The 107,871-nt window shown below is 43.4% G+C and overlaps 9 protein-coding genes across 15 annotated transcripts; 3 read left to right on the top strand and 6 right to left on the bottom strand.

Annotated features, from left to right (window-relative positions):
- Nucleotides 1–5,076: 5,076 nt before the first annotated feature.
- Nucleotides 5,077–5,931, bottom strand: LOC119546093 (CD209 antigen-like protein B). Its single transcript, XM_037852173.1, has one exon. It carries the CDS (start codon nucleotides 5,929–5,931, stop codon nucleotides 5,077–5,079), a length of 855 nt encoding a protein of 284 aa, XP_037708101.1.
- A 6,017-nt stretch (nucleotides 5,932–11,948) lies between these two features.
- On the bottom strand, nucleotides 11,949–15,650 carry LOC119547036 (V-type proton ATPase catalytic subunit A). Its single transcript, XM_037853710.1, has 5 exons — nucleotides 15,526–15,650; nucleotides 15,057–15,188; nucleotides 14,157–14,854; nucleotides 12,808–13,785; nucleotides 11,949–12,710 (listed from the first exon to the last, which is right to left on the bottom strand). The coding sequence occupies exons 2-5, from the start codon at nucleotides 15,130–15,132 to the stop codon at nucleotides 12,618–12,620; spliced, it is 1,845 nt and encodes a 614-aa protein (XP_037709638.1). The 5' UTR covers nucleotides 15,133–15,188; nucleotides 15,526–15,650; the 3' UTR covers nucleotides 11,949–12,617.
- Nucleotides 15,651–16,100: 450 nt separating this feature from the next.
- On the top strand, nucleotides 16,101–24,825 carry LOC119546059 (serine/threonine-protein kinase Tor). Its single transcript, XM_037852127.1, has 7 exons — nucleotides 16,101–16,620; nucleotides 16,675–16,895; nucleotides 17,048–17,614; nucleotides 17,892–18,625; nucleotides 18,684–20,625; nucleotides 20,709–23,264; nucleotides 23,413–24,825. The coding sequence occupies exons 1-7, from the start codon at nucleotides 16,395–16,397 to the stop codon at nucleotides 24,577–24,579; spliced, it is 7,413 nt and encodes a 2,470-aa protein (XP_037708055.1). The 5' UTR covers nucleotides 16,101–16,394; the 3' UTR covers nucleotides 24,580–24,825.
- Nucleotides 24,826–25,145: 320 nt separating this feature from the next.
- Nucleotides 25,146–26,052, top strand: LOC119547456. Its single transcript, XM_037854319.1, has 2 exons — nucleotides 25,146–25,759; nucleotides 25,823–26,052. The coding sequence occupies exon 1, from the start codon at nucleotides 25,276–25,278 to the stop codon at nucleotides 25,750–25,752; it is 477 nt and encodes a 158-aa protein (XP_037710247.1). The 5' UTR covers nucleotides 25,146–25,275; the 3' UTR covers nucleotides 25,753–25,759; nucleotides 25,823–26,052.
- A 543-nt stretch (nucleotides 26,053–26,595) lies between these two features.
- On the top strand, nucleotides 26,596–28,375 carry LOC119548035 (V-type proton ATPase catalytic subunit A-like). The gene is made up of 2 exons (XM_037855111.1): nucleotides 26,596–27,516; nucleotides 27,614–28,375. Exons 1-2 carry the CDS (start codon nucleotides 26,605–26,607, stop codon nucleotides 27,704–27,706), a joined length of 1,005 nt encoding a protein of 334 aa, XP_037711039.1. The 5' UTR covers nucleotides 26,596–26,604; the 3' UTR covers nucleotides 27,707–28,375.
- Nucleotides 28,376–32,244: 3,869 nt separating this feature from the next.
- LOC119546951 (UDP-glycosyltransferase UGT5) lies at nucleotides 32,245–33,955 on the bottom strand. The gene is made up of 2 exons (XM_037853590.1): nucleotides 33,259–33,955; nucleotides 32,245–33,200 (listed from the first exon to the last, which is right to left on the bottom strand). The coding sequence occupies exons 1-2, from the start codon at nucleotides 33,939–33,941 to the stop codon at nucleotides 32,276–32,278; spliced, it is 1,608 nt and encodes a 535-aa protein (XP_037709518.1). The 5' UTR covers nucleotides 33,942–33,955; the 3' UTR covers nucleotides 32,245–32,275.
- Nucleotides 33,956–35,053: 1,098 nt separating this feature from the next.
- LOC119546874 (ubiquitin conjugation factor E4 B) lies at nucleotides 35,054–41,612 on the bottom strand. Its single transcript, XM_037853480.1, has 9 exons — nucleotides 41,192–41,612; nucleotides 40,280–40,598; nucleotides 38,770–40,200; nucleotides 37,947–38,518; nucleotides 36,763–37,159; nucleotides 36,588–36,700; nucleotides 35,916–36,240; nucleotides 35,513–35,855; nucleotides 35,054–35,452 (listed from the first exon to the last, which is right to left on the bottom strand). The coding sequence occupies exons 2-9, from the start codon at nucleotides 40,493–40,495 to the stop codon at nucleotides 35,184–35,186; spliced, it is 3,666 nt and encodes a 1,221-aa protein (XP_037709408.1). The 5' UTR covers nucleotides 40,496–40,598; nucleotides 41,192–41,612; the 3' UTR covers nucleotides 35,054–35,183.
- A 279-nt stretch (nucleotides 41,613–41,891) lies between these two features.
- On the bottom strand, nucleotides 41,892–43,682 carry LOC119548538. The gene is made up of 3 exons (XM_037855832.1): nucleotides 42,344–43,682; nucleotides 42,118–42,246; nucleotides 41,892–42,049 (listed from the first exon to the last, which is right to left on the bottom strand). The coding sequence occupies exons 1-3, from the start codon at nucleotides 43,292–43,294 to the stop codon at nucleotides 41,996–41,998; spliced, it is 1,134 nt and encodes a 377-aa protein (XP_037711760.1). The 5' UTR covers nucleotides 43,295–43,682; the 3' UTR covers nucleotides 41,892–41,995.
- A 5,349-nt stretch (nucleotides 43,683–49,031) lies between these two features.
- Nucleotides 49,032–89,015, bottom strand: LOC119548508. Of its 7 annotated transcripts, none has more exons than XM_037855788.1 (7): nucleotides 88,139–89,013; nucleotides 78,272–78,316; nucleotides 56,850–58,529; nucleotides 55,728–56,505; nucleotides 54,218–54,960; nucleotides 52,871–54,098; nucleotides 49,032–51,774 (listed from the first exon to the last, which is right to left on the bottom strand). In XM_037855788.1, the coding sequence occupies exons 3-7, from the start codon at nucleotides 58,466–58,468 to the stop codon at nucleotides 49,666–49,668; spliced, it is 6,477 nt and encodes a 2,158-aa protein (XP_037711716.1). In that variant the 5' UTR covers nucleotides 58,469–58,529; nucleotides 78,272–78,316; nucleotides 88,139–89,013; the 3' UTR covers nucleotides 49,032–49,665. The 7 variants fall into 7 exon arrangements, with proteins under 7 accessions (XP_037711716.1, XP_037711719.1, XP_037711718.1 ...); XM_037855791.1 differs by having other exon boundaries at nucleotides 53,420–54,098; XM_037855790.1 differs by having other exon boundaries at nucleotides 54,218–54,948.
- Between the last annotated feature and the right edge of the window lie 18,856 nt (nucleotides 89,016–107,871).

Here is a 107,871-nt window from a genome sequence, read left to right as displayed (position 1 = left end):
GATATATAAAATACCGCAAAGACTAAAGTTACAAATTATCTAAATATAAAAAAATAAAAATACAATAAACAAAATAACAATTTTTGTTGACCATTTGATGATGCAAAGGTAAATAGATTCTTCTATAATCTTTTGCCCGCAGCAACAGAAAGTTGGAATTTTAAACAAAGATTAAATCTGAAACGACCTCTGATTTTTAACGGTTTTAATTTTATTTGGTTGCTTAGCCTAATACTTAATGGTATATTGTAACGGGTTGGTTCTGTCAGTGTTAGAAAAAAAATATTTGTTTTATCAATCTCTGATTGACCATAAAAAAGTTTGCCACGACAACACTAACGACTACAAACGACCAGAACGCTAAAATGTGTGTTTTTTAAAGATTTTGTAAAAGTGTAAATTACATTTTATTTTTATACCCGTTACTCGTAGAGTAAAAGGCTATACTAGATTCGTCGGAAAGTATGTAACAGGCAGAAGGAAGCGTTTCCGACCCCGTTCTTGATCAGGATCACTAGCCGAGTCGATCTAGCCATGTCCGTCTGTCCGTCTGTCTGTCCGGCTGAACGCTGAGATCTCGGAAACTATGAGAGAGAGATTTGGCGTGCAGATTCCTGAGCTTCCTACGCAGCGGAAGTTTATTTCAGCAGAGTGTCACGCTCACTCTAAAGCCCACAAACCGCCCAAAACTGTGGCTCCTACAGTTTTGATGCTAGAATAAAAAATTTAACTGAAATGTATTGTTCTCATCAATATCTATCGATTGACCTAAAATAAAATTTGCCACGCCCACTTCAACGCCCACAAACTTCAAAAAATCGTACATATGAACGTGGATATCTCGGAAACTATCAAAGATTGAGAGAGAATCGGGATCTCAGATTTAGATTCCGTAGCCTTGTGCGCAGCGCAAGTTTGTTATGCGAATATGCCACGCCCACTCTAACGCCCACAAACCGCCCAAGCCTGTGGCGCCCACAATTTTCATGCTAGATAGAAAATTTTAACTGAACTGTATTGGTCTCGTCAATACCTATCGATTGACCCATTTGCCACGCCCACCCTAACGCCCATAACGCTTAAATCTGTCTACCGCCGGTAGGTGGCGCATTTCAATCTTGCTTTGCTGCTTGCTTATCTCCATTTCCCTTTGGTCCCTTTAGGTGAGTAACGGGTATCTTATAGTCGAGGCACTCGACTATAGCGGTCTTCCTTGTTTTTATTAATACCTTTCCGCCTATCTATGTAGTTGTACGAATAGGAGCAGTCGTTAAGAAGTCAAGAACTGTGCAATCTTGCGAACAGTCCCTTTGTGGCTTGCATATCTCTCATTTTTATACCCTTGCAGAGGGTATATTGATTTCAGTCAGAAGTTTGCAACGCAGTGAAGGAGACGTTTCCGACCCCATAAAGTATATATATTCTTGATCAGCATGACTAGACGAGTCGATCTAGCCATGTCCGTCTGTCCGTCTGTCCGTCTGTCCGTCTGTCCGTCTGTCCGTCTGTCCGTCTGTCCGTCTGTCCGTCCGTTTCTACGCAAACTAGTCTCTCAGTTTTAAAGCTATCGGGCTGAAACTTTCCCAAAAGTCTTATATCTTTTGCAGGTAGTATATAAGTCGGAACCAGCCGGATCGGACAACTATATCTTATAGCTCCCATAGGAATAATCGGACAAATAAATGAAAAAAATTATATCTTTGGTGTTTTTTAGCATATAACCTCCTAAGCTTGGAAATAACAATTTTTAAATAATTTTGAATTTTGAATTAAATTTTATCGAAATCGGACGACTATATCATATAGCTGCCATAGGAACGATCGTAAAATTTGTGGAAAAATAATATGAAAAAAATTATAGCTTCGGTGTTTTTCAACATATAACCTCTAACGCTTGGACATAACATTTTTTATTTAGTTCTGAATTTCGAATTAAATTTTATCAAAATCGGACGACTATGTCATATAGCTGCCATAGGAACGATCGGAAAATTGGTAGGAAAATAATATGAAACAAATTATAGCTTCGGTGTTTTTTGACATATTATCTTATACTATTGGGAATATCATTTTTTGTGTTTTGAAATTTAATAATTATAGCTGCAAGGGTATATAAGCTTCGGCTTGCCGAAGCTAACTTCCTTTCTTGTTTTTGCTAAAACTGCTAGATTTGTGGCAAATAGCATTAAGAAATGTATTTAAAAGTTGCCAAAAATTCCATCTAAATTTCTTAAGTGGCAGATTGTCCAATCCGGCTTGTTTAAACTTACATATGTACAATGTACATATATAAAACCTGCAATAGAAAAAAACTTTTGGGAAGCTTTCATCCCGATAGCAACTAAGAGACTAGTTTGCGTAGCAACGGACGGACATGGGTAAATAGACTAGTCTAGTGATGGTCATCCAGAACATATTCACCTTCACAGTGGTATAATTTTTTTTTGAGTAAAAAGAGCTGGATAAACAAAAAATCAACTCTCAAATTAAGGTTAAGCTAAACAAAGTAGAACGCTATAGCCGAGTGCCAGATACCACTTACTCCGCTAAAAGGAGTAAAAGCGAGACCAGCGATCTCAATATATGTATGGTTATGTGGGCGTTTTTGGCGTTAGAGTGGACGTGGCAAACTTTTTTTTAGGTAAATCGATAGGAATTGACGAGACTAATACATTGAGTGGGCGTGGCATGTTCATACAACATACTTGCGCTGCGTACGAAAATAAGGAATCTAAATCTGAAATCTCAGCCCTATCAAAAAATCTTTACAACGACACATAACACAAATCTGTAGCAGGAGTGCCAGCCTTTCGAAATTAAGCTGTTTTATAGCTGTTTTGCCGCGAAACTAGCAGGGATGTCCTAAGGGCGATAACTTATGTTTCTGCCTAACACCATTTAAATGTGCTCAGGACCCTTAAACACGTTTTCGGACAAACAGACAAACGAAATAAAAATTTCATTTTTAAAAATTCACCAAAAATCTTTTTTTGCCAATAACTATAAAATGGAGTTTCGGATTTTAACAAAATCGTATTTTCAACTAGAATACATTTATCTTCAACGGCCCCATCAGATCAAATTTTCTTAAATTTTACTTTTATATCTCTTTCATCAAAACCATTTTAATTTTTTTTAAGTCTTGGGATACATTTTTTTTTAGTTTTTGCGTTACTATCAAAGCAGATTTCATTTCTTTAAGAAAGCTAACACCCATAATCCCAGGTAAAAACAAGGAAGAACGCTATAGTCGAGTACCTCGACTATCAGATACCCGTTACTCAGCTAAAGGGACCAAAGGTAAATGGAGATATGCAAGCAGCAAAGCGAGATTTAAATGCGCCACCTACCGGCGGAAGACAGATTTAAGCATTGTGGGCGTTAGGGTAGGCGTTGGATCAATCGATAGGTATTGACGAGACCAATACATTTCAGTTAAAATTTTTTATCTAGCATACAAATTGTGAGCGCCACAGGCTTGGGCGGTTTGTGGGCGGTAGAGTGGGCGTGGCATATTCGCATAACAAACCTGCGCTGCGTACAAAGCTACGGAATCTAAATCTGAAATCCCAATACTCTATCTTTGATAGTTTCCGAGATATCCGCGTTCATATTTACGATTTTTTGAAGTTTGTGGGCGGTTTGTGGGCGTTAAAGTGGGCGTGGCAAACTTTTTTTTGGGTCAATCGATAGGTATTGATAAGAACAATTAATTTCAGTTTAAAATTTTACTCTAGCATCAAAACTGTAGAAGCCACAGTTTTGGGCGGTTTGTGGGCGTTAGAGTGGGCGTGGCACTCTACTGAAAAAAACTTGCGCTGCGTAAGAAGCTCAGGAATCTGCTCGCCAAATCTCAATAGCCTAGCTCTCATAGTTTCCAAGATCTCAGCGTTCATCCGGACAGACAGACGGACAGACGGACATGGCTAGATCGACTCGGCTAGTGATCCTGATCAAGAATATATATACTTTATGGGGTCGGAAACGCTTCCTTCTGCCTCTTACATACTTTCCGACGAATCTAGTATACCCTTTTACTCTACGAGTAACGGGTATAACAAGGAAGAACGCTATAGTCGAGTACCTCGACTATTAGATACCCGTTACTCAGCTAAAGGGACCAAAGGGAAATGGAGATATGCAAGCAGCAAAGCGAGATTGAAATGCGCCACCTATCGGCGGTAGACAGATTTAAGCGTTATGGGCGTTAGAGTGGGCGTGGCAAATTTTTTTTTTGGGTCAATCGATAGGTATTGACGAGACCAATACAGTTCAGTTAAAATTTTGTATCTAGCATGAAAATTGTGGGCGCCACAGGCTTGGGCGGTTTGTGGGCGTTAGAGTGGGCGTGGCATATTTGCGTTACAAACTTGCGCTGCGCACAAGGCTACGGAATCTAAATCTGAGATCCCAATTCTCTACCCTTGATAGTTTCCGAGATATCCACGTTCATATTTACGATTCCTTGAAGTTTGTGGGCGGTTTGTGGGCGTAAAGGTGGGCGTGGCAAATTTTTTTTTGAATCAATCGATAGGTATTGATGAGAACAATACATTTCAGTTAAAATTTTTATTCTAGCATCAAAACTGTAGGAGCCACAGTTTTGGGCGGTTTGTGGGCGTTAGAGTGGGCGTGGCACTCTACTGAAATAAACTTGCGCTGCGTAAGAAGCTCAAGAATCTGCACGCCAAATCTCATAGCTGCCTAGCTCTCATAGTTTCCGAGATCTCAGCGTTCATCCGGACAGACAGACGGACAGACGGACAGACGGACATGGCTAGATCGACTCGGCTAGTGATCCTGATCAAGAATATATATACTTTATGGGGTCGGAAACGCTTCCTTCTGCCTGTTACATACTTTCCGACGAATCTAGTATACCCTTTTACTCTACAAGTAACGGGTATAATCATCGCCATCGCACACTCTCCTGGAACGCTTCGTCACTACGTGGACTGCCGTCTACAGACATCATTTTCTTGAACTTATACAGAATTTGTTTTGACGGCCGCGACATTAGAAAAAATTCAATTTTTTGATAGTCCGAACATTGTTTATTTCCCCATATATTTGTTTTTAAACACATTTATCTGCCTTACAAATGAAGAAATGGGTATTGCTGCACCTGGCATCCCACATTTCACCAAAATAAAAGGAAACGCAGCGTCGATCACTCAATCCGCTGTTGGGTTGTCCTGGCTTCCATTTTAAAAAGGGAGCTTGTTTTCCGGAAGCTACAGAGATGAACGTGACTTCCTTGGCCCGAGCACTGATGCCCAGCCAGTAGGATCTGTTATAGATAAGAGAAGCATATAGGTCCTTAGACTCCTGCATATTTTCAATATCCGCTAGTTGTGCCCCCATTTCGCGACAGGCACTTTCTGCACTTTCCCAATTTAACGTGTAACCGTTCTCAATATAAAAGAACTTTGAGCCAATCTTCTTGAAACCTTGCATTGGTTTGTTTAGTGTATCTTGTAAAATCTCTGGCTGTCCTTCCAACTTAACCTGATGTTCGCTCTCTGTGCCTGTTTGATTTTCAATCCGACGCGGATTTTTCTCGAATTCCTTTGATATGATCTGTCGTTCTATACTCCTCAACCTGGCATCGAAGTCCTGTGGGATGAGTTTCTTTAAATTTTGCATCAGGTTTTCAAACTGGTTTTCAATTTTTGTTTCAAAAGCAGCCTCCAAGGAAGTCTTAACACTCAATAAGGATTCCTGCATGGCGTCGAGTTGGATCTTTATTTGCTTCTCTTCCTCCTGGACGCCTTTTGCTATGATTTTCTTACAGGTGTCCCACTGATCCTGGTTGGACTGAACTAAATCCATAACTGGCCTTAGCCTCGTGAAAAAGTGTCCATTACAGCGGGTCTCTAGATCTTCCGATGGCTTTCCAGCTGCTGTAGATCCATAAGGACATCCAACCATTAACACGAATAACCAAATGGCTGCCACTTTTTCCATTTCAAAGTGGTTCAGAATTAGTATCTGTAGCTTTAATCAAGGGTCTCGTTGGGCAACTGAAATGTTGGGGCTCAGATGCCTGCTTTTATAGTAAATCAATCTGTCAATCCTTATCTTGACTCAAAGCCGTAATAATGAAAAATATGTACATTTTTACATATATAAGAAATAAGTTTGAAAACCAGAAATCAGTAAGAGCAAACAAGTATGAGTTTACAGATAAGATTTCATACTGGTAAAACAAAAACAGTGACATTTTTATGTGCTCTCAGAATAAACGATTATGATTTAATTTTATTAATAGTCAGAAGAAAAATCCAGAATTGTTTATAACCAAAATAATATACATTTTTTATAAGCTTATTCACTTCAAATTTAATCAGCTTTAATGTTTTCTAGGAATAGTCAAATTATCTCGGCTGAGGAGCTTGTGAGATGGTTCCAAAGTCGCTTAGCTGGTTCAACCAAGCGGGTCGCAGGTTGCGGATAGCGGACGACCTCTCTCGAGGCCAACTGTGAATAAGCTGGTGGTAGAGGTCAAACACGGAATCGTGGACAGAAACCCCAGTAAAAAAAGTCCTGGACAGCCAGCGGATGTATTGCAACGAAGCAATACCGACGATGCGAATTGTTCAGCCGCATCTAAATAGTTGCTTTACACAAACCCACTCCCAACACAACACCTACCCATCTCCCCTCCCAAACAACATCTCACTCCGGGCCGAACTACGGTGTAATACGGACCGTGCCAAGAGTCAGCCTGGCTGGGGGCCCGGATCAAAAACTAGCCCAGTCTCAAACGGTGTGCTCAGGGACATGGCGACCCCCTGTTCTACCTATCGCCTTACCCGGGCATCGCGGATCTCTGCCCGGGCGGACTTTTCCCCTTCTCCGCAACTCGTGGGACCAATTATGGAATCAACAAATATAACAAAACACAGAGACGGGAACTCTCAAAAAACCCTCGGATAAGCTGAACACTTGTTCCAACATCCGCACTAGCATGGTCCCGAAAGGGCCGCATCCCAAACTGGGAATAACGGGTGGCAGAAAGCCAGCCGCGAACGCCTCCGCCACGGGCTCATCTGCGCCTAAAGCAGCGGTAGGCACTGCCAAGGCGCTCGGGCCACCCGCTGGAGCAAACAAATATACTTACGCAGAAAGACGGACTGCGCCTGAATGGCTAAGGAAGGTAGAGTGGCAAAGAAGGTGCTTCCTAACTACGGGCAGGATAAGCCCACTCAAGAAGGGACTCAGGCGAGAAGGCAGCGATCCCTCGAACTACCCGGACCATCGGAGAAGAGATCTAAGATCCAGCCATCGGTCTCGTTGGCCGAAATCACGAAGGACCGTGTCATACTAGGCCTCATTGACAAGGGCAATTCGGAGGGCAGGATTCCCAGGAACAAGTGGTAGGCAGTGGAGTGCCACCTTTCCCTCATTTGCCTGCGCATGGTATGGGAGAAGCCAGGCACCTCGCCCTGCTGCATGGATGCGGGCTGGTACCAGGGCAGCGTCAAGGTGGTGGCCTGCTACAGTCAGCGGTCGGCCGATCTGTACAAAAAGGCGACGAGCAAGCTCGGTGATGTCTATGAAGGGGCGAACATCGTCGCACTAGACTGGTGTGATGTCCCCAGTAGGCCCCGAGCCAGGACTTGGCTCCCAGCAGCGATCAAGGCGCCGGAGGACATCCTCTTCATGTTGCAAGAATGCAGCCCGCACCTCCCCACGAAGGACTAGAAAGTCGTCAAGGTGGAGGAGCATGAAGGAAAACCCCCCAGATGCGCTGGTCAGAGGACTAGCAGAGGAATGCGAAAAGCTCAGGAAAGGTTTGGTAATAGGCTGTGACGCCAACGCCCATCACACCCAGTGGGGTTTGCCCAAACAACAACGACAGAGGTGAGTCTCATTTTGATTTTATTCTAAGTTCAAACCTATTCTTATGCAATAGGGGCAATGTCCCTACTTTCATAACTAAAACTTGCCAAACGATCATAGATCAAACTTTGGTATCAGACTCACTCGTAGGCGCAGTCAAAAACTGGGCAGTCTGTGACGAGCACTCCTTTTCGGGCCATAGATTCATAGAAACCGTATTGTCCCTTGATTCGCCCTTGCCGGTCAGCTTCGCTAACCCCAGACGAGCCGACTGGCACAGGCACAAAGAAGTTCTGGCGAATATCCTCCCCATGGAACCGTCAGAAAGCATCACAAACCCACAGGAGCTGGACGGAACAGTATATAAATTCACAGAGGCATGCAACACTGACTTCAAAGTGGCATGCCCCACAGGGAAACCAAGGGGAAGGAAAAACCCCTCTGGTGGACCCAACAACTATCAATCCTCAGAACCAACTGCAGATGCCTGTTTAACAGAGCAAAGGCGGGAAATGAGGACACTAAATGGCAGAACTACAAGTATGAACTAGCCTCTTACAAAAAGGCCATTAGAAGAGCAAAACATACTGCATGGCAGACCTTCTGCTCTGACATAGAAAAAAGGACTGATGCCGCAAGGCTCAGGAAAATACTATCTAAGACAGCCGCGCCTCTGGACTATCTTCAGAAAGCAATCGGATCATGGTCAGACTCCAGTGAAGAGTCCTTGGACCTGCTTCTAGACGCTCACTTCCCGGGGAGCCAACAAACAGGTCATCCTCCTGAAAGAGGAGCAGGAGAGGGAATCGAATTAGATCCACTCCTATCAGACCGCAACATGAAATGGTCCATTCATAGTTTAAAACCATACAAATCGCCGGGACCGGACGGGATAACACCGGCTCACATCCAGCAAGCAGGACAAATAGCCATAAACTGGTTGAAGAAAATCTTCCAATCTATCCTGGCGGTAGGAGAACTACCAACAGCATGGCAAGAAACAAAGGTGGTTTTCATTCCCAAGGCAGGGAAGGCCACTCACACCACAGCAAAGGATTTTAGGCCAATAAGCCTAAAATCATTCCTGCTTAAGAGCTTTGAAAGAATGATAAGCCTACACAAAAGGGCCTCCATAGACCCGACACAAATATCAGAGGCACAACACGCTTATACCAAAGGTAAGTCAACCAAATCGGCGCTACACTTGGTGGTAAGCAGCATCGAGAAATCACTCAGCATCAAGGAATACACACTGATCTCCTTCCTGGACATAGAGGGAGCCTTCAATAAAGTGCTTCCCACTGCAATAACAGAATCTCTCACAGAACTAGGGGTTGAGCCGCCAATGGTGAGGCTAATCCATAAATTGCTGATAGGCAGAATGGTCACAGCCACACTAGGGACCTCAACCCAGACTAGACTAGTGAACGGAGGCACCCCGCAAGGAGGTGTACTATCACCCCTCCTGTGAAATATCGCAGTAAATAAACTACTGCGGATTCTGGAAGGAGGAGGTTGTAAGGTTGTGGCATACGCAGACGACGTCGCCATCATCTTTAATGGAAAATATCCACAAACACGTTGCGATCTTATGACCGCTAAATGGAATGGACGATAGAGAACGGACTTGGGGTAAATCCCTCGAAAACGGAACTTGTTCTATTTACAAATAGATACAAAATTCCACAACTCAACCCACCCATTCTAAACAATTGTAATCTCTTTTTTAGCGATCACGCCAGATACTTGGGGTTAGTATTAGATAAGCGCCTCAAATGGGGCTTAAATAACCAAGAGAGAACCAAGAAAGCGACCATTGCACTTTACTCCTGTAAAAAAGCAATTGGGCTAGGATGGGGCATGTCCCCTAGAATAGTCAACTGGATATACACAGCGGTAGTCAAGCCAATCCTACTATACGGAGTGGCTCTGTGGTGGACCGCTCTGCACAAACAATGCATACTGACTCCTCTAAACAAAGTACAGCGAATGGCGGCTTTGTGTATTAGTGGAGCCCCTTGAACCACCCCGAATGAAGCGCTGAATGCGATATTGAACCTTCCTAGCCTGGACTTAGCAGGCATGAAAAGGGCCAAATCGGCAGCTATTCGACTGAGGGATACAGGGCAGTGGAAAGCCCAATTTTATGGCCATGCTAAAATTCTCCAGCATGATAAATCGATTCCGAAGATAACGGACCTATGCAAATCCATCGAATATAGTCACACACCTTTAAGGCCCTGATTCCAGATAGAGAGGAATGGCAGCAGGGCCGACCGGGCACGACGGACGCAATCTGCTTCTACACAGATGGCTCCAAATTAGAAGGACAAGTTGACGGAGGTGTATACTCCGAACAATTAGATATCAGGAAGTCATTCAGGCTCCCGGACAACTGTAGCGTCTTCCAGGCGGAGGTCCACGCTATAAAAGAAGCACTAACCTGTTTAGGGAACTTAAGCCTCCAAAGAGGACACCTAAACATATATAGTGATAGCCAAGCGGCTATGAAATCGATCTACTCGACAAACACTCCCGTACAATAGCAGACTGTCGCAGATCTCTCCACTAGATGGCTAATCAGTTTACTATCTGCCTAATATGGGTTCCGGGTCACCGGGAGATCGTAGGCAACTGCATAGCGGACGAGTTAGCCAGGCAGGGCACCACCGAGCATCTCCTCCAAGGAGAGGAGAATGTTGGTATGCCCATGGCAACTTGCAAGCTAAATATAAAAAATTACTTTAACACACTAGCCAACACCCATTGGCAAAACGCACCACAGTGCCGTATCTCTCACCAGACATGGCATGTGATAAGCAACAAAAAATCCTCGGAATTACTCAAATTTAGCCGCACAGAGTGTGGCATGCTGATTCGAACTCTTACAGGCCACTGGCTTGTTGGCACTCATGCCGGCAGGCTTAAACACCCACAAAATGATTTCTGCAGAAGCTGCAGGGATGAGGAAGAAGAGGAAACGGTAGAACACCTTATCTGCTTCTGCCCAGCCCTATGCGGACTCAGACTGAAACACTTAAGAAGTCCCTTAATCGACGGTCTTCACGAAATATCGGAGATTAATCTCAAAAACATAAGTGCCTTTATAAAATCTTTCGGGTGGAAGACATGCTGATCAGCTTAACACAGGTTGAAACTACTATATACGGGACCCTAGAGAAGGAAAAACGAGATCATGCGGTATCACAATGGACCCATAGAGGTCTAAGTGTGTCGGACCATAGTCCGACAGCCGCCCTAACCTAACCTAACCTAGTCAAATTATTAAGCGTTCTGGGAACAAACACAAGGGTTTTTGTACCATAAAAATAACCATACATAGAGTGAGCAGGAGAGATGGAGATAGGCAAACGGCAAAGCCACTTTTCCGATATTACAAGGTGCCACCGCCACCTAGCGGCGATTACAACATTTGGTCATGTGGGCGTCAGACTGGTTGTTACGTTATGGTCGTTAGGGTGGACGTGAAAAACTTTTTTGTCAATCGATAGCTATTGACAAAACCTTTTCGATAAAATTTGTAATCTAGCATAAAAACTGTGGGCGTCACAGTTTTGGGCGGTTAGAGTGTGCGTCGCAACCTAATGAAATGTTCTAGAGCTGCAAAAAATCTCTAGAATCTATTTGGCTAATTCAACTTTCTAGTTTTTATAGTTTCCGAGATCTCAGCGTTCATACGAACGGACAAACAGACGGACGTGACTAGATCGACTCTGATGGTGATCCTGATCAAGATTATATATAACATATATTCCTTCCTGTTATTTACTTTCCGACAAATCTAGTATACCCTTTTACTCTACGAGTAATGGGTATAATTAGGTGCAAAATAAAATTGTACCTACGGTCCGCGGCACCTTTACTTTACGTTATGACCTCGTCTCAAAAATACGAAAAACTTAAAAGCCTCATAGAAAAACATTGTAAGACATTACTATGTCTAAGCAAAATAACATCATGAACTTTGTCTGCGATTATGTATACATTTTTTAAAAATTACACATTTCAATTGTATACATCTTGGGTTCTGCCATTTTGTACTAAATTCAAGCCACAAGGATCCGAATGAAAAGCACCCTCACTTTTTGTAACATTCATAATACATTTTATTCCATAGCTCCATTTGCAACACACACAAGTTACTGAAATAGCTATTCTTCTTTGGTAGTAAAGGTACATGCTTTTGGGGCTACGTTGTTATTGCGTTCTTTAAAGGTCTATAATATGTAGGAATATAATATTATGTAATTTTGTAAAGTTTCAAACTCCCTTTAGATTCGTTTAGTTGGTTTAGTTTCACACAATAGGGTAACGAACACAATCGATAACTATATGAAAATTTACTAACAATACATAGCTGTGAATTATAAATATATATCAACATAGATAGTTATACATATGTGTTGTATATGTATGGTAATTATGTTTATGGCTGGTTCAACTGCGTTTCCTTTGCGCTACCGACTAATTATTGTTCGTCTTTCCTAACTCGCCGTCGTCGTGTGTTTTTTGTTTTGTGTATCTTCTGTTGATTCGATTCTGACCTGACTAGACCTGAAGCGGGCCAAACTGTTTGTTTAACTTATAAATAAACTTGGATTCAAATATCTTATTATGCATTATGTAAATATGACTAGATTGAATGGGGAATTCGAATAATAACCTAGCTTTGGTTTCTTATTTCGTTTGGTTTGTTTCTTTTTCCATTCCTCTTGCTAGGGAATTCCGCAGTTGTTGTTGGCTGGATCCGCTTAATCCTCCAAATTTCGGAAGGCTTGCTGCAGGTCCTCGTATAGCTGGTCGTAGTCCGCCTTGATCTTTTGCTCGCCGTCTTTCACTGGGTCCTGAAATTAGAACAACATTAATGATATACACTTTTGTTAGTAGTTTTTTGTTATATAATTGTATTACATAATCAACACTGGGTTATTTCAAACTCACCTTGAACTTCATCGACGACAGCTGATACATAATGCCGCCCATCGACTCCCTAATGGTGTTCCATGTGATCTTGTTATCCGATTGGGCTGTGGACTCAACGGCATGTCGGGCGGTCTCATAAAAAGACATGATGTTTCTCAGCATGCCCACTGTCTTGTAAAAGGGACACACGCGATCGTAAGGCGAGTAGGAGTTCTGTTGCAGGAAATCGTCCTTGAGCAGCTTGGCCACTTCCAATGTCACTTTGTCGGTCTCGGCCAGCGAGGCCTTGCCTACCAGTTGTACGATTTCAGAGAGATCTTCCTCCTCCTGCAGGATCTCCTTGACCTTGGTACGTAGCGGCACGAATTCGGGGAAGTTCTTGTCATAGTATTCATCCAAAGCACGCATGTACTTCGAGTAGGAGATGAGCCAGTTGATAGAGGGGAAGTGCTTCCTCTGAGCCAGCTTCTTGTCAAGACCCCAGAACACCTGAACAATACCCAAAGTGGCGGAGGTCACGGGATCAGAAAAGTCACCACCAGGAGGCGACACAGCTCCCACAATGGACACGGACCCCTCGCGCTCCGGGTTACCCAGGCACTTCACGCGCCCAGCACGCTCGTAGAAGGTGGCCAGACGGGCGCCTAGATAAGCCGGGTAGCCGGAATCAGCGGGCATCTCAGCCAAACGACCCGAAATCTCACGCAAAGCCTCGGCCCAACGGGAGGTGGAGTCTGCCATCATGGCCACGTTGTAGCCCATGTCGCGGAAATATTCGGACAGAGTAATACCGGTGTAGATAGAGGCCTCTCGAGCAGCCACGGGCATGTTGGAGGTGTTGGCCACTAGGGCAGTACGCTTCATGATGGATTCGGTAACACCATCGATTTCGCAAGTCAGTTCGGGGAAGTCTCGCAGTACCTCAGACATCTCGTTACCACGCTCGCCGCAACCGACGTAGATGATCACATCGGAGTTGGAGTACTTGGACAGAGCCTGTGGAGAGAAAAGGGTAAATATTGAGGACTTGGAAGTATTAAATTATAACTAGTATTCTATAAAATTACTCTCAACAGTAAAAAATCCGTTAGGCCCGTATTAACGGCTTTAGCTTTGAAAGAAGTTGATGCTTAAAGCAGTCGGATTAAAAGGTATTATAACTTAATTATTTTACCAGTTAATTCCAACTATCATAAGTCTGCAAACATTTTTTAGGACTTAATGACTGCGTAAATCTACAACTTTTTTTTGAAGGCAAACCTGTTTGAAATAAAAGATGGACCCTAGAGGTATACTATAATATTAAGACAGTTACTAATTGTAACTTACTATAATAATATTACATATATAAGCATAGAGGAACTCACCTGCGAGATGACGGTCTTGCCGCAGCCGAAGGCTCCGGGGATGGCAGTGGTGCCGCCCTGGACGCAGGGGAAGAGCGAGTCGAGGACGCGTTGGCCCGTGAAGAGCGGATGGTTGGCAGGCAGCTTTTCGGTAACGGGACGTGGCTGCCTCACTGGCCACACCTGCAACATGGTGTGCTTGGTGATCTCGCCGTCGAACTCCGTCTCCAGGACAATATCCTCCAAGTTGTAGTTGCCCGCCGGGGCAATGTACCGCACGGTTCCCTTGGCCCTGGGAGCCACAATCATGCGCTGCTTCACCAGCGTGTTCTCGTGGACCACTCCGTAAAGATCTCCCCCAGTGATGTGCGAGCCCACGCGCACATTTAGCGGATTGAATTCCCACATCACCGAGCGAGATAAGGCGGTTGTGTTGACACCTTTGGGTATATAGATGGAATTGGTCATTTCACCAATGTCCCTCAAAGGACGTTGGATGCCGTCGAAGATGCTGCCCATAATGCCGGGTCCCAGCTCCACGGACAGGGGCTTGCCGGTGCGCAGCACGGGATCGCCCACGGTGACGCCGGAGGTCTCCTCGTACACCTGGATGGTGGCCATGTCGCCCTCCAGGCGGATGATTTCGCCCACCAGCTCGTAATAGCCCACGCGGACCAGCTCGTACATGGCAGATCCCGACATGGCCTCCGCGGTGACCACTAAGGGGAGATAAAGGAAAAGGAGGAGCAGGGTTGAGGAGAGTAATAACCAGAAGCATTAACCAGGAGGAGTAGCAGGATCAGCAGGAGAACGAGGATCAGGAAGGGGAGGAGGCATAAGAGGGCCATGGGAAAAAGAGCACATGGAGATTAGCCAAATCTTGGGGGTCGGCGATTGAAGGACAATGGTGACGTCGCATACCTGGTCCCGACACCGCGTAGACACGGCCATATTCCGACTCGCGCTCCTCGTCTTTGAATTTCCTCAAGTTGGACATGGTCGCGGTTGCTTCTCTTCTTCTTCTGCTTCGGTAACGGTCAAAACGCTCGTTGGCTGTTATAAAAGTAACGGTTTTATTATTAAACAAAAACACACATTTTCCATGCCCCCGAGAGAGTTTTCCGTGTGCGCTATGTGAGGAAAATCATAGGTGGCGCTGTTGTGCAGCAGCAGCCCCCAGTGAAAAGCTTCACACCCCCGCAACCCTGCATCGATTTTCCAATACAATTTTCACGCATGCCACGAACGGCCAGCTGAATTTTACACATTTCCCGCAGCACAATAACGCCTTTCACATTTTCTTTCTATTACGCGCATTGAGTTTCGCTTATTGCTTGTTTTATGCGGTAATTACTGTTTTTTTCGCTGTCCTAAAATTAAATATGCTCACATTTGTTTCACCAGCTCTTATGAAAATTCTCTTGCTTTTTTGATTTTACTCTAGTATTGATCTATCGGCTATCGACCAGGGTCCCGGATTTTGATAGAGCTGGACTGTGTTGAACTCACGTCGAGGCACGCACGATAAATGTACAGCTTAATACCTGAATTCCATTGGCTTATGTTATTACGTTCTGCTAAATGTATATTCTTGGTAATCCCTAAGGTGCTGATTTGTCGATTTCAATAACAAATTTCAGCAATTGAGGAAACGACCTTATGAATTTTCAAACAGCTGTGACCAATGGTCAAAAGGAACTTTATTCAGGGGCCACTGAAATCACTTCATCGTTCTGAGTATGTAGTGCTGAGTATTAATGCTACTAAAATGCTACAGAGTTACCAATGCCCTCTTAAAGCAACTTAATTTTTCGGTTGCAAAAAAAACACTCCCGACCGCTGTTCATATCGATAAAAAGCTCGCGCTAGTGCAGATAGGTTATAACTTAGGATTCGATCTGGTGAAATATCGATGCAAAGCATAACATCGATAGCAACAAAGAAATCGGAAAATACCGAGAAGTATCGCGAAGAAAACATCACTAATCGGCAGCGGCTGCAATAAATATCCGTGAAAACCCAATTAATCCGCAATTAAATCAAACGAAAGACTTGCAACCGCGTGAGATCCTTCGGCGCCGGTGCTAGCGTATCAGAAATCTTCGAGTGACCAGTGGAACAGTGCACTCAGCCCCTAGGGCAACCGAAAAGTTAACCTCTAAAGTCCGGACCCATCAGGCAGATGCACCTGCCGCACTCCTTCCCTTCCCAAATGCTAGTGAAAAACGCCTCTAACTAGTGGATATATCCTGCCTAGCCATGTCGACGACGTCGGTGGTGCAGCAGTTCGTGAACGGGCTCAAGTCCCGCAACCGGAATGTCCAGAACAAGGCCACCCAGGACCTGCTCTTCTACGTGAAGACTGAGCTGCGCGAAATGTCCCAGGAGGAACTGGCACAGTTCTTCGACGAGTTCGACCACCACATCTTCACCATGGTGAATGCGACGGACATAAACGAGAAGAAGGGTGGTGCCCTGGCCATGAGTGAGTCCTGGGAACGCTGGTGATCTATAGAGGATTTATTGTTTGCCTTTTCAGAGTGCCTGATTAACTGCGAGGGCAGCCTGACGGCCAGGAAGGGCATTTCGCCCTATTTGAACCGCCTGCGGGACCTTCTCCTGATCAACGATGTGTCCGTCATGGAGATTGCCGCCCGCTCTCTGGTCAAACTGGCTAACATGCCCACTTCCAAGGGTGCCGATTCCTTCGACTTCGATATTAAGAAGGCCTTCGAGGTGCTCAGAGGAGAGAGACAAGAGGTGAGTAACATCGTGGGATTAAACATTTTGAGCTGCACTTAAGTCGTTTTTGAAGTAACTTACTATTTATCTGAACTTATCTATTATTTATTATAACTTATTTAAGACTGAATGGTAAAATTAAGAACATGTGTAAATGTTTTTCTTTTCAGTACCGCCGCCACGCAGCCGTCTTTATTCTTCGTGAGCTGGCCATCGCCTTGCCGACTTACTTTTACCAGCACATCCTCACGTTCTTCGAGGTCATCTTTAACGCCATCTTCGATCCGAAACCTGCCATTCGTGAGTCCGCAGGGGAGGCTTTAAGGGCTGCTTTAATTGTCACTGCCCAGCGAGAGAGCACAAAACAATCCAGTGAGCCACAGTGGTACCGGATCTGCTATGACGAGGCCAATAGCAGTTTCAGTGCGGATCTCACCGCTGGCAAGGAGCAGAAGGGCGTGTACAGAGACGATCGCATTCACGGCGGCCTTATCGTCTTCAACGAGCTGTTTCGCTGTGCCAATGCCACCTGGGAGCGGCGCTACACGTCGCTTAAGACGCTTTTCCCCAAGGCACAGCACAACAAGTTCCTGGAGGCCAGCAGCACGTCGGGAATGGGCTCCCAGCTGAATACCCTAGTGCCGCGTCTTAAGGTGCCCTTCATCGACAAGCTGGGCAGCACCCATACGCATTTGGGCGAGGGAGAACATCACAACGGCGTGGCAAAGTTCGCGAGCGTGAGTCTAACGATCTAATATCCCCACACTCGAATGTATTTGTTAATCTCATTTATTTGTTTACGTAGTAAGTAGTAAGAAATCAGCTGACCCAATTATGTTTGATAGGCAAACGTAATAAGATCTAGCTGTGTACTGTGATTTTTTATATGATTTTAACGTTATTTATTAACCTATTTTCGTTTAAAACTAACGAATCTGATTGGTATCGAAAATAATTAACTTATATTTGAAAATTTTAAATCACATTTATCTAACAAGCCTTATTTTCCCAAAGCATAATGTATTGGAGTCTGCCTACGCTCACGAGATACTTCAGGAGCACTACACTACCATTTGCGACAATGTCTTGGAGCAGCGTTCCTTAAAGTCACCTTATGTCCAGCAGGCTCTGCTGCAAATCCTTCCTCGACTGGCTGCTTTTAACCGCGAAGTGTTCGTGGAAAAGTACCTACAAACTTGCGTGTCGCACTTAATGCTAATCCTGCGGGGCAAGGAGAAGGATCGTACAGTCGCCTACATTACCATCGGTTACATAGCTGTGGCCGTACAAAGTGCAATCGAGGTTCATCTATCCGCGATCATGGGCAGCGTGAAGGTCGCGCTGCCAGCGAAGGACTTGACCAGTAAACGAAAGGTGCCAGTGGACCCTGCAGTCTTTGCCTGCATAACGCTTCTTGCACATGCAGTTAAGTCGGAGATAGCCGAAGATGTTAAGGATATACTTGAGCAGATGTTCTACACGGGGCTCTCACCAGCCCTAACCGTTTGCCTGAGAGAACTTTCCGAGAATGTGCCGCAGTTAAAGTCCGCCATCACAGAAGGCTTGATTGGAATTCTATCACAGGTCCTAATGAACAAGGCAGCTGCCGTTCCATATACTGCCCTGCCTCCGATCGCGATCGATGCATCTCTGATGCAAAACGCAGACGGAGCCACCACAGTACTGGCTCTTAAAACACTGGGGACATTTAACTTTGAGGAGCAGAACATGCTGGACTTCGTGCAACGGTAAGCAATAAGATTATTATCTTTTAATTATAGTAAAAGTTTGAATTTCGTATTCTAGTTGTGCCGACTACTTCATCGTTCATGAACAGCAGGAGATACGTCTGGAGGCGGTGCAAACCTGCACGCGACTCCTGAAACTGGCAGTGCAATCCTCTGAAAGTATGGAAAACTCCAAAACCCTTAGCGATACCGTATCCCACGTGATTGAGCGCCTGCTGATGGTGGCCATAACGGACATGGACTGCAATGTGCGGATACGTATCCTCCGCTCGCTGGACGAGACCTTTGATGCAAAACTCGCACAGCCCGAGTCTCTAAATTCACTTTTTATTACCCTACATGACGAGATCTTTGAGATACGGGAGCTGGCAATGGTCACCATTGGAAGATTGTCCTCCATGAACCCGGCTTATGTGATGCCCAAGCTAAGAACCACCATGATCGAGTTGATCACGGATCTGAAGTACTCGGGAATGAGTAGGAACAAGGAGCAGAGCGCTAAGATGCTAGACCATCTGGTGATAAGCACGCCCAGGCTGATATCCTCATACATGAATCCGATCCTAAAGGCGCTAGTGCCCAAACTTCATGAGCCGGAATCGAATCCGGGAGTAATTCTAAATGTGCTTCGCACCATTGGTGACCTGGCAGAGGTGAATGGAGGTTCCGATGAAATGGAACTGTGGGCAGATGACCTTCTCTCCATTTTACTCGAGATGCTCGGGGATGCTGGTAGCCCGGATAAGCGAGGAGTGGCTCTGTGGACCTTGGGACAACTAATTAGTGCAACCGGCAGGGTTGTTAGCCCGTACCACAAGTACCCCGTGCTTATCGACATTTTGATCAACTTTCTCAAAACGGAACAGCGTCGCTCTATTCGACGGGAAACGATCCGTGTGCTCGGCTTATTGGGAGCCATGGATCCTTACAAGCACAAGATGAACAAGGGCTTGATTGACAGCCAAAAGGATAATGTTCTGATAGCATACTCTGATGGCAAAGTAGACGAAAGTCAGGACATCTCCACCGCAGAACTACTGGTCAATATGGGTAATGCTTTAGACGAGTATTACCCAGCAGTGGCAATAGCTGCCTTGATGCGGATCCTCCGGGATCCCACGCTGAGTACTCGGCATACAAGTGTGGTGCAGGCTGTGACCTTCATCTTCCAGAGCCTCGGCATTAAATGCGTGCCGTACTTGGCCCAAGTGCTTCCGAATTTGCTGGATAACGTACGTACCGCGGATAACAACCTTAGGGAGTTTCTGTTTCAGCAGCTTGCCATTCTAGTGGCCTTTGTCAAGCTGCACATTATCAGCTACATGGGCGAAATTTTCAAGTTGATCAAAGAGTTTTGGACCATTAACACACCCTTGCAAAACACTTTAATTAATTTGATCGAACAAATTGCCGTGGCTTTGGGCTGCGAGTTCAGGGATTATTTAGCGGAGCTGATCCCTCAGATTCTACGGGTGCTTCAGCATGATAACTCTAAAGATAGAATGGTCACCAGACGATTGCTCCAAGCTCTGCAAAAGTTTGGCAGCACTTTGGGTTACTATCTCCCGCTGATTATTCCGCCCATCGTGAAACTCTTCGACTCTCCGTACGTACCGCAACAGGTGTCAATGGTGGCACTAGAAACTATCAACAACCTGGCTTGCCAGCTGGACTTTACCGACTTTTCCTCGCGCATTATTCATCCACTGGTCCGAGTGCTGGACGCTGAACCGGAGCTGCGGGACCAAGCGATGATCACGCTCCGCTCGCTGGTCAAACAACTGGGCAAGAAGTACCTGGTGTTTGTTCCCATGGTGCAGCGTACTCTAACCAAGCACCGCATAGCGGATCCCGAATACGAGAAGCTACTTAGCCGCATCCAATCCAACAGCACTCTGGCAGATTGCTGTGGGGCGGGAGAGTCAGGACTGCGCACGGCCAAGATCAAGAACAACGAGCCCTTCGTGACTGACAGGAATAGCAATAACAAAAATTTGCAGGTTAGTTTAATCAAAAACTGCAACACTCTAACGGCACAATCCTAGTTGCACCGTCTTATAAGGGTTCGATTGTTTTCTTGTAGGTTACCACAAACGAACTGCGAATGGCGTGGCAGGTTACTCGGCGCGTCTCCAAAGACGATTGGGTGGAGTGGCTGAAGCGGCTGTCGATTGGCCTGCTTAAGGAATCGCCCTCGCACGCGTTAAGAGCCTGCCGGTCGTTGGCCCAGGAATATGATACTCTACTGCGAGATCTCTTTAACGCCGCATTTATCTCCTGTTGGACGGAGCTCTCGCCGGATCTAAAATCGGAGCTAACACAGTCGCTGATCCAAGCCCTGCAAGTTACCGACATGCCGGAGATCACACAGACGATCCTAAACCTAGCTGAGTTCATGGAGCATTGCGATCGTGACCCAATACCAATAGAGACTAAGCTGTTGGGAACTCGGGCGATGGCCTGCAGAGCTTACGCCAAAGCTTTGCGATACAAGGAAGAAGAGTTTCTTCTGCGGGAGGATCCACAGGTTTTTGAGTCCTTGATTCTGATTAACAACAAGCTGCAGCAACGGGAAGCGGCAGAGGGTTTGCTTACAACCTATCGCAATGCAGCCAACGAGTTAAACGTTCAAGGAAGATGGTATGAAAAACTTCATAACTGGGATCAGGCTCTGGAGCATTACGAAAGGAATCTAGAGTCTGATTCCTCGGACCTGGAGGCCCGCCTCGGTCACATGCGCTGCTTGGAGGCGCTCGGAGACTGGTCTGAGCTGAGCAATGTCACCAAGCACGAGTGGGAAAACTTCGGTACGGAGGCGAAGTCAAGAGCGAGTCCTTTGGCTGCAGTGGCTGCCTGGGGTCTGCAGGATTGGGAGGCGATGCGCGAGTATGTGAGATGCATACCGGAGGACACTCAGGATGGAAGCTACTATCGTGCAGTTTTAGCGGTGCATCATGACGACTTTGAGACCGCCCAGCGCCTGATTGACGAAACCAGGGATCTCCTGGACACGGAGCTCACATCAATGGCGGGCGAGTCCTATGAAAGAGCTTACGGAGCCATGGTGTGTGTTCAAATGCTGGCGGAACTGGAGGAGGTCATCCAATACAAACTGATCCCAGAGAGAAGAGAGCCCTTAAAGACTATGTGGTGGAAGCGCCTTCAAGGAGGACAACGCCTAGTAGAGGACTGGCGAAGGATCATTCAGGTGCATTCGTTGGTGGTAAAGCCGCACGACGACATACACACCTGGTTGAAATACGCAAGTTTGTGCAGAAAGAGCGGTTCCCTGCACTTGTCCCACAAAACTCTTGTGATGCTACTTGGTACCGATCCCAAAGAGAATCCGAAGCAACCACTTCCGTACAATCAACCCCAAGTGACTTATGCATATACCAAGTACATGGCTGCCAACAATCAGCTGCAGGACGCCTACAACCAGTTGAGACACTTTGTAAACACGTATAGTCAGGAGCTGAGCTGTTTGCCACCGGAAGCGCTAAAGCAGCAAGATCAGCGGTTAATGGCCCGCTGCTACCTACGCCTGGCCACCTGGCAAAATAAGCTGCAGGATAGTCTGGGACCGGAGGCGATTCCAGGGGCCCTCGAGTGCTTTGAGAAGGCCACCAGCTACGATCCGAATTGGTACAAGGCCTGGCACCTGTGGGCGTACATGAACTTCAAGGTGGTACAGGCACAGAAATCGGCACTGGACAAACAACAGCCTTCGGGCGTCAGCATGGGAATGGCAATGGGCATGGGTCTTGACAGTGATCTGCTAATCATTCAGCAATATGCAGTTCCAGCGGTTCAGGGCTTTTTCCGATCAATCAGCCTAATCAAGGGTAACTCACTGCAGGATACGCTACGCCTCTTGACCCTTTGGTTCGACTATGGCAACCATGCGGAGGTGTACGAGGCGCTACTTTCTGGAATGAAGCTGATCGAAATCAACACGTGGTTACAAGTAATCCCGCAGCTAATTGCCCGTATCGACACCCACCGTCAGTTGGTGGGGCAGCTGATCCACCAGCTGCTAATGGACATAGGCAAGAATCACCCGCAGGCGCTGGTCTATCCTCTAACAGTGGCTTCCAAGTCAGCGTCGTTGGCGCGCAGGAATGCCGCCTTTAAGATTCTGGACTCGATGAGAAAACACTCCCCCACTTTGGTGGAGCAGGCGGTCATGTGCAGCGAGGAGCTCATCCGAGTTGCGATCCTCTGGCACGAACAGTGGCACGAGGGATTGGAGGAGGCCTCTCGACTGTACTTTGGAGATCGCAACGTAAAGGGCATGTTTGAGATCTTGGAGCCATTGCATGCCATGCTGGAGAGGGGACCGCAAACGCTAAAGGAGACATCCTTCTCGCAGGCCTATGGACGAGAGCTGACGGAAGCCTACGAATGGTCGCAGCGATATAAGACATCCGCGGTGGTGATGGATTTGGATCGAGCCTGGGACATCTACTACCACGTCTTCCAGAAGATCTCGCGCCAGCTGCCACAGCTCACCTCCCTGGAGTTACCGTACGTCTCACCCAAACTGATGACCTGCAAGGACCTTGAGTTGGCCGTTCCCGGGTCCTACAACCCGGGCCAGGAGCTCATCCGGATTAGTATCATCAAAACAAACCTTCAGGTAAGGATTGCAGTGTTCTTTCTCTAAAAAAGATAGCAAAAAAGTCAAGAAACTTAATTCTGAAAGGTGGAACACTCAAAATGTCCTTAAATTAAAAATGAAATCATCTTATTAGATGTGTTTTCATTAATACGTGTTTTCATTTCAGGTGATTACATCCAAGCAGCGCCCGCGAAAGTTATGCATACGTGGCTCGAACGGCAAAGACTACATGTACCTGCTAAAGGGCCACGAGGATCTGCGTCAGGACGAGCGCGTGATGCAGCTATTCTCGTTAGTAAACACATTACTATTGGACGATCCGGATACGTTCCGGCGAAATCTTGCTATCCAGCGGTACGCGGTTATCCCGCTCAGCACCAACTCTGGCCTAATTGGGTGGGTACCTCACTGCGATACCCTCCACACCCTGATCCGCGACTACCGGGACAAGAAGAAGGTGCCACTCAACCAGGAACACCGCACCATGCTCAACTTCGCTCCGGACTACGATCATCTCACACTGATGCAGAAGGTTGAGGTGTTCGAGCATGCGTTGGGTCAAACGCAAGGCGACGACCTGGCTAAGTTGCTGTGGCTCAAGTCTCCTTCCTCGGAACTGTGGTTTGAGCGGAGAAACAACTACACCCGCTCCCTGGCGGTCATGTCTATGGTGGGCTACATCCTCGGTCTGGGCGATCGTCATCCGTCGAACCTTATGCTGGACCGAATGAGCGGCAAGATCTTGCACATCGACTTTGGAGACTGTTTCGAGGTGGCCATGACGCGCGAAAAGTTTCCCGAAAAGATTCCCTTCCGTCTCACCCGGATGCTAATCAAGGCCATGGAGGTCACTGGCATCGAGGGCACCTACAGACGCACCTGCGAGAGCGTGATGCTGGTGCTCCGCCGAAACAAGGATTCCTTGATGGCCGTGTTGGAGGCCTTCGTGTATGACCCTCTGCTCAATTGGCGACTGTTGGATGTGGACAAGAAAGGTAACGATGCGGCGGCTGGGGCGGGAGCTCCAGGCGGAAGGGGCGGTTCCGGGATGCAGGACAGCCTTAGTAACTCGGTGGAGGACTCCCTGCCGATGGCTAAGTCGAAGCCCTACGACCCTACGCTGCAGCAAGGCGGCCTGCACAACAACGTGGCCGACGAGACAAACAGCAAGGCCAGCCAGGTGATCAAGCGGGTCAAGTGCAAGCTTACCGGCACCGATTTCCAGACGAAGGAGAGCGTCAACGAGCAGCAGCAGGTGGAGCTGCTCATCCAGCAGGCGACCAACAACGAGAACCTCTGTCAGTGCTACATTGGGTGGTGTCCGTTCTGGTAGGTCCAGAGGTCCTGTAGAGATCCGATACGACAACCGGCAACTGACTGAGCGAGATTACGAAAACTACTACCACTAACTGAATTGTGCGCACACATCTCTTAAGATGTGACTGCAATTAGACTAAGTATATAATATTTTTATAATTTATGATAGAAATACGCTTTATTATCTTTTATTTGTGAATACTATTGGAAGCAAGTTCCAATTTTGTAAAAATCATAAAAACCCGTGAAACAATCAATTCTATTGGAAACTTGTTTTATTGACTTCGTTTTCTTGCAGTATGATCATACTGTGTACATATATAGTATAAACTTTTGAATCCATCAAAGGGCCTGTTAAGAGTATTAAAGATACAATTCTCTAGTTAATACCAATAATTAATTCCTAGGTGTAGTTATTAAATTGACACTCAAAGATTTTTTTTGGTTGAACTACTTATAATAGTAATGTAATATTTTGTAAACTTTCTGCATTGGTAAATTCGACAAAGAAAATAATGTTTTGTGTAGTTACTTATTTGTCATCAAACAGCCCACGTCTGTAATGTCAAAAATTTTTCGCAATTTCTCTTTCGGTTTTTAGCCTACAAAACGTCAAAGCTACATCTTAAAGAAGTTCAAAATTTTTATTATAGAATATCGGCATTAAAAAAGTCTAAAGTTTCAGACCTCAAAAAAACGGCTTGCCTCCGAAATGGAAGAGCCTGCAAATTCAAAATATGCGTTCCAATCGAGGCTAGAAAGAATATTCATCGAGGATGCCGTGTCGAGCTGCGACGACTTCCCCAGACCACGCGGGTCCAGGAAAGCAGCCAAGTTTCAGCGGGACAGAGTGGAACCAGCTGAAGATGGTGACAATGTCCCTAGAGAAAGAAGGGTCAAGCGCCCGGAACGGAAAAATAAACTTAAAATAACCAAGAGCAGGAAGCGTCCTTCCACCAAAGTCACTGCGAGAAAGCGTGCTGCAAGCGCCAATAAAGCTCAACAACCGAAGGCCACTGGCATCCCAGAGCCCAGTGTGAAACGGTCTACAAGTCTACGGTCTGAGATCTACAAGGAGCCCTTCTGGTGGAACTTGTTCGGCACGAAGCAGATGGAAAAGGAAGCAAAGTCCAGCGAAATGTCAACCCAAACTAAATTAACGAGCCGGTATCTCAAGAAGAATATGTGATGGCGAAGTAAATATCTCTCTTATACCAAGGATTTTAAAGGATTTAATTAATTGAAATCAAAAATTTTGGGAGCTGTCTCGACACGTTCGGTCTTTCGACAAATTTTAAAATGAAGGTGCTGCCACCGGAACATTGAGAAAAGACGGTCGGGGGTGGCTCTTAAATGTTCTATTTAAACTTATTTATAAATGTCTGAAGCCATTGCACGCTTATCTTGGCCAAAGGATTGCCATTTTGATTTCTACTTATACACCATGCAGGATGCATGTGCAGTATGTGAATAAATTTTTGACTCCAGAGTTAAGGGTTTTATAATGCATTACTCAAAGATTCTTGGAATAGTTTTTGAGAAAATTTTTGGATACGTTTAAGCAGCATGATGAGCATTTCCAAATACCTTAATAACGACATTTACCACGTATCTGTAGTTTGTCGGTTAGAAGCTGCAATCGTTTAGTTAATTGACCTAAAAAATGTTTTGCCACGCCCACCCAAACGCCCACAAACCTCCTAAAATCGTCCGTATGAACGCTGATATCTCGATAACTATAAAAGCGCTGCGCAAGGAGCTCAAGAACCTACATGCCAAGTCCCAATTTTCTAGTTTTTATAGTTCCCGAGATCTCTGCGTTTATACGGACGGACGGACAGACGGACATGGCTAGATCGACTCGGCTAGTGATCCTGATCAAGAACATATATACTTTATGGGGTCGAAAACGCTTCCTTCTGCCTGTTACATACTTCCCGACGAATCTAGTATACCCGTTTACTCTACGAGTAACGGGTATAACTAAGAAAATTCGATCTGTTGGGGCCTTTGAAGATAAAATCCGAAGCGTGGTAACGAGATGTCTGAGGTACTGCGAGACTTCCCCGAACTGACTTGCGAAATCGATGGTGTTACCGAATCCATCATGAAGCGTACTGCCCTAGTGGCCAACACCTCCAATATGCCCGTGGCTGCTCGAGAGGCCTCTATCTACACCGGTATTACTCTGTCCGAATACTTCCGCGACATGGGCTATAACGTGGCCATGATGGCAGACTCCACCTCCCGTTGGGCCGAGGCTTTGCGAGAGATTTCGGGTCGTTTGGCTGAGATGCCCGCCGATTCCGGCTACCCGGCTTATCTAGGCGCCCGTCTGGCCACCTTCTACGAGCGTGCTGGGCGCGTGAAGTGCCTTGGTAACCCCGAGCGCGAGGGATCCGTGTCCATTGTGGGAGCTGTGTCGCCTCCTGGTGGTGACTTTTCCGATCCCGTGACCTCCGCCACTTTGGGTATTGTTCAGGTGTTCTGGGGTCTTGACAAGAAGCTGGCTCAGAGGAAGCACTTCCCCTCTATCAACTGGCTCATCTCCTACTCGAAGTACATGCGTGCTTTGGATGAATACTATGACAAGAACTTCCCCGAATTCGTGCCGCTACGTACCAAGGTCAAGGAGATCCTGCAGGAGGAGGAAGATCTCTCTGAAATCGTACAACTGGTAGGCAAGGCCTCGCTGGCCGAGACCGACAAGGTGACATTGGAAGTGGCCAAGCTGCTCAAGGACGATTTCCTGCAACAGAACTCCTACTCGCCTTACGATCGCGTGTGTCCCTTTTACAAGACAGTGGGCATGCTGAGAAACATCATGTCCTTTTATGAGACCGCCCGACATGCCGTTGAGTCCACAGCCCAATCGGATAACAAGATCACATGGAACACCATTAGGGAGTCGATGGGCGGCATTATGTATCAGCTGTCGTCGATGAAGTTCAAGGTGAGTTTGACATAACCCAGTGTTGATTATGTAATACAATTATATAACATAAAACTACTAACAAAAGTGTATATCATTAATGTTGTTCTAATTTCAGGACCCAGTGAAAGACGGCGAGCAAAAGATCAAGGCGGACTACGACCAGCTATACGAGGACCTGCAGCAAGCCTTCCGAAATTTGGAGGATTAAGCGGATCCAGCCAACAACAACTGCGGAATTCCCTAGCAAGAGGAATGGAAAAAGAAACAAACCAAACGAAATAAGAAACCAAAGCTAGGTTATTATTCGAATTCCCCATTCAATCTAGTCATATTTACATAATGCATAATAAGATATTTGAATCCAAGTTTATTTATAAGTTAAACAAACAGTTTGGCCCGCTTCAGGTCTAGTCAGGTCAGAATCGAATCAACAGAAGATACACAAAACAAAAAACACACGATGACGGCGAGTTAGGAAAGACGAACAATAATTAGTCGGTAGCGCAAAGGAAACGCAGTTGAACCAGCCATAAACATAATTACCATACATATACAACACATATGTATAACTATCTATGTTGATATATATTTATAATTCACAGCTATGTATTGTTAGTAAATTTTCATATAGTTATCGATTGTGTTCGTTACCCTATTGTGTGAAACTAAACCAACTAAACGAATCTAAAGGGAGTTTGAAACTTTACAAAATTACATAATATTATATTCCTACATATTATAGACCTTTAAAGAACGCAATAACAACGTAGCCCCAAAAGCATGTACCTTTACTACCAAAGAAGAATAGCTATTTCAGTAACTTGTGTGTGTTGCAAATGGAGCTATGGAATAAAATGTATTATGAATGTTACAAAAAGTGAGGGTGTTTTTCATTCGGATCTTTGTGGCTCGAATTCAGTACAAAATGGCAGAACCCAAGATGTATACAATTTAAATGTGAATTTTTTAAAAAATGTATACATAATCGCAGTCAAAGTTCATGATGTTATTTTGCTTAGACATAGTAATGTTTTACAATGTTTTTCTATGAGGCTTTTAAGTTTTTCGTATTTTTGAGACGAGGTCATAACGTAAAGTAAAGGTGCCGCGGACCGTAGGTACAATTTTATTTTGCACCTAATTATACCCACTACTCGTAGAGTAAAAGGGTATACTAGATTTGTCGGAAAGAATATAACAGGAAGGAATCGTTTCCGATCCTATAAATTATATATATTTTTGATCAGGATGACCAGCATAGTCGATCTAGTCACGTCCGTCCGTATGAACGCTGAGATCTCGGAAACTATAAAAACTAGAAAGTTAATATTAGCCAAATAGATTCTAAAGATTTTTTCCGCAGCGCCTGAGCATTTCATTAGGGTGCGACACCCACTCTAACGATAATAAACCCCCCAAAACTGTGACGCCCACAGTTTTTATGCTAGATTACAAATTTTATGGAAAAGGTTTTGTCAATAGCTATCGATTGACAAAATAAGTGAATAAGCTTAAAAAAAATATATATTATTTTGATTATAAAAAATTCTTGATTTTTCTTCCGAATATTAATAAAATTAAATATTATTCGTTTATTCCGAAAGCACATCAAAATTTCACTGTTTTTGTTTTACCAGTATGAAATCTTATCCGTAAACTCATACTTACATATTTGCTACTGCTGATTTCAGATATTCATACACAAATTTCTTATATATGTAGAAATTAAAATATTTTTCGCTATCACAGCTTTGAGCCTATATAAGGATTGACAGATTGATTTACTATAAAAGCAGGCAACTGAGCCCCAACATTTCAGTTGACCAACGAGACCCTTGATTCAAGCTACAGATACTAATTCTGAACCACTCTGAAATGGAAAAAGTGGCAGCCATTTGGTTATTCGTGTTAATGGTTGGATGTCCTTATGGATCTACAGCAGCTGGAAAACCATCGGAAGATCTAGACGCCCGCTGTAATGGACACTTTTTCACGAGGCTAAGGCCAGTTATGGACTTAGTTCAGTCCAACCAGGATCAGTGGGACACCTGTAAGAAAATCATAGCAAAAGGCGTCCAGGAGGAAGAGAAGCAGATACAGATCCAATTTGAAGCCATGCAGGAATCCTTATTGAGTGTTAAGACCTCTTTGGAGGCTTCTTTTGAAACGAAAATCGAAAACCAGTTTGAAACCCTGATGCAAAATTTAAAGAAACTCATCCCACAGGACTTCGATGCCAGGTTGAGGAGTATAGAACGACAGATCATATCATAGGAGTTCGAGGAAAGTCCGCGTCGAATTGCAAATCAAACATGCACAGAGAGCGAACATCAGGTTAAGTTGGAAGGACAGTCAGAGATTTACAGGATACACTGAACAAGCCAATGCAAGGTTTCAAGAAGATTGACTCAAAGTTCTTTTATATTGAGAACGGTTACAAGTTAAATTGGGATGATGCAGAAAGTGCCTGTCGCGGAATGGGGGCACAACTAGCGGATATTGAAAATATGCAGGAGTCTGAGGACCTATATGCTTCTCTTATCTATGACAGTTCCTACTGGCTGGGCATCAGTGCTCGGGCCAAGGAAGACACGTTCATCTCTGTAGCTTCCGGAAAACAAGCTCCCTTCTTAAAATGGAAGCCAGAACAACCCAACAGCGGATTGAGTGATCGACGCTGCGTTTCCTTTTTTTTTGGTGAAATGTGGGATGACAGGTGCAGTGATACTCATTACTTCATTTGTAAGGCAGATAAAGCTGTTTAAAAATAAGTACATGGGGAAATAAACCATGTTTGGACTAGCAAAAAATTGAATTTTGTCTAATGTCGCGGCCGTCAAAACAAATTCTGTATAAGTTCAAGAAAATTATGTCGGTAGACGGCAGTCTGTGACGTAGTGTAGTGAGTAGTGACGAAGCGATGGAGATAATTTTTATAAAAAATCGAACTTTCTTTATTGAGTTGAACTAAGAATTAAATTTACTTCAGTTAACAAATCGCTGCCACCGTTTCTGCCGAAGTAGACATTTCTTCTGACGTTCGTCGTTACCATTGGTTGCAGGCTCAGGGCAGCTTGGATCAGGTCAACTTTATTGAGGGCGTTGTACTGGTGTTGATTGTGCAATCAATGCTTACTGTTATTTTTGCTTGGGATTTTATATTATTTTGGGTGTTAGCTTACTTAAATAAATGAAAATCTGCTTTGATAGAAACGCAATAACTAAAACAAGAAAGGAAGTTAACTTCGGGAAGCCGAAGCTTGTATACCCTTGCAGTTATAATTATTAAATTTAAAAATACAAAAAATGATATTCCCAATAGTATAAGATAATATGTCAAAAAACACCGAAGCTATAATTTGTTTCATATTATTTTCCTACCAATTTTCCGATCGTTCCTATGGAAGCTATATGATATAGTCGTCCGATTTCGATAAAATTTAATTCAAAATTCATAACTAATTAAAAAATGTTATTTCCAAGCTTAGGAGGTTAACTGCTAAAAAGCATCAAAGATATAATTTTTTTAAATTTTTTTGCCGATTATTCCTATGGGAGCTATAAGATATAGTTGTCCGATCCGGCTGGTTCCGACTTATATACTACCTGCAAAAGATATAAGACTTTTGGGAAAGTTTCAGCCCAATAGCCTTAAAACTGAGAGACTAGTTTGCGTAGAGACGGACGGACAGACGGACATGGCTAGATCGACTCGTCTAGTCATGTTGATCAAGAATATATATACTTTATGGGGTCGGAAACGTCTCCTTCACTGCGTTGCAAACTTCTGACTGAAATCATTATACCCTCTGCAAGGGTATAAAAATGCATCCCAAGACTTCAACAAATTAAAATTTGTTTGGATGACAGAGAAGTTAAAGTAAAAACAAGGAAGAACGCTATAGTCGAGTACCTCGACTATCAGATACCCGTTACTCAGCTAAAGGGACCAAAGGGAAATGGAGATACATATGCTAGCAGCAAAGCGAGATTAAAATGCGCCACCTACCGGCGGAAGACAGATTTAAGCGTTATGGGCGTTAGAGTGGGCGTGACAAATTTTTTTTTTTGGATCAATCGATAGGTATTGACAAGACCAATACATTTCAGATACAATTTTTTATCTAGCATGAAAATTGTGGGATCCACAGGGTTAAGCGGTTTTGTGCGTTAGAGTGGGCGTGGCATATTCGCGTAACAAACTGGCGCTGCGTACAAGGCTACGGAATCTAAATTTGAGATCCCAATCTATCTTTCCGAGATATCGACGTTCATATTTACGATTTTTTGATGTTTGTGGGCGACTTGTGGGCGCTAAAGTGGGTCAATGGATAGGCATTGATGAGAACAATACATATCAGTTAAAATTTTTATTCTAGCATCAAAACTGTAGGAGCCACAGTTTTGGGCGGTTTGTGGGCGTGGCACTCTGCTGAAACAAACTTGCGCTGCGCAGGAATCTCAGGAATCTACATGCCAAATCCCAATAGCCTAACTCTTATAGACGGACAGACGGACATGGCTAGATCGACTTGGCCAGTGATCCTGATCTAGAATTTATATGCTTTATAGGGTCTGAATAGCTTCCTTCTACCTGTTAAATACTTTCCAACGAATCTTGCATACCTTTTTACCCCACGAGTAACCGGGAATAAAAAGAAAAGAAAATGTTTTTTAACAATATTTTGAGTATATTTTAAACTTAATAAATTATATAATTTAGAAACTATATAAGTTATTTGTCAGGACTACCAATTATTGATTTTTATAGCTAGCTTTATTTCTTCTTTAACTTATGTTGCGGCCTAACATGTGATTTTCCTAAGCCGCTTTTAAGTTTTTTAATTAGTAAACCAAAAACTATTTTAATAATAAAGCAGATAGCAGCGATAGCTGCTAGTACCACAGCATAAACATCAAGGTTATTCGCTGCTATGTAGTTCATGTGCACCAGGGGGCTTTGAAGGTGAGGCGCTCCACGGTGGCGGATCACGTATTCCACCCAGTACACAAGTGTCTGCCGTGCACTCATTGGACGATCACGATAGAGAGTAGAGAAAGTCTGCACAGCTTTAGAATACTTCGGGTTCTCGAGCAGCTCCTGAATGCTACGAAGAAAGCTGTCTTCTTCTAGTGTGAGGAGACTTTGCTGCAGACCAAAGCCCTGTTTTACCATGACATCGGCATTCGCGGGCTGGTCGCCGAAAACGGGCAAGGCCAGCATGGGTTTACCGTGATACTGGGCCTCGGTTACTCCGCCCTTTCCCGCGTGGGTAATGAACAGAGTGATGTTCGGATGTGCTAGGATGTCGTCCTGGGGCACCCACTCCGAGTAGAGTATATTTTTTGACTTTCCCGGGGAGTTCTCCAGGTCATCCCACTTCCAGATCACCTTCTGCTTTAGCTTGGAGACGACATTAAACATTTTCTGCACAGTTTCGGGCTTAAGGTTATCTTTTTTTAGATTGGATCCCAGGCTAAGAAGTATAGCTCCATTAGGAGCTTCTTTCAGGAACTCTTCCATATTTTGGGGTAGAGTATCAGGTTGATCCTTGACTTGTATTCCTCCGATTTCGATTACGGCAGGTACGTTGGGCCTGATGGGTCCCTCGCTAATGCCATGCGAGGCAAAAAAGATGAGTGAAATGTTTTTGTTCAAGTCTCCGTAGCTGGGCAGAGTAGGATCGTCTCCATAGATCTCCCTATAAAGAAAAGTTAAATAAAAAGCTGCTAGAACTGAAAGAACAGCCTTATACCAACCTGTAAGTTCTTGCATTGCTATACTCAAGCACAAACATAAATAACCGCTGTGCCAAGTTTCCGAACTGGTTCATCAGACGCTTCCCAAAGCTCATGGGGATGCCAGGCTCGACAGCCACGTGCATTGCTGGCACATAGGAGACTTCGTCGGGGTTTCCCAGAACGTTGCCCAAGAACGAGGGTGGGTTTGAAAGGGCAACCACCAGAGGAACCTTTAGCTTGTGGGCCAAGGCCAGTTGAAAACTGTTCATGAAGTAGCCCACTATGACCAGATCGAACCTGTTGTCCGGGTGCTCATAAAGGTTTTTGACCACCGGGTGCTTCATCACGCTGCCCATCTTAGAGAACGCCTCGCTCATTTGTCTGACCGACCGAAGCATAGACACGTAGGCGTTGCTATTGTCCTTTTTGGATAAGCCGGCAACAACTGAACTAAAGGCTTGAAGGTCATCCTTTTCCAGTGGCACAAGGATGTGTGTAATGTCCTTGTGTAGGAACGGAGGTTTCAGGACGGTCACAACAGTGACGTTGTGCCCCCTCTCTGCCAGAATACGGGCCATCGACATCTGAATTACCAAGTGCGATGGACTGAGGCTGGCAAATAGTCCAACAATGTTAGCCCCATGTGCTCCGGCCAGCAGAGCCACAATCTGGAGGGCAAGGAAAACCGAATGTCCAGCCATGATAATGCAACCACGACGGCGATTGAAAGTAAACTGGTTACGGGGCACCTGGTCTCACCTTCCTTATACGGTGTCAGTAAGACAGATAAGCCGTATCAACCAACTCAGGTTATCACGCCTTGCCAGACTACAGCTCTGCTGTTTAATATCTCAGATTATTGATTCAGAATGTCTAGTAAGCATTATTAAGATTGTGGGAGTACCGACGGGAGCTACACAGAGAAAATAGCTCAGAATTAAAAATGTTCTTATATTAAGACAAAGTGTTCATAAATCAAGAACAATTGGTCTTGAATTTTCTTACTTTAAGAATATTTTAGATGGCATAAAAAGAGTAAGAAACAAGAGAGAACTCTTTAGTCGAGTGCCTCAAGTATATCATTGTTTATACGGACAGAGAGACAGACAGACGGACATGGCTAAATCGAAGCGGTTAGTGGTTCTTATCAAGAATATATATACCTTAAAGAGTCGAAAACGCTTCCTTTTACCATTTAGTCTTTATTACATTCAACGCGTTGACCTAAAGGAATAAAATTTGTACTGTTCGTCGCGTATTTTATAAAGAATATAATTAAACGTGAACATATGGCTACACCAGCCTTCTAGCTCCAGTTTTTGAAAATTTAGTTTTTTCACTTTCACCTCAATTTTTCCCGATTCAACCAAGAAAATTAGAAACCTGTAACGATCGGACTTTCGTAGCAGATTTTCAGGAATCGTTCCTTACAGCCATACATTTAGGGTACAGCATCAGTCGACACACACAAATCGATTGATGTATTCCGAGACCACCGCTGGCACACGCAACCCAACCAAGTTCTTAGGGCTTTAAAAAATCACACCAATCTTTTTATTCATTATTTTTATTTGGAAATCCAATTGCAAATAAATTCAATTTTTTAAATCACCACAGACCCACAAAACGTATAGGGTAAACGAACAATTCGATATTCTGTCGTTTCTTAGCGACCAAAAGAAAAACAAACGAGACATTTGCAAAATTTTCAATATTTTTCAAACATCTAAATTATCCGGACTCCAATCGGGAGCGGCGATTAATGATTACTGATACTTGTAGACCACCCAAAAAGCGGGCGCCACAAATAAACTAAATCCTGCACAATGAATATTTATATTTATATGTAGAAGATAGGTAGACACTAAAACTGCACATTAAACTAGTCCTAGGCGTAGCAGTAGGGGTAGGAGGGGCGTGGCACGGCCGGGTGGGGACGGGGCTTAGCTGTTGTTCCGCTTGCCGCGCTGCTCCTTGCGCCAGGCATCGATGCGCTGCTTCAGCTCTATGTTGGGCACCAGCATGTCCTCGGTGAGGGGCTGTCGGTTGAAGGGGTCGGTGCAGCTGTTGAGCAGGTGCCGGGTGATGATCGCCCTGTCCATCACTGTGCCAGAGGGAAGCACCACTGGGTCGGACATGAGGGTATCCATCAGCGGATCCTTGAACTCATCGGGCGCATCTGCGCATTCATCTTCAGTCTGTTGGTTGGTAACTGCGCAGAACACATTTGTATTACATTTGTTTCTAGGATATTACACTTTGAATTTCTTACCATAGATTTCGTGAGCTCGCTGTGTTAGCGCCTTAAAACGTTCGACCTCAACAGCCGATCGGAGGGACAGGCGTTTGATCCTCGATGCTGCCTCATTGCAAATTTGCACGTCAAAGGAACGCTCATCAGCAGCCAGGGCCTCAGCGAATCTATCACAGTCCAGGTGGAGATATATGTCGAAGATCTGGGCCAGCAGACTGCGTGGCTCCCAGCCATACTTGGCCGGGTTCTTAACCTTGAGGTCGTTGCACTTGGGCCCGGCCAGCTGCTTCAGATTAAAGTTTAGCATGGAACTTAGCCGATCCACGAGCTCGGCGCGCATGAACGGCTCCTTAATGTCGCTCTGAAAGAGATTAAATGATTACATTTCTGGAATGTATTGGCATTCGCTATCTATTCTCACTGTCAGATAATGAAACAAGTCGACTGTCTCGCGAGCCAGTGTCAAGTAGGAGCGACACTGGCGCTCGTCTGTCGCCAGCTGGGTGAGTCGGCTCTGTTGCTGTTCCGCGCTCATCTTGCTGAGGTTCGCCTTATCCGATAGCAGCTGCTGGGTCTGATGGATGCGTTTCAGGTTCTCCAAACATTCATCCAGCAAAAAAGTTGTATCGTTCATCAACATATTGACAAACTTCACAAATTGATTGCCCACCCGGGATTCACAAATGACGGCCTGCCGGTGAATGGGATTCTCCCACATGGATTTGAACAGATGGCTAATATGATATCTGTGTTGTGATAAAATTATATTAATTATTATTTTTTTCAATCGTTCAATGTAAGGGAAATACTAAAAAAAAAAGTGGGAGTATTTCCATGTTACATATCGCATAATGAGTTCTATCAAATGAATGAATACATATTTACATTAAGATAAACTCTTGTTTCCGTAATTTTTTAAACATTATTATGGCTGAACTAAGTTTTAGCTTACTCAAGTAAGTTTTTTACAATACAATAGTTATACAATCCGTCTGCAATTTAAACTAGAGATCGTAATAATGTTTATGGCTCATTCGAAGTTACGTTATAGGCAAGAAAGGTAAAGTTCATACGGGTTTATTGGCATGCTTACCTTATGGTAAACTTATCGTAAAACTCAGTGCTTTGGCCCGTTGTCTCTACATCCACATAGAATCTCATCAGGGCGCTGACCAGGGCGTTCTGGGCCAGCTCGTGGTTCCACATCTGTTCGGAGCACAAGAATAAAGATTTAGTAAAGGTTTAAAACAATTAACACCAGAACCTACCGCTGTGTTGACCGAGTTTGCTGGCTTAAGTGAGAACACAAACATCACCTCAACTAGCTTGGCAGTCACATATGGATTCTTTATGAGGTGTGAGGCGCAGACGCAGGTCAGCAGCCAGGTAATGATCGAGTGGTCGATGCCCTGACGGATGTCCACGTTTGCGTGCTGCATGGTGAACAGGATAAACTCGGCGATGTCGTCAATATACCACTCGGGCAGTGCGGAAAATGCATCCGTTGGCTTCAGCTGCTGCACAGGCAGCTTGGAGATAAAGGGTCCCTCAATTGGGCGTCCCTCGAACTGGTACAGCATGAATTCGCAGACAGTAGAATAGAATTCCGTGCATCGCTGGAGCAGGGCGGGGTCCAAGAGCGTGATCTCGCTGCAGGTTTTCGAGCTAAAATTGGTAAATATTTAAAGATTAACCGTTTTGAAAAAAAAAACAAATTGAGTGACTTTGCAAAAAAAAAGTTGACTCATTGTTGAAATTGGTATCCGTCATTGATAAGAGCGCAAAAAAAAACACTTCATAATGACAGCGAAATACATATTAGGTGGGTTCACTCATATCTCGCTTTCAAAACATTTACATTCTTTATGCTTAAATCGCATATACGTTACCACGTTTGATCAACTGGTAGCCACGATATCTCAAAAGCGACTTGACCGATCGTTTTTATATTAATAGAATATGTTCATCAAATGTGTGTATATCGTATAAACTAAAACTATTGGGATAGGCCACCTAGTTATTTTTAAATTCAACAATAAGTTATACAGAACTACATTTGTATGCACCCAAAAAAATCTTTAAGTGTCACATTAGAAATTGTGGCTGAAAATGAAACGACACCTAGGATAAAATTTGTATGATCAATTTGATTGTAAATAATAATGACACAAAACCAAAACCAAGTGTCAAAGTTATAAATGTTTTTTAAAATTCCGATTACACGTTTTGCCGAAATCGTAGCTACCTTAAATTTTGCGCCTCTTTGAAGAGCTGTACAACAAAAACTTTTAATTTTTTTAACTTCAAATAATTTATAAATTGACTTTGTTAAATATGTAATTTATGATAAAAATTACAAGTTCCAAGTTTAAATGTTTCACAAAAAATAAAAAAATCGGACGAGACTTGGGTGAACTGCCTTAAAGATTACGATTACAAACTAAATACCTACCGATTTAGCTTGCGCAGCTGCTTCTCCCAGCGTTCCTTGAACTGATTATTACGGTTAGCGTAGCGTGAGTTGACCCAATGGGGCTTGGTTCGGTCCAGCTCGTCGATAAGCTTCTGCAGCTCCTTAATGGCGCGCACCTTTTGCCGGTAACGCTGGATGGCGGGCAGGTAGCCCAAGTGGTGGGCTTGCAAAGTAAGGAACCAGCATTGCGTCTGGAAGTTGGCGTTCTCCACGGGCTGGCTAAAATCACGGGACAGGAAGTTGCGGTACTCCTCCTCGCTGTACCGAATCTTCGTATCCTGCTCAATGTTGACAAGGGAGTTCTTGTAGTAGTGGAAGTTCGGCTCAATGCGGTCAAGCTTGATCTTGACCGACAGCTGCTGCAGCACGCTCATCAGGTTGATGACGAACCCGTCCCTGGCCAATAGCTTTTCATCACTGGCAAACTGCACGCGGCGGTCATTGTGGCGAAGGATTTTGGAGATGTACTCCAGCGTCTTCGGACGACTGCTGGCATTTACACACAGTGAATGGAACACAACATGCATGTGGGTGCGCATGGAGTGCAGCTCCTGGATGGATAGAAAGAAAACAAATCAATGAGGAAAATTCCAAAAAAGGAAAATACACCAACTATCAATAAGCAACATTAATACATAGTGCATAACGTGGAATTCGGTCACCTATTCAAAATTCTACTACATTGTTAAAAAGATAAAATAAACTAATGAACACAAAAGAAGGGTAAACTTATTAGTATCATACGTTTAAATTAATTTTGATAGCTTCGTTTAATTACACACTTTGAATAAAATAGACTCACCCATCGCAACCGAGAGCTAGCAGCATCTTCAAGCTTATTCTTAGTGCTAAACTCTGCAAACTTGACGTTCTCCTCTGCGAAAAGCGAAACGGAAAGGAAGGGTCCCAGGAAGCTGCATTTTACTATTTCCCGCCCGGAGATCTTTGTGCAGATGGGCGGCAGGAAGTTTGGTTGCCTGGACACGAGATCAGCGATGGGTCGAACATTGCCAACCTTAATGACTACTAGTTTGGCCAGCCACTCGATCTGCTGTACACTGATCTTGGAAGTGCAAATGTTGCGCTGCATTCCAGCGAAGAGGCCACGAAGCACCTGGCTGAAAATTGCGTCGAATGCATCGCGCTCCTGGTGCGTGTGGGCTATCAAGTCGATGAGGAAAGACTCGCTCACCTTGTCCGTGTACATCAGCTCCAGTAGAGCCGACTGATCCATGTGGCCGTTGAGATTCTGATGAATGCGATCAGTGAGCACCAGGACGGTCATCCGCATCACCTGCTCGAAGGCCAGCTGCAAGGCTGGCTGGGTGACGGCCGTCTTTCGGGAGCATTCCGTCTGATAGTTCTGGTAGCAACGGATTAGGTAGAGCAGCACGTGATGCTTGGTGGTGGTTACGATGCTAAGCACCGGTGGAGCCACGCAGGCACCTCCAGCCTCGCTACTCGTCGTTTCCATTGGACCAGGGGCTCCGCCTGCTGCGGTTTCTTCGGTGGTGGCTGTTCCACCAGGGGCTACTGCATTGGCCAGAATCTCCTGCACCTCCGTATCATCTGATTTTATTTTTTTAGCGGAGGAAAATTCCTTATCGTCTGTCAGGGCGGAACCGCCCTCTCCTTCATTCAGTTCATCGTTGAAAATCTTGAGAGCCGCCTCCATGAGCACATTGGAAACAATGCACTCAAAGTCGAATCTGCGACTGGGCTGCTGTTCCAGGAAGCTGGCGCTCTGGGCGCATATTATGGAGCCACTGCCGTACTCATTCCAGGTGGCATTTAGCAGGCGGGAGAGCAGCTGCTCGTTCTGCTCATTCGCACTCTTGGTGGGGCTACCCACCGACTCGATGGCCAATTCATGATTATCAGCGGAGATCTTGCAGCTTTGCAGTACACTTCTCTTGGTGGCCTCGGTAACTGGCAGGCTGAGGGCTGGCGTCATTTCGACATCTTGCACTGGAGTCGAGGCCACCGACTTCATCTCCACATCCATGTCCGGTTTGCCGCTAAGCTCCGACCAGGCGGGCGCGGGAACGGGTGTGGGAGTGGGCGTGGGCAAGGACACCTCCTTGTCACTAGGCGTGGCCTCGCGCACCAGTCGAGATTCGCCGGAGACATTGGTCTGCTTCCGCGGCGCCTTGTCAGGAGTGGGAGCTAAGGGCGTCAAGGCGCTCTGCATTCCACTTCGGGCAGCCAAAGTTCGAAGACGACGGGCGCGCATCTGTAAGATAAATAAATAATATCAATATAACAAGCCGCTTCACTGGTTATTGGAAGAGCTCGGGATTAGAAGTACTTGCCTCTTCGGCGGATAATTCGGGGACCACAACTATCTCCGCCGGCTGTTGTGGCTGCTCGTCGAGTGTGTGCTCCTCCGGCTGTTGCTGCTGACTTGGGACCTCGCCCTGCGGAAGCTGGGGCTGCTGATCCTGCTCCTGATCTGGGTCGAGGTCCTGATCGTGCTCCTCATCCTCCTCCTCCTCCATGGGCTTTTGTGGTGGCTCTTCTTCCGGCATTTCTCGGATCCGTTGCGAAACGATGCGCAGTTGCTACGAAATGGTATTTCCGCTCTCTCTGTTTTTGTTTGTTTGTGGCGTAGTTTTTCCGCCGCTTCTTCTCCTGCAAGAAGAGAGGCGATGATGTGGGTTAATGAACCAAACAAAAGCACGCGCAGTCGACAAATAAGTAAAAAAAAAACAAAGTCCAGCGGTCAACGTCAAGTTCAAGAGGAGACAATGCCGTCTTCACCAGAACCAGATGGATTGGATCCGCTGGCGATTTCTCTTTGTGAGCAACTACGCACTAGGAGGATTTGAAGCATGTGTGCATATCTGGGGGCCAGGACAACTGACCTGCCACAAAATCAACATCAACGTCAAAATCAGACGCAGATCGCCCGAGGTTGACAAAAAATGCACTGCTGCAACTATTTATAGAAGGGGATTTCGAGCAGGGCGCACTGCACCTAAACAAGTGCAGTAAACAACATCATAACATATGCGAATCGGACGGGGAAGCCTTATATAATGGCAGGGAAAGCCGATCGGCTGGGAATATATGTGGCCGATATAGCCCACAGACCTGCTCCCCCGAAAAGTAATCTGCGCATTTGGGGAAGCGGATGAAGTACACAAAATCGAGATATATAATCGGGGCAATAAGGGTGAGTGCGGAGGCGGGGGTTGCGGGGCCGCATTTGTAGGTGCACTTACCTGGACTCTCAGGACTCCGACTTTCACCTGCTGCGAACCAATTTGTTTATGATCCGGCTCTTAGCTATTGCATTTTACTGCCTGGCCCCGGAATTTGTGTTTGGCGATTCCCGAACAAACCACGACTGGTGACCACGCAAAAAATTTCTCTTTTGTTCCGAGTCGAGGATTGGTTAGCGGGCTTCGGTTGGCTGTATCTTTTGGAAACACTCGGTCTGCGGTCAGATAGATAGCAAGCAAATCTCTAGCGACGCACTGGCTCAGCAAATGTGGCAGACTTCCGCACCGAGCTCTAATAAAATTAATTTTAATTTTTGGGTTTCGCGTCCGTCGTCGCACTGAGTTTCAGTTTGTCTGCGCGACGGTCACACTAGCCGCCCGTGCGGTCACACTTAGGGATGGGCTGCTACGCGATAGTTGCTTTAACCCTTGACAGGGCAACGTAAATTTTGTGTGGTTTCCCCAGTGAAACATATTTTCAAAAACTGTATATTACAACTGTCTGGTTTTACTAACAAAAATGTAACCGAAAAGCCTGGTTGCTTTCAAATCTCCAGGATTATTCACATCGGGGTCTATAAAATAGAGTAATAGTCAAATTATTTTTCAAACCAAATTGTTTGTGTTTTTGGTCAAACTTTGCATTGGAACAGCGTAGCACAGCTATACTTAACCACCCAACAATGGAAAGATCTTCTGATTTAGTTATTTTTGTTCAACAAAAGAAAATCATTTACTTCATTTTACAAAAACGTTACAATTATGTGGAACCTAATTAAGAACTTAATACCTAAGTAGCCGCTACTAGAAATCCGTGTATCGCTGTCGCAGGCTCTGTCGTTTGGCAACATGGTGCATCTGGAATATACAATCGATGAGTCTACAAACGTACATTGAAAGTGGTTACACGTAGGAAAAGGGCATACCAAACGTTGCTGACGTCGTTCGCGATTCTTTTCGTAGGCCTTGAGGAGAGAGGGACATGTACGCTTAATGAACTCCTCCGATTCCCAAAAAAGACCGCCCTGGTTCTCATAGCGCAAGAGGAATTCAACCTGTAAGAAATATTGGTTATAACGAATGTTTTCAAGAGAAATGCTGAATTTTAACGGAATTTTCGAAAAAGATTCGGAAACTACAGCGGAATCCTACCTTGCCCGCCTTGGTCTCCTTGCCCAGTATGCGTTCAATGCCGTTCTCCGGCTTGATGCGCCTGAAGAAGTCCTCGTCGTTGTACTCGGTGACCACCTCCTCGCCGACTTCGTTTAGCATGTCCTCGATGCTGAGCAGTCCGTCCTGCAGCCGCTCACCGTTCTGCTCGACGCGCTGCACAAACGTCAGCGGATGCTGCTTGAGGTAGTCCTCCGCCTCGGCGATTGTCTTGGCCAGGTCGAACTCCTCCTCCGGCTCCTCCTCCTCGTCGTCATTGGCCTCGTACTCCTCCTCGGCCTCGCCGTCCATCTCCATGCCATCACAGTTGGCTCCGCTGGGCGAGGAGGCCCGTTTCGTCTGCGTGGAGCGTCGCTTTTTCTTGACCCAGTTCCCGCCGTCGTTTTCCTTGACGTCCGGATGGAAGCGCACCTTCTTCACGCGGACCGACGACGCGGAGTCGGTGTCTGTGGTGGAATTGCTAGGCGTCTGCGACTCCAGAAGACTGCTGCTGCTGGAGGCGGACGTGGATGCCGATACTGATGCGCCGGAACTCTCGGCCAGCGTGGTTTCCTTGAGGTTCTGTGAGATTAGCTTGACTTTCGTCTCGAAGGCAGTGCAGGAGGATGTGGGCGAGCTGTTGGCCGGATGTTCTGGTGGGGATTGGCTGCTCTGCGGACTGTCGCCCTCGCCCCGCGTCCCCGCCGCAGCTTCAGTCTTGTGATCCGCCTGCTTTCCAGTTCCCGCCTCTGGTCCCGGTACCGATTCCGACCCCTTGCCCATCGATTCCGCAGCGGAATCCCTGCTGCAGTTGTCCAGATCCCCGGGTGAGGGCATTGCGTCCGCATTGGAGTCTCCGTCGCCCGTCGTCGTCTCCACCATCACACACTTGATTTGCATAGATTTGTCCAGCGAGTCACTGCCAGCCGAGTCATCGTTGGACTTGGTATCCATGTGGCAGCGGCTCCGGGTGATCTGCGTTGGCTCTCTGTCGTTTCGGGTGGCTGCTACAGTCGAATTTTGGGTAAATGCATCGCAATTCAATTGTAATCTTTCATCCAAACTTTGTTGCTTTCCACTCGGTAAGATAGAGGTGGAACAATGGTCTGTGTTTATTCGATACTATCGATGTCTTCAGAAATGGGCCAGCATCAGTGATTTTCTTGCAACAATCGATTGATACACTGAAATTTTTTTATACGAATTGTTACTTTTTCGAATTGGTTATAGAATAATAAATAGTTTTTAAGATCAACCGCAAGGGATCCCTATGAACTTGGTTGTCGAACTTGGCTTAACTGTGGCTTAACCTTGCATGTAGCTATCAGAATCGTCGAATTGTTAGATTTCTTTATGTATGAAGTATCCAGAACCGTAAATAACAGTAATTTGATTTGATTTTTATTTTAAAAGACCTACTGCGATTTTAAAAGTTACACGTCAAAAAAAACGCTCTTTAACTATTGTAAACTAGTTAGTAAACTAGTTAAGTAAACAACCTGCAAATTTCTAAACCAAAAAATATTATTATTATTTACGCAAATAAAAAAAAGATAAGTTGAATTGGTTTGAAAATGTAAAGTCTTTATTTATTCTTCTAATTTAATTTCCTCCCCTTTTAGGAATACCCCTCCCGATAAAATACACTTATGCCAACGTGTTTTCCAATCCTTTAAACATGACAAATTGTCGCTTTGCGGTACAGCCATCAGCACCATCTTCGATTCAGCTTTTATCTCCTCAATTCACGCGTTCTCCGGAGTGGTCTCTTGAATTTTATTACAACATTTCAACATTATTTTAAAAATTTTTAGTCTCGATTTCAATCTATTACTGTTTATTATCATTAATTACCAGCTCTAAAGTGTGACCGTTTTTGGGACGTTTAAAAACTTTGTAAAATAAAAAGAAGAAGAGAAAACGCTATAGTCGATGGCCTCGACTATTAAATACCCGTTACTCATAACCTATAGCGCCCCTAGCGGCTTGGTGGCGTATTATAGCCGAAGAATTGAATATCTATAGTAATGGTCAGATACCGAGTGATACACCAGAAGGTATTGGAAAAGCTTAAAAGATTGCTTACCAAGATTTTAATAATTTCAATTGGTTTGGGAGAATAAGCGGTGAAAGTGTAAAAGTGAAAATTTAGAAAATTGGAGCTGTTGGGGCTGGTAGCGACAAATGCCCCAGGTTATTAGTCTTGTTTTTTATGCGTCGAATGACATTTGTTAAAATACAATGATCCGTTCAGAAGTTATTCCAAAAATAAGATTTTGAGGGACTTTCCAAAATAAAAATGTATGTGCCTTTGTATGTGGGTTTGTATGAGTCCCTTTTTGGTTTTAGGGTCTTGGGAATTTTATGGGTGCATTAAGAAGCTTTTGCTCTGCGGCTTTTCGAAAAACACGCTAGTTTGGCGGGAAACACAAAAAATAGCTCGATTTTAAAGTCTTATAGTTTCGAAACAACTAATACTACAGATACGTGCTATATGTCGCTGAAAAGGTAATATAATATGCTAATTACTCAGCTTTTAATTTACTTCCAAATAAGCATAAAACTGTCGGCAAATTAAAGTGTGTTTTGTCGATAATGCGACTTTAAAATATTTTGCTGCCGAAAAAAGCTTGTAAATATATTTTATTTTATCATCCCCGGCAGTAATTACTTCAAAATTTCGCGTGCAAACATATACATATGTATTTTTGTGTTAATTTTAAAGTAGCAGCGATATATTTATTTTTAATATTACTTTTGTTGTTTGTACATGTTTGCAGCACTAAATTGGCCGTAGAGAGCTGAAAAACTAAATCAAAAAGCATGAAGTTATTTTTTATACTCGATACCATTACTGCAGCTCTAGTGAATGGCCAAAATTATACTTTTTATACTCTATTCACACAGGGGGTTCCGCTACAGCTACCATCGTGTTAAAAAGAGACGGGAAAGAGTTGCTACAACTCGATTCAGCGGAAAATGGGACCAAACACTCAAATCAATTCAGTATTCCAACGTTTTAACTCGGGATTTTTTACTTGGCGTTATAAAGAAGTTGTTGTTGCAACTGGTCTCATCTTGAAAATAAATAATTCTTTGCTTTTTTTAAGGAAGTTACCAACCTTCGCTTATGTCTTTCTTGCACCAGAACGAAGATGTTAGATATTGCTTAGCTTACACGAATTGGAATTAATTCATGATTTTTATACCCGTTACTCGTAGAGTAAAAGGGTATACTAGATTCGTCGGAAAGTATGTAACAGGCAGAAGGAAGCGTTTCCGACCCCATAAAGTATATATATTCTTGATCAGGATCACTAGCCGAGTCGATCTAGCCATGTCCGTCTGTCCGTCTGTCCGTCTGTCCGTCTGTCCGTATGAACGCTGAGATCTCGAAAACTATAAGAGCTACAATACTGGGATTTGGCATGCAGATTCCTGAGATTCCTGCGCAGCGCAAGTTTATTTCAAAAGAGTGCCACGCCCACTCTAACGCCCACAAACCGCCCAAAACTGTGGATCCTACAGTTTTGATGCTAGAATAAAAATTTTAACTGAAATGTATTGTTCTCATCAATACCTACCGATTGATCTAAAAAAAGTTTGCCACGCCCACTCTAACGCCCACAAACCGCCCAAGCCAGTGGCGCCCACAATTTTCGTGCTAGATAAAAAATTTAAACTGAAATGTATTGGTCTCGTCAATACCTATCGATTGATTTAAAAAAAACTTTGCCACGCCCACTCTAACGCCCACAACGCTTAAATCTGTCTACCGCCGGTAGGTGGCGCATTTGCTGCTTGCATATCTCCATTTTCCTTTGGTCCCTTTAGCTGAGTAACGGGTATCTGATAGTCGAGGTAATCGACTATAGCGTTCTTCCTTGTTTTAACATTATAATTAACCAAAAACATAGTACTGCAACAGCCATTTGTCGTGCACGGTCCAAGCTATTGACATGGGCTTGTTTATCCATATTAAAGTAGGTTCAAAAAGATAATCTGGCCGGGATTACCGTCAGGATAGCAAAGATATATTTCGAAAGTACTCATGAAGCAATGTAAATGACTTGTGTACTCGCTTGATCATATCTTGATGAAATCTTCGATTTTTATACCCGTTACTCGTAGAGTAAAAGGGTATACTAGATTCGTCGGAAAGTATGTAACAGGCAGAAGAAGGCGTTTCCGACCCCATAAAGTATATATATTCTTGATCGGGATCACTAGCCGAGTCGATCTAGCCATTTCCGTCTGTCCGTCTGTCTGTCCGTCCGGATGAACGCTGAGATCTTGGAAACTATAAGAGCTAGGCTATTGAGATTAGGCGTGCAGATTCCTGAGCTTCTTACGCAGCGCAAGTTTGTTTCAGCAGAGTGTCACGCCCACTCTAACGCCCACAAACCGCCCAAAACTGAGGCTCCTACAGTTTTCATGCTAGAATAAAAATTTTAATTGAAATGTATTGTTCTCATCAATACCTATCGATTGACTCAAAAAAAAGTTTGCCACGCCCACTTGAACGCCCACAAACCGCCCACAAACTTCAAAAAATCGTAAATATGAACGCAGATATCTCGGAAAATATCAAAGATAGAGAAATGGGAATTCAGATTTAGATTCCGTAGGCTTGAGCGCAGCGCAAGTTTGTCACGCGAATATGCCACGCCCACTCTAACGCCCACAAACCGCCCAAGCCTGTGGCGCCCACAATATTCATGCTAGATAAAAAATTTTAACTGAAATGTATTGGTCTTGTCAATACCTATCGATTGATCCAAAAAAAACTTTGCCACGCCCACTCTAACGCCCACAACGCTTAAATCTGTCTACCGCCGGTAGGTGGCGCATTTCAACCTCGCTTTGCTGCATATCTCCATTTTTCTTTGGTCATTTTAGCTGAGTAACGGGTATCTGATAGTCGAGGTACTCGACTATAGCGTTCTTCCTTGTTTTTAAAGTCTGTTTATGCTGTTAATCTAAAACACCTCAAATCATTTCGGGATCAGTTTGGAAATAATTCATGAGTTTTGGAGCCCAATTTCCCCATAACTAGGTACCCGACCTGATTAACTATCAATAAGGGTGTAAAGAGTATCTGAAAAAACTCTGACTTAATTGTTAAATACGGCTACATAATAAAAGGGCTACCTAATTGTAAAATTGCTAAGGTAAACTGCATTTTTAAAAAAAGTGGTGCTATTATATTTTTTCGTCGTTTTTTTAGTTTCTTTAGTTTTTTTTTTAAATCTTTAAAACCCCAGGTCAAAATAATAATTTGTTTTCAATTTATTTTTAAGTTTTGTATGGTTATCTAAAAAACGATTTCACCCAGAATAAGTAGGGTTACCACATAACCACTTACTTCTTTTTGTCGTTTCCTGCTACTGTTAAATCAAACAAAAGCACCTCTTAACGAGGTAAAAAGTAGTGGCGAACGCGCCTTTAACAAAAATTTCTCATATCAACAATTGTGACGAAAAATGATATTGCATTCGATAAAATAAATAAACTATATTAAATTTATGATTTCGGCCCGCAACAGTAAATATTTATTTACCTACTCGTAAATTTTCTGTTTTAGCGTGCCGAATACATAAATTTATTATATTCTCAGTAAGAATAAAATAAGCTTAACAGCCGGGGGTTTTTATCCCCACCGTATCCAGCAGCTCCAATTTTCTAAATTTTTACTTTTACTTTTTCACCGGATTTGCTCCCAAACAAATCTATATTTCGAAAGTCTTGGTATGCAATCTTCTTAGTTTTTGCGATACCTTTCGATCGGTGTATCACTCGTTACGATCAGACCATAATGGCAGATTTTCAATTCTGCGGCTATATATAGTAGTTGTATGGCGTATAAAACTACAAAACGATTATATGTGATTTTTGTTCAAACATTAATTTTCGATGATTTTTTTAAGATATTAAGAAAAAGTTAAATTGTAAAGCAACTTGTGTATTTTTATTTGATTTCTTTATTAACATTTGTTTTTTGTACATTTTCTCTGTTGTAATTTAATGCCGTAAATCTTCGTGTGTGTTTGTGTGTGTGTAAGTGTGGTGTGTGGCCGTGTGCGTAGTAAACAAAACTAAGTTATTTACACTAGCTTTAAGTTTAAATGTAGTTCAATGTTAAGGACTATTTAATATATAGTATATATTGTGTGTATAGATATCGGTATCGATATAAGATGTATATATGCATATCAAAGGCGGTTGCAGTTATATCCAAGTAAGTTTCTGTATACAATTTCGCTCGCTGGCGATTTCTGGTTTTGATTTGCTCTGTTTTAATGTTTCATTACTTTAAACTATTTAAATATGGCCCCGCTATTCCACATGTGTTCTTTTCGTTTGCTTAGAGTTTATGATAACATTTTGTTTGTAGTGTTTGCACAGTGCTAGACTGTGCTACAAAGACGCTGTTTGCTTGAAAACAATCGTAGTACTGATTAGAACATAATTATTCCGTAGTAGAAACTAAGAACTAAGACCTATTTTTAACCGTGTGCTGCACTTTTACAAAATAATATTGCAAATATTGCAAAAATTTCCCTATTTGTTGATTTTTGAATTGCATTTAAATTGTGTTTCTGTTTTTGCAGCAGCTGTGTGTAAATATATATGTATAGATTTATATAGTATGTATATAGTACCATATTCTTTGCATGATATACGCGTTCACTTTTTTTGTTGCATCTACATTTATTAATAATCACAGTTCCCATTCAAAAAATTAAACGAACTAATTAAAGCAAGACCTAATTTTGAATTTATCTTTTTTCTCCTATACAAAGTGGATTTCTTTGAAACGCTTTTGGATCTTGCTCTGGTTGGGTTAGGTTTTCGTGTAACATTTTACATATTTAGCCAATGTTAAATATATAAGGGTTCTAATTTTAAATGTACGTTATAGTTGTCTGATAATTTACAATACAATTAATTTAAATTACAATTTGCACCGTTCTATCAAGTAATTACAGTAAGAATTCCGGGTTTTCCCATAGGTAAAATATTCGAATTTTTGTTTTCTCTTTTTATAAATAAGGGGTACGTAAGACTAACTTAGGGCTTAAACAAGTTTTAAGTGCAGGAACATGTTCCAACTAGGTGTGTGTATGTGGGTGTGTGTTAGTGACAATAGAAATCCTTAAAAGGTGCCTAAAACGAATCCCGAACTCCACTAACGCATACCCCAAAAAAAGAAAACATAAGCAACAACAAGGTATTAACAAAACCAAAACTCACTTAGGGCTAAATAAATGATGAACTTAGGTGTAACGTGATTAAATTTAATAAAAGGTTCGACCCTTGGAGGTCTACTTTCTGGAAATGACTTTGCCCGTCTTGGCATTGACCAGTATCATTTTGTCCGGTGTAGTGGGTCGCTCCTGGGCCTGCGGGTCCTCCGGCTGGTTGGCGCTTCCACGGAGGATCCTTCGGCGCAGCCGATCGCTGATGTTCTCGCTCTTCTGCGACTCCAAGGTGGCTTCCTCCTGAGGGGACTTCACACTCAAGCCGCCCTCGTTCTTGTACAGAATCAACTTGGTGCTGGGCTTCTTGGCCAGCGGCTCCTCCGTCGCCTCGTCAGCTGGCTCTTCATCTGGTCTATTCTGCTCCTGCTGCACATTGGCATTCACTACATTGTCCTGGTTGTTGTTGTGCTCGGTTTGCTCGTCCTTGGACTCCCCGTTTTCCTCTGGCTCCCGCTCCACACTGATCTCGAGCTGATCGTAGCAGGTGTAGAACTCCACGGATTTCAGTTTCTCACTGGCATTGAAGTGCAGAGCCGTGTGCTCCTCCATTTCCGATTCCTCGCTGGTATTGTAATCACAGTGGGCACATTGCTGGGAGTTCGGTGGCGGAGGATTCACGCACGCGTGCTTTTGGAGATGCTGCAGCAGCTCCTCGTGTTGCTGGGTCTCAAACGGACAGTGGAGACAGCGTTCCGGCGCCGGAACCGACTGGGGCATGTCCACGGATCCAGCATCACTGCTGGCATCCGCCGCCAAATCACTGGTGGCCACCGAGGCGCTGGTCGACGGCGTGGAGCTGCTGCGTCGCTCTTCATCCTCCTCGGGGGTTTCGCCCTCGTTTTTGGACACTGACGTATCCCGCGGAATGGTCACCAAGGGTCCATTGCCCGATTCCAGCTGCTTCTTCAGCAGGGAGTTCTGGTTATCAAAGCTTCCGGTGGAGGAGCTTACTCCACCGCCGGTGTTCTGCTGCAGGAGCTGTAGGCTCAGCTCATTGTCTACCACCCAGATGGTCTCCGGGCCGGTCAGCTGCAGCAGCTTGGGGGCCGGGTACTCGACATCCTCCTTGCAGTTCTTGTACAGCTGCTGGCACTTCTCCTGGTAGTGGGACATGTGCACGGCCCGGTGCAGCTGGAGCAAGGTCTCCTCGGCCGTGCGATACTCGCAGTAGGTGCACACATAGCCCTGTTCCTGGTCCTCCGGCTCCTGGTCGCTGTGGGCCAGCAAATGCTGCTCCAGCTCCTGCTTGGCGTTGCGCTCGTCATTGTGCTTCTGGGCAAAGCGAGCCGGACACCTGGGGCAGTAGCTGATCAGCTTGTACTGGTACTCCGGCGGCAGTTGCTGGTGATTGAGCTCCGCATCCGAGGCGGCGTCCAGCTGGACCTGGGACAAATCGATGGAGAGTGGCGTGGAGGCGGGCAGTTGTTGCACCTGCTTGGCAGCCGCGGCCAACTGGAGGGCCACACTGAAGTCCAGACCCAGGGAGGCAGCTGCTCCACCTCCGGTTGCCCCTCCTCCGGCAGCTCCCGGTGCGGACATTTGCTGCTGGTGGACACTCCTCATGTGGCTGCTCAGGTGCTGCTTCTTGGCACAGACAAACGTGCACAGCCGACACTCGTACTGCGTGGGCTTGTGCAGCGACACGTGGTAGTTCATCTGGGACTTGCTCTCCGAGATGTAGGGACACACCGGGCACTTCTGCTGCTTGCTCTTGGTGTTGCTGGCACCGGAACCGGGGTGCTCCGCCGCCGAGGGCAGCCGGGTGATCTCGATCTGGTCGTTCTGCTGCAGTTGGATTAGCTCCTCGGCACTGCTGCTGGCCACCACCGCCTTGCAGGCTGCGGCCCAGTAGGCCGCCGCCGCCTGGATGTCCTGCTGGGTGTTGGCCGCATTCACCACCGCGGCGGCGCTGGCGGAGAGCGGGGAGTGGAGGAGCTGCTCCAGCTGCTTGGTGGTCATCAGCAGCTGGGCGCTGGTGTTGCTGCTGGCATTCGGGTTGCTGCCGGTCTTCAGGATGTTGCTGGTGGGGTTCGACGGGATGTGGGACTGGGATTCGTTGGTGGCACCTGCTCCCAGGGGTCGGTAGATGGGTGGTGCGTTCGCCGAGACACTGGCTCCTCGCTCAAGGGTCTCGATCCGAATATCCCCGGAATGCTTTAAGCGACAATGCCGCTGTTTGCGAAAAATCAGAAGAAAAGGTCAACAATTAGTACGGCCTCGAATGGGTTAATCGCATTCATCAAGTGTCCTTCTGTTTTAATGTGTATATATGTATGTGTGTGTGAGTGTGTATGTGTTGTGTGTACCCTTTTCAGGGAGTATAACCATGAGCTTAGCCCAATCGAAAACCCTCGCACCGTAATGGGAATCCCTTTAAGGTTAGCTTTGTTTTATATTTTTCATGGTGTCATGGGTTTGTTTTTTCATGATTTTGGATTTATGGATTACATTTAGTTCGAGAGGTAAATAGAGAGCAAGCAAGACTTTCACCAATGATTTTCTTATAGTTAATAATCGTTTATCATATAGAGTACAACAAAAGCAAGACCAGACACCACACATTTAAACAGTCAAAATCGGGGTAATAAAGGGGGTTTACAAAATAGACTTTGCATATTTACCAGCGCAGCGCAGGGACTACGGACACAGATGGAGTGGTGATATGGGGGTCGGAAGGTGTCGGATCGGGGACTGCAAATTGTCTCAATTGAGTGCTAAGCTATAATACGTTTTTATGACGGCATTTCTACTACTTTCTATTTTAGAATAAGGCTGAATCAGAGATTCATGTGTAATCAGATTTATAAATAATTATGATTCCGAGTGTTCTGACAAGCCTTGTTTTTAAAAGCTGAATTATTACCAAATATTATTTACTTTACCTAAAGTTCCTCTTAAAAGAAAAACTTAATGAGAATATTTATTAAACAGAAGAAAGGTTTTTCTTTAATCATCAATCATTAATCTCATTCTTTTTTTAGTGTAATGTTGAACTTTAAGCCACTTGATCGAAATTGATGTAATAATTTTCAATAAGTTTCAAATTATATCAAAATAATTTAGTCGCAAAACAAACTACAAAACTTGTTTTAACAAATTAAACCACAGATCTGCCCCGTTCTAGAGTCTAGTCCTACTTTCAAGACCCCTAAGAGGTTCAGGCTTCTTGGAAGATTTCGGGTAAAAACGAAACTTTCGGGGATTGGCGGCTCGTTTCGGTTTTTCAATGGGACAAAACACAATTCCATTAAAGTGCACTGGGCCATACCTGGATGACATGCTTCCAATTCGAGACCTGGTGGCAGTGGCCGCAGCGATACGGCGACGGGTCGCGTCGATCGCCATCGGCCATGGACAGGAGGCTGGGACTACCTGGACTATGGCTATGGAACCTCGTCTGCGGATGCGGCATCTGCACGGCAGGCGGCACCTGCTGCTGCGGCGCCATCGCAGCCAGGTAGGAAGACGAGGCTGCCGGCGGCGGTGGCGACGATGTGGCGGAGGAGGACGCGGAGGCGGACGCAGAGCCGGCGGCCGATGAAGTGGAGGCCACAGAAGACGATGATGACGACGACGACGACGATGACGAGGGAAAGGAGTTGGAGTTGGGTTTGGCTTTCGTGTTAGTGTTTATGGTGTGGGCATGGGTTAGACCCGCCGCCAGGTGGAAACCTTCACCGGCTATGAGTGGAGGATGGTCATTGTGGTGGGATGAGGATGAGCTGTGGCTACCCGCACCCAGTTGATGAGCCAGGGACTTTGAAAGAGCTGGTGGTGATGGTGTGGCAGTAGAAAAAGGAGTAGGAGTGGTAGTTACTGGCAAAGGCGATGCATTGGGCTTGCTGACTGAGTTGGTGGGTTGTGGTGGTGGTGGTGTGGTATTGGTGGATGAGGCGACGTAGGCGGCATCCTGCCGGAGTCCATTTCCCACAACCGAGTTACTGTTAGCGTTAGAGGGATGATTTCCATTTCTGGCACTGCGCGGTGAGGTGAGCAGATCCTGCAGCGATCTGGCGGTGTCTTTGGTGGTGCTAGTGGTGGCTTTGGTGGTTCTACTGGAGGTGGTGGTGTTCGGCGACGTCAGACTGTCGGCACTTGCCTCGTTTTGACTCGCTTTCTGCTCACCGTGCTCTAAAATGGAGGCGGCACTGGCTTTCGTCGTATTGGCTTGTGGCTTTCCGCCCGCCAACGCCAAAGCAAGTCCGCTCAGAGCGCTGGCGTTGGGCGTCGGCGAGTGGGCCTCCTGGATGGCCCGCTGCAGCAGTCCGGCCGAGATGGCCGGACTCGTCCCGGCGGCGCCGGAGTTGGGCGACGACTGCGACTGGGTCTGCGACAGGCACATGGCGGCGAAGACCTTGTTCATGTAGAACTGCTGGTTCCCGCCCACGGAGACCTGCAGCGGCGAGGTGCCGGAGTTGGCCGAGCTGGCCTTCGGGTAGCTGGCGTCCTGGTAGTGGATCTTCACGTGCGCCAGTACGGCATCGCGGTTTGGGTGGCTGTTGAAAGGAGTAAACCATTGATTACCAGAGAATTAAGCCAGGTGTTCAATCTGAGTAAATTTAATATTTCTGTGTAACATTGAGAAGGGACCTTAAAAACTCCCTTACGAACTCACCCAAAGTTGCACTTGCGGCATCGGTAGACCGTCCTCTTCTCATTGCCCTCCTGGTGCACCTCGGTGATCAGGTCGTCACTGGGCTTGCCCTGCACCGAAGATCCCTGACTCGATCGCTTCACAGGCGAAATGGTCACCGAGGGCGTGATCATCGTGGACTGGTGCTCCTTCTGCTGCTGCTGCTGGTGCTGCTGCTGGGCCATGGCGGCATTCATCATGGTGGCCAGCAGGGGGATCCGGATGAGGTTGTCCGCCAGGTGGGCGTCGTCCAGTACATTCGGCTTGGTCGGCAGCACCGGTTCCAGGGTGATGTCCTGCCCGGTGACCGAGCCCACCTTCGCGTAGTCCTTGAGGAAGGCCAGCGAGGCCACCTGGTTGGGGGTCATCTCGCCGGACTTCATCAGCTTGGGGTCGCCATCCTCCTCGGTCACCTTCATCAGGGTGATGTACTTGTTGTACTTGGTGTAGTTCCGGCGGCCCGTCTCGTCGTTCATCAGGACCTTGGCCGTCTTGTGCGAGGGATCGCGGATCGTCTTCAAGCGGATGTGCTTCGTGATGTCCCAGCGCCAGTTGGAGCGGTACGAGCAGAGGGAGCACTCGAAGGGCTTCTTGTTCAGGTGGCCCACGATGTGCACGTGGAAGCGGGAGGCCGTGGAGGCCCAGAAGCTGCAGTGCGGGCACTTGTACACCTTCTTCAGGGACGAGTTGGCGGCCTCCTCCTCGGGTGTCATCTTTTTGGTTACCTGCAGTGCGTGAAAGAGTCAAATTTCATTTTGACGTGGCATATGCTCGTGCTGGGGTCGAGGGGTTCAACAAAATAATGCCTAATCCTAACGGACCCAAATAAAAAATGGACTTATATCTTTGCAGCTGCCTGTAGGAGTACTAATTCGAAAACGAATTCAATACAGAATATTTTTCTAATATATATATTTTTGAAAATGATTCGAGAAAGCAATGGAAGTAAATTTAACTGTTTTCATTACTCTGAGATCTGAATTATCCTTTATCCTACACAAAAACAAATTAAAACACAGGAGGATCATTTTGATATTCGCATTGTAAATTTATTAAGTATTAATTTTACCTTTAAATATTGTAAATTTTACATAAAGGAATGTTATTTCCGGATATCATCTCTTCGAAAATTATCTCCTAGATTAACTCTGCGAGACCGCAATATATAAAACTCTCGAAAATAGAAAAAGAGAGCAGAAAGGAAGATGGCGAAGATGCTACGCCCTGTATCCAGATAGATTAAATACTTTATTTCATCAAAATGATCATCCTATCTTATCCATATCTTTCTCTGTGTATACTAACTTTCCGTTTAGGCTTCTAAAAATTGCAATAAAAAATGAGCTACAATTATATATGATTATTCCGCTACATTCACACAGACAATCACTTCTTAGTGATTTCTTAAATACAATGATTCTGATTTAAACTTAAAAATGGGAAACTCGTACTTTCTGCCGTAGGATCTGTGCTTAGTGGACTCCGGACTTACCTCGCCGTAGCCGGGCGCCGTTTCCACGCCGTAGTAGCTGTTCTCCTCGTTGCTGGCCGCCTGACTTCCGGCCGGGGACTTGACCAGGCTGTGGCTGCTGTTCTCCTGCTGCAAGGATGCGGCCGCTGCGGCGGCGACGATCTCCTTGGTGGCCTTGTTCCAGATGCAAACCCTCTGCTGCTGGACGGCCGCCTGCTGCTGGAGGCTCTGCGAGTCCGGCCGCCGGTCGCCGCTCTCCCCGGAGTTCGAGTCGTACATCTCGTTGGCGCAGCGGATGGCCTCGACGCACTGCTTCAGGTGGTGCAGCAGGTCCGTGGAGGACTTGCAGCGGTGGCGGCAGTGCTGGCATCGCGTGGAGCCGGTCACACTGAGATTCAGGGCCGAATGGGAGTGGTGGTCCTCGTCGTCCTCGTCGATTTCCAGCCTGTCGTCGGCGTCATCCTCGTGCAGACCAGCATCGTCGTCGTCAATGATCACCGCCGAGGCGTGGCAGCTCTTGCCGTGTATGATCGACTCGGAGAGGCACTTGGCCACATGGCCGCACTGGCACACCAGGTTCTCGTGCTGCGCCCCCGTCTTCAGTTTGTCCAGGAAGCTGGACCTCTTGGTCATCTGGCTGCGCGTCGAGTTCTGGGAGGCCACCGTCGTCGCCGGCGAGAGTTGCGGCACATCCGACTTGTCCAGCATCTCCGAGATCTGCTTCTCGTTGAAGAACAAGGACGCGATTTCCGTGAGGGAGCTGCGTGAGGCATTCGTCTCCTTCGACAGGTTCAATACGCTGAGTGGTGCGAGACAAAAATTTTAGTTGGTTTTTTATTTAACATATATATTATATATACTTTATACTTTAGACTATGATTAAAATAAAGAGATTTTCATCGAATATCATCTAAATATTAATTAATCAAGGAGTTAATAAGTAAGAAAGTAAATTTAATTGGATTTTCTAAAGTTAGCTTATGACAGATTTGATATTATCCCAATAGTATTCAAAATTAAAACTCAATGATAATTCATTTGGCTATAATTATTAATTTGATTTCCCTGATCTGAAGAATTCGCGATTTCGCCTTGAAGACCAACAATCGCAGTTTAAATTGGGTTTAGAATCATGTTACTCACTCTTTGGCTCCCTTGCTGATCGGGATGAGAGTGGGCACTGGTCGCTGGGCCCTTGGTGTGGGGGTGCCCACGCTGGAAGTGTCCGAGGAGCAGCCGCCCTTCTGCGACAGATCCGTGGGCTCCTCCTCCTCGTCGTACTTGCTCCGTTTGCCGTAGTGGTGGTGGTGCATCGGCTGCTCCTCGCCACCGCTCATCGGCTCGTCGGGATCCTCGACGCCGTCCAGTTCATCGTCCACATTGTTGTTATTATACTGATCCTCCAGCTCGGCCGAGTCGCTGAGGAAGTCCTCGCACATCTCGCTCGCCCCCACTTTGTTCTGGCGTCGCGGCCAAATGGAGCCCGCATTGCCCACCGGCGGCACGTGGTGGTTCATCTCGTGAACCGTTAGGGATTGCTTGATGTCGGCGGTGAAGTCGCAGGCGGCACACTTGAAGGCGCCCGCTCCGCCGTGGTTCTTCATGTGCCTGTCCAGGTTCCACTTGTAGGGCGTGCGGAAGTCGCAGGTGACGCACTTGATCATCGGCATGGAGTGGTACTTGACGTGCTTGCTGAAGCGCGCCTTGATGTGGGTCACATAGCTGCACTTGTCGCAGCGGAAGAACTTGGTCTTGCCGTGCTCGGCCAGCTCGTGGGACCGCAGCTGGGTGCGGTAGAGGGTGGTGAACTCGCAGGCACTGCACTTGAGCAGGCGGTTCTGGGGCTCCTCCCCGTTGGAGGGGGGCGTGGCCGAGCCACTGGTGGGCGAGGGGGTGGGCGGCTCGGCGGGCGACTGGCGCTCGTAGTCGCGCAGGACCTGCATTTGTCGGTCATACGCACTGGAGGCCACCAGCTCCAGTTCCCGCTGCTGCTCCTCGCGTTGCCGCTGGTTGAAGGCCTGTATGTCGCGCTGCAGCTTCTCCTCCTGCAGCAGGAGCTCCCGCTTCACCTGCTCCAGGGTGGGCACATCGGGCACGGCCACGGTCAGGCTCTGGCCCCCCATCACGCCCACACTCTCCTCCAGCCGCCGCTTTCGCGCCTCCCGGCTCATGCCCCGCTTGCCCCTGGCCTGACCATGACCACTGGGGATGCCGTCCGTGCAGCCGTGCACCATCTTCATGTGCCGCACCAGCTTCTGGAAGTGCCGCGAGGCGTAGAGGCACAGCTTGCACTTGTTGATCACTATCTTCTCGCCGTGCACGTCCCGCAGGTGGGTCAAGTGGTAGCGCGGATTCTGCGTGAAGTACGCACAGTGGTTGCAGCTGTAGTTCCGCTTGATCTTGCACTGCGGCAGGCCCTCCTCTTTGGCATCCATGCCGATGACGGCCTGTTGCTGCTGCTGCTGTTGCTGCTGTTGCTGTTGCTGCTGTTGCACGCTGTTCACAACGGCAACTGCTGCCGCCGCCTGTTGCTGCTGTTGCAGCAGCTGCTGCAGGCGGAAGCGCTCCACATGTCGCTCCAGGAGCGATGAGCCCGCCTGTGAGGCAGCCGTGCTGCCGCTCGAGTGGCTCGAGACGAGTCCCGCGTTGCCGGTGGGCTGGTGGCCATGGCCACCCTGCTCCGTGTACAACTGATTTCCGCTGACCACGCTGCGCACGATGAGCGTGTCTCCCGAACGCTGCACCATCGACGGCAGGTCCATGTTGCGTTGCTGCTTCTCAAATGCTGTCCTGGCAACTCCCTCCAGACTGGCTAGTGGTTAACTGCAAGAGGGAGAGATGTAATCCAGTTAGTTGTGGTTGCAAGTAATCGCATTAAAACTAAATGACAGCTACATCATGATGATGTGTGTGCTTCCTTAATTCAATTTGGAGAGCAGTGTGTGCAAGTTGCTTTATCTAAACTACTTTCATGTGAGATTATCTCACAGTTGTTTTCGCATGAATATAGATGGAAATTAAGATCTTGGCTATGTCTTTGTTTAATAGAACTACTTGTTCAGCTCTTTCCTATATCCTTATTTACTAAGATAGAAGTATTGCGATTTGATAAAGCTCCAGGCGATTTATGCTGGACGTAGATTTTATTTAAATAAATTCGAAGCAGATTAGGAATTTAAGTTTTCCTAAAGTAATTAAATATGTTCTTTAAAGACGCGCTTAAACGTATGAACAAAAATTAAAAAGACTTTTAAATTTATTTTTAGTGATTGCATAAGGAATATACTACCCTCCTGTTCCTGGGTATCCAAAAAGGAGAAAAAACTGAGGAAATGAATCGCAAATGCGATACAAAGGCTGCCTTAAATGCAGATTTCAACACTTGCCAAACTCATTACACATACATTAACACAAGCACACATGAATCGCCGTTGTTTGTGTGCGAGTCTCATAAATATTTCAGCGTTTTCCCCCAAACACTCCGTTTCCCCGCCAACCCTTATCAGCAAAAGTTGGTTCAGTTTTCCCAACTTCCTTGGCAGGATATTAAAATGAAATGTTTTCTGTCCGCCGAAAATGCGACAAAGTAGCGTAAAATCAACAGAAAGTCAGGGAAATTGGGCAACGGAAAATGGAAAATCATTCGAGAGAGCTGACAGGAAAATGAACCCTAAGAGCCGCCTCAAATCTCAGAGGTAGATGTATTGTAGTTTGTGCGTAACACAAATCCATTTTAGGGCTAATTGGAGTTGGCCAAGTTGAAAAAGGGAAATGGAGGATGAGTTCGAGTAAGGGAGCTGGAAAATTTCAATGCTCCCAATGAAGGTCAACCTTTTTGGGGCCACCGTTTGCATGAGTGCCCAGGAAGCGAGAAAATTCGTTTTAGTTCTCCCCACTTTCCCAGACTTGTGGCTAATCCTTGGGGTGTCGTTTTTATCAAATGCAGTAATTTGGCTTTTTAAGCGTTTTTTATTACCCACCCCCGACCACATGTGTGTGAGTGCGCGTAGGTCCGCACCGCAGAAACCGCAATTGTGTTTGGGCTCAGAGAGGACCAGACGGAAAAGAACAATTTGAGGGAGCATCTCTCTGGTGTCATCATTTAACTAACATATTTAATTATGAAGAGAGATGGCGCGAAAAACACATTAAAATACGCATATGTATATCCCGCACACACACGCGTGGGCTGTGCACTCTTGACATTCAACATGTTTATTGTCGCAGAGCAACAAGCTCATCATCCCCCAACATTCAACATTCAACATCCCACATCCTACATTCTACATCCTCATCAGCGTCAAGGCGGAACTCATTAACAGAGAGAGAGGCGTCCAAGTGTGGGTACGTGTGCGAGTGCGTTTGTGTGGGTGAAGGGGTGCTCCAGGGTTGCCAGGACAATATATGAAGCTGTGGTGTGGAGCAGTCACCGTTTGCGATCACTTGGGGTCGGTCAGGTGAACGTTAATTGCTGCATTTACATACTACCGAGTGGAAATAGATTAGTATCCCAGTTTGATTAAAGAATTTTATTAAATCCGATTCAAATTAATTTTTTGTCCAAATCATAATACATAAAATTGTGAATACAACTATAAGCTTTTTGAAAAATGGTCAAAATTAAAGGACACAAAATTAAATTAAACTAAAAAACCATATGAACTGTCAAATATTAGGTGTTTTTTTGGAGGATTATTTAAAACGATGCCTATAATAGAACAGGAAATAAAATATTTTAATAACTTTACTTTAAGGCACCAAAGGGGTATTTTCTAGTACGATCAAATTAAATTTGAGATTATTTTTTGTCATAAGCTTCTATGTAGTCACAGCTTTTGGATAGCCCTCGTCCTGGACAGGATCGCCTTAGCCTTATGCATTGTTGACACCGCGCTTGTTACGGAAGGCGAAGGAGAAAATTGCGTCGACGAGCTGCTTCCTGCTTATTTGCCTTTGTTTACGTTTTGTTTTTGTTATTTTTGATGTTTTCCTCTTTTCTCAGTTTTCAGATGTTGTTTTTATTGTTCTTGGGCAAGTAAATACGGCAACACACACACCCACACCGGCACACAGACAGGCACACAACCTGCTTATGCGGCAACACGCTTCGCTTTGAAATTTTAATTTCTCACGCGACGCCAAAAAGTATGCTACAAAGGATAAGGCAAGGATGTGCTGGGGGCGGGGGCGGGGGCACGCACTTGGTGGGCGTGGGCATAAGCTGTTGCCATTGTTTGTTCTTGTTATTGTTGTTTTTGTTGTTTTTCTTGCTGCTGTTGCAGCCTACGCGGACTTAATTAATCTTGCTGTGGGCTTAGCCCGTTGTCCTGGCAATCCTCAGTTATCCTGGTTATCCCTTTCCCGCCTCCCACTTTCGCCCAATTTTGACGCTCTAAGACTTCTTTTCTTCCGTTTCGGTCTGTTTCAGTTCTGTTTTTCGGTGATAATGAGGCGACAGTGGAACGCCTTTTTTCTGTGGCTGCATTAAAAACTGTTGAGCGTTGGCGGTTTGATTGATGGTCTTCAGCCCCCAGAGCACCAAACTGGTAAGGCTTTTTAGCTTTTTGTCAATTTAATTAAAAACCAGAGAGTTTTAGCTGTTATGCATTTTACAATTATTTTCAGACGTTTTTTATAGCTTTTTAAAATGTTTTCCAAACCTAAAGTCGGTCTATGTAAGTAGAAATTCAAAAATATGTGTGACTTTGTTTTGGGTCCTACGTTTTTTGTTTTACTGCATACTTTAAAATGTCCTAAAAGGCCAAAACTAAAATAATTTCTCTGTGGCACCTCCTATATTTGTCTATCTTTTACTTAAGATAATTGATGTTAAAATTAAAAGCAGCAACAACTTTAATGATTTCCCAGTTTTCCCAGCCTCGTAAAATGTTGCATAATTTGGTCATTTCAGCGACTTAAATGTCTCGACAGTTCGGTTTGAATTTTCGCAGCTTAATTGGCACTGCAATCATTAAGGTCCTGTGGACCAAGTAGCATTTGGGTAGCCAATTTCCTTGTTTGGTCATTTGGTAGCGGGCCAGAGGGGAGTGAGGAAGGGGCGGAGAGCCGGAAAGGGAAGTGGAGCGACAGGAAATGGGAGAACGGAAGCCGTGTTGTTGCTACAAATTAACTGCAAACTGCAGTGAAGTAAATAAGAAATGTGCCAGAGGGAAAAAGTCTGCTGGAATGCTCGACAAAATGTTTATTCATCATCAATTTGTTTATTCGATGGCAACTAACGCTTTCGATGCCCTTCGTGCTGGCCATTTCATTTTAATTTCATGGTCCTTTCGAGAGGAAGTTATCGCCTTGTTTACGGCAGTGCGAATTGCGTCTGAGAATGTAATAACAGCTCGCCGTAAAAGGACGAAATAACTGAGAGTAAAGGCAAAGTTAATAATTAACAGCGTTCGGGAAACAGTTTCCTTAAACACAATTCGCCTCTTTAAAATTGGAATTCAAATTGCCTACACTTAAGTTTAAAACAAGTTACCCAGATTTTGCCACTTCCCTTTTGCATTTAGCGCAAAAGTTGGGCGGGGAAAAGTTTTTGCCAGTCTTGGTCTGGGTGTTATTACTTAAAGATTCTGTTGCTAAAACTAAAACGTCAAGGCAGTCAAAACTTTTACAAAACAGTCGGCCCCACTCCACTGCATCCTCAAGGATCAGGGATTGGGCGACGCATTTATATTGCCTTCACATAAATCTCAACAGACGTCAAAGTTTATTTCGCATTTTTGAAATTAAATAAAGATTTGTCACGTAGAAATCCATTTGCTGGGAGTCACCCACACATATTGAGCCGACCCCAGCACACACACACGCACACTGATGAGACAGCACAAAGTAAAACTGTGTTTCCCTATTTCCTGTCTCTCGTCTCTTAATTCTGCCAGACAAATACCAAGGTCGAAAACTTTGTCTGCTGTGATATTGAAGTTTGAAATCGCACCAGTCCTGCAATGTTTTTTTAGAGCTCTTTGGCATTTCTTATGGCTTCTGTCTATTTTGGTCGCGGAAACAAAGTGGACCGGAAGTGGGTAGCGCTTCCACTTCCGTTTTGGATTAAAGTTGAGAGTCTGGAGTCTGTTGGTGAACCTAAGCGGAATATTAATAAAAGTTATTGCACGAAATCCACCGCCTTTATTTAGCTTTTCTCGTGGGCTTTTTTCTCATTCGGGATTTATTACGGGTGTTGGTTCCCGCATATGTTGGCATATGTTGACAGTCACCTGCTGTGCCCTCTGGCTACGAATGTGTGAATATATTTCCATAGTCCTCCCATTTGGTAAAGCCACCCGAAAGTCCCCCTACTCCCATTCCCTTCATACATAAACATGACGCGGAGTTGTCAGTTTCTTCCACTTAACTCTCATACGCCGCGTTGTCCATCAGCAGCTCTGACTTTTTCAGCCTTACGTGTGTACCCCTCACCTAATTAGCAAATACGGTTATGTGGGTGGAAAACTGAAGACCAAAATCAAAATAAAAACAAACATATGCTTCGACAGCTCTGCCCATGGTTTAGTTTGTAACAAAAAATATGCGGAAAAAATTGCAAGTGCGGAAGGGAAAAACCACAAGGTGGGAGAAATCACAAGGAGATATCCATGAACCCGCGCACATGCAAATTAACAGGCAGCAAAAACGGCAGGACAACGTTGCTAATGCGCCCCGTTTGCATTGTCTGCACTCACACAAGCACGCCAGACACACACACTTACTTGGTTCGTCTGTCGTCGCTTTTAACAGCAAGACTTTCTTTTGTTTAACCGAGCCCACCAAAAAACAGCGTCTCTCTTCCTCTCCCTCTTTCCTTAATGGTGAGTCCTGTTCCTCTCTCTTTGCCAATGCTTTTCCCGAATTTTTCAGCCGTCGCACAACGAATCGCTCTAGAGGTCCAACAACAACTGAAGAAGTGGCCGCCGTGGTTGGATTTCCAAATCCTGTGGATAGGATGCTGCCTTAACTTCGGCTGCTGTTGGCTAGCTGGCCTCTCTTTATCTGCAGAGGAGCCGAAATTTCGTTTTTAAGGCTGTTAAAGGACGGCTAACAGTTGGCTTTCGGCAAAGAGAAGCATTAAGAGAGAAATTAAGAGACAGACAATCGCTCTCTTTGAGAATGTTAGACAACAGAAAATCAACATCCTTCGATTTTCTATTGTCTTACAGAGGCTGTTAATCCTAAAATGTGCCTGATGAGTAATTTCTTTGCGTCAATTGGATTTAAAGATTTCTAAGTAACTTTATATTATGCTTAATGACAACATTTTGTTATATGCTTTTTAAATAAAAATAGTATCTTTTAATCTTATATGTAGCAGGGTTTGTCATCACAACTTAAATGTTAACCTTTGACCATTCTATTACATTCCCTTTCAATTTAGACCCACCCTTTCTGGTATATAAAAACATTGCTTTCTGTTTATCAATTTCACAACCGAAGCCAATCAGTGCAAACCACAAACCTGTTAAAAGGCGAGGCAACATCTCCATTTACGCCATTTTAATTTGTCGCAAATCCGAGTGACATTTCACCGCACTTAATTTGTTAACCAGGCAGAAGAACGAGATCCACTCGAAAAGAAAAGCAGGGACGGACAAAAAGAAAAGCCATCAGAGGAAAATAATGTGAAAATCAAGCGCACTTCAGCGGGCGGCAGTTGTCGAGAGGCTAAGCCGAAACCGTAAAATGAGACGAACTGCGTCGCGGGTTTCAGTTTGGGTTCGGTTTTGGGGATGGCTTCCATTTGGTCCTTGGCCTGATGGCTGAGCACTGAGGGCCAAGGGATTTTCCCGTGTCCTTTTTCAAGGCAATCAACACAAATGCTACTTAAAAATTTATTTGTGACACGCACGAGACGCAGACAAAGGGAGCGGGTGCGAGCGGAAGGAGGGCCCGGCTGAAGGCGTTGCAGAGCACCAACACTTAGCACGCACACTGTGGCAGACACACGCACACCCGCAGACACAGACACATGAGGCGCCGACAAAAAAGGACAATCAACATTTTAACACTTTTAAGGCAAAGGATACAACGAGGAGAAGGGATTTTTCTGTTGAGAAATGTGTTGCGGTCATGCATTTTAATACGTACTGCACTGCAAATTGTTTAAATGTATAAAATAATTTTTTCAAGTTAAATATAGCATATGAGCTTCTCACCATTATTTAAACTTTTATCCATTTTGTTTTTACCTCTTAGCCCCGTCTCTGAATAATAAACAACATTTCCCCAAGGCCCACACTCATTCCTTTTTCTTTCTGTGCATACCAAATACGGAAGGAGAGGTCACAGTAACGGGTTAGAAGGACATGCAGGCCCGGAAGGACAGGAAGCATCCATGGCCAGCATCAGACACGGACGCTTGACATTTAAGCCTGCCATTGAGACGGGTCCTGCTTGGTTTTCACAACCACTCTGCGTTTACCATAGACCGGGGATAAATGTGGGACATTTTTGAACGTTCAGTTAATTCCTGGGCCTGGGCCTGGCATTTATGAACAGGACATGCCAACGTGTCTAGCGCAAATATTGACCACAAGAGACAAGACGGTAAACTGCAGTTGGTTCTGGCTCAAATCTTTTAAGCAACTTTTCTGTAAACTTTTCTAATCAAACACTCGGCCACGGAAGCGCTGACGAGTGTGTTCCGGATGTGTGGGGAGAAGTGTGTTAGTCCACGTCTAGCCAGAGCCGAAAACTCGACTTGTTTGTTTGCCTGTTGCCCCGACGGAGCTGCACTTGTATCCTGCAGCCTGCATCCTGCATTCCCCATTCCCAGTCATCCCCCTTCCCCACCGAGGTAAATGAAGCAGCTCAATTTCGCCCACAGAGAGGAGAAAGTTGCTTGAGTACCGCATGCGGAGCTCGAAGCTTTCCATCTGCAGTCCCATGGGTGCACAGAGTCCTCCGCCCATGTCGATGTGGTGGAAAAAGTGTTGCTTGGTCAGTGAATGGGGCGGGGGCAAGGGGGATCCTGCCAAGGAGGTGTAATGAAGCCGCACAAATGCACACAACATTGTTCAGGGCTTTTGCAGTAATCAAAAAGAAGGAAAACGAAAAATAATTTGTTGCAGTTTGTTCGCTTGATCCGAGACCGACATGGGGAAAATTAAAGAACCATTACGAAAGTTCTGAAAAATGTCTGCATTTGTTTTGAATTTAAATCAGCGATGAACAAGCGAATGATTATCGTTTATTGGGTAAAAGGAATGGTTGTTTTATAAACTTAAAGCCCCTGCTTTTACTAGTTCTTGTGCCGAATTTTGCTTATCATATGAATATATTATGTTTATGTTTTTTATAGGCACGGATAAATACAAATCAAGCCTGCAAAATAAATATCGATCATAAACAAAAAACAAATGCCCAATAAATAAAGTCAAAGGCCAACTCATCACCATCAATAAGTCAATAACTTTGATATTCCCCTTTATAAATCACAGCTACATGTTGTCAGCGATTGAATTGGCAATATATCATTCATAGCCTATTTTTTAGGGATTTATGTTCGCTTTTCATGCTGTAGGCATCTTCATGGTTTTTACAGGTAAACTCGATTGGTTCTCAAGGGGTTGGGCCACACACGTGTTTTTCAAGTTATACAGGTGGGTGTGCGGTAAGGAGCACGGAGGCAGGATGCACGCACTCGCCTCAAAGTTGCTGCAAGTTGCAGTCAAAGCCGCAGCCGCAACCAAGAGCGGTGCTTCATCAAACGAACAACTTGCCGCAAGGTAACACACCCGGTCACACACACTCACCTGCAAACAGTTGTGCTCGAAATAATAGCGGTTTTTTATAAATTGAAGCTATGGTATGAAACTTAGTTGGAGGCTATTATGATTCCGAATTATTATCTAATATATTGGTCAAATTTCAATTTAATTTTAACTTATAAAATGCTCTAAACATCCCTTTCATAAACTCCATTTATGTGTTATTTACTTGCCCGCTGCTGTGTATATATACCCATATAGTTGGGAACTTTTTGCTTCGGTTGCAGGCAGCAACTCGGAGCTCGCCACTTGTAGACACGTGCACAGTTATAAAAGCATATAAAATTTCCTATTTAACTTCCGGCATGTTTCAACACACACACGAACACACCGAGGGGAAGCACACACACACAAGGATATATATAGAGAGTCAGGTCTGACATGGTAAGTCTAAAGAAAACATATCCGTGACAAAGTAAACCACCTCCAGGTGCAACCAACAATAATAATACTTTCAGTAGTTGATTTTTTCTTTCACTTTCCACTTCTCCGCCATGGTTTTCGCCGAGCTTTTCCTTTTTCCCATTTTTTTACAGTCTTGCAACTGAGTTTCGGCTTTGACAAGATGGTAGAGGCACTAAGCGGACGACAAGAAATTGAATTCGGCTGCAGGTGGCAGGCGACACCTTTGTCGCCCACCTGCCCCCGATTTTCCATCCAGCTTTGCAGGATGTGTGACAGGCTTTTGAGTTGAGTTTCTGCGGCACCTTGACAGCCGCAGGATTTAGCGGTCCCCAGTCGGAGCTTTAATATTTAATAAGCCGCCTTCGGTCTAGGCAAGTTCAGAGCTGAGCCGGGCTAAAATCCGCCATTGGCTCAAAAAAGAGAGGCGAAAGAAAACCAGCAGCAGCAAAAGCTGTCTTCAATTATGCAAAAGAGGCGGGGCGGAAAGGCAACTTGGCCCAGACGGTGACATGGCCAATGAATTGGGGGAAAAACAAGACCAAGGCCAAATGAAAATTATGCAGCGGTGTGGCAGATTGCAAAAGGTTTTTTTTTTGTGGCATAAGGTAGTGAGTAAGTTGGCCTTCTTACTTGTGGCGACCTGAAGTATGTAAACTCGAATACAGGATTTGGATATCATCTCTAGTACCATGCTGCAAGTTCTTATATTACTGTATTACCCACAAATACTTATATTTTCATGGGTTACAAGTATCCACATGGGTTAAAAAGTAAAAACAGAAAAAACAATAACAGGGTGTTTAATTAAAAATGTTTATATTATTCCAAATTTTGTATTTCTACTCAAAAATATTTTTGTATATCCCTACCCCAAATCCTCCTAAAACATATATTCTGGTACCGAGTGATAGCATACGGTTTACCCTTCATAAAACTGTCAGGCACTTCATAATATCGCCACTACTCCCGACTCTAATCATCAACTCTGCTGCCTTGCTCTTTAACACATCCCCTCTAATTATTCACTTCGTCACATATTATCACGTAGTGCCTGCCAAGTTTCCATGTTTGTTGCCCCGCAGAGTTCATGGCAGCGCATATTTTAGCACACACACGACTCGCCTTCAAGGACCCGACTTTCGGGTTCTGTATTTCGTTCCATCTTGGTCTTTTGGTCTTTGGTCTTTTGTCTTTTGTCTGGGATTTCGTTAGGCACGTCCGACGCTGTCGCCCACGCTTTATTTGCACGTTTTTGGAGTTCTCGGACGGGCAAGTTTTTGTTTGTTGTCGGCACATTAATCATAATTTAACGATTAGCGCAAGTTTTGTTTATTAAATATTCTTCGAGCCAGTCGAGAGTGGAGTGTGGTCAAAATTTATGGGGCGACGGCGACGCCGATGCCACGCGTCGATAGGCCGCAAAACTCCCATAAATTGCAATTATTTCACAAAAAGAGAGAAACAATTTATGCATCGTTTTTGCCTTGGCCAAATTTATGGATCGCACTTTAATTATGTCGCAAGCGCAGGGTGCGACGAAAGTATTTGCATACTTCGGAAAAACGATTGGAAAGTTCCCCAATTTAATAATAAAGGTCCAAAAATGCTGCAAAAGTGGCATGTGTTTTATTTCTCCGCTCTGATATTTCCCCTTCTTATTCGTAGCTGTCATGTCCGCAGTGTACCCCCTATTTTCATCCCTCTACTGTTCATCTTGCTCCAGCTTGGTTTATTTTTATTTGGGCTTGGTCTTTGATCAACGTTTTTTGGGGTCGCTTGGGTTGTCTGAAAATGTCAGGTCATTTTAATTTTGATGTTAGATTCTTGAAAAAGAAAGAGGGCAACAGTAGGTATCCCTTAAAAGTTGCCATAAGGTTTTTCAGATAAAATTGTTGCTGATGATTTTTTATAATGCTTAACAATATAAAAAGTCTGTAGCCACGAATTTGTTTTTAGGCAAACATATTAAAAATAGGAGATTACTAATGTGGTGATTAAGTAGTTGGGAATTTTTAAAGCTAAGTACTTATTTTTGTATTTTATTAAGAGGAAAGTGACACAGCATGTACTAATGCGAAGAACTTGGATTAAGAACTTATCAGTTCATTTTAAATATAAAACTGAAAGAGTGTGATCAACCAGTGAACCGATGACACATTTGAAAGCTCTTTTCGCAGACATGAAGAGAAGAACACAGAGACAGAGGAAGAGATATGTTTTTTCAAGAGATACAAAACAGCACATGCAAATTTCAATGGCTTTGTGCTGCGAGATATTTAGCATTTGGCATTGGTTTCGTTTGTTCCAGCCAGGGATAGAGGAGCGATAGAGACAGATAAGGGGGGCTTTCGGGGCCCGAGACTCCGACACCTCGGCTATCTAAAGCTATCTGCCCGCTAAGGTCAGCCACTTGGGCCGAACGAACCTAATTGATAATCAAACAATTGTCCACAGCGCACACACACTCGCCTGTTTATCTGCCTGCAATCGCTAATTAGTTGCATTGTCCGAGGCGAGGTCACCGCTGCGTATGCGCAATGTGCAAATATGGCCACATGAGAGGTGGAATATGGCGCACTGAAGTGCCATACGGTTCACACACCGAATCGCAATGAGAACGCGCAAGTTCAAGTTTATCACGCATACGCCCCGGTGCCGAATAATCGCGAAGAGCGCGCAGAGAGAACAATTCTAATTCTAATTTATTGATGCCAGTCAATGCCATGGCATGCCTATAAATGTATCTCAAACAGTGTTCTGTATCTGTAGGTGGCCGTGACAGCGACTGCTGTTGTTGTTGCTGCTGTTGCTGTTGCTGGCTGCGTTTTAGCAATTTGCAATTGGTTCAAGATCAGCAGCAAAAAAGTGTTTTGGCTCTGCAGCAGCATTGCGTGCAGGGCGACTGGGGGCAGAAGGGGCAGCAGGGGGTTTGAGCCGAAGCCTGGCCTTGTGACAATTGATTTTCGCAGCCACAAAGAGCGACGACGACAACAACAACGATATTAAAAGCCACATCAAGAGTGAACCACTTTGGCATCCACTTTTGTGGTTAAGGCTTGACTCATAATTTATTCTTAACTGCGAAGGCCTGCATCGCTTTGGAAAATAACAATAATATTAATGGTGCTAAATTAAAAGAATGGAATCAAGCACTTGAGATGCTCTCCTAAGCAGAAATATAAAAATAAAAGTCCTTAAGCAAGAACGATTAAAGACATGTTCATTATGTAAACAATAGTTTGAAGATTGACAATCTTCTTATGCCACTTTACTTCTTTGGAAAAGGGTATCGAAAACCCATGGCAGTGTTCCAGTTATTATCAGAGGCGACTTCTTGAGTCATTTGAGTCGCAGTTTGGCATTGCGGTTGCCGGTGGAGCAGCAGTAAAATCAGCAGCAGCAGCAGCAGCAACTGCAACTACTGATGATGAGTGCACAATCGAGGCTGCCAAGTTGCTCAATGCTATCTCATCGCACTCAGTCTCCTTGCCCGCTCTACAGCCATCTCCCTCTGCCGCGTGTTGCTATCTCAGTTGCTGCAGTTTTCAGGGTCTCTGGTGCATCTAAATAAACAGAGTCTACGTAGTATAAATAAATTCCGTTTTAGTGTGTTATGGTCTGGCACTCGATGACTTTGAGAACTGTTTGCTGAATGACGGCGCTCGCTTGTTGACGGTGGAACCTATATAGATTATGGGAACAATATCTGAAATTACTTCATAGAAGGCCCAGCGATCTAGGTAGAAATGGTTGGCCAAACACTTGCACTCAAGTGCCATTCACTGAAAAGTGTTCGATTTGCCAAGGCCTCCACAACAGAACCTGTACTCGTAAGATGCCATATAGGCCCTCCTTATCTGTATGCATGATGGAGTGGGCGGTGGCAGCTACGTACATCAATTTTCATTTACTTATGAAAATTAATAGCATTTCGCTTAACTTGCGCCCGAGTTTTCCCAGCCAGGAGCAGATTGAGCGGCCCTAAAAGGGGTGTGGCTGGGCTGGATGGGTTGGCTTCTGTGCGTGGCTAGCCATTAATCAGTGAGAGAATGTTGCCACAAACAAAATTAAATTGCTGCCTGCAGCTGATGGAAAGCCCCCTCAATTTCCCCGTCTGCCTTTTCTTTATTTTATTGCCACTTTTAATGCGAATTTTTCTGTTTTAATTTTCCGCTCTTGGCTTGACAATTTCATTAAAATATTATTAATTATTGTATCTCGCAATTAATACAATTTTGCTCAGTATCGAATTGCATTCATATAAACCAATTCACTGGGCTTTGCACATGGCAGCGAATTGAATTGGTAAAATGGAAGAATGAAACATAAACCTATTAAGAGAAAAATGTGAAAGGATTTCATGTGGCACGCTGGACAAAATAAATATTTCAAGCGGAATTTATGTTGAGGCCAATTAACGTATTGCATGTGTATGGATTTAAAAATTTGGAACATGTTGAGTATGCAGCCAGGAAAATGGATAGCAGGCTTTATTTAATAGATGCGTTTCGTTTAAAGTACCCATTTGTTTTCAATGGTGCTAAAACATATTAAGGAAAGCATTTGTTATTCGAACTCAATTGAGTGTGTTTACTATGTGGTAATGTTTGTGCGAGTTGTTGCTGACACATTCTATTAACAGCAGGGTTTTGTTTTAAAATGGGGCTGAACAAGCCTTAGAAAAATGCCCAGAGGAATGGAAAATAAAAACCTTTTGGATATGAATTCCGATTGTCATATGCATTGAGTGACTTAGAAAACAGCAGAGTTATATAGCAAAAGCTTACAATATTTGTAAGTATTCTTTACAGCGCTGCCATATCCTCAAATATCTTCGACTTACGTAACTGATCCCACCTTTCTAAGGTCACACCAAGAGAACTGCAACCTACATGTTGCAGGTCCGTGCGCTTTTTACTGCCGATCTCCCCATGATCGTTGTTGCCGCTGCCGCCGTCGTCGGCCAATGTCAATCAAACACATGTGTGCGCGAACTTGACTTTCAATGCAAAGCGCACAAGGCGAAAGCTGCGCTGCTGCGCCGCCGCCGACTGCGATCGCCGATGCACTGCAGCAGCAACCTTGACCCGGTTCTTGAAACTGCAATGGCAGCAGCAGCAGCAACTGCAGCAGCAGCAGCAACACCAGCCGACACTTGTGCAACATTGAGAGAGGCTGGCAAACAGGTTTGGCTCTATGCCGGCAAACGCAGCGTGACGCTTGCAGGCGGGGAGGGGGAGAAGGGGCACCGGCTTGGCTTTTTCGGTTTTGGGAGTGCGCGCATGCGCAAATTCGCAATGCGTCAACACGCGTTTGTTGACTGGGTAGTGCTATGTGCACAGAAAAAAGGTCTTAAACAGTTTATGCCTCGTCCATATTAAATATTTTTTATTAGTCAGGGAGTTTATGAGCCCTGATAAGGTGATAAATGATTAAAATGTATATTTGATGCGCAAGACAAGGAACCTATTAACATTTTTATTATGTGACCATGATATTCTTAAGGTTTTTTTGAATATTTCTTTAAATATAAAACTAACTTATGCTAGTTTCCCCTCGAAATAGTTATAATGTATTGATTAAAATATATTAAATTGTTTGCTTTAAGTTATTTAAAATATTTTATATTTTAACCTTATTTATTTAAGCTCTTATTTCATGCACTTTATTTTCTCTTTTCGTTTATTATTGATGTCTTAATGCGGCAATTGGCGATGGTCAACTGGAATTGAAATTAAAGCGGCGACTTGCCCACGATGTCCACCGTTCGGCATTGAAGCGCTGAAAAGCTGCGATGCGAGCGAGTGAGCGAGACGGGGACTGTGGGTTAGAGGGGGACGGCGGTAGTGGCCTGACGTCAGCCAGTTGTCATCGTTTTTATTGCAGTTGTTGTAAGGAGAAGGTCGAGGTTAATTAAGTTGTCTTCGCCAGTGGCAACCTTGTTTGTAGTAGCAGTCTTGACATTTTGGCTTGAGTAAGTCGATGCCCCCCACCCCCTCCGCTTCCAGGCCCCTTTTGCGTGTAATTCATTATTAATTGTGTCGGGTCCTTGGACTCCACCCCCTTTTCTCCCCGCACTTGCTGGCTCCTTTTTACTGGTTAATTGCTCTGCAATTTGATTAAAATTAAACTGCATTTGCGGTTCTTCGCCCGCCAGTCGCTTTAAGAGGAATTGCCTCTCGATTTTCTCGATTTTCCCCATTTCCACTTCTGTCACGTTGCTGGCAGCATATTTTCTTATTAAATTCCGGCTGGCAAACGTGAGCGGGTGAGCGGCCATTCTCCCTCTCTTTCTACTCCCCTGAGCGACAGCCGTGCAAATTTAGTTGCAAATTGGTAAGCGAGTGCAGTTGAAAGGCGACAAGTTGTTGCGAAAGGCTCCCACACACCCACGGGTGCACAAAAGAAATCAATGCCATTAAGGAAAGATAACAAATTCAGGTCGAGTGCCAATAGAGGATGACTTTAAAATACTCCGAATTTATAGAATTTTAGCGAAGCGACTATCATTGAATTAACAAAATATATTAAAAAATTCTTTTACTTTCTATTTTTATATATTTTCTATGCAATATGCCCCTTTAAATACGGACATTCTGTGCCATGTACATAAACAGCAAAAGAAAAACGTTAGTATGGAAAACTGAGTTCCTTTCCATTGTAACCTGAGAAAGCTTCTGAGAGCTACCAACCGTCACACTTGGCCAACAGGGAAAATCCAACAATAAAGGATATTCACATAGAATAAATGAAAAGGACTAAGTCGTGTTTTTTAGTTCCAACACAAGTACAAAGAGCGTTTAAACCAAACATGAATTCGTTTTTAAAATAACCAACTTAACTTCTTAATGCTTAGATTAATTCTTTTAACTCTTTTTCGAATAAACAAACGTGGACTCTTTGCTTGATTATTTGATCAAAGTGACCACCGGCGAAAAGGAAGCCAGAAAATGCCACAAAGTGCGCAACAAGTGAGCATCATCCCACCCTTGAAAAACCCCAAAATAGCAAAAGGGAAAACCCGCAAAAAAAACAAACAAACTTTTCCTGCTATTTGCTTAATTAAATGCTCAGAGTGAGGGAAATGGCGGGTGGCCATCAGATAGTACGCAAAGCTCAAAATAATCAACGAAAAATGCAGAGGACGGGGACGGGACCAGATAAGTAAGAGTGTATTTGATTACAAAGCATTAATAAGAAGCGGCAGCCGGGGAAAGGTAAAAAAGCATGGAGGTTAGAGAGCCGGGGAAAGCCACGGCAAAGAAAGGTCCTTTTGCAAACAGCCGCAGCCACAGCGGAAATGCCACAGAGGGAAAGGTGCAAGGGCGGTGAGCGAAGTGGCAGGAATCAGGAAATAATAGGGCGCAAGAAAGTTAAAGTAAAAAAAGTAGTAGTAGTAGTAGTAAAATTCTACATAAATGTAAAAAATTAGACAAAAATGTTTTTTTTTTGTTTTAAATTTTTAATTAGTTTATTAAAATAGAACATCTAAAAAAAGAAAACATATGCATTCATACATTATTTTAGTTTTTCATTTACCCAAACAATTGTTTTAACTTTTCTTGGCTGGCTTTAGAGATAATAGTCGTGGGAGCATTAGTTTCTTACCAAGCATTAGTTTCGTAAATATTCCATGCATGATTTCTTATCTGACTTAATTTATTTCAGTTAGTATTCATATTCTGTGGTAAAATCACCTTCGGTTGTTTGATGCTATCAGCACCCTGATCTCTTTATTCCAAAAACAAGCACAGAAAGTATTTTTCAGAAGTGTAAGAACACGCGAACAGCAATATTTGTGAGAGCACCTTCAGCATCTGCAGGTAAATCATTAGGACCCAACTGCGGGTCGGACTAAGCTGTAATTAATGAGCGAGTGGAACATCGTTGAGCCAGGCGCCGAGCAAATTAACTCGAACTGGATGCCGGGGTGACTGAGGGGGGCGGAGGGGGTTGGCCTGGAGTCGAAGGTCGGGGGTTCAAGTGCAATTAAAGCAACGCCGCATTTTGTCTTGTAATCATCTAACTTTTCCCTCACCTTTTTTATTGCTGACGCGAGAAAAAGAAAGCGAAAACCGCAGGAAAAGTAAATACGGAGTAGGAAATTCTCTGGAAAAGCTTAGGACGCTGAATGAATGAGGAAAAGTCCACTTGCGAAAACTTGTTAAGTTTCAAGGTATTTATGGGAGAATTTGTTGACGTTGGTTTGATTGGTTCAGCTTAGTCAATCATTTCATGAAAGTCAAGGTGGATTTTGATTGGATATAAGTTTGATATGCGGTGGGAGAATGCTAAATGGAATTACAATGATTTGGAAACCAGTTTCTTAGGGAGAGTTTTGACTTTATACCATGGAAAAAGATTCCGAGTAAAAATATATTTAAACAGTCTTGATTAAATCCTATTACCTATATCAGAGTTTAATTAAAGGCATACATGGAAAGCCTTCAGGCACCTAATGTGATACCTGGCGTGGGTTATTATACCGCTTCGATGAATCGCAATTAATTTGCAGAAAATCGATTAATAGGGAGCTCTATAAGGTTTCTTCTTGGTTCAGTTCCTCTCCCGATCTTGGCCTCATATTGGAGCTAATCTTACCTTTGATTTCCCCACTTTCCATTCACGGCAACCCCTTTGGGTCCCCCCTCCGACCTCCACTTGCCACATCCTTATTAAGCTGTCTTTGAGTCTTTTGTCGAGGAAGCCTCAAAGTTTTCACGCCCCCCTCTCCGGTTAATTATTAAGTAGGATACACAAATTTATGGTGAATACCCAGTCGAAGGTAACGTAGCCCCCGGCCACGCCCCCCGCCTCTTTGCGAGTGTTTGTTGTGTGCGTTGAGGTGTAAACGTGCGGATTAAGTGTCTCAGTGTCTGCTCTCGGCCTAGAAGATGTATATCAATGGGCTTTCAGGGGGATGTGGAAAGTCCTCCCACCTTTTCCTCCCCTTTAACCTCACGAAATTTCCGCTTCGCCCTTAACTTTGCTAATTTTTGTTGCTGTTGTTTTGGGTTTCCTCTTCCTCAAGGTGAGCATTGAAAAATTGATGAGATTTTGTTTGCTTTGGTTTTGAAGCTAAAGTTTGTCGACACTTGAACTTTTCCATCCTGCTGGTGGAGAGGATTTTGAAAGGGAATTTCCGCACAAATGGCAACAAGAGGAGGGGGAATAGAAAAAGAGTTTTCTTTTTAGATAGTTCAATTGGCGTAGAAAAAGCCAAACAGAAAGAAGGCTGGCCAAAAGGGAAAGCTGAAAAAAAACTGTCATAAGAAATGTGCCCGAGTTATATGGCTTATATAACAGTTATGGTCAAAGTAATAGGTACTATAATTGTAGGGTAAGGATTAACTTATTGTACACTTTTTAAAATTTAACTCAACAATTCCTTATAATTGTGGTAATCAAAATTGTGGAAAAAAATGTTCGACTTAAATAAATGTAAATGTTTCATAGATAATTTACTTTTATATATGGTGATTTCAATTAAGTACTGCTTAGTTAACGATTTAAATTTGGAGATAAAAGTTTCCAAAACCACTTTGTCTTAGATATGGCTATTTAAGATGTAATACAAATATTTTGTGTAGCTATTACTTGAACCACAGTTATACATGCCCACATTCATTTATTCATTCATATTCATGCTGGGGCTCCATGCACACAAAATAAAGAAAAACGCAGGACATGAATTTATAACGAGTCCGCCTAAGCCATATTGATTGAGGCAGGGAAATAAAAAGACAGGCAGTGAGAAAGGGAATGAATAAAGGGGATATGGTCGAGGAACACTGAGACAGAGTTGACTGAGCACTTGGAAATTGCCAGCATTTCTCCAACATTTCTCCCGGGCGCAGCAAAGTATGCAAGGAAAAGGAAATAAAGGAAAGTCGCATGCAGGAAATCAAACTTCACTTTTGATTGAGTTTCGTTTGGAACTCGCTTTATGGCCATAAGCCGATTTGCGGTCCGTTGCCGGTTTTCTCTTCCTCCCCAGCTGCCTTTCATGGATTTAATTGATTTTTTTTAACCAGCGCTTGACTTGAAATATCCGAATTTGGCCGAAAGTTATTTAACGGGTTAAAGGGACACTTCCCGTGCCAAGGATATTTCTATATAATGGCACACACACAAATGAATATCAATGAACTGTCATAAAAGCATCATTGTGTGCGAGCGAGAGAGCAACTGCCAATGACAAGGCTGACACGTAGGCAAACATTTAAGCACCCAACAACAACAGATGCAGGCAAACACACAAACACAACCAGCCCATACACACATGGCGATGCTTCACAGACACACAAATTTCACACTTGACAAGGGCTCATAGGCGTAGGAAATGATATTTACAAGGGGACGATTGGTATTAAGAACTGTTTAAGGTTCGGACTACTAACAAGATACAAGATACAAATAACAAGATACAAATAATTCATTTTTTAATTTAAGTGTATTTCAAAATTTTAATTGCTATGGATCACATATGAACTACAAGATAAAATATAGTCCCAAGAAATTTCGAAAAACAAATCTTAAAGAAAGTCTTCTGAAAGCCAACGCTCAAAGTCACTCAGCCAAGGTGCCACATAAATCTTTTATAGCTTTTCGCATCAAGAGGCTCACCTTGTCTTTCCCCAAAGACCTTTCGACCCCCTTTGGCTACGCCTTTCTCTTGGGTTCCTATGACGAGCACGCTTGGGTCACTTTCGCCCTGCCAATGACATGTGATTTCAACTAATGACAGCTTTTCGGGGCGTTTGTCATCGCAACAACAACAGAAACTCGAAACCCAAACCAGATTCCGGCCCATAACAGACTGAGGGACAGACAGACAATAACAAGCTTAAAATTTAATGAAATTTTCATGTGCTGGCCAGAATTTCTTTTTGAGCCCATGGTAATCCAATGTGCCGGCCTGTAACACATGGCGTATGATTAATGTGACAGAGGAGACCAGAGAAAAGGAATTCAAAGTCGAGCGTGTCAGTTAGTTGAAATGTTGCCAAATATTCAAAACAAAAAGTGGGAAGTTGTATAACCGACACTCTCACAGATGGAAGATCACAAACAAACATATATTTCGTTGGCTTGCAAAGGGAAAATGCTTTGAAAAGTGCCAGCATCAACATTTGAATGGCATTCCCTTTTCTTCCGTTAGCATTTGCTGAGTTCCCTTTATATTCCTCGTTTTTTGACGTCCTTGTGGTGTCAATATGTATTTTTGATTAGCTTCAATTTCAGCTGCGTTTCTGGGTCATACTCGTACCTTTTGACTGCCTCCCCAATAAAACTTTGAATTTGCATATGCATTCAATTTTTAATGAGCTTTTAGGCAGAGCACAACCCATATGTATTTGGAGCACTGAAATTTCCACTTACCGATTTGTAAAGTGAAGCGTTCCCCGTTGAATTTGAACATGTCAACTACAAAGAGAAAAATGGTAAACATAAATTAGAATTATATCATTGAATTTTTTATATTACAAGTATAAGGAAAATATAAGTACAAAACATCAATATCCTGATATCCCTATTTTTATTTAGACTTATCAACTAATGATTTTTAACATGTTTAAGCATGTCACAGCAAAGGCTGGGAATGAAAATGTTCTGAACACTTAGTGCCAATGGCCCAGATATCGTTTGCTCACTGATGCATTAAGTGATGCACTTCACACCACAGCCACACACACCGCCACACAAGCCCGTACACTCACACACCAGCGCGAGTTTTCCGACACCCTCTTATTGGAACTTTCATCGTTGACAGGCGCTCCTCTATTGACCCTAAACGCAGGCGCAATTGGTCGCTTGACTGATTGATTGATTGACTGATGGATGGCTGGCGAAATGGTTGATTGGATGCATCAATTCGTATCGGGATTTAGCTGTCAAGTGGGTCGTGCACCTCACACTGACACATCGTTATGTCGGACCACATTGTAAATAGCATACTTTTTGGGGGCCTGGAGATTTGAGAATTGATTGGACTTTTCTTAAATAATTGATATATTTATGTATTATGTTATTATATTTATAGTTGATATCCTGGATTCCAGGCTCGTTTTTAAATGTCTTCCAGTCACGTCTTTGGCCTGCGCTGGTCAGCAAGTCAAGGCAACAAACGCGGCCTCAAATGTGACCCTTTGTTTGGCTCCTCGCCACACAACAATATCCTTCCCACTAATGTTAATGGCTTGTCTTGGCATACAATTGGCTGCTGTTGCTTGGCTGGCTTCGCTCCCACAATGTTGGCCTAATTAGCAGCTCAAAGAGAATAGCCATTTTCCACAGTCGCAGCCGCACTCGCACACCCACACAGACAAGCACTCGCATGAGCATTAAGGATAAGCCAAATGTTGGCTTGCATTTATCACGCACACGCCGTGTTGGCCAAAAACCACTTTGTGCGGGAAGGGGCGGGAAAGTGGCAAGGAAACGGAGGGACTTTGTTGGCGGAACGACTAAAAATGTAATTTTGGCATTAGTCGAGCTTGGCAAACATAAAATTACCTTGATTAGAAACTCAAATGTGGCTCATGCCGAATAAACGAGGGGAGAGATATGCCATGGGGATCTGGCGATTGCCACGTGGCCATATACATATATCAGCGCCGACCTAAGCCCAAAACGACTTTGGCCCGTGCCAGAGCCACCCCCTCTGCTTTTGGGCCAACCTCAAGCCCATATATCAAGGTGCACCTGTGCCAAAGGGGGCTGCGGGGCAATGGGAATAAAGCCAGGCCCAAATGATGCTGCGTTGGGTGTTGGCCGCCATCTGAGGAATGGCTGAGGTTTGAGTTTGGGTGCGAGGTGGCAGGGTGGCACAGTGGGTGGGAGTATTCTGTGGTGTGAATTCCCACATTCATGCATCGCCTGTTACCTTGAGGCGAGCCAAGCAGCAATAAAAACCAAGCGTCACACATAAAAAGGCAAGAGGCGAAGGTATTCCGAGGGAAAGCTGTTAAAGTCGAACAAGAAAATGCACTATAAGCTATAAAATTTAAATAAAAGACTAAAGTGAAAAGGTGTGCGACTTTATAAAATTTGAGTTTTATAAAGACAAAGGAAAAGTTAAATAATATTTAAGGATTTTATTAAGAACACTGTTAGTGCCATAAGCCTTTTGGGGCACTTATAGTTCAGTCAAAGAAAACTGGGGATTCCCAAAAGAATACCTGCATATATAACCCAACTGCTGAGGCATGTCCTTTTCTACCCTCTCTCTTTTCCTCATCATCATTCCGTATCAATTACATAACATATGTGAGTGTGTGCGTTAACGTTTAGTTTTTATGCTTAGCCATAACAAACAGCAAAATGGTGGGGAAAAAGGTGGGCGGTGGTAGGAAACTCTTCGCAGACACAAGGCTAATCAACGAAATTGCTGCAGCCTTTTAGGAGGCCAAGCCAGACACACAGGGAATGGGCCACATATGGCTGGCATAACCTGAACGGAACCCCCAGTTCGGCACTTCATGTTTTGATTAGAAGGCGTGGCATGATTGATGACCCATTGAATGACCCCCGGAGTACTGCAGTAAATCCTTCCACTTGTCCACGACTTGGTTCCGTGCCGGCAAACTTTGAATGAAATGAGTGCTACAAAGTTTTCGCCACCCCATAATCTCCTCTAGCAACATTGAAAAAATTTGCAATGCAGCATGAAAAGTGGCACAAAAGCCCGACGGTAAAGTTCTATTCGTTGCTCTTTTTCGCACAGCAGCTAAAAATTAAAATGAAGCTAAGCAGCAGCTGCTGCAGTTTGCATAGCCGGGATTCTATCGCCATCCGGGGAATGGCATTAACAAACTTTCAGGTCAGCTAAAAGGCAAAGTTGCCGGCATTCAAGGTGAGTCAATCAACAAAAGGATTTCAGCCAGTTCCTTTTGTTCAGGGCGTTTTGGGCGGGTTTATTCACTGTCCACTTAAACATTTCAATATGAGAGCTGGACCAACATCACGGGCAGTTTATAACTGTTTCTTTAAAATGTAACAAAACATTTTGTGGCTGAGAAACATTTAACAAAGTATTTCGTAAATTTGTAAGCATTAAATTTCCTTTTGACCACTCTGACATGTATTCCATAATGAATTGGGACAAGACCTACCCCACTAAATGAGTAACTCAAGGGCCCTTTTTCCTTGCATGCAGATCAAACATATGTTCTCTTTGAAGGACCTTTCAGCACGAGCAAATAACCCTCGACAGCGCCAATCAACATCGCTGTGAGCCAGCAAACAAAGCACTTGAAGAGCTCGAAATTCGCTTGGCTTTGTCATTAGGCGACAAGTCGAAAGGACATACTTGAGCGGGTATAGACGTACTTTCTGAATAGATGTAGGACTATATTCAAAACACGCAACACTTGTCAGCAGCAGGCGCCGGCAATCATTCAACTTGAACACACACCACACACACAGCCGGGAAAAAACAATGAACTGCACAGAGAGAAAAACATTGCAATCAAGCAAAATGTTTTAATAAAAAAAAAATATTTAGTTAATAATATCCTTAAAAAGTTTGACTTAAAAAATCATGATCTGTGGTTGCACACAAAAATGTTGGCTAAGAAAACCCAGTTCAGATTGCCTCTTTATTTCTATGTGCCTATGATTTCGGTCCTTGGCTTTGAGCTGAGTTCTCCTCCTTTTCCTGGGCTGTCATCATTAAAGCATCCTCATCGCAGCGGCTGCTTTTGTTGCTCCTGTTGCTTACGACTTTTAGTTGCCGCTCGAAGGCATTTGGCACATGATTTCAGTCCTGAGAGCAGTTAACAGCAGTTCTTAGCACTCGTTCCCGACCAATATGTTCCTGTGTGCACGTTCACGCCTTAACACCTGCAATGACTTTGTTGACAGCCGAGTGGGTTGAGGGCTCGAACAGGGCGGGGGAACCAAGGAGGAGCCGCTGATTGTTATTTATGTCACTTATATGGCAAAACTGAGTAATTTATTGTTGGGTGACAATCGAAGATTTCCAAATCGAGGTCGTTTTAGGACTTTGTGTAAGATAAAGTCAAGGGAAAAGTATTCCTTTGTACTGAATCCTTAATTAACATAAGAAATGTAACTCAAAAATGCTATGGATAGTGAAAGATATGACTAGAATTGATATTTATTTTAATCAATCCCCTCTCCCGAAGACTTTTGTTTATCAATCACTTCTTCCGATCTGAAATTTGCGGCTGAGCATTTGTATTGCCTACTTCTGAGCGCAATTGGAGTACAAAGGCAAACAATTGTTTTGAGGTCGATTCTCGATTGCCTGGACTGGGCCCTCGAGCCTGTTTGCATTGGTGTTGGCCCCGTGTGTGTCGTGCCTGTTTGTTTGTGTGGCTGCACTTCACTTAATTGAATCAGTGTGATTGACTTGTCTCCTCTGCATATATGGATGGGCTTCGAACGGAAAAGTGTGTGTGCCCAGAGATGATCTCTGGCCGGCTTTGCTTGGGTGTGCGAGTGCAGGGGTGTCCTTTTGTGCAGCAGTCACAATGTCCATCAATTATCAACTAAAAAGAACCCAGGCTGGGGCAGGACTGGAGCACAAACAGAAAAAGCAATAAATCTAAACAAAAGGCCTCCGGGGCCAAGTCGAGTGATATGCGAGGGGCGGGCTACAAGGACGTGGCCATAGATTATGCCTATGTATTCAGCAGCTGGAAAGGCTTGTTTATGGCCACCTTTCCCCTGTTGCTGTTTTCCCTCTGGCACTACAGCGGCCAAGGGCCAATGAATTGGCCTTAGATTTTTGGTTCATTGCCTGGTCGGGATGGAGTGGCCCTAACCAGCTGGATTCTGGCATATACGAACAAGAAATCCCTAACTTCTACTTTGTCTCTCCTCCACTCCGAATTGGTTCAGGCAAAAAGCGGCAAGTTAAGACCAACTAACCAACTAACAGAAACTACAAGTTAGCACTTTTTTGGAAGCTCAAAAAAGGCAATTTTCCAGGGAGTTTGGGTGAAAAGTGGCAGTGTTGAAGCCTTGTACAAATACAATTTAAGTAAAACAAGCTTGGCAACAAAGTTTGTGCAGTGGAAAATTTTCGCTTCCCTTGCTCCGTTTGTTTTTTTTAGTGCTCGCTCTGCATTTTTGCCTTTAGATGCAGTCACATGTGCAGTGGCAAAAGCCCAGGGGAAGGGGGTTGAGAGCCAGGGAAAGGGGGCGGGAGAAAGAAGTGAAAGGAAGGATCAAACGAGGAGAAAGCCAGAAGGACAAAAGCGCAGAAGAAAAGCGCTTGCCAAGGAAAACTCATTGATTGCAACACGCAGACAGGCGAGAAGGATACCGAGATGGTAGGTAGGGGGCGGGGAAGGGGGTTGGACACGGGAAAAGGGGCGTGGGTGGGCGTTCAAAGGCATTCACATGGCAAACATAAGTCGCACACTCAAATCAATAGCTTTGACAGCTTGGCATTGTTTGAAAAACGAACCAAAAGAGTCAAGCCAAGAAAGGAAGGTTGATCGAATAAGAGATACAAGTGCAGAGGCGTGGGGGAGGGGGTTTTCCGAGGGGACAGAGGGGTGGGCGGGCGCGCCTCTGTATGTGTGCCAATTGCATTCATTTGACTTGACTTGGCTGCCAATTGTCTCGATGCAATGGAAAATTTCTGGCAGACGTCATTGGAAAATCGAAAACAAACATAAAACTAACAAACCAAATGGAAGGAAAATCAAAATTGAAATGCGAAAGAGCTTCTCAATTTGTAAATATTTTAAATCATTATTGTTAGAGATTTTGTGTGTATTTTGTAGCCGAATTGGTTAGAGCTTTGACTAGGAAAATAAATAAATTTCACCAAAAAATTATTTATTTTTAAAAAATTACGAATTTAAAATTTTGTTTATTGCTTTAAGTTTGACTATTATTTCTGGCTACTTCTTTAAATTCGCAATTGCTGTAAAATAACGAAAAAGCGTATCACAGCACGTGCTTTTTCTGTGTATTTCCTCGCACCTGGCAAAGGAAAAATAAATAAATAAAATTAAGCAGATGAGTAATGAAAAATTAAAGAGACAGCAGGCAATGAGGGAATGGCGAAGAAAAGAGAGCACAAGTTGTTCAAGGATTGCAAATTGCAATTACAAAAGGCAACAAAAAGTCGGATAAAGCTGCCAGACGGACCAGCAACAACAACGCCCATCGCATCAACAATGAAATGGCAAAGTAAAAAGATAAAAACTACCTTGGCCCAGTATTGAAAGCGCCTATAAAACTCATTGCCTCTGTGTGGGTGTGTCTTGCATGTAGATACTACACTCGGGCATTGGCTGTGTGTAGATACAGATACTCGTGAGGGACCACTGATTCAGCTGCTGCTGCAGCAACACCAATAACAAGCTGCAATAAATGTCACTGCACACCACCGAACCTCCCCTCCCCCCCCCCCCCCCTCTCGAGTGGCAAAAGTGCATTGAAGACGTGACCAAGTCTCCGAAAAAAAGCTTGCAACCAAGACAACTTTCGTTTCATTTCATTTCAGTTTCAGTGCAACGTGGCGTATGGTTATTATGGTTCTTTTTGCTGCACGGAGAAAAAAAAGGCCCCTGATTGGTCACCGATTAGACATTGTTCGTAAGGGAACAAATATTTTGTATTCGTATTTAGTTGTTGTTTTCAAGTGTAAGCTTTAAATAAATTGTTTTTTTTTTAGATTGTAATCAGTTCTGGAATGAAAGAAGTGGTACGATTACTTATTAGCAATTTAGAAAGAACTCAGATTAAAAATTCTACAATTTCAACAACTCATATTTTAAGATTAAATAATACTTTTCGAGCTCAATTTCCGAAGGAAAAGAATTTCAAGATAAAATAGGACTATAAGCAACCCAAGGGGCAATCTTTTTTCCCGTGTAGAAGCATAAAATTGAAGAGTTCCGAACATGAGCAGGAGGAAGGCTGATCGGGGTGTTCAACAGTCTTATCAGTGACAAAGTTTGCCCAAGTCAAGCACTCGACATATTTGTCGACCGAAGATTGGAGGAGGCACCAGCAGACGGCACGGAAAATGTGCACAAAAAATGGGGAGAAGCAGGGGAAAACCTGGCCAACCTCAATGCTGTCGCTGCAGCCTGATAAGACACACACACTGTGCAAATTGGCCAAGTCATAAAGGCGAACTCAATTTGCTGTTGATCACGTTTTTTAGCCATTTCCCGCAGCCCAACTAGTGCAACAATGGAAATCTTTTTATTACCAAAGAAGTGGGGCAGCCAAATAAAAGAGTACGGCTAAAAGAAATACAATTAAAATTATTTATTAGCGAGCCGACAACAGAAATTGGCCGATGGCAGCAGGCAGAAATGAAGGGATGAGGCTGGGGCTGATGGGAGGCCGAATTTTGGATGATGGCTGGCAGCGAGCACTGGCGCACATTTGGCCATGTCTTTTTGGCCAGTTGCCAACCATAACAGAGCGGCAGTGGCAGCAACAATGCGACCAAGTCTTGCTACGCCCATTCTGTTGCCTTTTTGGCTTCTTGGTCTAGAGCTTATTTATGTGCGTTGGCTGCAAAATATGGCGCAGAAAATATTTGCCTCTATTGCCAGCTTTTCATCCTCCGCGTTCTTGTTTTTTTCAGCATCTTGTATATTTTTCTTTTTGTGGCTTATTTACTGCACAAGTAGCCCAAGCTAATTGGGTGGGCCACTGAGGGGATGGTGCGGTTAAAATATAATGCTTTCTGCATTCTTAACAATGTTTATGGATCGGAAATATTTGTCCAATTTCGAGTGGTAGTTCTTCAAGGATTGTAGTTGTCGCCATTGGACAATTCCACAACAAATTTATTTGAAAATATATCCTTCAACTTGGCCAATTAATTTTAAATTATTTATTGCCGACCAAAACTTTTCCTCCGTTTGATTTGTGGCCCACCTAAGGAGTTTGTCCGATACGAAAATGTATTCTTAATTATTGCCAAAGCAAAGTTGTATAAATAATGGAGTTTGCGAATGCTTGAGTAACTGATAAGAAACTAATAAATTATGTGAAGTTGCATAGCAACTGCAACTTTTTCTTGAAGTTCTTGTATATTATATTGAATGACAAAATGCACAAAATATTTAAATCATACCAATGGTTTCAGAAAGAACCAATTTTTTTTTCATATGTTGACTAACATTTTTGACATGCTTTCCTGTTTATGGCTGAATAATTTTGCAAGAAACCTATACAAAATTTTGAAAGATGTTTAATCACTTTAAATAAGAATCAAGTATTTGTCATCATCCCATCCAGATTTCTGTTCTCGCTGGACTATTAAAATGCAGCGTAATCACATTAGCAACGGCTTCGGTTTCTTCGGCGTCTCAGCCTCAGCCAGTCTTATCAGCAGAAAAGAACAAGAAGCAAGAAACAAGAAGCCAGAAGAACGAAGAATGTTGAGCCAAAAAGTTTCAGCAGGCAGTGATAAGTTAAGTCACTGAACTCGATCTCAACAGAAGCACACAACACCCAGGCCTTATCAGCAACTCTTATATTTGCTTTACTTAATTTTTGGGCGCTGCCTTTTAACAATGCCAAAATGCTTCGGTGGGTATGATATTTTGATTGACAATTCGTGAGAAAAGGTACACGGTCACATATATATAGAGTTATATCTGAGGAGGAAGGGCAATGCAGGACATCACTAGGGGTCAATTACCTGGCCGCGGGGAGGTAAACGAGCCAGATAATAGATTCTGCGGTGTGAATAAACCCATTTCTCTGCTGCACTCGCATCACATCATTTACCCTGATGTATTACCTCTCCCAAAAACAGATTTGCTAATTAAATGGCAGCCATATATAAAGCGTATTTCCAACAAAAATTAATTAAGGAATTGTCACATCAATCAGGTTGCAAATTATGGCTCTCGTCTTTCTGTTCTTCTCGATGTGCACAAGAATTTTTAAATAAACAAATAAAATGCAGAAAATAGATTTATGTGCGAGTGCAGGGAAATTTATGACAGATGTAAAAAATGTCCCCCGTCTTTTAATTTTTTCCTCTTTCGGCTTTATGAATGACGTTGATTCCGGTGTGAGGTGTGGGATTTGCCACTGAGAACCGAGAACTGAGGCTGACCAGCTGCCGGTGGCCATATCCATGGCCCTGACTGACACTTCTACTGGCAAGAAATACAAAAAGTAAAGGGAAAACAAGAGTGCAGAAAACACTTGCGTTGATAATGAGAAAAGTTTCGACTTTTTGTTCTGCCTATACTGGCTGTTCTTTCTTGCGATTCTTTCTTTTGTTTTGACGATGATCCTTGGTCTGGTAATGAGATATGCACTCGGGGACTTTTGTTTACAGTACTCGTCTTGTGTGTGCTGGGGCTCAAGTATTGTTCTTTGTAAAGATCCCACTCTCGGCTGTGTCCAGGTGTTTGTGGTCTGTTGGAAATGGATTCGTTTTCCCTGGAAAGTCTGTCGGGCTTTTTCAATTACCTAACCCCAGCTGCATATGTTAATTCCAAATTATAACAGTTGGTACAGTTTTAATAGAACAAAATGTGAGAGAATATTTTCCAGCTCTTAAAAGTTTTTTATATTTCTTTAAATTTAAATTTATAAATGTAATAGTTTTTTTTAGCAGAAATTGAAAAATGTATTTTACAAATTTTGTTACTAATTTCCCCACATATTCCGCATTTCCTTTTTCGATTATTTTTTTAAGAAAAGCTTTATACAAATAATTGTATTGTATTCGATCAATTTAGTCGGTTGGTAATCCGCCTCTTTAAAACTTTTGCACTACTGTTATTAACTTCATATATACTTCCTATTTAAAGTTTAGTAAAATGTTTAATAAAAGGCAAAAAACCTCTTTTAGAAAATGTTAACAAGTTCTACCACTTCTTTTTACTTTTACGACTCACAAATGTTAGTTAATTTTTAATTATAAATGCACGACTAAATACTTTACACTTAAATACATTACACTTATTTTTAGTGCAAAATTGAAATAAAATTATTTTTAGAATATAGGCAGAAAAGTTGAACACCTTAAAATGAAACATTTTGAATATTTCAATATGTTTAAATAATTTAACAAGCAAACACCGATATTTCTTGTTTACATTTTTCTCATGGCCATTTGCTGGTTCACAAGCAGATTCTTACATTGGCCAACCTGTCGTATGCTTAATGACGTGTGCATAATATAAATATTTTGCGACGGCAATAAGTGGATTTTTTTATGCCAGCCACAATCTATTACTCAAGAAGCACAGCGATCACAAACACAAGTTGTTTACCAACCTTTGTGAAATTATTTCCTTAGGTCCTCCAGATCGAACGACAATGTATATAGAATTCACTAGCACGGATATCCAAAATGCTGCTGAAGTATTGAAGTATTCCAAAATGCAAAGTTCACGGAGTATCCAAGACTTAATTTATTTTAACACTTTAATGCGGAACTAATGGATTCCGCTTCTTGTGTTTCTGTTTATTTCGTATTCCAAAATACGAAAATCTTTTAAAATGCACGAAATGTGAGTAGAATTCTCTTCTCTCTTTTGGTTGTTTATGTTTTGGCAGAGATTTATAAATATTTTTGCACTACACTTTGACACTTTGCTTCTCCAGATTGAATATATTTAACAAAATGCAGTTTCGGTCGAGATTGGGCAGCAAAATATTTCTATTCGCCACTTTGTTGCGGTTTTGTATTTGTATATTTTTAGAACACGCACTTTTTCTAAGTGAAATTCTTGTTTGTTTTGGCACTTTCGAGTTTTTACCCTTTGGGTTTTCGGTTTATTTCTGTTTCGGCGGCATCTCTTTTTTGTGTGTTGCCGTCTATTTTGAGCAGAAAAAATATTCTGCGGTCAGCAATTTAAAAATAACAATAGCTCCACGAGCAGGAGAACCGAATGCACTTCTTGTTTCACTGGGTTTTTTGGCGATGGGAATTGGAATTCTTCCCATTCGCAGAGGAATTAGTGTTGTGGGTTTTTTGCTTTTTGTGCTGGCGTTTCCACTTGAAGAACGCAGAAGAACGCGATTGTGCTTCAGTTTTTAGTAGCGACTTCGGAAGCGAGCTTCTTCGGCTGCTCAAGAGTCCATGCGACCGTTTCCGTTGAACCGCTGCGGCGTTCCACTCACTTCGACAACCATCTTGTAACTATTTTCAAAAAGCGCACGAACGCAGCTGCAGAGCGACAGCCCCACCAGTCGGTGGCCCAACCAGAAGAACCAGAGAGCCAGCGGAGCGCCGCAGGAGAGCCCGCGCTTAAGAGAGTGCGGCGAGTGCGGACCAAGAAGAAGCGAGGTGGAGCATCCGCGGTGCTGTTGAAGAATGTTGAAGAACGCAGATGCTCTGTAACACTGCCGAGCGAGAGCCGAGCGACAGCCGAAGCCAGCCGAGCAGCTGGTTGGAGCGGGGCAAGAAGCGGAGACGGGCGAGACAGCAGAGACAGAGCGCGAGAGAGGGCGCCCGAAGAGCGCCAATCCAAGCCTCACACTGCAATTGCCGAGCCCCAGGCCCCCTCCCCTAACAGTGCGCCGCTCTGCTAACCGCCCTCTGTTAGTCGCTCTGTTAGCACCGGCCGTTTGTTTTTTCCCTGATAGAAGCCATATGTTCGCAAATTTCATGGCTAAATGCCCAATCTAATTGCCCAAAGAAGCCACAGAACAACATGCAGACCCCCCACTCTCCCCTTTATCAGGGATGCAAATTCATCGAAAAACAAACCTACTTTTATTTGGAAATCTTAAAACAATGTTAATCCATCATATTTTACATATTGAAGTAACCAAACGGTCACGAATGTGACGGAAAAGTGTGCCTATTCAAAATAGAGACCGAGTTGGAAATGGCCTGCTTTAGTCCCCCTCGTACCTTTAAAATAAAAAGAAGTTGTCCTGAGAATATTTAATTTAGCTTTATTTTAAACACATTCAGGGGAGTGTGGGGTAAGGTGACGAACTCGTCAAATCTTATATGTGATGTCAATCAAAAATTCCAAATAATTTTAGTCGATTTCTCTTATGGTGCCGACAATGTATTTACAATATTATTATTAAGAGTTCAAGTAATTTTTTCGTGAGATAATTTTGACTAAAAGGGTGGAGCAAAAATTAAAAACATGTTCAAATTATATGTGTTTCAGCCGTGCCAGAGCCATAGAAGTGTGCAAAACCAAGTCTGATTAATATGTACAAGTAGTAATAAGAAATTTAGCAACAGTTCTTGGTACTTTGTGTTTTTTTCTTTTGCGCCTTATAAATGTGGCACCATTATATGTATTTCCAACAGTACCTGATTATGATTTATTTAATTTTTTGTCTTGGTATTTGTTGACATTTTATCGTTATTTGTTACATTTCTACAGCCGATAACTAAATAAAAAATAATTTTTTGTTGATTTTTGTTAACAAGAAATGGAACAATTTAATTTGTTCAATTTAAACCCAGAACTGAAGTATAAATTTTTTTTGGTGTACAGTTAAATTTGTATTCAATTATTATGAATTTTCAACTGTTCTTTAAGAATAAGAGCTGTAGTATTCAACTCAACTGGAATTTTGCAATCAAATTTTTTGAGGAATATGCTTAATAGATGTCAGAAAATTTATACTAAAAAATATTAATTTTTTGAAAAGTGACATTAAAAAAACGAAACGTTCGTCACGTTCTTTTCATGTTGCTCAAAAAAAGTATAAGGGTAAAACTATTTTAATTGAAATTTATCTAAAGGTTGCTAAATACTTATTTTTGATTACAAAAGTTTTAATCAAATGGGAGACCGTGTTTTACGAATTATTCACATATTTTTATTAAGAATATAATATAATTTATTTATGTGTACTCGACAACTAGCTCTTTTAACAATGAATTATTCTATCCTGGCGGAAAACTGCAGAGGGAAAGCGGGGATGCTTTCGGCCACCTGGATGGTGGTGAATTTATAAAATATCCGCCCCAAATCGAGATGTTTAGACCCTCCCAAATGAACAAAATATTCCCACAATCTTGCTCCGGATCCGACCCTGATCATATTAAAATAATATGAAGACTGGTAGTATGGCAGTGCATTACATTATATCAATGTGGGACGCAGGACTTTTGAGTTAGATGAGGTTTCAATACCAGTGAATTAATAATTTTTAAACAAATTTTAAGCATTCCGTGAATGTTCATACCTTCTTCAGGCAAGGCCCAATAATTTCCCAAGTCTAATTTACGGATAAGTTCTGCTGGTAGGACTTACCAATTTCTTGCAAAGTTTGCCTTTTGCCTGGGCTGACTTGTTCCTTCCCGGTCATTAAAGTCACTGAAAGTATTAACCGAACAACACAAATAACTATGAACGGACAACAATGAGGCTTAAGCACAATAAGCGCTTATTAAATGCCCTGAATGCGAATCAACTTTCAGCTAAATGGAAAGTGCCAGCCGAGGACGCCGGCGAAGTAGTGGCAAAAACAATGAGAATGCCATGGCCGGAAATTCATGCAACGGAAGTTGAAGAAAAGAAGAAGAAGTTACGCAAGGTGGGGGTGGCGAAGAGGATGCTGCCGATGCCACTTGGGAGCGTCAGTCACCCGCAAGACAGTTCCCAGCCCCATCCCCTCTGTGTTTTCCCTTTTCCCCCGAACAATGATGGCCAGCTGCTACTCAATGAGGTTGCTTTTCCAGGCTACTTTCCTGCTCCTTTTGTTTCGAATTCCCCAGCATTATAAGTTTGTGGAGATATTTTCTTATTTCATAGAAACTATCAGTGCGGTTTAAAATTGCACTGAAGGTCAACAACTGTACTGATTCCCATAAATTGTAATAAAGAATCGTTTTTAAAATATATAAGAAATATTATGCTTAATATTGTGTTGGAGTTTGAGTTTCAATGTGATACTTAAGCATTGTTTAAATTTGAATTTTATATTTCGTAGGCAATGTGGACAAAATGTTATTTTGTGAATATCTTGGCAAAATTAAGTTGGTCCTTAAATATGCAGCCAAGCCTAAAACCCCCATCCTCTTGACAGACTATGCTTCCTGCTTTCCCAACCGTTCGGTCTGTGCTCTGCCTAAACCCCTTTCTAGTATCCTTTTGCTCGTTTTACCATTTTCCCTTCGGGTTTTCCTTAAACTCGTCTTTTCGCCATCCGAAAATTTTGCATGCCTTGGCAGAAACAAAGCGAGCGAAAAATGTTTCGCCGCCTGGGAATAGAAATGGCTAAAACAAGTGGGGGACAGGACACAGAAGAGGCTGCTCTCCAGCCCGATTGAATTTCATCCGAAATGCTTTCGCATCAGGCGCAAGGATAAAGGACACAAGATGCCACACGAAATTCGCCAGCAGTCAGCAAGAAGACTGCATTCGGAGGAATTCTAAAAATCAAAAATAATATTCTTAAGCATAAATCACGGCGGACCAATGCATCCCGCCCCTGCCGACTTGATTAATGGGCGGCCCCGGCACTTAGCACGTGCTCCCAGTCAGTCCTGGGAGTCAGTCACTCAGTCAGGTACAAGGACATACACACAGGTCGGCGGCGAGGACTCCCGGGACATTTGCCAAAGTTATTTATGGCAATATGGGCGAATGCAATTTGTTGTGGTCAACAAATCGCTACACACGAAATTCTGTTTGTGGCCAAAAATGAGCAAGATCATTAGAGCCGGAGAAAGGGGATGGGGACAAAGGTTTATTAGTCACGTCCGAGGAATGCGAATCCCGAGTGGCGATGGCACCAAAAGGCGAAGGCGAGGCTCCAAATATCAAAAACTCTGCGCTAAAAGCAGCCAAAGAAACGAGCTTAAGCCAAATGGCGTTAATCCATGAATTATTGCCTAAAAGCATGCCAAAGCGCATTAAAGTCGAGGGGTGACAATGACATCGAGGCGACGGGGATGGCGATGGCGATGGCGAGGGGGATTCCCGGGCGGAAAGGTGAGCAGATCGGGCAGGTAGCCAAAGGACAAGGCTGCACAAGACATCAATTGTGTATTAGACTGTCGCGAGGAGTGGGATACTCTTCTAAAATAACCTGGGGACTGCAAAGAAAGGGGGCTAATATTTGAGAATAAACAAGAAAGGCAAAATAAGTTGTTAAAATTATTTATTCACCCTAATCTTCTGAGGAAAAGTAAAGATTTGAAGCATATTAATTTTAAAATAACTAAATTGTGTTCAGGACTATTATATTAAGAGTATATAGATGCAATAGTTCAGTTTTTTTTTAGAAATAAAAATCTCTTTAAAATCAGTTTTAAACCCCCATATCCACAGAGCATTAGTAATGCCCATGAAAGTGCCAATGTGCCAATGGAGAACATGAAACATACATTTTGATTTTTTAACTCCAAAAAGACACGACGATAAAACAGAAAAAAGTACCCAAAAAAGCAAAAGCGAAAACACTGACCGCAAAATAAATAAGAGCCCCACAACAATAAAAGGGGTAAAGCGAGCCAAATGTTTTGAACCGCACCCATGGGCAGAAGCGGACCAATCAGCCACGCCCCCGCCCTCCGGCGCATCCCCCCCATAAGCTATATCTCGTACCTCCGTGTGTCACAAGTTTGGAGTTATACCTTTTTTGCGAGCTGCCTTTCTGTTGTACGAGTATTTCTGTTGTTTTTATGAGTATTGACATTATAATCAACGCCGTTTTCAATTTCAGCAAACCTTCCTGGGGCCCACAAAAAAGTGGCATCGCCCCATCCGCCGCCCCGAAAAAACTTCTGTTTACTTTTGGGTTGCTTTTTGGTATCTTCACCGAGCTTTTTGCTCCTTTTTACTTCCACTCTTCGTTTAGCCAAAAAATATGTAAATTATAGCTGTGTGTTTCAGCCATGCGTCAGTCACCAGAGTATTTCATTTTTCCGCGCTGGATGGTCTCGTTTTTATTGGTCTGAAAGATAGTTTCCGACCTGAGCTGATGCCAAATCCCCAAAGAATTTCGATTTGAGACGTATTCCATTTCCATTTACCTGATGGCCAGGTTGGTAATCTTCGGGGTGTTGAGCGGAAAGTTTCTGGGGGACTTGTGCGCGAATTTTATGATCGAAGAGAGGGTTGCAGGGCAATAAAATGCGAGTTTTATGACTAATATAATGTTTCAGGTGTAAGCTTTAAGGACAGGAGTTAAAGGCGAAACAACTAGCACAATAAATGTATGTATCGCTAGTTTAAATATGAATGGAGACAAAATGATATTAGTATAATATTTTAACAAAACAAAAGCTTTATTAGATTTTTTTCTTGATCTTAAAAATGATGCATTCTTAGTATTGATTATCCGTTTTTACAGTGATAAAATCGTTATTAAATCCACTAGACACGGTTTTAAATCTGGAAGACTTGTTTGAAAGTCTTATTTAGGTAGAAGCTGATGAAACTCAGGTTAATAGAAAATAGAAAAACGAATATACATTTTAAATAAATATTATACAATTTTATTCTTTTCCTTGTCAAATAAATTTTAGTTTAGTTTTCTTTCCCTAAATTTACCTACTTACAGTCAAGCATCTCCTTGGATCTCTGCTGACTGACAATTAGCTTAAACTGTTCCCCGGGCGACCTAAACCAATATTGGGCCACTGACCAAGTCTGACCATCATTGTGATTTATGGTGCACCTCCCCCGCCCCCTGCAAAAACGCTGCAGTGAGTCAATATTTTTGCAGTGGCCAACCTATTCGATTTCGGACCTCCCCCCGCTCCGAGTAAGGGGGCTTAAGGGGTGGGGCTGGCGTAAGTTGACCTTTGTTTCAAAAGCAAACAATGACAATGAGCGATGTGAAAGACAAACCAAAAACACAAAACCCAAACCGAAAACCAAATGAAAGTCCAAACGAATTAAGTTATGGTTATTGACATTTAATGCACACATTTGACTTGGTCCGTTCTGGATTCCTGTTGACAGAAGAGAGCTGTCCCGAAGGGGCAGGGGGTGGTGGGTGGTGGTGGTTGAGCCCAGCAAAGCGTTAAATGCGATCCCAGCGAGTTTCGAATACGGACGACCGGGGAATCGACACCTTCCTCTTGTATCTGTATCTGCACCTCTGTCTGCCTCCGAATCTGTGTGTTTGGGTTACACTTTGGTATCTGATATTCAATGCCTTACACAAACATTTATTTCTGCATTTAACAGACTGCACTGGAGACGCGAACTCACACCAGGGAAAACTTTTGAAAGCGGTAACTTCGGTTTTGTAGTAAAACAATCTTAAAGTAACTGCTTTATACTTGGAATAAAAACGAATGACAATTTTAATAAATATAGATACAACGAGTTTTTGTTACATTTTTTTCCAGATCAATAAAATATTATTTAACGACTTTTTAAAATAAGTAGTTCTTAAAAGCATTCATTTATCTATATATATATTTAAACAAGAGAACAGAAGAACGCACTCGAGCCGCAAACTCAGGCCAGAGAAAACTTTTGAAAACGGCCACTTGGGGTTTGTAGAAAAACAATCTTTAAGTTACAGCTATATATTTCGCATAAACCAAAGAAAATTTTAATAAATTAATTTTAATCGTCTTCCAGCTCAATAAAATATTTATTAACGACTATCTTTAGTTAGTAGTTCTTGAAAGCATTCATTTAAAGAACTATTTCCGCTGCATCTTCGCTGCCCCTCACCTTGCTATCTAATCGCCAGCAACAGCCATCATTACAAATTTTTCATTGTCTTGAATTTCAAGTGCAATGTCTCTCTGTCCCCCCCCATGAAACCACCCACAATCACTCGAATGTTTCCCACTGTGGGCTTTGTTGTTGTCTGGGTCGCATTGCCAATGTAGTTGTTGCTACTTGTTTTTATTAGTCGCCCTCAGGGTCGCCCCTCCCCCTCCGCCCTCCGCCCACCGTTTACCAGACAATTAGTCTGCGCGCATGCGTCGCCAGCTTCATTGTCAACTTGGTTTTTTGGCTTGTCCGCCAATCGCCATCTGTCCGCACGTCCATCCATTTGTTTGTCCGCCGGTTTCTGCCTCGTCGTCGCTTTTCCCATATCCAAAGTATCGAGCGTAGTAAAATGTTAATTAAATTCAATTAAAATGCGCTACGAGTCTTCGACGAAATGTTATTCACATTTCAAGGTTAATTCGACGGGACGCCTCTGAAACGCTTTGAAGAAGTGCCAAACTTTACAGAGGGTTTGGGGTTGTCTTGTATGTGCTCAGACCAACTGCAAAGTTCAATTGATTTAGTTGGTTCCGCCACATTGGATTTATTTATGTGCGATTTAGTCGAAGCTTGATCAAGGTAAAGTATAGAATGGAAAAGTTTTGAATAGCCCACGACAAAAAGTCCCCTAAGTCATGAGTCTTTGAAGAGGGAATAAGGTGTAATATAGAAGCAGGAACTGGGCCTTTAAAAATATATATTTGGTTTCTTTAAAAAAAAGATCTTATCATATATTATATTAAATTCTAGGAACTAGAATAAACTACAAAATATATATTTGATTTCTTTTTAAAAAGAAAACATTTTATCACATTTCGGGTAATAATTCTAATATTAATTAAATCTTTAATAGATCATCAAACACCATATAAAAGAATATATTAATTTAAAATTCTTTTTTGGGCTTAAATTTTATTATATTTTACAACAAGAATGGAAAAGAAAAAGTCCCCTAAGTCATGAGTCTTTGAAGATGTAATAAGGGTTATTATATACATATAAGCAGAAACCAAAAGAAACTTTAAATTATATATTTGCTTTATTTTTAAAAACAAAAAATCTTTACAGATTTGAAAAGTTAATTACTTGAAAGTTCATTTGATCTTCAATAGTTCATCAAAAGACTAAATAGAAGAATATATAAATTAGAAAGATATTTTTTGGGTATGAATAAAAATATATTTTGTTTTCATATACAATTTTGGTTTTGGACGACTTTTTGTTAGGTTGAATACTAGGCCTAAAGTTTCAATAATGTATTACAAAAAAGATTCACCATATGGGGCACTCTATTAATGGTACTAAACTATAAAATAACTATTTTTCCCAAACTGTAATAGAGTTCCATCTGTGACCCAACCACCACACCACAAACTTTGAAGGAAATAGTAACACGAGTGCCAAACAGGGATATTAATAATAAATTGACTAAAACAGCATTAAGCCGAAACCGAATTGTAATAAAAATTATTTAGCTGGCCACAAATTGCGGAGCCGCCGGAGCCAGATCCCAGATTCCAGATCCCAGACCCTTCCCCCCCCGGGTCAGTGGCCACCCCCTGCGGCGTCAGCTGCCACTTAATGACTGAATGAATGGCCAACACGTTGCGCGGTGGGCGGTGGGCAGGGGGCGGGGCAGGGACAGGGGAAGTATGGCCAACAAAGCATTTAATGTTTTTATTTGCGGGCGGCAGAACCTGAAAGTGGCAGCCTGCTCCTCTTTAGTAGGGCTTTGCGGCGGGGCTCGTGACAAAACGGTTGCTGCCCAAGGGGAGGACGCGGAATGGGGTGGGTCGTGCAACATGTTGTTGCTGCGGCGCCGCTTTAAAGGGGATTCGCCCCACAATTTAATTCGGGGGATTTGGCGCTAGAAACGGTTTACCCGGCTGAGGGAGATTAATTGGGCGAAGCCTTCAATGATCCAAGAATCAAAGATGAGGCGTATTTGGCTTATAATTCGACAATTATCGATACGATTATAGGGCTTAGCCTCGCGTGGTTTCCAGGTGATTTAAAATCGATTATCCTAATTGATTTTAAGGGAGTCCGTAATGCGAAATCGTGGCAAGTACTATTGCAGGCCTATATGTGTGTGAGCATATAAAGTATGGTAATTCTTTCGAGCCTAAAGAGCTTTCATTTAACAGTCCATAATAAGTATTATTTATCAGAAAATGCCCTATAAATCATGAGTAAATAACACACTTGTTATTAACTTTTGATGATCGTTTTAGCTAAACAGCTAATATTATTTTGAGTTTATGGATTAAATGTGAGTAAGTCTTTTCCAGCATACCAGCATCCACTCCTCCTCAATTTCCCCGCCCGCCTCGGCACATTTTCCCACAGTTTCCTCTCGCCGGCAGCCTTGAACACGCACCGCCTTCTGTCTGCCGATCGCTCATAGTAGCTTGTCTGTTCTCGTTTTCTCGCAATGAATTTCCATTTCATCTTTATTAGTTTGGCCTCCTTCTGGCGCGGTCTTTAAACAAGAACTTTGGCACAAATTGCACACGCAGAGCGAACATTCCGACTTGCCTCGAGATTTACAGAAGGCAAACGGCAACAGAAACCGAATCCGAAACAGAACAGAAATTTATGCAGTTCGTCCGCTGGTGACCACAAAAATAGAAGCGGCCAAAATAGGGGCTGAAAGGGGCGGAAGGGGCTGCTGGCCACTGCCACTTCAAGGCGCTGACTGACTCAGCTCGACTGCTGTCGGCCCAATGTTTGTTTAATCTGTCTGCCTTGGGATTTTCCTTTATTTCCCCGTCGCTTTTTGGGTCAGTTTTGCGAAGAAATATAGAATTTATTCCTCATTTCTGCTGAATGCTCAGACCTCAGCCGTAGAGCCCACAGACAAAAAAGAAAGACGAAATGGCCCGTAAACATTTTAAGTCTGCGCTGGCCGCGTGGCCGGTGAGTGATTATTTGCCTTGTGTATCTGCACACGTCAAGCGATAAGCGAAATTAGCGGCAAATCCCGGTCACCAAATAAATGTTGAGATAGCTCGCAGAAAGAACCAAGAGGCCGGAGGAGGAGGCGCCCAGAAAAGGGCCATCACGAGCGGTCCGAGTGGTATGATAAGCGGGAAGAACAGGCCAATCAACCCTAGACGGTGTGTGCATAAGGTTAAGATCGGTTAATCCGGGGCTTATCTAGTTTCGCTCAACCAAATATTGTTAAACAGTGATGATGGCAAATGTATGTCACTGGGATCAGGCTATTGTTTGGGGACTTATAAAGGGTTTTTGGATTTTTAAAAGAGTCGTTTTGAACTAGTAGGTACATTAAATTAACATTAATTAAGCATATTGAACAATTTATTATAAAAATGTTGGGTTTACATGCTGACTTTTTTTTTTGCCTTATAAATGTTGGTATTTAACACAGAAAAAGTGAGCCAGCTTTAGAAAAACTTTAACTTAGACCACCGGCTATGTCTAGGATTGGGATCAGTTAAAAAGAAACATCCGTTTGAAACTATTTCCATTCCCAAAGTAAAGGCAATTCACGAACCCTTCGGTAATTTATTGCCTGACATTCATAGAGTTTCCAAATCTGTGATATTTACGGGCAGAGTTGCTTTGGGAACTTATCCGACAAATCGCTGGCCATTTCATCTTGAGCTTCAGAAGATACATATGTATCTGCAGCTGCGAAAGTCGACTAAATAAATAGTTACGAGTGTTTGGGGGAGGAAAAGCGGGACTCGGGGCTGGTGGAAGGTGGGAGGTGGGCTAAGGCACTCTCCACATGTCGCGCACAATTGCCACTAATTTAACGTTGGTTTTTCTTTCATTTTCCCTCTTGGCGCTGAGCTTTCTTATGCTTAAATCTGCCTCCAAAGCTGACACTTTGTGCTGCTACTTACACACACATTACACTCGCACTTGTGTGCCCGCAGATACAGATGTGGCTGGAATGGGACCACACTTGAGAGCATTACTAATCTGTGTCTTTTTATAAAGCCACGCCACGGCGAGGTCAGGCCCCAGAAGTCGACAGCAGCAGCAGAGGCAACAGCAGAGGCAGCCGCAGCATCAGAAGTAGCAAACATCCACGAGAACGACGATGATTCGTCGGCAAAGTATCTCTAATGAGACATAAGCACAGAGCACTTCAGTGCCCAACTAAGTTGGACATCTCTCTCGGATTCTCGGCGCACTCTCTTTTCTTCTTAATACCCTAGATGAGGGGGTATTCTTTATAGAGGCTTTCATTATTAAATCACCTTCAGTCGTTTGACTAAGAAAATAACATAGTACAAAGGAATTTATTTACTTAATCCTAAAAATGTCTAAAAATGTTACTTGAATTCTTGGTTGAATCTAACACTTTATTATAAGCTACTCATTTTACCTAACTATTTATTTCTTACATTAAAAAATGGATTAATTTCAACAAACTATATTTTATTGTTAATTTTGAAACAAAAACAATTTAACCGAATTAATTTGATTTCGAGTTAGAATCTATTTAACCAACGCAACACCCAGTTTACCTGTTTTATAACGAATTGTAAAGTTCCGCTTAGACCCTCAGCTGTGCTAATCGTTCTTCAAGGGTATATGAAGTACCAAATCTCAAAGCTAATGATTTCTTGTACCTATTCTAGGCCTGATTGGCCAGGGGAGTGTTTCTTTGTGGACGATTTATGTAACCAAAATTATTGTAGGCCTGCCAGCGACTCCCCGGAAAGCCTCTTCAGAACATTACCTAAGAAATAAAACATTGCTCAGGCGGGTGACAGATAGCAGATAGAAGTGCGGATCGGGGGATACGAATACAGTGGTGGGAATGTGCATTGTAAAGATCTGGAAATCAACGCTGGGGCCTCAGCGACCGGCGATAAGAATCTCAAGTGCAAAGCAGCCAGCGAAGCGTTCGACAAAAAGCCAAACACACAGATACACACAGCTAGCGATACAAACACAGATAGGGAAAAGTATCTGCTACTGCTGCCGGCTTTACAGCCTCAATAGTTGGCTGCTATTTGAATAAGTATTTTTCATTGAATTTCGTTTCGTTGTGGAAATTTTCAGTTCTCGCAGAGTGAGAGAGGGAAAAAACTAGTAATTAAGATGCACGAGGCAAACAGCGGAAGCGAAAAGATGGCGAACCTCTGCTCAAATTGTGGGCGGCTCTATGGGAGGGGGCGTGGCGGGGCTGCTGGAAAAACTCGTCGAGCGTTTCACATGAACAATTCGTGGCGATAATTTATAGAATAAATGAAATGCACTTCATGGCAAACACACAAAAAGACAGCGAATACTATACGAAAACCTCCGTCGTCGTCCAAGTCCGCTCCGTAATTAATCTATCTGCGGTTTTTGACGTGCTTTGAATAGTCCCAGCGATTATGGCTCGCTGATCATCATCATCAGCACCGACATTAAAATCAGCATCAACATCAACCTCTCCACTCATCACTGTGTGGGCTTACCACAAAAGGCACAGAGCTTATTAGATGCCACCTTCCTTTGACTTATGACAGAACAACAAAATGTGTGCAGATACACTTATAAACGGCGCGACAGCAGAAGAATGCAACTTAATTTGTATGCCAAAAAATTATAATAAAAGAGACCAAAAGAAGCAAAACAAAGCGAAGCATAACGAACGAAAGAAGCTACAAGTCAAACAAAAAGTTGAGCACCCAACAAAGGAACAGCAGACAGCGAAATGTCTGCGAGTCTCTCGGATTCGAGTTCGTATTCGCATTCGGACTTCAAATGAAATCAAAAGTGCAAATGACAACAAAAGACAGGAATCGGGGGACTCAGGTTTACGAGCAGGCCGAGATTGAAGAAGATTGGGGGAGATTCGTGCGGCGGGAAGTTGTGTTGGTTAATGAGAGCCAGCAAAAATCTGAGATACAAGTACACCACCACGACGAAGAAGAACCACCAGAGGAAATCTCTATTCGGGGTGGCACTGAATGATACTTATTGATTAGCATTTTGAAATCGTCAAAGAGGGGGTTCGAATGGGACTCACTCTAGTTCCGAACCTAACTTTCATTCTATACCATTGCCCAGTATTAGATCTCGAGTGGCAAAAGTGTGCATTATAATACCTTATTTTCGTGGTCTACACATTACTTTATAACATCATTAAACTAACAATAACAACTAAGGAGTATATTTGTCTTATAATAATACATTCTCAAAACAAATCAAAATATACAAAACACTTTCTAAACGTCAAGGCCAAGCTTTTATTAAAAAATAAGTAAATTGACACAACTGAAGATTTCTTTTATTTGAACACTTGTCTGTTTTTAAAGGGAGCACCCCATGGTATGTTGATATAGTTCTTTTGTGTTAAGTGATTTCAATTGTCTAATCTACATTGTTGGTTATTGCTATAAGAAAGATCATGGAAAACATAACAATTTGTCACGTGATCCACTCATAACTACACTATGAGAATTGAATCTGAAGATCACTTACAAGCTTTTATATTTAAAATTGAATTGTTCCTAACCTTTGTAGCTTCTAACTTTTCACCAAAACACCCCTAAATACGGGGTAGCACTCCAAAATGTAAATCATCGTGCGCAAAGAGTGAAAAAAATAAGCAGCACCAACAAAAAGCCAGCGCCAATAATCAATTGAAGTGTCTGTCTTGGGTTTTATTTTTTTTGGGGCGTTGATGGGAGGTGGGGGAGGGGGGTTGTGGCGGTTCTGGTGGGGCGGTGGTGCTCGGTGGCTCGGTGGTTCGGAGGTTCGGTGGTTCTGCTGCGACTCGGCTTGGTTAGTTACCGCCAGCGGCGACCACATAAAGTGGAAGACAAGTGGCGGCATGGACAAGTGCCATAGAAATTGCGATTGTCTGCGGGTGTGTGCTGGTGTGTGTGAGTGTGGGGTTGGGGGTTGGGGGTTGGGGGTTGCACAAGAGCCGAATGAAAAGAACGCAATGCAAACGCAAGACACCAAAAAAGCAACAGCAAAGGAAGCAGAAGCACAGGCAGAACAAGAAGAGGATGGAAGGCACTGGCAGAACTGAAGCACGCACTTCAGACGCAAAAGAGACGGACGGAGTGCCAAACGGACGGACAGTGGTACAAAAAAGCCAGAAGAGACGGTGGGCTTTTTGTTCTAGAGCTTCAGATACTCTTTCAGCTGGGTTTCACCTGAGATACTTGTAAGAGATAAATGCTATTTCATTCAAGATATATCTTTTTTTACTTTTTTTTAGTAGAGAGCCTAAAATATCTGTTAAAGGCAGTTCTTAAACATTTTGTATGCTTTATAAAACCTTCTTTAAAATGTTGCCAACAACTCATCATACCCCCATCTGCAAAGGGCATCAAAGAGATATAGACAAGGCACAGGCTATTTTATAGCTGCTTGCTGATGAATGACTTGGGCGGTTGGTGTTTAGGGAGGTGGATCTGCGGGGGCGTCAGGTACGGAAATGTCATTTGAGCCATTGGATTCGATGACGATAATGATATCGGTGATGATGACGAACTACGTCCATCCACGAGCTCTTGTTGTGCACGTTCCATCGTTCCGAGTTCCATTACACATACGAACTTTCCATAGTACAAAGGTACGGAAAAAGACAAGAGGAGGAGCACAGTCACCAGTTAGCAGTTCAAGTGTTTTTCCAGAAGCAGAACAACTGAGGTGGTAGAAGAAGCAGAAGCGGCGAGTAATGCAAACAAAAATTGTGTTACGAGTACGAAGAGTTAATAATATTATGTAATTGAGTAATGACAAAGAGGGGAACTATATTAACATACAAATTTGTAGTAAACATTTGTAAAATGTTCCTTAAATATTTTAACTTATAATTATTATGTATTAGAAGATAAGTCCCAAATACATATCTCTCGGAAATGTTATGATGTTATGATGAAGACATTATAATTTCTAGACAAGCTTTCATAAAGTGAATCTCAGGCACCTCAAAATAAACGCCACTTATTACTCCTCACTCCTATTTCGTATCTCAAAACGTTCAAGAACAGAAAAGGCATTAAAATAATTCACTTCCCCCATCGCAATTAACGCCATGAAAACATTTGCAATGTCAACTCGAGTCTTGGCTGCAATCCATCAAATCGAAAGATTCAATGCGAGCAAAATGAAGAAACAGTAGAGATCGGTGGAGAAATGGAGGGGGAAACAGATAGGTATAAACTTCCCATAATAGCGCTAATTGTATGATATTTAAAGTTGGTTATTAAGCTGCCACTCAGAGAGCAAATAAAGCGCATTTAACAATAAAACAATTAGCTTTAGTAGTTTTTGTATATCAATAAAACATAACAGCAATTAAAATGTCACTGGCGAAAAATCACAAGCGACTGCAGTCGCTCGTATGCTCGCACATACAGATAAATTGATACATAGATACAGATACATTCGTATCTGGGAAGCGCTTGGCATTGCAAAAAGTTTGTATGTTCGACTACATGTTTGTCTGGACGGACTTCTGCTTCCAGTTTCGCTGCGGCCGTACTTTTATTTGTACGTATTTATGGTTGTGTATATTTTAATTTAATTGCCAATGATACGCGTCATTCAAACCTCGAAGCGATACATTACTGATGACGACGACGATTGACCACGACTGTGATAGTAAACATAGCTATATGTATGGATGGAGTTGAGTTGGGAGCGTGAAGCGTTTAAAGCCGGGGACTTTTTATGCCCTATGATTTTCAAAAGTAGTCGTTTTTCATAGGGGATTTTACGATAGACGTTTAAGATTATTGGATATTAAAAATATCTGTGAAGGGGTTGGCTTGAATATACATTTTTAATAATAATAGCATTATTTATTGTATACAGATTAAAAGTTATACTCTTTAAATTATACTTTGCTTATAATATTTTGCAATAAATAAGAGTCACACTCATATTCATAAGCATACAGAAATGTAGACTGCGGTCTATTTCACAAAGAGCATTTGTGACTCGATCATTTACCATAAGGGACTATGTGCTGTTATTTTATTGCCCATTACTTGTTTATTTCCATTTTTTGGCACTAAGCGATAGCAGATGAACCGATACCACTTGGAATGACACTCATGGGGCCAGTTTTGATGGAGTTTCCTTGGTTCAGGCAGACTGATGGATGACTTAAAGTTGCATTTCGCTGTTTGCCACGATTGAAATTCAGTTAGCTTTCAATTTGAGGCTCGCCAAAGGCGAACAGCTAATGTGGACTCAAAAGCAGGCTTGATAAATTGTTTGACAGCCCATTGAAGCGTGTAATTTTTTCGCATTGTTTCACTTGCCATTAGAAATGGGGTTGTAGGGGAGATCTATCGCTGCCAACCGATCGCGCTGGCTTTTCTGTCTTTGTGCGCTGGGTGTTAGATTTAATTTATGGCGCAACACAAACGCTCCATGCTCTACATATTCCGGCTACCAGTTGGTTAAAGGTGCGCCGTCCCATCGCCGTGCAAAGAGGGCACTGAAATGTTTGGGTCAGAGACAAACATCATCCACCCATTCCATGCGGTTCGATGCCATCCCATCCAATCGCTAATTGTCATCGACACGGGTCTTTGTTGTTCTGCTGCCGACTGAAATGAATGGATGGAAATTGGGGATGGGCCCGGGTGCTTCTGTTGCTGGTGCACTGGGAAAAAGTAGATCAAGAAAGGTTTTCAGCAGCTACCAGCTAAGTTTATTAAATTTTAAATACAGTTGACAAAAGTCCCTGACAAGACTACCCGTATCCGTACCTTCCATATTTTACTGAACATATTGTTCTTTTGTATTTCGAATTTTGACCAGAACTGTATTTCTTTCGGTGAACTTCTGCTGCTGCTGAAGTTCCTTAGCTGATGATCTCCATTCCATGGCAATTGCCTATCTGCCGAAATTATCAGTCAGCGGCTGAATGACCTCGCCTCTTCTTTTCCTTTATTTGGCTCTTCTGCTGCTGCGACTGGCTTCGCATTTATTCAATTTATTTCTATTGCCGCCGCTTCATATCGCGGGGTTTCGTGTCGAGTTTCGTGTTGAGTTGAGTTGAGCTAAGTCGTCTTCTTTAACATCTCCTTGGTCTTTGGCCACAATTGTCATTGTACTAATTCCATTAAATGATGGCGACTTGCGTGCTTTTGTAATTGAAGTGCTCGTAAGGGTGGAAGGGGAAGCAGCAAAGCAGCAGCAACAGCGGGGAAGCAGGACAGTCAAGCTTCGATACGAAGAATTCTTGTCTGTCTTGCAAGTAGTTTATAAAAGTATCTTAGATATTTTTGTTAATTAAATATAATATATTAAAAATATAGTGTATAAATTTAAACAATTTGGTAAATAGCTCATTTAATTTTAATAATTTGTTTAATAATAGGCCAAAATCATTACTATATTCTTTATTTATTTTTTTATATGCTTAAATAAATTAATTTATTTGAATTTAAATTAAAAAAAGTTATAAAATTACTATTTAAATGACACAATTTTATTTACATTACAAAAACGTGCTTATAATACAGTTTAAACAATCTTCACAGTAAAAGCAGATCTTCGACAATGGGACAAAGCATCAGCATACGTAAAGTGGAGCTGGCGAAGAAGACTTAGACTTATAGACAGGGGCCGAATCGGAGGGGAATGGGGGCCGGGTCGGAGGTGGCAGTGGTGAATAGTGACTGAAACCGAGGCATCGGTCGAAAAAGAGCAGCTCAACGACTGAGCCACGCCCATTGAGCGCACATATGCGTGCTCGAGTGCTCGGTCTGCTCCTCGCATTGAGACATTCGACGCCATCGATGTTGCCGCTGCTGTAGATGTTGCTGCTGATGTTGCCGCTGTACATGTTGCTGGTTGGTCGTTCTTATCAGTTTTTTGAAATTCCTTCAAGAACGGGGGAAGTCTGGCACTGGGACACAGCGAGAGTGCGATACCCTTCTTCTATTTGTACATTGATCATTTAGAATGATACAACACTAAGATAGACTCTCCATCCAATCAAATCTTTACCTCACGAAACTTCAAGTACACTCAGGGAAAAACACCGTGCTAAAATCAAGTACAAACAGTTTTGATTTACGAACGATTTCATGCGTACCATTTACATTGAGCATAATTTGGATTTAAATATTTGTCAACTCTAAAAATTTCCAACTGTTAGTTCTGAAAGTGCTCGGTATATAAGGCTCAAAAAATACACAGTGTTAATGCCCGTGAGCGGAAAGTCGTAAGTAATCTTATAATATTAATGTAATTTAGATACATCTCGCTTATTTAATCTTCAGTTTTCATTACTTATTTATTTACTAGCATATAATTAAAACCCAATTTAAATTTAAAATATATGTATATTGATTTAAGAATTAATCGTCCTTAAATCATGCCTTCAACTTTCTTACTTTATTAATTAATCGAACATGTTTTTAGTTTGTTTTTAGATTTAACAATTGTTCATACTTGATTGTAGACCGAAAGATCTTTAAACTTGAAAGCTATAGTTTTTTCTCGAGATTGGGATTTTCCATGCTTGCCGAAGTTTTGACCCTGAAAATACTTGATTCAAGCACGAAATACTTCATTTTTCCTCTGATTGTACGATTTACTTTATTTAATCATTTTTTTTTGATATTCTTTTCTTGTTGGTTGTACCTATTTTATTATTTTCTTGGACATTAAATATTTAAACACGTATCCATTTAATTAAATTACAAATAATTCTTAAAAAACTGTAGTATTGCTATCAGAATAATGGACGTTTTTAAACTATTTTGGTAATATTATGTTGGGTTACATGAAGACTGGCAGATAAGAGTATTCCTGTCGGCTCTTTCTGGGTTTACGCATTTTCCCCCGTCCTCTAACCCCTCCTCCACTTGTTCTTCTTCGGTTTTGTAACGAATGCTTATCGTGAGGGCAGAAGCAAAGCCAAAACGAGGCCGTCCTCGTTGCTGTTGTAGAATGCAATTTTCTAATATTTTGTTTTTTTTCCGCTTTTTTGCCTTGTATGTGTGCACTTGTAATCACCATTAAAAGCGCTTGAAACTTTCTGCCCGCTTCCTTTGAGTTCCAGCTGCCTCCCCCTGACCCTGCCCCCCAATCCACCCACACACATTCACTTATGCAATCAGCACAGCTTCTCCCCAATGCCCCCTCTAATCGCCGAACGCCAGCTGCTCAAGTTCTAATGAATATGTTAAATCTGACCTAATTTCCCAGCGAAAAAATTACAAAATTGTGCGCTTAAATGCATTCGCATAATTAGATGCAGCACGAGGGGGTGGGGTAGAAGAGGGGTGTGTGTCTGCAGTAATGCGTGCATATAAAGTGATGGTGTGGGGCGCAAATGTCTGGGGTTAAGGGTTAAAACTTTGGTACGAGAAAAGCGTCGTTTTCAGT

This window comes from Drosophila subpulchrella, chromosome 2L (assembly GCF_014743375.2).
Source record: "Drosophila subpulchrella strain 33 F10 #4 breed RU33 chromosome 2L, RU_Dsub_v1.1 Primary Assembly, whole genome shotgun sequence".
In the NCBI taxonomy this organism is placed as follows: Eukaryota; Metazoa; Arthropoda; class Insecta; order Diptera; family Drosophilidae; genus Drosophila; species Drosophila subpulchrella.
The sequence above is the reverse complement of the archived record's forward strand: the minus strand, read 5'-3'. Positions and strand labels throughout refer to the sequence as shown.

Coding starts and splice junctions, on each gene's coding strand:
- LOC119547456 (XM_037854319.1), top strand. CDS start 25,276: ATGGAAGAGCCTGCAAATTCAAAATATGCGTTCCAATCGAGGCTAGAA.
- LOC119548035 (XM_037855111.1), top strand. CDS start 26,605: ATGTCTGAGGTACTGCGAGACTTCCCCGAACTGACTTGCGAAATCGAT. Junction 27,517..27,613: donor TGTCGTCGATGAAGTTCAAG/GTGAGTTTGACA, acceptor TTCTAATTTCAG/GACCCAGTGAAAGACGGCGA.
- LOC119548538 (XM_037855832.1), bottom strand. CDS start 43,294: ATGGATACCAAGTCCAACGATGACTCGGCTGGCAGTGACTCGCTGGAC. Junction 42,247..42,343: donor AGGAGACCAAGGCGGGCAAG/GTAGGATTCCGC, acceptor TATTTCTTACAG/GTTGAATTCCTCTTGCGCTA. Junction 42,050..42,117: donor AACGACGTCAGCAACGTTTG/GTATGCCCTTTT, acceptor TGTATATTCCAG/ATGCACCATGTTGCCAAACG.
- LOC119546874 (XM_037853480.1), bottom strand. CDS start 40,495: ATGCCGGAAGAAGAGCCACCACAAAAGCCCATGGAGGAGGAGGAGGAT. Junction 38,519..38,769: donor CTAGCTCTCGGTTGCGATGG/GTGAGTCTATTT, acceptor CTATCCATCCAG/GAGCTGCACTCCATGCGCAC. Junction 35,856..35,915: donor ACTTGTTTCATTATCTGACA/GTGAGAATAGAT, acceptor AATCTCTTTCAG/AGCGACATTAAGGAGCCGTT.
- LOC119546093 (XM_037852173.1), bottom strand. CDS start 5,931: ATGGTTGGATGTCCTTATGGATCTACAGCAGCTGGAAAGCCATCGGAA.
- LOC119548508 (XM_037855788.1), bottom strand. CDS start 58,468: ATGGACCTGCCGTCGATGGTGCAGCGTTCGGGAGACACGCTCATCGTG. Junction 54,099..54,217: donor TGCCGCAAGTGCAACTTTGG/GTGAGTTCGTAA, acceptor TCCTTTCAACAG/CCACCCAAACCGCGATGCCG. Junction 51,775..52,870: donor ATTGGAAGCATGTCATCCAG/GTATGGCCCAGT, acceptor TTTCGCAAACAG/CGGCATTGTCGCTTAAAGCA.
- LOC119546951 (XM_037853590.1), bottom strand. CDS start 33,941: ATGGCTGGACATTCGGTTTTCCTTGCCCTCCAGATTGTGGCTCTGCTG. Junction 33,201..33,258: donor AGCAATGCAAGAACTTACAG/GTTGGTATAAGG, acceptor TTTTCTTTATAG/GGAGATCTATGGAGACGATC.
- LOC119547036 (XM_037853710.1), bottom strand. CDS start 15,132: ATGTCCAACTTGAGGAAATTCAAAGACGAGGAGCGCGAGTCGGAATAT. Junction 14,855..15,056: donor CTACGCGGTGTCGGGACCAG/GTATGCGACGTC, acceptor ATCTCCCCTTAG/TGGTCACCGCGGAGGCCATG. Junction 12,711..12,807: donor TGTCGTCGATGAAGTTCAAG/GTGAGTTTGAAA, acceptor TTCTAATTTCAG/GACCCAGTGAAAGACGGCGA.
- LOC119546059 (XM_037852127.1), top strand. CDS start 16,395: ATGTCGACGACGTCGGTGGTGCAGCAGTTCGTGAACGGGCTCAAGTCC. Junction 17,615..17,891: donor GCGTGGCAAAGTTCGCGAGC/GTGAGTCTAACG, acceptor ATTTTCCCAAAG/CATAATGTATTGGAGTCTGC. Junction 23,265..23,412: donor TCATCAAAACAAACCTTCAG/GTAAGGATTGCA, acceptor TTTTCATTTCAG/GTGATTACATCCAAGCAGCG.